This window comes from Malania oleifera, chromosome 8 (genome assembly GCF_029873635.1).
Source record: "Malania oleifera isolate guangnan ecotype guangnan chromosome 8, ASM2987363v1, whole genome shotgun sequence".
In the NCBI taxonomy this organism is placed as follows: domain Eukaryota; kingdom Viridiplantae; phylum Streptophyta; class Magnoliopsida; order Santalales; family Ximeniaceae; genus Malania; species Malania oleifera.
Window position 1 is genome coordinate 68,942,593 of NC_080424.1, and position 144,179 is coordinate 69,086,771.

Sequence of the window (144,179 nt, forward strand, 5' to 3'; positions counted from 1 at the left end):
AATTGATATGATTTTCCGTAAACCAAATAAGTGTGGTATGTATGAATGTATGTATTTGTTCCAGGTATTTATAAAACAGTTATGTGGAGGCTAATTACCGTACGCTGAAATGTATAGGGACGTGAGTTCCAAAATGATTCTAGGTTTTGGTGAAATCGGCTAGGGGCAGCTAATTACCGTACGCCGAGAGTGACAGGCTCTATATCCGAGGGTGTGAAATATCACCAGTCTAATTCCAGTTGGTCCCCGAAGTGGTGTGAGCTATATGCTACATCGTATGTTGCAATGGATTCATAGTGGGCCTAGGTCGTCGCAGCTTAGTTGTGTATATGGCAATGTAATCGTGGTGAGGCTAGGTGACATTTGTGTAGTTGCGTATGTAGCAATGGATTCACTATTGGGCCTGAGTCGTAGATCTTCGTAGTTGCATATGACAATGTAATCACTGTGAGACTAGGTGACCTTGTGTAGTTGCGTATGATGCAATGGATTCACCATTAAGCCTTGATCGTCGCAGCGTAGTTGCGTATGTAGCAATGTAATCGCTGTGAGATGAGGTGACCTGGTGTAGTTGCGAACTAGTGTGACGACACTGACCGTATGTATGTATGTATGTATGTATGTATGTATGTATGTATGTATGTTGGGTATTGTATGAACTAGAATGGTTTTTCTGAAAATACTGGAACTGTATGTATTTGTATGAAACTGTACGAATTGTTTCAAACTGTATCGTATGTATAGTGTTATGAAGTATGTAAAATGACACTGGTATGCCACACACTGATATAAACTATTTTCTTCCTCACTGAGAGGTGTCTCACCCTGAATGTACGTACAATATTTTTCAAGGCCTTCAAGTAGCGGTAAGTAGCATCCTAGTGTCTGGGAGCAGGGGTGTCGTAGCTACTGCTAGTACCTTTTAGGTACGAGTTTTGGTATCCAGGTTGTCGGGTTGATTTTTGTAGACACCTAGGGTATATTTGTATTATGGGAATTTATATCCTAGCATGTGTAGAATCTGGTATGATACTGTTATTGTATAAAAGACCGTATTCCGCTGCGTATTATGGATGAGTATGGATAGTTGTGTGTATGTATGTGGGCATCCGTTTACCCCACAGGGTCGAACCCCCTTTATGTATTGTATCATGTATGTTTAAATTGATACAGAGACGGGTTAGGTTACTTAAACTCACACCTGGGACCCACCTGCGGGTTTGGGGCGTGACAAAAACTAGGTAACAAGGGGATTCGTGTTATGAATTTCGGTGTTATCCCAAGAGGGGCGTGAATTGGGTATTTTAAAAAATTAAGTCGTTCAAGTTCTAATTTTGAAAACTTTCAATTAAAAACTTGCAAGCTACTTACAACTAGCTTAATGTTTTTCCATTAATCAATCTAATGAGTGATTTTGTTAATCAACCGATTTTACCCAATTACTTTGCAGACCTACTATATATTCAAAACATTCACAATATTCACATAAATAAATGTTACGTGGAAATTAAAAGGAGTTAAGGGTAAGAAAGATGCAAACATGATTTTACGAGGTTCAACCAACCCGGCCTACGTCCTCGCCTTGAGTAACCCACTCAAATATTCCACTAATCCCTGGTCCTTTAACTGGGACAGAGCTTCCCTTAATAGTCCGCTGCTTACAAGAGACGTAGCTTCCTCCTCAACCTCGGTTCACAACCCGAACCGTGAATACAATATAATGAATACAATTTTTATAAAACTCAAAATGCTTCTAACCAAACTAGTGAGTACAAGGTAAATCCTAGTACATAATCATATGATAAAACATGAAGCTCAATGAGATTATGCGATGTGGTCGATGAATCCTTTTTATAATCTTTGTATAAATATAAATATGACTATTCATCTTCAAAGATTTAATCCAACTTGATGATCTTTGTAAGAATATACGTAAATCAGTTTTGCTCCAAAGATCAAAAACTTTATTTAATAATTTTCAGAAAATATTCCTCAAGAATATGTATTTAGGAGCTCTTAGAATTTTAAATCAAATAGTTTTTGCAATAACAAATTAAGTCTTTGAATGAAAATAAAAACTTGAATATCGAGAAATATTCAACCTTTAGCAAAATCCTTTCTCAAATAGATTTTTCAAGTAATAAACCAAGGATTTTTCTTCTCAATAAAAATAGTTGATATATGAGTATGAGAGATGAAAAATCTTTGAGATATGTATATATTGAAACCACAAATGAATCACTTATTTATCAAACCTTAATCACCAAGGATTGCTAGCAAGATGTGTAGATAAAATCCCTTTGAAAAGCTGAGATGATTTGCCCAAAGAGTATAAATGCAGTAGAGTATTGGCAAAATCTTTGAATGGAGGCACACTTAGCACAAAATGTAAAAATTGGTCTCTAAAACTCTTGCTTCTTCTGTTTTTAGGGTTTTAAGAATGCTTAAATAATGTTCTCATCGTCAAATAAATTTTTGGTCATTGGATCATGGAGATTAAACGTTAATATGTCCACATTTTCGCTGAAACGCTGTTTTGCGTCAGAAGCTCGTTGATGAGAGAAATGCGTTCGTCGACGAGTGCTCAAAACTAGTTCATCGACGTGAACATAAGTTCGTCAACGAGAGTACTGTCTGAGATTTTTGAGCTCTGATATTTTTTCGTTGACGAGAACATATCGTTGATCGCCGAGTTGCCTTCATGCGTTCGTCGACAAGGCCTCTAAAATTTGCCTCTAAAAATTTGTTCAACCTAAAACTAGTGTAAATTAATCTTTCATGAAATGCATGAATCCTAAGGTCAGTTTAGTTTATATTTAAGTTTCGAATTATATTATATGAAATATGTAAATACATTCAATTCTAAATACTCATTCCAATTTAAGATCTTGAACTTGAAACTTACTTCTTCACCCTTATACTCTTCTAGTTCCATGGATTGCGCTAAGTGACATGCAGTTTAGATTCCCCGTGGCTTCCATATTATGCTTACCATTCATGCATTCTAAATCTTGATCCTGTTTACAAACTCAATTGCACAGGTCAAATACCAAGTGATTTGTCATTATCAAAATAGGATTGGACTTATAGAGTCAACAATTTGCCCCCTTTTTATGATGACAAATACACGAGCAAAAATGGGTTATGCCTAACAAGGCTCCCCCTAAGATAATGCATAAATTAGGATTTAGCAATACAATTTACACACAATGAAGTTCATATACATTGTGGAATATGCAATATTTTTGCTAGTACAACTTCTCCCCTTTTTAGTCAAAACTATTTTTTCTATACTTATATACTTCTCCCCCTTTTGACATCAACAAAAAGATATATATAGAAAAAAATTGTTCAAACATAAATATATCTCATCTTTAAAAAAGAATTTCTTTATGTGTCAAAATTGTATTGCGAGATATATCTCCCCCTATGTTACTCAACTTACTTCTCCTCCTTTCTAAGGTATATCTATGTTGTTGAATCAAATTTCAATGTGAACATACACAATATTTCAATTTACAAGAACATGGATAAGCAAATCAGTCCATTAAAGTCCAAAAATTTATGCAAGCATCAACATGTGTCATGTATCCATAAAAAAAAAAATTTAACATGCAATAACCATTCATTAATTTTAACATCAAATGTGAAAAAAAAAAACAATTAGCCAAATGTGAAAAGTTTAACCAAATGTTAATTTTAACTAAAGCTACTCCTCCTTAATTATGTAGTCTAATGTAACTCTAGGCAACTTCTCGACTATGCATCAAGCCTAATTCGCATCTAATTTGGATAAACCGATCCTTCGAAAGTGGTTTCGTGAATATGTTTGCCCATTGTTCATCTGTGCATACAAATTCAAGTGTCACATCTCTTTTTTGCACATGGTCACGAAGAAAATGATGTCTAATTTCTATGTGTTTAGCTCAAGAATGTAGTATAGGATTCTTTGAGATGTTTATTGCACTCGTATTGTCACATCTTATGGGAACTGTGTCATAGTGTAATCCAAAATCCTTAAGTTGTTGCTTCATGTATAGCGTTTGAGCACAACAACTTCCAGCCGCTATGTATTCGGCCTCGGCTGTGGAAAGAGCAACTGAATTTTACTTCTTTGAAAATCAAGAGACTAAAGAATGTCTTAAGAAATGACACATTTGAATGACTTCCATTCTAGCTACAGGTGCGAAGGTTTGCTCAAAATCTATGCCTTCCTCCTGGTTATATCCTTGAGCTACAAGTCTTGCCTTATTTTTAACAACTATTCCATGTTAATCTTTCTTGTTCTTATATATCCATTTTGTTCCAATACCTATCTTATCCTCAGGTCTAGGAACTAATGTCCAGACTTTATTTCTCTCATACTGGTTTAATTCTTCTTACATAGATATCACCCATGATTCATCCTCAATTGCTTCACTCACATTTTTAGGTTCTTTTTGAGATAAGAATGTAAAATGACTAATTATATTTCTAAGTGAGGATCATGTAGCTACTCCACGTAATGGTTCTCCTATAATTTGATCTATAGGATGATTCTTTATGTACTTCCATTCTCTAGGTAGTTCACTAACCTTTTTTTCTCCTTGATTATCTTCAAAAAGTGTTTCCTTAACTTTAGTGCTCTTATCTGAATTATTTTCAATAGACAAATTTTCAATTCTCTAGGTAGTTCACTAACCTCTTTTTCTCCTTGATTATCTTCAGAAAGTGTTTCCTTAACTTCAGTGTTCTTATCTGAATTATTTTCAATAGACAATTTTTCAAATTCTTTATTTATCTCAATTTCATATTCATTAGTCTTTTGAGCAAATGGATTGGACTCATCAAATACTACGTGAATGGATTCTACAACGGTTAATGTTTGTTTATTATATACCCTGTAGGCTTTACTATCTAAGTCATATCTTAGAAAAATACCTTCATCAGATTTCACATCAAACTTTCCTAAATGTTAATTGTCTCTAAGTGCAAAGCATTTGCGGCCAAAAACATGGAAATATGAAATGTTTGGTCTATGGTCATTCCATAATTCATAAGGAGTTTTATTTAGAGATGGTCTAATCAAAACTCTATTTAGAACATGACAGGCGGTGTTCACTGCCTCAGCCTAGAAGTACTTAGGTAGTTTATGTTCGTTAAGCATAGTTCTGGTCATTTCTTGTATAGACCTATTCTTTTTTCAATTACACCATTCTGTTGTGGTATTCTAGGAGCTGAAAAGCTATGAGATATTCCTAATGAATCACAATATTCTTCCATACCTTGATTTTTAAATTCTCTACCCCTATCACTTTAGATTTTTGTGATTGTATATCCCTTTTCATTTTGAATTTTCTTGCACAATTTAATAAATTGTTCACATGTTTCATCTTTGTGACATAAAAATGGTACCCATGTAAATCTAGAATAATCATCAATGATAGCAAATGCGTATGATTTTCTTCCTAAACTCTGAAATGGGTTTGGACCAAATAAATCTAAATGTAGCATTTGAAGTGGCATAGTAGTAGAGATTACTTTTTTCTTCTTAAAACTAGTTCTTGCTTGTTTTCCTAATTGACATGCATCACAAATTTTGTCTATCACGAATTTTGTCTTAGGCAATCCCTTAACTAAGCCTTCTTTAACTTTAGATATTAAGTCTATGTTTGCGTGTCCTAGTCTCCTATGCCAAATCAAACTAATCTCATTCATAGCAGAGAAACACGTCACACGTTGAGAAGTTAAGTTATCAAAGCTGGCGGTATATACATTTTCATGACGATCAGCAGTAAATAGAATTTTGTTATCAGTTTTGTACTCAATAATGCATTTGTCATGTTCAAAGGATACTCTATAGTCTTTATCACACAGTTGACTTATACTTAATAAATTATTTTTTAAACCATCAACCAGTAAAACATCATCTATAATAAGTGATGGATCGTTACCAACTTTACCTACTCCTATAATCTTCCCTTTTACATTGTCCCCAAAAGTGACAAATCATTCGTCCTTTAGTGTGATGGATGCGAATTTTGCTTTATCCCTAGTCATATGTCGTGAGCATCCACTATCCATATACCATCTATCTTTTGAGGAGGATGATCTCAAACATACCAGCAATAGACATTTAAGTAACTATTTTTGGTACCCATTTTTTCTTAGGTCCATGGGGGTTAGTGCTTGAATCTCCTTTAACTCTTCATACCTTATTAATTTTAACATTTTGTTCTTAAAAGGACAATCAAATTTTATGTGACCTATCCTTTTACATTTAAAGCATGTAGTATATTTATAGGAGTCTTTTGATGGAGCATGAGCTTTTGATTCTCTTACAAAATAACCCATGTAAAGATGTTTTAGTTTCAAATTTTCCTTTCCATTAAAATCAAGTCCTTCTTTATCTAGGGAATTTATTTGTGCCCCAAGAAGTCTTTCAAAATTACTTTGGCCTTTAGTGAACTTATGGATAATTTTAGAGTTGTCTTTTAACTTACTTTCCAATTCCACAAATTTCACATCCTTTTCTTTTATCATGGATGCATGAGACTCATTCTGCTTTTAAATAGGCCTACATTTCAAATCAGAAATTTTCTTAGTTTTCTTCTCAAGCATTTTAAAAGTGTACAAATATTCTTATTGCAATTCATTATAAGAAAGCATGATATTTTCATTTTCAGAATCACTGGAATAATAAGAAGATACTCAGAAAGATGATTGTACCTCAAGGTCATTATGTGCCATTAGACAAAGATTGGCTACATGATCAACCTCCAATTGATATCACAACGATATCGTAAAATGACACATCGTTCACGTGAAGATTATGCCATCCAACTTTCTCCAGCTCCATTTTCCCACATTGCTATCTAAGATCAAGGCAGTCAAGTGGGATGCTCTCTTTGTCCTAGGAGTGCTTGTATGCGAGGACCTTGTTCGATAATTCTACACCAACTTTGTTCCATCGCATCGCGGCATTGCTGCCTACTCCACGGTCCGCGGCACCATCATTCGTCTCTCTGAAGATACCTTCTTTGCGGTGCTCGGATGTAGCCTCTATTCGATCTGAGGCCTCCTTAAGGCCTCTTGGCCCACGCGTTTTGAGTTGTTCGACTCTCACACGGTGCTCAAGTTGATCACCGGTAACCCTCGTATCCCCTCCATCACTCGCCCTAAATCCAAGGACCTCACAGTTGAATTTCAGTTCCTCCCCCATATGATTACTTATAATCTTTTCCCTCAGATCAGTGGACGGGATTGGGTGACATCTTCTGTATGTATTGTCTCTTGGTTGGGCGCAGTATTTACTTGCCCTCTATGATAGTTCAAAACATGGAAGAAAGCCTAAAACGGCAACGGGGTTGCCTTCCCTATGGTCGTCTCCTCACGACCTTTTTTGATCATTTTGAGCTTATCCGCAAGGATGCACTGCATTTAACTTGCGCCTGAGGACACGTACACTGAAGCCACCCTGCGTCACATGCATTTTAAGAAGGACGACGACACCAACACGTGGTTCAAAGCCCATGAGCAGGGTCAAGCCCCGATTGATGAAGTCAAGGCCGCTATGGAGGAGGATGAAGAAGCTGAGGATCCCTTAGCTGACCATATCTTGGAGTGCCTCGACGCCATCCAGCATGCTATGACGCAGTCTGATATGTGTAACCGTGCTCGCTTTGACTCTATTGATGCGACACTTGCCCTTCAAGAAAATAACAATGGTGCTCGCTTTGATTCTCTTGATGCTTCCTTAGCCGCTCTTTTCGACAGACTTGGTTACCCGCGAGAGTAGTCCACCATAGCTCTTTTTCCCCCAATTTTGATAATGGCAAAGGGGGAGAAATAGATAGATATAGATAGGCCTACATATGTAATCTATTTGGATGTTTTTTGGATATAGCAGTATTGTCAGATATAGGCCTTCAAATGTTATAGTTTCGGATGTAGTAGTTTATCAATAAGATAGTAGTAGTCCTAGTGATAACTCTGCATGTACTTGCGATTAATGTACTGATTACTTTGCATGTATTTTGATTGATGAACATGAATGAACTGATGTTGAATGCAAAGTACTAATATGCTTGAATACTAAAATGTTGATATACTGAACTGTTAAGTATAAGTTTCATGCAGGATTAAAAAACATGGAAAATGCCTTATTTATAGACGGCATGCTGCCGAAAATTTAAATAAAATATCCATTCAAATAACGCATACATTAAGGGGGGGAAACTGTTAAAATTGCAAACATTTACATATAGTAAGGGGGAGCATATTTTCAAAAAGAATACTAATGGATTGTCATCATAAAAAATGGGGAGAATGTTAGAGCAAGTGGTTAAGGGTCTTTCATTCCAACTGTATTTTGATGACAACAACCCATTAGCAGATCTTTAAGGTTACTAACCTTTTTCTCTAGTCCAGCCCAGTTGCACAGAACGACTCCAAAGCAAGCAAGTTTCAAACCAGCCAAAAGCAACATGTGACATGACCAGAACTCGGCCACTCAAACCAAAGCACTCATGGACTCTACATAGCAAGCACATGTTCTAAGTTGAGCGTGAGAGTTAGAGAGAATGTTTCTGCAATCCTTTGTGTATAGTGTGACTCAAAGAACAAGCAAAAAATTGGCATATCACATACATATCATTAGAACACAGGCACAGTCCCACACACATACAACTAGTTAAAAAACTGCATAAGATGTCTAAAAATCCTCAAACATGTTTTGTTAAACCTAAGACATCTTAAAGTAGATCAGAGATCACTTTTTAAAATAAGGACCTTTTTACTTCAAACATAATCCTAGTTAAAGTATATTTCTAAAATAGTGAAAGGGGCCTCATCGACAAACACAGGGCTTCGTCGACGAGAAGAACACAGACCCTCGTCGACGTACATAGGGTACTCATTGACGAGAATATACCGAGAGTACCTAAAAGTTCAGAGCACCTTCGTCGACGAATACAGGGCATTTGGTGACGAGTCTGTGCACATTTCGTCGACGTACATAGGGCACTCTTCAATGAAAAGAAACCGGGACCTACCTAATTTCAGAACCAGTAACTCGTCGACGAAAACAGGGCTTTGTCGACAAATTCACTGAAGAGCTCGTCAACGAAGAAAATACCTCGTCGACGAATCTCAAGCTGCAGACCTCATTTAATGCGCTAGAACGGCTAGTTTTCACCTTGTCTCATATCAATAAATACCCAACGACTCTCCAGCGCCCAGCTTGCCCCTTTGGTGTTTAAAATAGGTCTTTTGCATTAACTTAAAGGCAGTGAAGCTCATTAGTTATTGAATTTGCATTAACTTAAAGGCAGTGAAGCTCATTAGTTATTGAAATCATTCATTGTGCATTTACTTTAGGGTTTCATCGTGCAACTACTTGCCCTCTTGCTCTTGCTTTTGTTTTCACTCCATTGAAAAAGAGGATATTGTGCGAGGATTACATTGTGAAATTAAGCTCAAGAGGAGCATTTAAGATTATATCTACCTTTCTTCAACTACTTGTATTGTAAGGCTCTTTGTGAGCCATTGCAAGGTGTCTCTAGGTGAGTACCATTGTAAAAGCTCTTTGTGAGCAGCTGTTTGTATAGGCTTCTCCGCCGAAAGGAGGATCGCATAGTGGATTTTGGGAATCCTTCAGTTGGTCTCAAGGCGTGGACATAAGCGGGGTGCCGAACCACGTTAACATCGCTGTGTTAAACTTCTCTTCTCTCTTCTCTCTTCTCTCTTGTGTTGCTTATCCATTGTCATTTGTTTTATTTTTATATTGTGATATAATACTCTAGTTCTTGGCAAGATTTTTTGTGTTTGTAGAAGATTCGCATATCTACGAAAAACGTCTATTCACCCCTCCTCTAGACGCCTATCCGGACCAACAAGATTCATAATGCAATCCATAGTCCATGAGTTGTTGTTCATGTAAAGTGTTTGAGCACAATAACTTCCAGCCGCTATGTACCATATTGATTCTCAAAAGTGGTAGGGTTTGGTCACTTTTTTTTTTTCCTATTTCCTTTTAATTTCATTCCCAATCTCACACAAATAAGACATGTGTTGACAAGTAGTTTTTCACTTTTTTTTTTTTTTAACTTCCCCCCATTTTCCTTTTAATTTTATCTCCCTTTCTCAAACAATTAAATAATAGCAAAGTATGGGCACATTGTTGCCGTATATTTTTTTCTTTTTTCTTTTGCTTCTCTTTTACTCCCTTCCCCCTTATAATTTTTATCTCTCTCTTTCTCTCCCAAAGAATTAAATAATGACAAAATAGTTTTTAAAAACTTTTCTCCATTTTTTCCTCTTATTTTTTTGCCTTACTTTTCTATAAAATAATTTAATAAAAGTATTAGGTTGTGAATATTTATGCTTTAATTTGACTAAGATTTGAATGGTATTTATAAAAAAATAAATTATAAATTGACTTTGTAAACTATTTTCTAAGCCTTTAAAACAAATTCAAATATCTTAAAATTGGGATTCAAAGTACTTAATAGGGATTAGTTTTAGAAGCACTTAATAAGTATTTGAAGCACTTAATAAGGATTCAAAGTACGTTGTGAATATTTTTTTTTTCAATTTTGATTTAAATTTGTTCTTAGTATTAATTTTTTTATATCCATTTGAAATATTAATTTGTTCTTAGTATTACAACATTGTTTCTTTAGTAATATATATTATGGAGACATTATATTTGTTTTAGCATTTCAATTAAATATGTAAAATTATTATTATTATTATTTAAAATATGTTTTAAGTTCTTCCGTAGTGTAGCACATACCCATTTACTAGTTAATATTTATATATTTTTTTTATTACATAGGAACTCCAGCCACCAACGAGCCCTTCGAACCTCCTGGTGTGACTCCAAACCTATGGATCAGCGTACTCCGCCCCTAGGTCTCGCTGATCAAGTAGTTAATATTTATATTTGATGTACTATTAATATTATTGTTATAGCAAACTATGATGATAAGAAGGAACGATGATGATACCAATATTAATAGAAGTTAATTGTTATATAATTATATAATATTATAGAATAATTATGGATATATAATATTATTTTGTATTAACTTATAGAAGTTATTTATAGTGTGTATTGGCATAATTAATAGTAAATTAAAGTATCAATCCATTCTAATTTTGCACAAATTAAACACTTTAATTATATTCCATATTTGCTTTTCATGTCAAACTAACCCAACAGGGGAATTTAACTTAAAATTTTTTAAGTGTTTGTGTTCTCATGCATTCACACCTACTGTATCATATGTTTTGCCCATTGAATTTACAAATTTATTCTATAAAGGGCATCTTACTTAGTTGGAGTCCAAAACATCTTTATAAGTCTAAAATTTCTCTAATGCACATTTAATGTGGGATTGTATACAAAGTTATGAGTTTAAATGTGAAATAAATACAAAATATAATATTTTTAGTAAAAATTTATAAGATGTTGTGTTTATAATTTTAGTTATAGGAAAAGACATTTTAGTTATATCAAAATTTTAGTAAAACAATGAGGTCTGTTCAAAACTCAAAATTTAAATGTTGATAAAACATACATAAAATTATATTTATTTTTATTAAAACCATATATAAAAAATGAGAGGTGCCCATGAATTTTACATCTTAACACACAAATAGTCAAGCATATGTTCATAAGTTTTGGAGATGGTTATTGGTATCCACATATCCCCCGGGTCCACGTGGCACGTAAAGTGGGAGGTTTTTTTTTTTTATTGTATTAACCTTTTTAATTTAAGAATAAATGATATAATAATAATGTAATATCTTACATTATTATTTAACTTTGGTAAATTTAATTAAGATAAAATGTTATAGTAATAATATAGTTATAGCAATATAAGATAATAACAAGAAATATAATATGATACCCCCACGGTGTGGTTCAGGTGGTAGTGTGGGCTACGGGAGTGCCTCTCATGAGGTCAGGTGTTCAAACCCTCCTAGACTCATTTCCGCCCCTGAACTCCTGAATTTATTTTCCCTTTGGAGTTGTGGGGTCAACTTAAAGGGGCGCAGGATTAGTCACATGGAACGTAAAACGGACACGTGGATACCCGGTGCGTAATTGAAAAAAAATAATATGATATAGTATGCAAAGTATGATATAGTGCATACAACAACAACAACAACAAAAACAAAACCAAACCTTAGTCCCACTAAGTGGGGTCGGTTATATGAATCTTTTTCCTCCAATTTATGTGATCATGAACCATTTATTTTGTTAGATTTAAAGATATTAAATTTTTACTCACTATATCCTCCCAAGTTATTTTAGGTCTACCCTTACCCCTTCTACTGCCCGTAACTAACTAAATCACTATTCCTCACAGGTGCACTATCTGGCCTACATTGCAAGTGTTCATACCATCTAAGTCATCCCTCCCATATATTATCTTTTATAAGAGCTACATCTAATTTACCACGAATATGTTCGTTCATTAATTTATCTTTCAATGTTGTACCACTCATCCATCTAAGCATTCTCATCTTGGAAACTTTTACTTTTTGGATATTATGTTTCTTCGTTGTCCAACATTTCAATCCATATAGCATACCTAGTTTTGTAACTGTCCTATAAAACTTTCCTTTCAATTTTAAGGGTATTCTACAATCACATAGCACACTTGAAGCACTTCTCTATTTTACCCAACTTGTTTTAACTTTATGCATTACATTATTTTCAATTTCTCTTTCAGCTTGCATAGTATATCCAAGGTATCAAAATCTACAAGTACTATTTATTTTTCATCATAAATTTTAACTTTGTCTCCAATATTCCTCCTATAATTACTAAAATTACATTTCATATATTCTGTTTTAGTTCTACTTATCCTAAAGCCTCTAGATTCCAAAGCTTCTCTCCATAATTCTAACTCAACCTCTACTCCATCCCTAGTTTCGTCAATTAATACAATATCATATACAAACAACATACACCATGAAACCTCCTTTTGAATACTCCTAGTCAATTGGTCCATCACTAAAGCAAAAAGATAAGGATTCAAAACAAATCCTTGATGTACACCTATGGTAATTGGAAATTTTCTAATTTCTCTATCTATAGTCCTTATACTAGTCATTGCTCTATCGTATATATCCTTAATGACATCGGTATACCTACAACATACACCCTTTTTTTTTCTAAAACCCACCATAGTGTTGGGCTTTTGTGGAGCCTAGTTATGTTTTGATTTGGATGATGACCCGACCTCTATTTAATTAGAGATTTCTATCATAAGGCTTAGTCCATGGAGCGAAGGCTTGGGCCGTGAGGCTTTGGAGCCCATTCGGAACGGAACCCTAGGCGCAACATATAAAAGGGTGCTTTCGGGTGATTAGGGGTTCTGTGGTTGTATCCGTGAGAGAGAACGAGAGCGAGAGAATTGTATCGCCACACTCTCTGTGCTTTCTTCCTGATAATATTGAAATCCCTACAACTCCGTGGACGTAGGCAAAATTGCCGAACCACGTAAATATTGTCTTGTGCGTGTGATTGAATTTTTCTTTGGCGTTATTCTTTCTCTATTTGTTTCTCACAGGTTTCGGGAATTTGTTCGTATATTCCTAACACATAGAACTTCCCTAAGTATCCTATCATATGCTTTCTCAAGGTCAATAAATATCATATGCAAGTCCCTCTTATTTTTCATAAACTTTTCCATTAATCTTCTTAAAAGATAAATAGCTTCGGTGGTAGATCTCCCAGACATAAAACCCACCATTAGTGCATGATGGTGATCTTAATATTGATAAAAAATAATTATCATGCAATTAAGTATATTTCATATTATAGAATAATTATTGATTTATGATATTATTTATATTAAATATACACAAATTTTATACTATGTAGTAGCATAATTTATAAATTAAAATATCAATTCATTTATTTTTGCACCCACCAAATACTTCAATTAAATTTTGATTTACTTTTATATCAAACCAATATAGGAGAGGAATTTGTCTTTTCATTTTTAATTTCAACGCCTTCTAATTTTGATTTTGATTTTCAAATCACCATCTAAACAAACATACCTTAAATTTTTTCGTAAATAGAATTGAGACAAAAGTCTCTCTCTCTCTCTCTCCCCGCACAAAACAATTGCATACACTTTTGAATATGCAATAAGGTGGCACAGGATGTTTAAAAAAAAAAAAGAAAATTAAAGAAAATAAAATGTTGTTTAGATTTCACAAGGGCCGAATTCAAAACAATATATCCCAATATTGGGTCAAACTTCTCCGAAAACCTATATTAACTACAACTCCCTAGTTAAAAAGAAACAAGCCTAAGTTCGCAACAACTAATGTGCCTAATTATATCAACCATAACAACTAGAGCAGCAATATGTAATTGAGAATGTTGGAATTGTTCTCAAATTTTCAGTAGCATATAAAAATAAATGAAGCATCATTAAAAATATGTACATGTAATTAGAAACTCGTAACAGGTTTGAGTTATACAATGGGAGGCATCCCATCTCCCATCTAATACTCCTTATTATCTTTATTAGAATACAAATCCAAGACCTCTAATATAAAAGTCCCCAATTTTAGACATTGCATTATTCCCTAAGGAACTACTTACATTTGCTTCTTTCAAGTATTAGTAGACATCCAATTATTTTCTAAACATAGTTGCATCACATTGGCCATGTGCAGACACATGCACACAAACATGAAATCGTGTATATTGCATAGGCGTTTGCTTACACAAAAAGCTAATAGTTGGAAAAAGAACAAACACTAAATAAATAACCGAAAATAAATTCTTTACTATCCATGCAATCATCATTGTTGTCAATTTCGAATTAATACGTGATTGAGAGCAAAAATGGAAAGCCTTGGAGTAACTTTTGGAGGATCTCTTCACCCGAGTTTATTTGTAAGTAAATTTTGATTATGCTAGTTATTTTCATAAAATTATCCCAAATTTTTATGCACGCATATTTAATTATATCAGTTTTATCTTTAATATACTTGCGTTTATTTTTAAGTCAAAAAATGTTCTAAATCCCTTGGATATTTTACATCATTAATTTCTATCAAAGAAAATATATTTTTATACAAAAATTGTGTAGTATGAGTTTATTTATATGTTGCACATTTCACGAAAATATGAGTAAAAATTATATGAGTTAATTTTTTACGTCACCATTGTTATCATAACAACATACCAGTATCATTTTCTTTCACCGATATCACAGTTGCGCACGACCAACAACACACTTAATAATATTTTTTTTTTTTGATAGATGAAAGCATTCTGTGCTTTGCGGGAAAAAAAAAAAAATAATAATAGAAGATGATTATATATTTAAATAAATTTTAGATTTCTCCACTTTAGCTATAAATCATTTGCCGTAAAAAAATTAAAACTATGAAAAAGCCACTAATTATTGGCTTTGTTCAATAAAACTTTTAATGAATATCACAAAGACAAGGAGGGGAAATACAAAATAAAATTAGAGCATATATTAATTCTTTGGAAAGCCGATAAGAAAAATAAAGCAAAAGGTCAAATTCTATCCCCACTTAAATTTTTGCCCCGCTGGCTCAATCGGATGCTTCAGGAAAAGGCCATTGAAAATTTATTCACACACAAAGTTCGTGGTCCACTCAAAAAAAAAAAAAAAAAAAAAAAGGTTAAAAGGGGGACTTTGAACCTAAAAGTCGCAAGGCATAAATTCTCAAAATTTCTTTGGGCCGAAGTAATTGAAAATTAAAAATAAAGGAAAGCCCGGTCCAAAGCAGCACACAAAATGTCAGCTGCCTTACCCCGCAAGAGATGTCGCCCACAGGTCAGCCTCCGGATTCCAGATTAGGTTGAACTTCAATCCGGCACGGCGACAGAATCCCTGCTGCAACGGCAGAAAATGAACTAAATGACCAAAATATCCCCACTAAAATTCAAATCAATACGGGCCACCGACTTCGTACTGGGGACAAAATGGTAAATTCATCACGATTCTACCTCCTCGTGGACCTGCCTGCACCTATAAATAAGAAAACAGTAAACAGAGCGTCCAGTGCTCCATTCGGTCGTTATTGTACCGTTCTTCCTTCTCTTCATTTATTCAAGTTTTAAATTGAAATGTCTTGATCCTTCTGGAAAAGAAGGAAGAGGCCCCGCAGAATTTGAATTAATGCGGAGATTGATTTAGATTAGCGCTAGGTTTTTGGTTTTTAGTTTTGTATATATTTATACACAAGACCGTATGGATAAAAGGAATGGAGCAAAGAAGATTTTAGAAAAAATTAGGGTTAAGGTTCCTCCGGGAGCATCGATGTCTTCTTCATCAAACCCTAGAAGACAATGCAATCGTGTGTCCAGTGGTTGTTCTACTCAATTAGTGATTCAAAACCACTTGAATTTCAAACGCAGCGCTGCTCCGTCGCGATGCATGTTCTACCAAGACGGGTCTTGGGTTGATTTACCGGGGGAAGTTGTTGAAAGGCTGAGATTTGGATTCCTGGAGGGCAAGCCGGCGGTTGATGTTCCGATCGAAGGGTCTATGCACCTCTTTGATTTTCTTCGGATGCTGCAGATTGATCTCGAAACAGGGAGTGAGCGATCTATTGCATGGATTGATGTGAATGGGAAGTGTTTTTTCCCCAAAGTGTTCGTTGGGGGAGAGCGCAATGCTGTTCCGGAAGATCTGAAACTTGAGATTACGATTAGTGTCGACGGGAATTTAGGCAAGAGGAAGAGAGAGTTATTGGAATCTGAAGAAGAAAAAGAAGAAGGAACCGGTGAAAGTTCTTCCAATAATCAAGAACATGTATCGAAGAAGCAACAAATTGTTGCTAGAGATTCAGGAACACATAAATGGGCGAATGTGACATTGTTGAGAGAAGGAGAGAAGGTCCATTCCACTGTTAAACAGTTGTTTCTGAGTGGAATCAGTAGAATCGAACCTGAAGCTACAATTACGGCAATTCACCAGTGGACGCGCATGGATCCTCTAGGAAGAGCTCGTACAGAAAATTTCCAGAAGCATATGAACATAATCAAGGCTGCTCGTGGCACGTGTAACACAACACTTGCTTGGCACGGGACATCGGCAGAAGCTGTGGCTAGCATTTTGACACATGGGTTTGGGTTACCTAGCAAGAGTTGTGGCTCTGGAATTTACGGTGTTGGTGTATACTTGTCTCCTGTAGGCCTACCCTATGTCAGGTATCTACTTATTTCATTTGTCTTTAACTTCATTTTGACTATTTCATTGGAGTAATCCTTAACTATTGTTGATTTGTTTTTCAGTGCTTTGCTATCAGATGCAGATGATAACGGTGAGAAGCATGTAGTTTTGTGCCGAGTTGTATTGGGCAATGTTGAAAAGGTTGACGTGGGGTCTAAACAAACTTACCCTTCTAATGTAAATTTTGATACTGGTGTGGATGATGTCAATAATCCTAAATGGTATGTGGTTTGGAGCGCCAATATGAACAGTTACATTCTACCTCTGTGTGTTGTCAGCTACAAATCTTTTAATCAAATGGCAGGTAAATATGATTCTTGTTGGCTCTATCTAGTTTGATACACACACTAGGAATGAATAAAAGCTATGCACGTGTAATATGTTCTCATTTATTTTATATAATGAATTTATTTTGCAGTTTACTTTAATTCTATTTTTTTGTATGTTGCACTGATTCATTGTCATAATATGAATTTTTGCAAATTATTGGACAAAGAATAGTCTAGTATTTTTCTAATTGAAGTTTCTAACTCAATGGATTATGTTAGAATATTGAAAAATATGCCGAAGAAAAATTTGTAATTTAGATTAATTATCTGTTACTTATAATATAATTCGTGGGTTGGTTCTACTTAGTCCATGAATGCTTAATATTTTTCTACAACATTATCTTTACTATTTGTGTAAGGGTATGAAAAATTGACACATGAAGTGGTGAAACCCTTTCATATATGTTGAAGTATTTGGTGAATTGAAAGACCTAATCAGTATGACAGGTCTCAACCTCTATTTACAATATCTGTTAAGTACATACCAATGACCATAATACCCTAACTAACTCACATTAACAAAGTACTAACATGCCCCCCTCAAGTTGGAGCATAGATATCATATGCCTCTAACTTGTTACAAATGAATTTAACATGAGCACCCCCCAAACCTTTAGTAAGCAAGTTAGCAAGCCGCACATTAGACTTCACATAAGTGATTGTAATGAGCTTTTTCACAAGTTTCTTTTGGGCAAAGTTGCAATCAATTTAAAAGCGTTTTGTTCGCTCTTGGAAGACTAGGTTGGAGGCAATATAAGAGCAACTTGATTATCACACATCAATTCCATATATCGAGAATGTGGAAAACTCAGTTCTTCCAACATGTTTTTCAACCAAACTAGTCTACATATAGTGCAATCCATGACCTTATACTTTGACTCAACACTTAGTTTGGCCGCTATAATTTGTTTCTTACTCATCCTAAACCAAATTACCACCAACAATTTGTTGGAAGGTGACCTAGCCCAATCTGCATCCATATATCCTTGAATATATGTGTGACTTTGATCTCGGTATGAGAGACCTATCTGAAGTGCATCTTTGAGATACATCAGGAAGCAAATTACTGCATCCCAATGACTTGTCTTCGAATAATCTAGAAATTAACTCTCAACACTTGCTGCAAAAGATATATTTGGTTAAGTGACTATGAGATAATTCAACTTTCCAATAAGTCTCAGTCTTGAGTTGGGCAACAAATCATCCATATTTGGCACTAGCTGCTAGGATTCATGGGTGCATCAATAGGTTTGGATCCCAACAACCTAGATTTATCCAAAATATCAAGAACATACTTCATTTGTGACAAAATGGTTCCCGTAGTTCGAGATCTGGATACTTTTGCACCTAAGAAGTACCTCAATGGTCCTAAATCTTTGGTCCAGAACTTAATCTACTGGTAGTGTTTTAGGCTTTGAATACCTTGATCATCAACATTGGTAATCACAATGTTATCGAATCCTATTGGATGGAGTATGACAATAAAACGCACGATAAGTCAACTTCCAACAAGTCTTTGGTTCTGTCTTGGGTTGGGCAACAAATCACCCATATTTGGCATCAGTAGTTAGGATTCATGGGTTTATCAACTGGTTTGGCTCACAACAACCCAGTTTCATCTAAAAGATCAAGAACATACTTCTTCTGTGACAAAACGGTTCCCATAGTACTGAGATTTAGATACTTCTATATCTTTGAATTACCTTAATGGTCCCAAATCTTTGGTCTGGAGCTTAGTCTATAGAATGTGTCTTCGGCCTTGAATACATTGATCACCATCATTGGTAATCACGATATCATCCACGTACACAATAAATAGAATCCTACTTGGATGGAGTATGACGATAAAACACAGGGTGATCTACTTAATTACTATAACACTGAATCGACCAACCATGCTTTGTGAGATTGTTCTAAGACATATAATGACTTCTTGAGTTTGACACATTAAGCCCGACTCTCCTTGAGCAACAAACCAGGTGGTTGAGGATGTAGACCACCTCCTCAAGATCACCATGCAAGAAGGCATTCTTCACATCTAATTGATGTAGAGGCTAGTGATAAGTGGCGGCCAAGAAGATGAACAAATGTACTAAAGTAAGTTTGGCGACCGGGCAGAATGCATTGGAATAATCCAAATCATACATCTGATTTTGCCCTTTGGCAACAAGTTGTGCCTTCAAACGAGCCAAAACCATTAGAGTTGACTTTCATAGTATATGCCCAATAACAATTGACTGTAGACTTATCAGGAGGATGAGATATCAATTCCTAAGTATCATTTCTTGTAATGCACTAATCTCTTCAACCATTGCATTACTGGCTAAGGAGTTAGAAACAAATTTAGGAAGAGAAAGAGGATAAAGTAGTAACTCAACAATAGTAGGAGGGTGACAAAAAAGTCAGAGCAAACAAAGTTGGAGATGGGATGCCGTTAAAGGAATAGTGATTGTAAGTCCCACTAGCATAAAAGGGCTTGTTGCCTGTTTATTGACTTAGGAAGCAAAAGGGACACGATGATGCTTTCCTAACTAACAAGACAAACATTCAACACTAGTTAGACACATGAATCAAAGAAGGAACTAGTGGTTTTAATTTTTCCAATGACGAATGAACAAGGTGACAATGGATTTGGAGTGGTGTGGTAGCAACAATGCGGTCAATGGAAGGGCATAGCGGCTCAAAGTGGTTAAATCCCCCAGTTTCACTCTCTTTTCCAATTGTCTTCCTTGTCTTCAAATTTTGAATGACCACAGAATTAGGGAAGATTGTCGCTGAACAATCTATGATTCTAGAAATCTTATTGACTGATATAAGATTAAAAGGGAACTTGGGAATATGCAAAACCGAATGAAGTGAAATAGAGGAAGTGGTATTTACAATTCCTATTCCCTTAATGGCAGTGGTGGACCTGTCAGCAAGAATAACACGGGTTAAGTTTTTAGGATGCTAAAGAGTAGAGAAGAAATTAGGTATACCTATGATATAATTAGTGGGCATTGAATTTATAACCCAAGGGCTAGGACGAATACTGGATGATCGGCAAGCTATAGGGCTACTTTTTTGAGCAAGAGATGCAATGGGAAGAGAAGCTTGCCGGGTGCTTGATATTATCGTAATTTTGGAGTACGCTTCCCTTGACATAGATGTAGTATGTTGCCCCCTACTTGGGGCCCGAAAGTGTGAAATCTGTGGTGGCTGCATTGGGGACATGAGGAGGTTTACCATGGAGATCCCAACACTACTCAATAGTATGACTTCCTCATCAACAAAGGGTGGTCCTAGGAGGAATCCGTTTACCTCGTCCATCTCTTCCACCACAACCACTTAACCACTTTGAGAACTTTTTTGATTGCTTGATTGGAAACTAGAATCACACTGTGTAGCGAAAGCAGTTTTGTTAGGACTAGGATTGGAAACACTAAATGCAAGGGTTGGGGAATGTGTGTTGGAAGAAGCATGAAGTACGCCAAAATAAACATCGACAAAGGATGATCACTTTGGACTACCAAGAATTTGGGACTGGACAACCTCAAACTCGGGTTTCAAACCTTTTAGAACTTAAAGAATTGTCATCTACTCCATCTGCTTTCGTATCTCATAAACATCGGCAATTATGGGTTGCATGATGTAAAGCTCCTCATAGATACGCTTCATCTCTAGAAAGTACTTTGTGACACTCTTATCTCCTTGTTGTAATTGAAAATACTCCAGGGAGGTAGGGATAGATCATACATATACGTAATATTACTAGAATATAGGAGCTTAACATAATCCAAATCTTGTTTCATACATCCAGATGCATGCACATCCGTGCAATCTAGGGTTCCATTAAGTTCCATAAAGGAGAGAATCAATGCATCTTCTTGAACCCACATTTCTTCTCCTTTGTCATTGATAGGATCAGATTGAAACAAGTGTTTTGATTTACTTAGGCCCGTCAAATAGATATTGATAGTGTTAGACCACCATACATAATTCTTTCCATCCAGCTTCTTGTTTCTTACATGTGTCAATGACGAAGGAAACATACTTTTGGTTTTCAAGGACTCCATCTCAACACCTACGAACTTAAACCCACAATAACAAGGTTAAGTTGGAACAACCGAAACTACCACGGACAAGGTCACCACCATGAATAAGTCATGAATCAACTAGCACAAGACTGCCACTAATCTAAGGAGCCAACACACATTCCCATAAAACCAACACACAACCCTAATGGTATCAAACAACAACCACTATCACATCGCTATGAGCTAACAATAAAAAAATCTTCAAGTTTTGACCAAAATACATGACCAATACCTTCATATTATGATGTATGGGAGTATTTAGGGCATTTTAGAAGAAATTGGAGAAAAAAAACTTGCTTAGGTTACTCTCATGGGCTGGCGTATGGAGTTGGAACTATTGGCTTCCAGCCAGCACATGGCAGCGTGTGGGGGTACCTTTGGAAGTGAAATTTGGTAGGCAGGTAGATCGGCAAGTTCTGGGAGAGTTTTAGCTGTCATTTTTGCAAAATATTGGAGCGTTTCTTTGAGTTTTAGAAAGGGCAGTAGTGTCCTGGTTTTTTTTTTTTGGCTGACGAGGCGACGACTATGTTTTATGGCAATGCCTTGACTGCCTTCTAGTCTTTGGTGGTGCGTATGATATTGTACAGCAGCAGGTTTGAGGTTTAAGGTTTGCTTTTAGTGATGGGTTTGAGGTTTAGGGTTTGGTTTTGGTAGTGGCTATGAGGCTTAAGGGTTTGGTTGGATCATGCTGTGATACCATGTTAAAGTATTTGGTGAATTCAAAGACTTAATCACAATGATAGGTCTTATAATATATGTTTACATACATACCAATGATCATAATACCCTTACAAACTTACACTAACATAATACTAACACAATAATAATATTACTAAAAGACCAAAATAACCATAACAGTATATTTACAAATATAGAAGATCTAGATAGGTGTGCGTGCGTGTGTATAAAATGAAAGATGGACACCAATGCTATGTCGTCAATATTGCATTTTGTTTTTGCTTTATTTCCTTTATGGAGATCAAGTTTTCTATTAGTTTTGTCAGGTCGATTTAGAGGATTAAGATCAATGGACTGGGTTCCTATTGCGTGGAATATGTTGACTATCAAATTTTTTTCCAAGTTGAAGAATTCACTTCCTCTTCAAGAAGTTACTGAATTGGAGACTTTGTGCAGAATATATGAGGTAAAGTAGTTCGTTTTTTTTATGTTAGAAAAAAGCTTGTTATGTGCTGGTTGTGTGTTTTCTTAAATTAGAAACTGCATTATGACATTTGTATTATTTTTGATTTTAAGAATGAGGTTATGCCTCTTCCATTATCCCAGAATTATAGGGGAATTTGAGAATTTTCTAGGGTAAAATTCACTGCAGATGTTTGCTTTGGGATATGGTGGTCTTGTAATGCCTGGACCCACTGCCATGATATTGTTTGCTTTGGGGTGAACCACTCACTGTTTTAAAATGCATTGTGACTGGTGGAGGTCTTAAACCCACATATATAGCCGAGGCCCTTCTCCTCCCCGAGTGAAGTGGGACTCCTCCCCACCCCAAGATGGCACTTTTGGCATTTGTCTCACCTGAATTAGCTGTCTGTCAACACGATATTGTTCACTTTGGGGTGAACCACTTATGGTTTTAAAACACGGTAGTACAGGTCCCAAAGCCACGTATATAGCAAGGCCTTCTTCTTGAGCGAAGTGGGACTCCTTCCCACCCCAAGATGACACTCTTGGGCAGCGTGTCTTCACTTGAATCAATGGTCTATTTTTTGTGTGCAATAGGACAACCCTAGAGTGTCATCTTGCACTGGGGAGGAGTCCCACTTTGCTTGGGGAGGAGAATGACCTCATGTGTGTTTGTGACCTCCACATGTCTTGATGTGTTTTAAAATCATGAGGGGTTCATGCCAAAGTAGGCAATATCTTGTGGTAATGACTTTGGACAAGTATGCCAGTATGGTATTCGAGTTGGATCCGACTGCTAGGGATGAGAAGTCCCAATATGTGGGTGGTACCTGCTATGTCAATAGACTACTGATTCGGGTGAAACAGACAACCTAAGAGTGTCATCTTAGGGTGGGGAGGAGTCCCACTTTGCTCAGGGAGGAGAAGGGCCTCAACTATATATGTGGGTTTGGGACCTCTTGTCACAACATGCTTTAAAACTGAGGGGTTCACGTCAAAGTGGACAATATTGTGGCAGTGGGTCTTGGCGTCATAGGTTGTTTATGCATCTCTATGTGTGTGACTTGTCTCGTTTGCCAGTTTGATTATTTTGTGATTCCTTTTTTCTTATGTATTTTGGTTTTTCTTTACTGCATGAACTTCTGGTACTCTGTTTTCTATACTCTTTTCTTTAATAAATGTCCAAGGTGGGACAACTTTCACAAGAGAAATTTCATTTCTTTAATAAAAATGTTATTCCCTTATAAAAAAGAGACGGATAATATGGCTGATCGCTATTGTTGATTATTTATTGCAGGGCGGTGAGTTGCCAAAAGACCATTTTGTAAAACAGTTACGTTCAATTGTTGGAGATGAAGTACTTTCTTCAACAATTCGTGAGATCCGTGCCTCAAAATGACGTTTTTTGGACTTTTTGTTTCTTTCAAAACATTTAGGAACACTCTTCTTGTGCTTTGTTGTTTTGGTACAACAACAATTGATGTTGCTCCACAATTAAGTTATATGAAGGGCTCACCCTATAAAACTTTTTTTTTTTTTTGGTGTGGGGGAGGGGGGAAGGGAAGGAATCCGTGATACATGTAGCAAATATGCTTCATGTTCACTTTAGAAATGTTCTTTTAGCTTTTGAGTAATGCTTTGTACCCCGAGGGATATCTTAGTTAAAGCTTGTGATTTTCATATTGGAGGCTCAGGTGGAGAGGGATGGGAAATGGTATGGGATGGGAGATAGGCTACCTCCCGTTGTGTAGCCTAGGCCCAACTTGGGCTTCTAGTGGACCAAAAAAAAAAACCTTTAAGTAGTGCTTTCAATCCTTATTTCCTTTGTGAATTTATTGGAATGGGTAAGATGAATATATGATTATTATGGAATTTAAGAGGAATAAGCTGCTAGGGATGAAAGAATGTACTTTTTGCATTTCTTCTATGTGTGTGTACAAGCGCATGAACTAGGTATTGTTAGTCCATCATTATGATTTTTATGATGGGGTTGCAATTTTTTTCTTTTAAAGTTTTAACCTGGTAAAAGGCAAAGAAAGTTGGAAGATCTCTTGATGGAATCCACATGGGAAATTGATTTTATTTATGGCATTTTAATTAGGATCATATCTTTAAAATTATTGAATATTTTTATTTGAGAAATTATCATTTTAGGAGCCATTTGGTGTCACAAAAGTTTCAGAAAAAAAAAAAATCAAAAATGAAAACCAAAAATCAGGAGCAGAAAATAAAAACCAGAAACCGACAACCTGTTTGGTTAATATTTATAAAATTAAAATAAATTAAAAAACTTAATTAAAAAAGTGCTCATTTTCATCTTTAAATCAAATAATATTTTACAAATATGATTAAAATAATAAAAATGCAAAATAATACACATTAAAAATGCTATAATAAAAATAAAAATTATTATAATTATTTTAATTAATTGTTATGCTTAGAAAATTTATTTTACAATAAAAAAGTAGTAGAAATATTTTTTAATTGGCTTTATTATTTTTGAAATTTTTATATATTTTTATTTCAATTATATTTAAGGTCATATGATCATTTTATTTTAATTTTAATTTAAAAGTTTATCAAATGAATGATTTAATCTAAAAGAACTATTTTTGGATATTAAAATTTCTGGCAATAGGTTCCCGTAACAACTAAAAACAATAAAATCTGGTTTTCAATTTTTTTCAGAAACAGCAGAAAACCAACAACAAAAATAGAAAAATGGCAACATAAACAAACACGCTTTTACAATCTCTTTCTTCATTGTGCAAAAACAGAAACAGAAAACAGAAAACAACGATGATACTGAAAAGGCCCTTAGTGTATTTAGGTTTTGTTTATGGCAGATGTATGCAAATAACTTTTTTTGAGATGATGTGGATGGGATGGGATTGTTATACCAACCCCCTCATCAAAGGTTCCCCGTGGAATTAGGACAGGAGGATGAGACTTGTAGAAATCATAGAAATTCATAGAAGGGGAAAGGAAATAGGGAGGTGGTAAAAAACATATTAGAAAGGAGAAGGAATAGAAGGGAATTGAGCAATGACAAAAGGAATTGAGAGAGAGGGAGAGAGAGAGTGAAAGCGCGCTTGGCCTGTTTATAATTGTATTCAAGAGCATAGCAACAACTTCCATAGCCATAAATAAATTCAACAAGAGAGAGTCTTCTATTAATTTGGTTTGAATTTCTTTTGAGTCATTTAGTGTTCATTGCTGGCATTTCAGTTGTTTTCTAGTAACTAGTGTCTTGGAACTTTGTATGGGCTAGCTGGAGTTGGTTCTAGTCTTGGGTCAAACCAGCTTTTATTATGTGAAGTCTAAGAGTCACATTCTGTATAAATACCAAAAAAAGTGAGTGAATCTAGGAGTATTTTGTTTTTTTTTCCAGAAATCCATTTTTGCAAGTATTCTTGCTTGGAGTGATTATTTCTCCCCTAATCAAGGGTGTGGCTTGGTGGCATTGAGTGCCATTCGCAATTAGTGACGTTGAGTAGCATCCATCACCCTCGGTTGAGTGACATCTTGGATTATCTTTTCCTTGGTCAAAACCCCACTGGTTCTAACGTTATCTTTCTTGCGTGTGTGTGTTTTTGGTTTGCATCAAATTAGTATCAGGGCAGGTTGCACTTTGCTGTGTTCAGTCTGGTTCAATATCTCCAATTGAAGTATACTTGATGCCTCCTAGGCGAAGAAAAAATGTTCAGGAAGTTAATTGGCAAGCTTAGATGGGTGAATTGCGGAGTTCTCATGAGGTTATGTAGCAAATGCTAGCAGAGAAGTCACTGGAGCCATTTTGTTAGTGTGAGCAAAGAAGAAGATGGTTAGACAAATTCTTCTAGTTTTGTTGCAAAGTCAGAACCAATAGTTGGTGATCTTTGGCTCATGGATCAATTGCTGAGGGCTCTCGAAGGAACGCACAGAAGTGTTCAAGTTAATATGCCAAACTTTGAAGGCAAGCTTGATCCTAATGGGCAATGTGACTGGATTGCCTCTTTAGAAGCATTTTTAGAGTGGAAAAATCTTACTAATGTGCAAAAGTTCAGTACATGGTGACTAAATTGAAGGGTCATGCTTTAATTTGGTGCAAGACCATCAAAAAGCAGGGATAGAAGAGGAGTTTTGAGGATCAATATGTCGGCTGAAATGGAGTTGAAGCTAGATGAGAAGTTTCTCCCCTTGGATAATCTTCATATTCTTTACAGCAAGTTTCATTAGTTACGCCATTGTAGTGATCAATTATAGTTGCTGATTATATTGAGCAATTTTATAAGTTAATAGAGTCGTGTAAGTTTGCATGGAAGTGATGACCAACTTGTGGCAAGATACTCAAATGAGCAACTTGTGGTAAGATACTCAAGTGGGTTGCATTTTAATTTAAAGTTTGAATTAGTGATGCATTCCATTCATTCTCTTGAAGAGGCGTATCAATTGGCAGTCAAGGCTGAAGAGAAGAGCAAATTGGATTTGTTAAGGAAAGGAGAAAGCTTTGAGGCTGGAAAGGAGAAGCTAGTGATCCAAGGGAAATAAAGGAACAACATTGTAGAGTTCAAACCCAATGTTGGGGGAGGAAACAAAGAGCAAGGCAAAGCTGCCCTGTCTTCATATGCTAAGTGTTTAGATGTAGTGGAGCTGGTCACCATTCCTATGAATGTCCTAAGAAGGCTGAAGTTAATCTTGCACAAGAGGAGCATGAAGAAGAGAAAGAGCCTACCTATAGGAACCTGAAGATGCAATTGAAGAAGAAAGGTGTGGGCCCGATGTTGATGCTGAAAGCTTGGTTATCCAACATTTTAAGGCTGTTTGAGAAGATGATCAATTGTTACGGAATAATATCTTCAGGATTCAAAGTGTATGGTGGACAAGTTGAAGCTTGCATATGTTCAGCATTCTAGACCTTACAAGGTGTCATGGTTCAAGAGAGGAGAAATTTCAATAACTCAAAGGTGCAAAGTCAAATTCCCTATTGGAATGTATGAAGTTGAAATTGACTTTGATGTTCTTACCTTGGATGCATGTCATCTACTTCTTGGCAGACCATGGCAATTTGATTGCCATGCTCGACGTATGGGAGGAAGAACACTTTGTTAGCAGAATTGTATGTGCTGGCCTAGTATATTAAGCGAACATATATTCTACATTATTGAGTCTAGCCATATATAGAAGAGTATATTGTATATAGGGATATAATTGATAGGCATTTATTCGCAGCATATATTTTACCTTATTTAGTCTAGCCATATATAGAAGAGTATATTGTATATAGGCATATAATTGATAGGTGTGTTTGTTCTTACCTTGTATAGTTCGATGTAATGGCTGATTTTCAGCTTTGTAATGAGCCCGACAATTTCTATATAAAGGGAGCAACTCTCACAAGGAGGCATATTTAGAACAAAACCCTTTACGTAACACACTTATACTCTTATCAAGAATGGAGTGAAATTTGTATTGCAGCCCTTGACAGATTCTGGAGGGGCAATTCGAGTGAATCAGGTTTATTCTTTTTGATTATATCTTTGTTGCAATTCTAGTTTGTTTTATTTTTAATCTGTCGCAAGTATGGTGTTGTTGGGTTATTGCAAGACTGGGTGTGTGACCATCCGCAATATTTTTTGGTGTTGTTGGGCTGTCGAAATTCTTGTTCCAGTAATTGTTGTGATTTCCCTGTTCTGTCCAAATTTTATGATAGTTAATGTGTCGGGAGAAAATTCTATTGTTTGTCTTAATGGCAAGAGAACTATGGCAGTTGGGAATTCCAGTTCTGAATGTTTGTGAAAGGGAAAGAGTTATAGAGTCATGTGGACGGGTCTTCTACGGCTCCAAATGATTCCAAACTTAGTTCATGGGAAGGCAGGGATGCCAAAATTGTTTCTTGGCTACTTAGCTCCATTGAACCTCATATGGTCAACAATCCTCGTGGGTTCACTACTTGGGATTACCTTCGGTGAATTTATTATCAAGATAATTTTGCCCGAAATTTTCAATTGGAGTTAGACATCGGAAACTATCGTCAGGGGAATCTCTCTATTGAGCAATTTTTTCGGATTTGAGTATTTTATGGAATGATTATTCTGGGTTGGTGCATTCGTAGGTTCCCAAAGAAGCTTTAGCAGCACTACAAGCGGTTCATGAGAGCCGATGGGATCAATTCTTGAAGAAGATGATGGAACTTTTGCGTTGAGGATGGATCGACCATGGTGATGATGCAAGCTTTGGTGGCGAGGGACTATGGTAGCGAGGGTGGCGATGACTTGCTGTGGGGGCGGTGTTAGGGCCAAGTTCTCAAACAATGAGGCTTGATTTGCAATCTAGGGCATGACTTCAGTATCCTTGACCTTGATGGTGAGGCAATGGACGGCGGTGACGGACAGCGAGGCCATGGATGGTGGTGAAGGACGACGAAGGCCTTGGATGGTGGTTGTAGCATCAGTGATGACGGGGCGGAGGTCATCGAAGGGAGGAGGAAGAGAAGAACTGAGATGGGGGGTATTATGGGAATGTCTTTGATTCCATGCAATGAGAAATGATTCTAGTCCATTTGGGTAGGTCACAATTCCCCCAAATGATGGAATTACTATTCGAGGTGGAATATGATTCCGCCATGATTCCACAAACCAAACACAGGGATGCTATTCCATTCCTGAATTTTGATTCCATTCCATCCTAATTCCGCAAACCAAATGTGGGCTGAAATACCTCTTATATGCTATTTTGTGTTTGATGTTGGTCTTGCATTAAGTGGTAGCTAACGATGTTTTTTTTTACTATGTTTGTGATTTCTACTCAAATTGCCAGATTTGTCAAGGTTGCCCACAATTTTCATCTCCAACTTGTAGTGCTCACAAATTCACTTAAATTGCCTTGCATGGTTGCACTTCCAACATTTGTGCCAAGAGGTAAAAAAAAAATAAAAAAAAATCAGTGAAGAAGGACATGAAGACAAACAAGTGGCCTTGTTAGACAATGACATTGGTCTTGAAACTAAAACTCACCATCAGCAACTGTTGCTGAAAATTACTTTTATTCTTGGTTCATCATCCATGTGATATTGAGGATCTTGCTAAGATTTCCATTTCTATATCTATGTTATGAACTCTTAATTGTTGTTCGTTTGTGGTATAAGCTTTCATTTATTGGCACTATGAATTCAATACCCATTGATGAAACTTCATTGGAGCTTCTTGGTCATTGTTATGCCTTATTGTTGACATATGTTGGTATTAGTAGTTGACACTAACAAGCATCAATTGCTCACATTAATTTGCTGCCATCGTCAAAGACTTAATTGCTGTCAAAAAATCTTGATAAGAGTTCGTGATGTTTGTTGAGCTTCATCGTTCGCGTATTCATGCATTGTTGATGAAATTTCTCCTATTGGTCAGTGTGTAGAGTTGTCATTGGTAGGGGAAGGGCATAGTAAATCCTAGCTGTCACTCAGCCACCTTCTTTTCTATTTGAAATATAAGAAGGCCACAAAACCCTATCCTTGATCAAGTTGGACCAAACATATTTAATCGAACCAAATTGAACCGACTTCAGACCAGCAAGAAAGTGGTGATAAAGGTCTAGTTTTATCAAATTGCTCCAAAAGCAACTTTAGATGTGTGAGTGGAAAGAACAAAAGCATATCCTTGAATTAACGTCTGATTAGCTTCTCTCTATTCTAAAGTAGCTTCATTTGTTTTTTTGGATAAAGAAAAAGGAAATGTCATACGATGAGAAAGAATGTTTCAAAATAAATCTGGAAAGCACACCCCTTAAAAGCAACAACTTAGAGTTAAAAAAAGGCAGCCCTGTGCACACAGCTTCCACTGTGGGGTTTGGGGAAGGGGCAGACCAAGATGGATGTATAGTATGCAACCTTACCTTACATTTTTGCAAGAGACTGTTTCCACACTTCAAACTCTTACTCCTTTTTCCCATGAAGATATGGTCACCCCATTCCTACAAAACACACCACAAAGTAGCAAAAACCCATACCTCATAAAGCCAAGGCATTTGTACCTCTCCTAAAACCTATAAAGAAAATTTCCAAAAAATCCTCCATCGATCCCAGACAAACCCAATTTCTCCAAACAAACCAAACAACTTATTGCAAAGCCTCTAAACGAAAGAACAATGCATAAGGAGGAGATGCCAATTGTGAAATCTCAAAACAAATAGTACATCATATGAAGACAAAGCCTTAGACTTCCTACTCTACAAAAATTGTTGGTATTCACTCTATTAAGAACCTCCAACCAAATAGAAGCCTTAATTTTATAGGGGATTTTGGCCTTCCAAATACTAAAGTGAATAGGAAAGACATGTTTTCATAAATCAAATGATCTAAGAAAGACTTAGAAGAGTAATCCCCTATTAAATTTGGAAGATCTTTCGTATTGGAAGCATGACAACCCTCTAGTAGATACAACAAAGAAGTAAAATACTCCACCTCTCTATCATTAAGACACATATGAAAATAGAATCCTAAGAATATTTATCCTCGTAAATCGTAATAAAATAGAAAGGAAGATATAACTCTAATATGCAGTGAGGAAAGATGATATAGATGAAGGAATGAAATAAAAAGTGAAGATTTTGCAAAATAATCCAGCCAAATGCCTTCCTATAAATGAATGCGAGAACCTTTACACAACAAATTTGGTATAAGGAATAAAGAGAGAATAAATTGCAATATGCACCCCTAAGGACTTCCAAAGGAATGCCTCGCACCCAAATTTGCATCCTTCTCATTTATGTGCATGTCAAGTTTACTTTGAATAACTTTATGCCAAAGGGAATTTTTCTATAAGGTAAAACACCAAAGCCATTTACCCATCAAAGCAGTGTAGACACCAACTCAACAAGAATGCCCCCCCACCCTCTTCCTAGACCTCAAACAATCTCCCAACTAACCAAATAATCCTTCATATGCCCAAGATTTGACCAATGAAAATCTATTTGATAAGATTATCTATCCTTGTAATAAAATAGAAAGGAAGATATAACTCTAATATGTAGTGAGGAAAGATGATATAGATGAAGGAATGAAATAAAAAGTGAAGATATTGCAAAATAATCCTGCCAAATGCCTTCCTATAAATGAATGCGAGAACCGTTACAAACAACAAATTTGGTATAAGGAATAAAGAGAATAAATTGCAATATGCACCGCTAAGGACTTCCAAAGGAATGTCTTAAACCCAAATTTGCATACTTCTCATTTATGTGCATGCCAAGTTTACTTTGAATAACTTTATGCCAAAGGGAATTTTTCTATAAGGTAAAACACCAAAGCCATTTACCCATCAATGCAGTGTAGACACCAACGACAAGAACGCCCCCCCACCCTCTTCCTAGACCTCAAACAATCTCCCAACTAACCAAATAATCCTTCATATGCCCAAGATCTGACCAAAGAAAATCTATTCGATAAGAAGTTTGATGCTCTTGTGCCCAAAATTTCCACTTTATTAAATGATATTGATCTGGAGAAAATAGAAGGACTTGTGGAACTTGATGTTCCTTTGATGTTCCTTTTAAGTGCTTAAATAATGCTTTTATCCATAATAATATACCTCCTTCGATCAAGCCTTTGGAAATCTAGATTATGAAATCAGTGTTACTTTGCCTCAATTTATAGGGACATTTTTCAATTGGTTCAATCAAATAAAAAATATATTTACCTATCAAGTTGTTCTGACTTGAAGAAAAGGTTGGTATGACGTTTATTTGGCATATGATGAAGGAAAATTTATCATGATCAATTATGAGAGAGACATTATATTGTAGGTTTTGGACATTGGCTCCACATAGATGTTTTTGTGTACACACTTGAGTGTTAGTTGCTCGATGTTCTTATGATGAATATGAACAATGACTTTTCATTTCGTACATTAAGGGGATTCATTATGGGTTATGCATCATTACAACTTTAACTTAGTTGATCAAGCCACAATGTTTTCTTGAAGCACTAAGAAAATAAACATATATTGGTAGGATGCTTGTAAGAAAATATCCATTTCATATAAGCCACCTCCTATCCCTATGAAGAAGTCCAATTTAAAGTGAGTTAAGCACTTCCTGATGTATTGCAGTCAGCAAAAGGGATACCCTCATCACAATTGCCCTCCAATGACTTTTGTTGCTATATGAGGGTAATGTTAGTGTGCATGTCTGCTTAAACTCAAGGTTGAGCTCTTTTTTCAACATGGGGTATTATATTGTTGCAGTTGGCACAAGGAATTAATTTTATTTTTGCTTTTTTATTTATGGTAATTTTTTATTGGGATTGCATCTTAAAAATTCTAGGATATTTTTGTTTGGAAAATTAGTATTTTAGATTTTTTAGGTTTCCGCAATAAATTTTCTTGTTTCCCAAGCATTATAAGATTATTTTTTATTTATGTTATTTTTATTGGAATAATATCTTTGAAAGGCCTCCTATGCACTAGTTTTATTCAGAGTTGAAATAAAATATTTTGTGTTGGACTTGGTCTTGCTTCATCTACTAGTTTTATTAATAGTTGAATTACAGTTATTTGTATTGGACATGGTCTTGCATCATATCTATTTTCAGTTTTTGTTCTAAAACTTTCGTATAGCATGGAACAAATGCATGCATGTCAGCATGTGTGCGCATATGCTTGTTTTAGTCATGATGATTGATTTCGCTGCTTATCAATTATTTCCATAATAATTCCTAAGAAATAATTTTTATGGTGAAAATTAATTTAACAAAATATTTCAAGGCATTCATTGTAAATTTCTATCTAATATATTAATACTTACTTTCATGTGCAAATGCACTTTCTTGATAAGAATAACAGCGTAATTAATGCTACCCCTTGTCCTTTTTTTATCCCATTTTTGATTGCTTAAAAGCCTCAAAATCAATGCTCACAATTAGTTAGATGAAATGGTTGGTGCACTTCTCCTGGTTAAAAGTTTTGTACTATGCAGCATACTTCTCGGCAAAATAGCTATGTAAATTTGTGCTTGACACTTGTGTCTGTTATTGTTTGCTTCTAAATTTGTATGATGGAATGAGTCTGTTGTGCCTTTGGTTGTGAAACTGGCCTGTTGTGTGACTTGTGTCTGTTCATTATTGCTCATATATGCATATCTATTGGAGTCCATGTGTTAGTTCTTTAGGCTTTTATCTGATAGACACTTTGATATTGTGTTAGAACATGACACTCATGCATGCATCCACATACCATATTTGGAAGAGAATCTGAAGACACTGAACAGCTGCGGACAGGGAAATGTTGGTTTTTGAGAGGCTGGAAAGTTGGACTGTTGGACAAAAATTCTTTTGTAAAATAATTTCTGGCAGTTGCTGGAGATGGTTGGTTTATCTGCAATTGAAAATGAGGTTTTTTTGGATTCCTTATTTGTTATATTTCTTTGGGAAGCATATCAATTTATTCCACTTTATGGTTTATTCATTTAGTACACTGACATGTATTGTTATCCCACAATTAGTCAGAAGGCTGCCAGGCGGCCCTAGCAGCAAAAAGAGAGAAGGGAGGAAAGGCTGAATCTCTGTGAAATAACATCAATGAAACAACATACCTGACTTTTTGTTGTTTCTATCTCTTTTTCCCACCTTCACCTGCCCCCAACCTGTGCTAGATGTACTTTTGTACCTGTAGGAACTATGCTTCTTGTTGTTTACGAAGTATTTGTTGCTTAGTGTCACAGACCTATCCTCTTACATTGTCAGCCTGTGACACTTAAAAAATGCTTTCAACCTTCATGACTGTTAGAAGAGAATATGTTATTTTAGTAATTAGGTTGGGTTAATGAGGGTATTTTTGTCTTTAATAATATATACGAGGGTAGATTGGGATCTTTAAATAGATTCCGGGAAGCTGCAGCCCAGTTACCCTCCCCCCTCCTTTTCTCCTCTTCTCTAACTTTACAACATGGTATCGGAGCATTGATCTCCTTCAAATTTGATTTATCTGAATTGATTTTGATACTCTGTTTTTCGTTTTTTTTGTTCTTATCTGCCCCTAATTAATCCTCAAATCTAATTTTTTGGTTGGTTTGAGAGTCGTTTAAGGACACCTTTCCTCTTGTTTAGGTTGTGCAGCATCCTTGGTAGGAAGCTGTGTGTTTTAATGACGATCTGTTGATGTGAAGTCAGTTATACTCTGTTTCTAGTATGCTGCTGCTGCTGCTTTTCCTCCGTACTGCAGGCTGCTATCCTTTTTACTTTCTTTGTGGTTTTCTGATGATGCTGTTTTGATGCTTTCTGTTTGTGATTAATTGCTTGCAATCTTGTACTGATTGCTAGTTGGTTTTGATTGGTGTTCAAATACTGATTTCCTGTTTTTTCTTTGCATTCGTTTCCAGTAATGCATGGAGCTGCTGACAGGTAAAATATTAAATGCCTGCGGTACTTTGCTGTGATCTTCCCTGCTCTTGGTGGTTAGGTAATTTCTCCTAGGATGTTGTAAGCTCAGTTTTTTATCATAGCTTCCTCTTGAAGTTCCGGATTTTGGAAGCTCTGAAGTGTTGTAAGTTTTGGTTTGTTAAGTCCTGAAATTGCTGTTTTGCGCTAGTGTGTACTGCCTGAATTCTTCTCAATCTCCTTTCTGAGATAATTCAACCATGGATACTGCCTCTAACCGTACGAGGGGAAGTTTTGGAGGACGAGGATGAGGTTTGGATTGCGGTTGGCCAGCGATTGTGTATTAGTACGAGGAGTTCATAGTGGAAATTCTTACATTTGCACACATTGTGGAAAGATTGTTGATCCCTATTGGTATCTTCTTGGGAAATCAACTTGGGCCAATAAGTCTCTTGTGAAGGGCAGTTCTACTATTGACACTTCAAATGCACCTAGCCACTCCTTTGTGGAGTTCACTATATCATTTGCTATGTTTCAAGAGGAGTTTAACAATCTTTTTGCATGGTTCAACAGCTCCAAACTCCATCTTTTACATGTAGTGCTACTATGGCCCATTCAGGTACAACAAAACTTCTTGCCTCTTCACCCTCCTCACCTTGGGTTATAGTCTTATAGATTTTGTTGCCTTCTCCCATAGATTTTGGTGACATTTTTTTGTCTCATCGTGTTATTGAGGATCTCCAGACGAAGAAGTGGATTGATGGAGCACTTGAGAAGGTTGGCATGTACTATTTAATGGTGGTCGTGGTGAGATCAATTTTGTTTTATGAATTCTTCAATTTCGACTCATGGTGTTTCTATTGATCAATGACACTCGTTTGGGTCATGCATCCATTCAAAAACTACAAGAATTTTTTCCTTTGTGCAAATTCGTTTCTCATTATAAGTGTTCTGTGTGTTAGTTGAGAAAGCATATTAGGACATCTTTTCCATCTAGAGTCGAGCCTCATAGTAAATCACTGCTTTCTCGTATTCATTCATATATTTTGGGGTCCCTATAGAGTCAAGAATTTGAATGCTCATTAATATTTTGTGTTCCTTGTGGATTATTTTTGCGTATGACCTAGATCTATTTCTTAAAAGATAGGTCTAAATCTTTTGAATGTATTTACTTAGTTCTACTAGGAAATAAAACTCATTTTGGCATTAGTATTCAAATTTCTGATTTGATAATGCACTTGAATTTGTTCAAAATGAGCTTTAGTCTTTTTTCTTGGGCAAAGGGATTATTCATTAAACATCATGCATGCATACCCCTCAATAGAATGGATTAGCTGAATTAAAAAAAAAAATAGACATTACTTGACATAGCATGATCCCTACTCCTTTATATGCATGTTCCTAAAACGTTTTGGACTGATGCTCATCTTATAGCCTTTTTTTGCTCAACAGGATGCCCTCAAGTGTTTTAAAGAGACATTCTCTCTATTATGTACATAGAAGCATCCATGTTCTTTGTTGTATCTTGTCTCTTTGGGTGCGCATGTGTTTTTCTTGTTCCACATATTAGTCATGAGAAGTTCTCTCCCTGTACTGTTAAATGTGTCTTTGTTGGGTATTCGAGAACTTAGAAAGGATATGGATGTTATGATCCCCACACTTGTGGGAAATATGTTAGTGTGAATGTCACCTTTTTTTAGGATATACCTTATTTCTCTAGTGTCAGGGTTCTCTTTGGATGGATTTATTTTGATTCCATCAATGATTTATGGTTCCCCCTTTGGTGTTTATCCTCCTTTGCCTACCCTTATCTCTCTTGAGAAATCTTTTGCACCTTTTCCAAATCCTTAGTTATTGGTCTAGAGAAACAATTTAAAGTTTATGAATGATGAAAACCAAACACAAACATCACTATTTCGACTTCTATTTTGGAGATCCATACCAATGTGAGTTGGATTTGCCTATTGCTTGTCAAAAGGTACTCAAACATGTGCTTAGTAGTCCTTTGTTGCTTATCCTTTTGCTCATTATGTTATTCTTCACCTTCCTAGTCCTATGCGTTTTTTGCCTTGTATATTTAGAATAGTCATAACGGTGTAACGCCATAATGGTGCAACACAATAAAGCTTCCTATCCATAATGGTGCAATGCCATAATGGTGCAACGCTATAGAGCTTTCCTATCCTTTCTTGTGCCAAAATTCAAGTTATGGTATAAAAGGCCTTCAAAGTATATGGACAAACCCTATTTTCACCAAATATGCCAAACAACCTATCCCAAAGAGCCAACATGAAAGGGCAATGAAGAAAGTGATATGCTCAAGTCTCTTCACCTATGCAAAGGACACAAATGTCGGAGGACATGGCCTTGTTAGGTCTTCTCTTCTGAAGCAAATCATTGGTATTAATTCTTTCAAGTATTGCACTTTTAATGAAAGCTTTTATTTTTTTAGGGAGTTAGCTTTCCAAATCAAAGGATACAAAGCAAAAGGATCCGCAGTAGAATCACAAGTCAAGTAGGTGAAAAAAGATTCACAGTAGAACTCCCTAGAAGGATCTAAACTCCAAACTGTTCCATCACTCGCTAAATGAACATGAAAAGAACCGAGCAACCCAGTCAAAAGAACCATCTCATTAATCTCTTTCTCATTTAGATTTCTCTTAAAATGGAAGTTCCAAGAATGCCCATTTTCTTGCAAAAGAAGAAAAGTAGAAATTGGGGTGTCACGAGGATTTGATAAACGAAAAAAACGAGGGAAAGTACTAGCTAAAGGCATCTCCCCCACCCAATGATCCTCCAAAAAGCGAATATGCTCCCGTTACCAATTGCATATAATTCACTTTAGGAAGGAAATAATCATAAATTTGAGATACAAACTGAATAAGTATTGTTAATTCCCACTTTAGCATCCCAGCCATTTTTGTAGCATTCCAAATTAACTGTGAATTAACTTATGTCAAAGAGAATTAGGTTCTAAAAGAAAGCACCATAACCATTTTCTCACCAAAGAGACATTTTTGGACACCACGTTACCCATGACCCAAGCCTCCCTCTCTTTTAGGCCTATAAGCAGTCTTCCAACCTACAAGATGGTCTCTACTACCCTCTCCCCCACTAGACCATAAGAAATCCCTCATTAATTGCTTGAGCCTCCTCGCTAATCTCATAGGGATTGAAAAAAGAAAAAGGTAATGCAAAGGTATAGAAGATAGACAAGCATGGATAAGGGTAATACAACCCCCTAAAGTGAAGAACACTCTTTTCCACCCATCCAATCTATTAGCCACTCTATCAAAAATAGGATCCCAGAAAGAGTCTGCATTAGGATTACCACCAAAGGGGACACCTAAATATGCAATAGGCCAAGTCAAAATGGCACAACCAGCTAGCCTAGCAAAAGAATCCACATTAATACCCAGACCCACCAGACCGCCAATAGCCAACAAATTAGAGAAGCAACTTATCTTATTTGATAGGAAGATAATAGTATCGTCTGCAAATTGAAGATGATAAATAATGCAATTCTATTAACCTACCTTAATCCCCTCCACCAACCCTTTATCTACCCCTTTCTCAATCATCCTACTCAAGACATCAACCATGATATTAAAGAGAAAGGGAGAAACAGTATCTCCCTGCCTTAGACCCCTGGATGCACGAAACCAAGATTTGGCCTCGCCGTTTACTAAGATAGAAAAGATCACAGAAGATAGACACCCTCTAATCCATTCCTCCACCTCAGCCTGAAACCTTTTCTAGCCATAATCTTGTCCAAGAAGCTCTAGCTCACCCTATCATAAGCTTCCTCAAAATCCAAATTCAACAAGACACCTCTTATTCCTACGAACAGCATCTTCAACTACCTTATTAGCTATCAAGACAGCATCTAGGATCTGTTTGTTACCTATAAAGCACTTTGGCTAAGAGAGATAGTGTCCTCCAAAATAATAGTCAACCTCTTAGATAACACCTCAGTCAAAATCTTATAGGCGCTAGTTACTAGGCTAATAGGTCTAAAGTGCTCGACTTTAACTGCACCATCTTTTTTGGGGACCAAGGTAATAAAAGTGCGATTCAAACTCCTGCCCACCACTCCATTTTAAAAGAATTCAAGAAAAGATTTGAGGAGGTCTCACTTCAAGGTGTCCCAACTATCTTGAAAGAAAGAGGATCCTTTTCTCTATCCATCTCAAAAATCGAGCTTTTAATCTCCTCTTCCTCAAATGGTCTCTTTAGTCAAGTAGCTTTATTAGGTGATATTGGACACCAATCCAGCCCCTTAATCATAACTTTACTCTCATCCTCCTCTAAAAAGAGATTCTTGTGAAGTTCAGTAATCAGGCCAGCAATGCGGTTAGGATCCCTAACAACCTCTCCCCTATCATTCTCAAGTTCTTTAGTAAAGTTCCTTCTTCTCGTACCAGTTACCACACCCTGTGGAAAAACCTAGAATTAAAATCCCCATTCCTGACCCAATTTGTTGTAGATTTTTATTTCCAACTCATCTCTTCTTTAAAAACAACTTTTTCAAGCTCATTAGATAATTGGACTTGTCTACCCACAATGTCCTCAGAAAGAGGTTCCTCCTCAGCTAGTCTATCAATCACACCTAGTTCCTGAAGATTATATATATCTTTTTCCAAGACCGAACATCACCAAAAGTTTCCTTATTCCAGTTTTTTAACTTCTCTTTCACATATCTCAATCTTTTCATAAAACAAAACCTTACCAACCTTCCATAGTGCACTCACTCCATCAATTCCCAGCCAAGCTCTGAAAATCTGGATGAGTCAACCACATGTTTTCAAATCTAAACAGAGCAAGGTTCCACTTGACAGGATTAGATTCAAGAACCAAAGGGCAATGATCAGATTCTAGGAAGTATTTATTAAGGGTGGGAAAAGCATCTTTTGGTTCAGTGGTAAACAGAAACCTATCGATTCTAGTAGCCACTATCCTATTGCCATCTGCAATCCTAATTGCTGTATTTTTCCACTGAAAATGTTTGGTGCCTATAAGACTAAAGCTGCCATAGATAACTGCAATGCTTTAGTTGTATTTGGTTCATACTTCCGCGAGTTCATGACCGTCATGAATGATGTGAAATAATAAGAATTTACTTTCTGTTATCAATATCGTGCAAAGATTAATTTGATAATTAGTTATAATTCACCCACTTCCTGCAAGAATGGAAGCTGTGAGAATAGACACTAGGTTAATGTTACTTTCTGTTATCAATAAGATGTAAAGATAACTTTGATAATTACTTCAAATTCATCCCACTTCCTGCAAAAGTAGAAGTAAGATGCTTCTCAAGACTTCGCTTTGGGACTACTGTTGCTTCTGAAGAATACACCTTTCTTTTTTACCACACATTTAAATTTACTGCTTTTGGTGATAGTGGCTATGCAGCTGTCAACAGCATCATCAGACAGAGCCTAAATGTGAGGTTCGTGATCAATTTGATTATGTATCAGAATTGTTTGATTTATTAGGTGATATCTCTTAATGTGCCTCAATTTCTTTTGGACAGTTTGGAGGATGATCTTATCTTTGTGGATGATGCAATATTGCAATGGGCCAGATGGAATAGATAAATGAGCTGATTGGGGCTGGTATTTTGTCCCACTTCTTCGTTCGTGGGGAGTCTAGTGGGAAGAATGTAGAAGCACAACAATAGTTTGACAAGATGGATTGTGGTACTCCGATCTGATGGGAAAAAGAAGTTTTTATGGACAGCGGTAAAAGTAAGGTGAAGGAAGGACACTAGAAATTGGCTAAGTTGAAGTGCTCTCTAATCTCTATTAATTAGATGGGGAAGGGTTTGAAAAGGGGATTTCTTTTTTTAGTTTTTAGTTTGCTTCTCATTAGTTATATTGTTCTTATTTGGATTTTTTTTTAGTTGTCCTCTTTTACTTTTCTTTACTGAGAAATTATTGTCCTCTTGGTTTTATTCATTTTCTTTCTTTAGTATGCTTTCTTTTCTTATCTAAGAAAAAAAGAGTGTGTTAAAATTTTGTTTGGTATGAACAAACTTCATTAGTTGATGAATGGGATTGTGAAGCAGGATTTGTGTTGAACTTGAAGGATTTCAAAAATATCTAGAATAAAAAATAAGATACCAACATGGGAAATCACTAGTAAATATTTGTGGATTAATTGCTTTTGACCACCAAGTAATTCTCTATGTTGGCCGCCAAATATATTGTTGTAACTACTTTCTAGAACAAGTTTCCTAAAGTACATATTTGGATCTATTATCTTTAAGAAGGGTCCAAACATTTTTATATGATTGCCTAAGCTAGATTTTTAATTTTTTTTAATTGCCTAAGCTAGATTTTTAATTTTTTTTAATAAAATATTTTAAAATTTCTTTTCCTATATGCACCAATATGATTTGTTCACTTAGATGCTTACACAGATTGTTAGTTAATTTGTGCACAACCAGAAATATGATATTGGAACTGACATGGGACTAAAATATAAAGTATTGTTGAGTTTGATGACAATGTGATGTTACATATACTATTAATTAAGAGAAGAGGATGCAGTTTTCAATTTGCATCTTTTTTCCCTAATGTTCCTAAAATGCCCTTTTCTTATAAATTTAGTTTTTTTTTTAAAAGATTAATTAGTAACTTTATATTCTTTGAAAAACTACTTACAAATTCCCAGTAACTCAACTCTCCCATTATCTTCCTTAAATTTAGGGTTGTGAAGCAAACAATAGGGTGTGCCCATGGCTAGTCATAAGGAGAAAAATGACAAAGAACTTGCATTTTGGTTCTCCTTTCTTTTTAAGTGGATAAAGGTGTGATTTGATACTATAATTTAGTTTGCAATTGCACATAAATTTACAGTTTATATATTGTGCTTATTTAACTTTGTATTTGATACCTGTCTTATAACTATCTGCCATAGTCCTAATTTCAGGAGGCTGAAGAATTATGGAATCATGGAGTGCCTCTAGATCTTCTTTTGAATGCTTTGGAATGTAATATTTTTAATTTTTAAAAGAACTCGAACCAAAATAGAGTGCATGAACTACATGATAAGAGATCAGTGCGAAGTTAAAATGATGAGCTAAAGATTATGGAATGCATGTTAATACTCAATTCTTATTTATTTATTTATTTATTCATTTATTGTTGTTAGAGGGGGTGGGGTTGGGGAGGGGGAGGGGGGGGGGGGTGTGTGTTTGATTTCAGAAGATAGATTTCATGGAATTTTAGCAGCCATGTGAGTTGAAGACATGCACCCTGTAAACAAAAAACTTACCGCACCTGCACCCTGCAAGCAAAAATTGTATGTCATGCATTTCGTTGTTAGGCCACTATTAAGCAACATATTCAGGGTTATGTTATGCAAGTAGGGGGCTGTTGAAATGGATTGGTGGACTATTATTTGGCATAAAATAGAAGCATATTCATGCATAAATCTACAGTTAGGTGATGAAATTTCACTTGCCCCATTGATGGGTTTTGGATGCATTTTAATGCACCCCTAATGAAAGTTATGCATGTAGGAGGCTCTTGAGATGGATTGGTGGACTATTATTTGGCATAAAATTAGAAGCATATTCATGCGTAAATCTACAATTAGGTGATGAAATTTCACTTGCCCCATTGATGGGTTTTGGATGCATTTTAATGCACCCCCAATGAAAGCTTTGAGATGGAGGCTAATTTAAGGTAGCTGAAATCAGGATCCAAGAACTCTGCAAAACTGTAGTAGTAGTAGTAGTAATAATAGTAGTAGTAATAATAATGATAATCATAATAAAAAATGGCTTTTAAGAATTTGTTGACACTGTTATATCTTCTTTATGTAGAAGCTTGGACACGTGCCCTTATCAACAATGACAATAACAACAACAAAGCCTTAAATCTCACTAGGTGAATCAGCTATGTGGATGTCAGCCTTTAAAGTTCAATATATCCTTATTGTTGCATCTCCATTACCTTGCTTTCCTTGTATATGTGTTTAATGCAGCTGCTAACTGTGTAATTCTTTTCATATTTGTGCTTGATAAATAATTATATTGACATTGGCTTTGGAACTAGACACTGGGAGAAGTTGCTTCCATATGCTCCGGAGTTTGCACTCCCATATTGGTTCTCTCAAATTGCAGTGACTCTCTCTGTTCTGTTGCAGTCTGGATTTTGTCTCTGCGTTGAACATGCTGACTGTGATTTCAATTTGGGGTCAGAATTGTTTATCACGAAGTATTCTGGTGATGTCTTGATTGAATGAAAATTTTAATTAGTGCACAATCCTATTTTTGAAAAGTTTCAGGAGTCACATAGTCTCACATCCTGAAGATCATGAGGTTTAACTTTTTCTGCTAGCCAATTGTTAGTTACTGAACACAATTATCCAATTTGTGTAATCCAATATTTTGTTAGTTGTGCAGGATATTGTTTATATTCATCAGATGTCTTGGTCATTGAAGCACTTGAAAAGATGGTGTTGAAATGAGCTTCCTATGCCAGATAGATGATGTTTGGTTAGTGACTTAGTGTATATATTATTGACCTAATAGCTAAATGAAATGTTGATATCATTGTTTTTCATTAATTTGATTTAGAATGATTGTATCATATGCATGTGGTATATTGTTGTTGATTTTTTAATGGAAATTGCTCGCTGTTTGCTTTGGAATCCATCTTCACTTTATAAATGTTTCTTCCTTTTAACTAGTGAGTGCTTATAAACTACGTGACTTGTCTATCAGCCCATTTGGAATGTGGATTTGGAATTGCAATAATTAATTTAATTATTAGCTAGTACTTAGTAGTGTGAATGCTAGCCTCTTCGTTTCTTTGCAAGATGAATGTCAATCATTTGATTATTAGCTTTAGATATGAGGATTCAAAGTCTCATTTGCTGTAGATTGCTGTGTGTTACCCACTTTAATGGTTTCTTTGTTATATGTGAATGTTAATCTTCTGATCATTGGGAGTTACAACCTCTCTTGGTTCCATGACAGCCACTTGCCTCCTGCTTCCATAAGAATCAACAAGAAAACTTATATTATGAGCTCAAATGGTCATTGGCAAATTATGCATATTAGAAGAAATAGGATACTTTTGTAATTATGTGGTGAAAAGTAGGGGTATTTTTCTCTTTCAAGCGTTTTTATTTTTAATATGTGAAGGGGCAAAAATGGAGCTGAACGTAACTTCAGGAAACTGCCGCCTCCTCCTTTCTCTTTCTTCTCCTTTTCTCTTATTTTCTTCTCACCTCCATCTCTAACTTTACAACATCGTATCAGAGAGCATTAATCTCCTCAAAAGTCTGATTTTTCTGCATTTTTTTCTTGACACTATTTTTCATTTTTTTTTTTTCCTTATCTTCCCCTAATCAGTTCTCAAATGTGATCTTCTGGTTAGTTTGAGAGTCATTTAAGGTCATTTTTTCATCTTGGTTTTGCTATGCAGCATCCCTGGCAGGATGCTGTGTGTTCATGGTGATCTGCTGACATGAGTTACGCTCTGTTTCTGGAATCTGCTGTTGCTGTGTGAAACTCTGTTTCTGGTATTTGCTGTTGCTGTGCTCCTGTTCGCTGGTTGGTTGTAACATGGTGATACTGTGTGTTTGTGAGTGATTGCTGCAACCATGTATCAGTTTCTGGGTGTTTTTTTATTGGTGGTCAAAGCTTTTATTTCCTGCTCTTGCCGGCACTCAGTTCTAGTTGCTGCCAGCCATCATACCTGTAGTTGTTGTGCTGCCAGGTTGTTTATCAAGTGCCTGCAGTGCTTGTTATGGGCTGCCCACTTCTGCATGGTAAAGTAATTCCTTGTAGGATGTTGTAACTTATGTTCCATAGTTAAAGCAGCCCTCTGAAGCTCTGAAGTTCTGCTCTGTGCTTGTGTTTGCTTCCTGATTTCGCATTGTTTCTGTGCTGTTCATTCTAGTGCACTGGTGTGCATTTATTGTAGCATATTGGGGGTGGTTTTGATGGCTTCTATAGAGGGCTTTGACTGATACTGTTAACCTATCACAACCAAGGACTTAAATTTGGATTTCAATGGAAATTTCAATGGTCTTAATTTAAGGAAATTTCGATGGAAATTTCGATTTCGATTTAAAGAAATTACGGAAATTTATAGTAAATGATGGAAATTTACAATAAAACTTTAGGAAATATTAGAATAGATGATTATGCTTAATATGGTATCAAAATACATTAAAAAAATGCATATATGACAAGTTTTTAGTGTGTAGGATATTAAACTGCATATCGCGAAACAAACTATGAACTGAAAAACATTCAAATGATTATAAAGTTTTGAAGCTATTCCTTTAAGATTTAAGGCAACAAATTATCATTTAAACAACTACATTTTTAATAAAAATTATACATTTAATGATCTAATACCACATGGACTTTCTTGGTGGCTCAAAGTCATCTCTCGTATCGCTATCATTAGGATTTCGAGATGACATTTATTGTTTACAATAATTACTCCATGTCATATAATTTCCAAAATATTGAGTATAGGTGTACATGTGTTGTTCATATTCCTCCATAGTCATCTAGTTCATGGCAGTTTCTACTCGGCCAAAAGATCTTCTTGTACTAGGATTTCTTCTTGCAGGTTCTACTTGTTATGTATGTCCATAGGATTGTTTTGCATTTGCATACTGGTCATACTCATACACATATTCTTGGCCTGTTTGTCCATACCCATAGGCATGTGGTTGCCAATTTCCATATTGTTGTGCCTGCTCATTTGCATATGAAAATGGTTGGCCATATGTAGATTGTGAGGAGCTGTTCTGTGTGGATTCATAACCACCATAACTATTAGAGTCATGCTCTGTTCCTATACTCATAGATTCCATACTAAGGGAAAAGGTATCCTCTTCTATTTGATGCATCTTCCCTTTTCCTTTTCTACGATTGTACTGCCTATCAACTGGACGTGTTTCTCTTTGTGGACCCTCATTTTCTAGTTGGGAAGGACGTGTATATTTCACTTCTGGTCTATAATCTTGCCATCCTTCATTTCCTCCATAGTCCCCATTATCACCACCTTGCTCGCTGCTACCGCCGGGGTTAGATCCATCACCACCAGCATCATCGTCATCATTATCATCATCACCACCAGAGGGCATAGTGGATGAAGTTCCATATCTAGACCCAAGATTCATTTGTGAATCATCACTACTAAATATTACTTCTTCTACCATTACCTGATTAACATCAATGCCAAAGTCATCTTGTGCATGCTTGGCCATTTGATGGGGACTTCCGTCTCGTTCATCAAGATGGGATGACCTAATCCATTGAAAAACTGGATACCCATCCTTATCACCCAATTCAACTGATATGTCAAGAAAGTCCAGGGGATCTTGATCAGCCACTTTGTCCATTTTGGCCTCCATATCTCTTATTCGAAGCTTCATGTTGTAATAACAAAAAACAACCTGCTGAAGTCTGGTGTAGGTTAGTCTATTTCTTTGCTTTATGTGAATGAGTGCAAATGTGTTCCAATTTCGTTCACAAGCTGATGAAGATGCAGTTTGTGACAAAATGCGCAATGCTAGCTTTCTTAGGATTGGAGCACTTGATCCATACATCATCCACCAATTAGTTGTGCAAGATGTTTTAAGAACACAAGTTAATACTTAGTAGATTGTACTTGAAGTTTGTAAGTTTGTATTGTACATTTATATATAAATACTTACCAGGTGCCATGGTTGCCCTTGCTGCTTTAGTAGCTGCTTCTCCAAAGCTTCTTTTGGCATCTCTAAATATAATAATCTAAAAAAAATATTGTTATTGAATAATTAAACATGGATTAAGACTCATTTTATTTAAATTTTATTTTAAAAATATACCTAATTTCCAATTGATCTAGGCCTGAGGAATGTGGCTCAAGGGTGTTAAAAACTTTGTGAACTACATCAAGAAAATAAGGATCTTCCCCAACACCTTCTTTGTATTGACATTTTGGATTTAAGAAATAAGTTGTCAATCAAATAAAGTAAAATATAAATATGTAATAAGTATTTTGATATATGAATTTCTTGAAATTTATAAATATTTTATACCTGCTGCATGAAGAGGTTGTTCAAGGGTTCTTTCCCACCGGTCATTGATTACTTTGAGAACCCATCTTGCACTTCTTGCACCTATTTCAATGGCCCCTTTCATCACCCTTATTGCTTCAAACACAACTCCTAATGTTGGCCGCACTTCACTATCAACTATATGCAATGCTCGATATATAGGCTCATAAATGTTACAAACTTTTGCCACTCTATCCCAAAATTGATGGTTAAGAACTGTACTCTCAATTTCTCTACCCATTTTTGTTCAACTAAGAGCATGCTCAGCCCATTCATCAGATGTGAATAGAGATTTTAAACCTACTCCTTTTTTTTTTTTGTGGGCTATCAAGTGCAATGTAGTTTGTAGCAAATCGTGTGGCCCCTGGACGCACAATATCCACTTGACAGTGTTCCCTCATTTTAGCAAGTAACCATCCATGATTATATGTAAAATTAGTGATCTGTCTCCCCTGCAAGATTACTATGCTTATTGCTTCTCTTTTTCTTGTCTCTTAAAAAATGAGATGAATACAATGGGCGGGGCAAGGAGTCCAATACAAGTTGAATTTTTTCCTTAATTTTAGACCCACTTTCTTGTAGGCACTACCATTATCAGTCACCACTTGGACAACATGTTGCTTTCCTACCTCTTGCACAACATTTTTAAATAGGGAATATATGTATTCATGGTCTTTTATTTTGTCCAAAGCATCTACCGACTTTAGAAAAATTGTGCTTCCTTTCGAGTAAACCATGAAATTTATGATGGATAATTTTGTAGGGTCTGTCCATCCTTCACACATTACAGTGCAGCCATACGTGGCACACTTTTTCTTCACTTCTTCTACGTGGCTTTCCATTTCTTTTACCTCTAAATCAAGGTATTTTGTTATGATTTCATAGGGTGTCGGTAGATCGACTCCCGTTCCAGTTGATTGGCAACCCCATACCATGTTTTTAAAATGAGGTGATTTTGCCTTCTTAGGTGGAACATTATCATATATATAAAGAACTTTGAAATCAACCTTTTCATTTCTGCTTTTATTTTACCTCCTTTGAATAAATTTTTCAAGTTTTTTTGTTTTGCTACGTCTGACTTGTAATATTGAGAAGACTTTGAAATATATGGCTCTATTTCTGGCTTTCTCACACTTTGAGATCGCCTCATTGGAGGTTGCCTTGCACTACTACCAGCCCCTGAACTACCTCCTTGTTGGCTACCTGCAAACCTACGAGATTGGTCTCTTTCCCATTCCGTCTGTTTTGAAGCATAGAATGCTTGACGATATGCAGACCTTTCATAGGAAGAAATGTCAGGTAGGTATGCAATATCGTCAACATCATCAACTTCATCAATTTGTTGTGGTTGCATCAAATTCCCACGCAATTCATTTTCTATTTGATCCGTTCTTTCTATTTTTTTGGCCTTAACTATTGTTTTTCTTTCTAAAACAATTCTCATTTCCTACTTAACTTATGGAAGTACTTTTGTCGCAGACTTTTATATTATGCTTTGGGTCGTAATTTGCCAGGTGCATTTTTGATCTTGTTGCACCACCACTCTTCATTTGTATTCCGCGGTATTTGCAAATGAATCCATTCTTTACATTGGGCATCGAGTATCCATGTTCGCATGCTGGTTCTTGTTTTCTTCCTTTAGACATTTTTGTAAATAATTTTACTTTCCTACAAGGTAACAATGAATCAAAAATTAGGTTTTAAATTAGGCAACAATTTTAAAAGAAAATTATTTGAGATGTTTTATTATCAATATAATATTAATGAATAAGACAAACATTAAAATATTAAATTAAATTTACAAAATTTAATGATAATGTACAAAATTACCAATAAATTATGGAAATTAAATTAGTCAAATAAATGAAATAATTTAAACTATATTAAGCTAATAAGTACTTTAATTTATTTAATTACTAGGCTATAATGATTTGGTGTTAAATTTCTCTAAATTTGTAAAAAAAAAAATTATTTGGATGTTACTATACAATTTTAAAATAAAAATATTTAGATGCTAAATAAAGATAAATTAATAACTAAGAGAAATATTAAATTATTAAATTAAAATTACAAAATTAATGATAATTTTTACAAAATTATTATTAAGTAATAAATTTTTAAAATGAATATATTTAATTAAATGAAATAATTTATTAATTTATACTATAATGAGACAATAATGGTAAATTATTCTAATTTTATTTAGTTACTAAATTTACTAGTTATTAACTTATTATTTACTATACTAGCAAAGTAGTAAGTAGTAACATTAACTGATTAAGGGGTAAATACCGTAAATGGGAGAGGAGGGCATTGCTGTAAATATATTGGGGGCAAGGGAGATTTTGAGTAAATAAAATAAATTAAAACATGTTATTTAAAACATAAACCACAAATTGCCTTTAGTTTTCAGCCCTTTTATTTCGTGGAGCTGGCTGTTGCTTGTGGAGGGAGGGGCAATAGTGGCTCTGGACTCTTGTCTCTCGTCTCTCTTCTCTCGGTTTCTTGCTCGCAGCTCTGCGAGAGCCTCAGCAAAAAGGAAGATTGCAGGCTGGAGTTCTTGTGGCTGGCTGTGATTGTGAGTGTGCGACAACAATGGAGGTGGAGGGTGAAGCCGAAGGCTTGAGGCAGAGGCTCGAAGGGTCAGAGGAGGAAGGGATCCAAAGGCTAGGGCTTTTTAGAGTTTGAACTTCAAAGGTGGAGGCAGGAGGCAGTAGAAAATTTGGAATCTAGGGTTTCTTTTTTTGAAGTTTGAAGATGGAAGAAGAAGAAGGCTTTGAGAGTTTGAGGTATGTATCCGAATGCTGCATGATGTTAATTTGTACAAATAAATTGTGTAGCGGTAGCGGTGGAATTATTGGGTTGAATGATGGATCTGCAGAGTATTTTTGCGAGATTTTTGTTTTTCACTGTATGCGCTCACGGGTTGCACAATGTGCACAGTCACGTGGGAAAAGCAAAATAAAATCTGAGAATACTCAGAAAAGCGCGTAAATTCCTCCCCCCAATTTTTTTTCCCACATGATTTCTAGAAAATTTCGGAAGAACAGTGAAATTTTTGAAATTTTGAACGAATATTGCTGAAATCTCGAAATTTCAGTCGAATTTTTTCAAAACCGAATCTGTCTCTCAAATTCCTTTTGGGACCCCTCTAAATTTCAACCAAAATTTAAGTCCTTGATCACAACCACGCAATTGGTTGGATCCTCCAACTACCTACTATGGTTTCAGGCAGTACGCTTGTATATTAACGTGGAAGGAAAGTCCAAATAGTTGTTGCATTCTCCCCCCTCTCCAGACTTCAAGGATTATGAAAATTGGATGAAAGAGAATGCATATTGCTTGTGTGGTTGTGGAATAGCATGGAGCCATGAATTTGCTGCGGACATGATGTTTCATAGAACAAGTAAGCAGTATGAGATAATCTTCATGAAAGTTTCTCACAAGATAAAACTTAGACTCGTACTTTTGATCTATGATGACCAAGAAGGTAAACTTGTGAGTGTTATAGCACTCTGAAGGATATGCTGGAGGATCAACATTTATCAACCAATTAGTTTTTGACATTGAGATGATTAAGAGGCAACAGGTAGAGTTCTTGGCTGCTAAGTTTTTAGTTGGGTTGAGTCCAGAGCTTCAACCCATCCATGATTAGATTCTTTCCAGTGAATCTATTCCATCTATGATTGAAGCATATGCTATAACCCATAGGATCACCAAAGATGGCTCTTAGTCTTCTTCTTAGGCTTCTTCACATGATAGTTTAGCCATGGTTAGCTGTACATTTAGCTGTGGAAGGGGAAGTGTTAAGAGGATGAGGACGAGGTTTGGATGGCATTCATGGCAAAAATAGTGTATTAGGACAAGGAGTTCATTGTGGCTGTTAGAGATTACCACTTTACCCAAAAGCTTAAGTTGTTGTTAGGTTGTGGGCCAACAATGTATATCAAGCTTTAACACGCCCTCACTCATGTAGCCCGACAATAGGTGAAGAGATGAACACATGATAAATAGAACCCATTATAGGGAATATAATAATTTCTTTTAAACACCATACAACAAACGCGGGCAACAAGACTAGACCCAGAACCTCCTAGTAACCTACTCTGATACCATGTTAGATTACCACTTTACCTAAAGGGCCAACAATGTATGTCAATCTTTAGCAGTGGCAATTCTCGCATTTTCACACGTTGTGGCAATGAAAATTGTAGTATTAATCGATGTTGAGAACTTGAGATCACCATAGGAAACTACTTCGGCCAGTAAGTCTCTTTCTGAGGGTGATTCGGCCGTTACGGCCGTGATTTTTCTTCCCACCGATTTCGCAGTGTGTAACGGTATCGGTAACCCAAAAAATCGTTACGTAAATGCGTTACGTAATGGTCGCGACAGTTATTTGAAACCATGGTTGAGATCACCATAGGAAACCCTACTTGGGCCAGTAAGTCTCTTTCCAAGGGTGATTCTATAGTTGACAATTCTAGTGCTCCTGATCATTCTACGAGGGAGTTGAGTACATCATCTACCATGTCCCGTGAAGAGTATAACAATCTTCTCCACATGATTCAACAACTTAAAATCCAGTTTTTTATGTCTAGTACTAATGTGGCCCGTTTAGGCACAGCTAGGCTTCTTGCCATTTCATCCTCCTCACCATGGGTTATTATCCATGGCCCCTCCTCCTATATGACATGTAGTCCTAATTTATTTCAATCCATAAAACCCACTACACTCCAATGTTTCTCTTGTTGATGGTTCGGTTACACCAATCTTTGGTTGCGGAAAAATTCTTTTGTTTCCTTCTATCCTTTATCTTTTGTGTTATATGTGCGTAAATTTTTCTTGAACCTATTATCAATTATTCAATTAACTAAATCACATAATTGTTCTGGGAGCTTCTCTCCTTCTTATTGTGCTATTCAGGATCTCCACGCAAAGAAAGAGGGTTGATGGAGGGCTTGAGAATGATGGCCTGTACTCTTTCAATGGAGTGGTGGTAGATCCAGTTCTTGTCATACATATTCTTCAATTTTTACCCCTGACATTTCTTTGGATCAATGACATCATTATTTGGGTCATCCATCACTTCAAAAATTGCAACAAGTTTTTCCTATGTTCAAGTCGAGATCCCGTTTTGAGTGTCAATTAGGAAAACATACTAGGACATATTTTCCATCTAGAGTTGAGTCTTGTAGTAAATCATTGTTTTCTCTTATTCATTCAGATATTTTGGGTCCATGTGGAGTCAAGAATTTGACTCATCATCAATATTTTTTCTCTGGATGATTTTTCACATATGATCTAGATCTATCTATTAAAAGACAGGTCTGAATTTTTTAATGTATTTACTAAGTTTGGTGAGGAAATAAAAACATTAGTTTGGCATTAGTATTTAGAATTTTCAATCTAATAATGCACTTGAATTTGTTCAAAATGAGCTTCAAACTTTCTGCTTTCTACTTGGCCAAAGGAATTATTCATCAAACATCATGTGTACATACGTCTATGCAAAATGGAGTTGCTTAAAAGAAAATAAACATTTACTTGACATAGCATGGTGTCTGCTCTTCCAATGTTCTAAGGGGACAAATTCCCTTCTCTACCGTGTATCCAAAAACATCCATTTTCTTTGTTGTGCCTAGTGTCTTTTGGTGCGCATGTTTTGTTCATGTTCCACATAAGGATCAGGACAAATTCTCTCATGCTATTAAACGTGTCTTTGTTAGCTACTTGAGAACTGAGAAAGGATATAGATGTTATCATCCTTGCACTCGCGAGAAATATGTTAGCGTAGACGTTACCTTTTTTTTTTTAACACTTATTTCTCTTATGTTAGGTCCTTATTGGATGAATACATTTTGAGTCCATTAATGATTTTTGGCTCCTCTTTGTGCATTGATCCTTCGATCCCTACCCTTTATTCCTTTAGAGAAAAACCTTGATCGTCCTCCAAATCCATCAGTTATTGGTCCACAGAAACATTTTAAGGTTTATGCAGTCACCTCTTTTGCCCTCCATTGTTTCGACTTCTAGTTTTGAGGATCCGTCCAAGTGTGATTTGGATTTGCCAATTGCACAACAAAAAGACACTCGAGCGTGTGCTCAGCACTCACCAATTGCTTATCTTATTGCATTCTTTCCTAGTTGTATGCATTCTTTTGCCTTGTCATTGTTGTCAATGACCTTTGTCTCTAGCCCTTCTTCACATGCTGAAGCACTTGCTAACCTTGGGTGGAAGCATAGATGTAGGAGTGGATGCCTTGACCACTCGGTTGACATTTGATTTGGGATCTTCCTCCTAGTAAGGAGTTGGTGAGTGTCGTTGGCCTCAATGATAGGTCTCTCCCTCTATTTATAATATATGTCAAATATAATACCAATGGCCATAATACCTTTACTAACTCACACTTATTATCATAACTCTAACATATAATAATAATAATAATGATAAATGACTAAATAATCACTGACACTCCCCCTCAAGCTGGAGCATATATATCATATGCTCCTAGCTTGTTACAAATGAATTTCGCACGAGCACCGCAAGGCTTTAGTAAATAAATCAGCAAGCTGAAACTCAAACTTCACATAAGTGGTTGTAATGAGCTTTTGTATAGGTTTCTCCCAAATAAAGTGGCAGTCAACTTTAATGTGCTTTGTCCTCTTATGGAAGACCAAGTTGGAGGCAATATGAATATCAACTCGATTATCACACATTAACTCTATAGGCTGAGAATGTGAAAAACCTAGTTCTTTCAACATGTTCTTCAACCAAACAAGTTCATAGTAGTGTGTGCCATAGCCTTATACTTTGACTCAACACTTGACCTGTCCACCACAATTTGTTTCTTACTTTTCTAGTACACCAAATTACTAGCGACAAAGATACAATAGCCAGTTGTGGATCTTTGGTCGGAAGGTGACTTGGTCTAACATACATTTGTATATCCGAGAATATAAGTTTAGCCCTGATCTTGATATAAGGGACCTCTCCCTGGTGCACCTTTGAGATATCTCAAAATGCGAATTACCACATCCTAGCGACTTGTTCTTGGGGAATTGAGGAACTAACTCACAACATTTGTTGCAAAGGATATATCTGGTTGAGTGACTGTAAGATAATTCAACTTTCTAACGTTTCTCCGGTACCGTCTTGGTTTAGGCTACAAATCATCCATATTTGGTAGTAACTTACTATTGGGATCCATGAGTGTATCAATAGGTTTGCATCCTAATAGCCCCGGCTCATCTAAAAGATCAATAACATACTTCCTTTGAGACAAAACTGTTCTTGTATAGATCTTGATACTTCTATACCCTAGAAGTACTTCAATGGCCCCAAATCCTTTGTCTAAAACTTAGTTTGCAAGTAATGCTTTAGCCTTTGAATACCTTGATCATCATCATCAGTAATCACAATGTCATCAACATACACACTATAAGCAGAATCTTTCCAAATGGGGTATGGCGATAAAATGCAAAATGATCTACTGCATACTGTTGAAGTCCAAACTCAAGTACTATAGTACTAAAGTGACCAAACCATGCCCTTGGTGGCTGTTTTAAACCATATAGTGACTTCTTGAGTTGACACACTAAGCTTGATTTCCTTGAGCAATGAACTAAAGTGGTTGCTCCATATAGACCTCCTCTTGAAGATCACCATGTAGGAAAATATTCTTCACGTCTAATTGGTGTAGAGGCTAGTGATAGGTGGTGGCTAAGGAGATGAACAACGTACTAAAGCGAGTTTGGCTATAGGGGAGAACATGTTTGAAGAGTCCAGGCCATACACGTGAGTATATGCCCTAGCAACAAGGCAGGCCTTCAATCGAGCCAAGGAACCATTTGAATTAACCTTCAACCCACCACAGACTTGTCAGGAGGAAGACGTACTAAGTACCAAGTATCAGTATCTTGTAGAGCATTCATCTCTTATATCATTGCATTCCTCCACCCATAATGGGATAGGGCTTTAGAAATAGATCTTGGTATAGCAACATAAGACAAAGTACTTACAAAAAAGTAATATGAGAGTGACAAGAAATCATAGTAAAAAAAATTAGAGATTGGATGTTGGGTACTACTACGTTTACCTTTTCAAATAGCAATGGGCGGATCAACATCCTTGGGAAATAGGATCATTTTAAGAGGGAACTAAAGGCGTAGCAGTGGAAGCTAGAGGAGGTTCTCCTCCTTTGAGTCGCCTTGTGTATACATGCAAATTGTGATGATTCCAGCAATGATGAAGATGTTGGAGGATTGGGCACAGACAAATGTAAAATTGGATGTCCTGTTGCTAAGTCAAGATGATAAGCAGCAGGGCCTATATGTTTTAGGATCCTATAAGGCCTATAAAACCTAGGAGACAACTTTTATGAAGAACAAATTGTCGCATTATATCTACTTATTGTCGAAGTATTGTGTGAATGGCCGAATGATTTGGCCTTGAGTTTTGTATATTATATATATACCTCACAAGAATGCTATACATGTAAAGCAAAAAAGTTCCAGCATGATTCTAGCCCTATACATGTAAACTATAATTTGTCAAGCCCTATACATGTAAATTGTAATCTGTCAAAAATATATGTTAACTATACAGAATAATGAATGGAGAAATAAGAAAATAATTGTGGGCTGAAATAAGGAAAGAAGTGTGGACAGCAAGGCTGAAAGAAGTGTGGACAGCAAGGGTTTTGTTGTTCCATTGATAGCCCCCCTCAAATTGATGCGGGTTGATCAACAAGCATCAATTTGCTACTTAGGAAGCAATGTCGATGACAAGTGAGAGCCTTGGTGAAGATATCGGCAATTTGTAATTCAGTGGAAATATGTGGAAGAGTGATAACACGAGCTTTCAAATGCTTCACAGATAGAGTGACAATCGACTTCAATTTGCTTCGTGTGCACATGATAGATAGGATTGGCCGTGATCTAGATAGCACTCGTATTATCGACATGTAGAGGTGTAGGATTGGTCTCAGAAAAATCTAACTCAACAAGCAATCCTCGAAGCCAAATAATTTCAGAACAAGCAAGAGACATCGCCCGATATTCAGATTCCGTTGATGGCTTAGAAACTTGCTTCTTACTCTTCCAAGAGATCAATGCATCACCTAAGAACACACAACAACTAGTGATGGAGTGATGTGTATCCGCACAACCGGCCTAATCAGCATTGCTGTAAGCAGCAAGGCAAGTAGAATTGCCTTCAGGGAAGAATAAAGCACGGGCAAAAGTGCCCTTAACATAGTGTATGATCCTATGGACAACAACCAAATGAAGATGACGAGGAGTTTGAAGAAGTTGGCTGACTTGCTGTACAACAAAAGACATGTCCGGTCTAGTAATGGTGAGATAAACAAGCCTACCCACCAACTTTCGGTATAAACTAGGATTAGCAAGTAAGTCACCCTCCTTTTTGCGAAGCTTGACATTTAATTCTATGATAGTATCAACAAAAGTACCCTCCTGAAGGCCAGCTGTAGCCACCAAGTCACAAGCATACTATGTTGATTGAGTGAAATATCAGAGAGACTACGATGCACCTCAAGACCAAGAAAATATATGAGAGACCCAAGATCTTTCATATGAAAGGACTTTGAGAGATGAGTCTTGAGCTGAGCAAGTAAGGCAGAATCAGAACCAGTGATCACAATATAATCAACATAAACCAAAAGAATAACAATACCCATGTCTGATTTATGAAGAAGCAATAAAGTTTCATACTTGGTCTGCTTGAATGAAAATTGTAATAAAGTGGTGTAGAATTTATCAAACCAGGCCCTCGAAGCTTGTTTGAAACCATAAAGAGAGCGACGAAGCTTACACACATGTGAAGTCGGAGAGGGAAACAAGCCCGGGGGTGGCTTCATATAAATACACTCTTTAAGATCCCCGCGAAGAAAAGCATTCTTGACATCCATCCGATGTAGTGGCCAATCACCGGAAGCAGTAAGCCAACAATAGCCAGAATCGTATGAACAACAGTCATCTTAGCCACAGGAGCAAAGGACTCTTCATAATTGACACCATATTTGTGATTATTCCCAAGGCGAGCTTTGTAACGATCCAAACTTCCATAAGATCGGACCTTGACTGAGCAAACCCATTTGCAACCCAGAGGAACAATGGTGGGAGGACAAGGCTCAATGTCCTAGGTGTGATTGGCCTCTAGAGCGGCAATTTCTTCCCACATAGCTTGTCGCCAACAATCATGCTTGGTAGTGTGTGAGTAGGATGTGGGAATATCTAAATTGGACAATGCAGTAGGAAGAGCTTAAACAGAATTGCCAAAACTAGAAAAGGGAAACCCATACCTATTCGGGGTACAAACACTTGAGGAGAGCGACGTACCAAAGCCTCTGGAGGTGCTGCAATTGGCTGAATTTGGAGCGTGGTAGGATCAAATATCGGATGAGCCTTCGGAAAAGACTGTGGACAGGAGCATCACGTATACACAATACCTGATTTAAAATGAGAACTGACTTGATGAGGATCTGAGAGCTGCTCCTCAAAGGAGGGGAGAATCACAGTAGAAGAGGAAGGCATAGAGGACACATGAAAGAAATGTTGATTTTCAAAGAAAATAACAATCCTCGAAATGCGTGTACAATGTAATGTTGGATCATAGAAAACAAATCCCTTTTGACGCACATTATATCCCAAGAATGCACATCAAACAGATTGAGCAGATAATTTATGTTGTTCATGAGGAGGTAAATGAACAAAACATACATAACCAAAGGTACGAAGGTTATCGTAACTAGGTTGCTTAGCAAATAAGCGAAAATAGGGAGACTTAATGAGTAGGACTTGAGAAGGTAAACGATTAATCAAGTAGCAGTTTTCAGAGCCTCAGCCCAGAACATGGATGGAATAGAGGATTCCAGCAAGAGAGTACGTACCACATCTAGGAGATGACAATTTTTGCGTTTGGCTACTCCATTCTGTTGGGGAGTAGCGGGACATGAACGTTGATGAATAATACCTTTTAAAGCCAAAAATGCCTAAAACTCAGTAGACAAATATTCACCACCGGAATCTGTGTGTAATTTCTTAATAGAAGCAGAAAATTGATCATCAACATACACTAAAAGCTCAGTGACAGTATGAAAAGCCTCAAATTTATAGTGAAGAAAGTAGACTCAAGTAAATCTGCTATGATCATCAATGAAAGTCATATAGTATTTAAATTTTTCATGTGAAATTAACCGGGGAAGGTCCCCAAACATCATTATGGATAAGATAAAAGCATTGAGAAGCTCTACTAGCATGCAAAGGGAAGGGAAGAGTTTTTCTTTTACCAAGTTTGCAAGAAGCATGCTCAAGAAATAAAGAAGAATGCTCTTTATTACCAAGTAAACTAGAGTTCAATACATGTGATAAGATATGTGTATTGGGATGGCCTAAACGACGATGCCATACCATACTAAGATCTGAAACATTATTACAAGCAAAAGAATTAATAGAAGAAATTGGAGAAAGTGTTGGAACATGCAAAAGTAGTGGAAACAAGTGCCCCACTTTAGATCCCTTCGCGATCAGCTGCCCCGTTACCTGGTCTTGCACAACACAACAATCACCAGAAAAATTAACAGCGCAATTGTTATCAACTAATTGACCAATAGAAATAAGATTCATGGAAAGCTGAGGAGCAAGAAACACATAAGTGAACTTAGAAGAGGCATCTCCGATAGCAGCTATTGGCAAAGAATTGCGATTGGCAAATTGAATAGAAGATTGACTAGCGTAGGGCTGAACATGAGACAGAGTAGTGGGATTATTCGTCATGTGATTAGAGGCACCTGAGTCCACGTACCAGAGTTTAGAAAATGTTTACCCGCTTTGAGCCCCATTGGATGATATAAGCCGAATTAGTATCTGTTGCACTATTTCGGTGTGCAGTAATTTGCTACAGTTGTGCCATGAATGAGGAGTCCACCTAAAGAAGAGCTAGGGGCTGCATAAGTATTGTGGGGGGTACAATAATCGAAGTCTGAAATGCCTGGGCCTGACGATTTTGAGGGCGGATTCGACAATCTTTGATATTGTGATCCTTCTTGTGCATAAGAGCAGTATTTTTTTGGAACAATTAGCTATGATATGCCAAATTCTTTGGCAACAAAAACACTGCAAGTTCTAGAATACGAGAGGCGTGTCCTCGTCGTTAAGCAGCATAAGCCCACAAGGGACGTGACCCTTGACTATCATGAGATTGTGCCAATTAACTTGATTACTTAGCCATTGTTCTTCATGAGTAAACTCAACCAAACAAAATCAAGAGAAGCATGAGAGCGATTCAGCCAGAGAAGAGCGAACAGATTCTTACTCGGGGCGTAGTTGTCATTAAGAAACTGATCACTATGACTATTCTTGTGAGACGTTGAATAATGGAAAGAGAGGCAAACTGTAAGCATCTACGTAACCAGATCAGAATATTCCGTTCCAGAGAGTGAGAAACGCCGAAATAATAGTCTTGGATGTGAACGCTTGTCATGTTGAAACATGGCAATCCCATGCTCTAACTGAAAACAACGGCCACTGTTATCTTGATGATATACTGTTTTTAAGTAAGTCCACATGGATTGAGTGGTGCTATAAGGCCGTAAGTTGGGTACAATATGTGGCTAAACCGAGCCAAGAAGCCAAGACATAATCCGAGTATCAAACACAGCCCATGAAGGACAGGCCGCTAAATCCTTGGATTTATCAGGATTGGGTGCATAATCAGTGCTGTCAATATGACCCCGAAGATCTTTTCCCTTTAGGAAAAGTTTAAATTGAAAAGCCCACGTAGAATAATTGTTGCCCATAAACTTGGCACGCACAAGTGCGGAGTCCATGCTAAATAAAGGAGAAAATCGAGAAGCCAAAAAAAAAAAAAAACAGACTGTGCCGAAAGAAAAATACTACCAGCAAATCGAGAAGCCCAAAAATAAATCAATGCAGGTACAAAGAAAACCAAGATCAACCTGCCTGCACTAAAAAATAAATCATGAACCAAGAAACTTGTTGTGCCGAGAATCACAAGGACAGAGGAGCACCAGGAACAGCAACAGAAAGCTGTTCCAATTGACCTGCCTGCACTAAAAATAAATCCAGAACCAAGAAACTTGTTGTGCCGAGAATCACAAGGATAGAGAAGCACCGGAACAACAATTGAAGGCTGTTCCGATAGCCACTCAGTCACAAAAATACTGAAAAATAGAGAACCAAAAAATTCCAGAAGAGAATGGACCCACGACAGCCACAGAAATGAGAGACACCTCCGAAACCGAGAAGACACAAATATTCAAGGGGAAAAAAAATTAGCAGTCGGCTGGCTCTAATACCATGTCAAAGTATTGAGTGAATGGCTGAGTGGTTTGGCCTTGAGTTCTGTATATTATATAGACTATAATATAATGATTCTAGCCCTATACATGTAAACTATAATCTGTCAAAAATATATGCTAATTGTACAGAATAATGAATGGAGAAATAAGGAAATAATTGTGGGCTGAAATAAGGAAAGAAGTGTGGACAGCAAGACTTTTACTGTTGTAGACACCCTATTTTTGCCCTAGCCAAATAGAACACGGGGTCCCCTCTTATTATTTTCATTATTAATATATTAACCTTTTATTAGTATTATATTAAATGATTTTCCATATTATTAGTACTTACTATTATTTTGCTAGAATTTTTTAGTATCATTATTATTATTCTTTTTCCATTTTGTTATTATTTACTAGTACTTGTAATATCTTTATTTTTTTTTTTTACTATAGTTATTTTTCATTATTTTATTGTTTTGATTGTTTATTTATTATTTTATTAGTATTATAGCATTAGTAATCTTATTTGGGCTATTATTAGTTTTTATTATTTTTGGTAATGTTATCATTATTATTTTATTTATTACTTTTAATATTGTATTATTATTTATTTTATAATATTATTATTGTATTATTTTTATCGATGGTATCTTCATTTTTTATTTTTTACTATAATTATTTATGATTACTATTATATTATATTATTATTACCTTATTATCCTTATATTATTACTATAATTATTATTATTATTATTATTACTATTTCCATTTTCATTATTACCATAAGAATAAAAGTAAAAAAAAAAAAAAAAAAGGAAAATAAAAAAAGGAAGTTTGTTTAAGGGTTTTGAAATTTTTTTTTATATAATGGCAAAGAGGCCAAGCAAAGGGGGCAGCGGGGGCACAGCCGGCGCACCCAGCGCATAACACAAAAAAAAACCCCTCAGCAAGGCCTGTTTTTTTGTTTCTCACAATCTTCGCATCCCTCTCCCGCTATCCATCTCTTCTCCCTCATCTCTCTCAATCCCCTCTCACCTCACCTCTCGCAGCACAACCACCTATTCCCGAAACCTCTCCTCACGCAGCAAGCCACCACCGCTCCCAGCCCCTGCTCCGGCCCAGACACTCCAGCCGTAGTTCTGTGATCTCCGGCAACCGCCCGATGACCCCACTGCAAGCATCTCTCTTCAGCAGGTCCTCCACCTGCCACAGAACTCCAGCAGAGCAGAACTCACGGCCCCCTGCTCGCGCACCGTCAACAGCTCGCGCCACCATCGTCCAGAAACCTCCGATCCCGCCCACAACCGCGTGAGCCCAGCCGAGACCCCATCATCTCCGCCATCATCATCTCTTCCCCAGACCTCCGGCCAACGCACAGCAACTCTGAATCACCAACCCAAGCTTCCACTGCTCCCAGTCCTTCATCACCAGCACCCAGGCTCTACTCAGCAGATCCTCCCAACCCCTGCAGTCATCGCTACAAACACCTGCACCCAACTCTGGTGGTACTTCCCATCTCTGTGAGCACCTCCCGCCGCCTCCGATGAGCTTCTCTGTCAGCCGGCCACATTCACCCTTACACTCCACACACACCACCGAAACACCACCGCATATATATTACAATGTCTTTTTTTTTGTTATTTCTCATTTATTTTTATTTATTTTTTATTTTTTATATTAGTATTATCACCAGGTTGTTTCAATAATTTTTTTTTAGTTGTAAAATTATTGATTTGTTTCCTTGTGAGTTTTCTTTGCGCGGTAAATATTCTATTGCCTTGTGATCTAATGTGGTATCTTTATTGTGTGTCTTTAAGTACAAACATAATATTCCCAGTTGTATATCTAGCATTCAGAACTTTGTTGTAATTATTAAAATGTTAATTCCGCATGGTAAGGGTTATATTGATGGGGCATATAATTTTAATGTTTAATCTGTATTTTTTGGTGTGTTCGTTATTCGTTTATTATATTTGGAAGGTAAGGTTATATTGTAAGATTTTATTCATGATTGGTATTTGCATTTTCATATTGTAACTTTATATTGTCCTTAATATGTATATGTATTCTTAGGTTTGGTTGCTATCTTGTTGTGGTTCTTAATGTGAAGATATTTTTTATCTTATTCATGCTTATATTGTTGTTAACTTTATATTATATCTTAGTAATTTTAGAAGGTGGGTCATATTATAATATCATGTTTAGATTTAGTATGATTAGTTTGTAGTACATGTGGTATTTAGAACTATAGTTGTATGTGTATTTAAGTATTCTAGAATAATATTCATATAAGGTATTTAAACAGACTTAAGATTTATAATTCACATCACACATCTAATTTAATATTTTAGGTAACTTTTAATATAGCATCTTGTGTAATACTATATATTTTATTATTATGAGTTTTATATGTGAATATATAATGTTATTATTATTATGTTAAGTTTTAATATTTTTAGGTAATATAATAATTTGTGTTTGGTATCATGCTATTTTGTAAATATATTTTATAGAATTTGTTACTAATATAGTTTTGTGGATAGGTATTATTATTATCGTGATCGTTTGTATTACGTATGTTTGAGATTTTCTTTATAACGTACATGTAGTATTTTAATATTATGGTATTGTCATCATCTTAGTCTATATTATATATTTTATATTCTACTATCATTAGTATGTTGGGTATTTTAGCTCGTGTTATATATTTAGTCTTATAGTATGGTGGTATGTTTAGAATCTTAGCAAATACCATATATTTATATCTAGTATTTTGTATTGTGCTAGTTTTAGTATTTTAGCTTGTATTATATATGTTGATTAGTATGTATTGTGGTGTCCTAATATTCTAGTTTATTACTATTTCTTATCTTTATTATTATGTTTAACTTATTATATCTATTATCCAAAACCTCTCAAACTAGTATTTTCATACTTAGGAAAACCCATAAAATTTCTAAAATTTGGGAGCGTATTTTATAAAGTATTTTTGATTTTTAATCCCTATGATTTTAATGCTAGGGTATTGGCCTTCGGGCTTCACGTACCTTTAAGCTCTAAGGGAGTATATATGTATATATTATATTTATTTAGTTATTTATTTATTTTCCATGTGTATTTACAAATTCATAAAAGGAGTAATTTAAAGATTTTTTAAATTAACTTAGGGATAATTCTAAATTAATTAGGTACCGTTCGTAAGAACGGGCGCGTAGGGGGTGCTCGTACCTTCTCCTCGCGTAACCGAACTCCCGACCCCAGCTCTGGTAACGTAGGCCTATTCTACCCCTAATGGGGTAGTAATCATGTGTTCTAACCACACTAAAGGTTAGTGGCGACTCCTATATTCTTATTTTTCCTGAAAATATTAAAATTGATTTTTATTTCGCCGCCCAAGGCACACACGCTCCCGGGATGTCGCGACAACTGTTTGCTATTCCGTTGACACTTATAGGGCTGTTGCTTGAGATGAATCCAATCTCCCACTAAGAATTCCATTTCACTACAATGCTTATTAACTTGATGTTTCATATGATCTTGAGTTGCAATTAGATTTTCCTTGAGCTGAAGCACTATGCCTTGATCATGTAACTCTTTGTCAACTTGATCATATCTGGAGGATTCAACTGAATATCTAGCAAGGACAGGACAAGCTCGACCATTAACAACCTCAAATGGAGTCAACTTGATGGAGGAATGGGACTTGTACTACCATTCAACCCATGGAAGCTATGGCACCCAATCCTTCAGTTTGTTGCTAGCAAAGCAACAAAGATAAGTCTTTAAGCACCTATTAACAACTTTGGTTTGCCCATCTGATTGTGGATGATGATATGCACTACTCTCATCCAATTGTTTTCTTTGCAAACAGAAGAGCTCCTTCCAAAAGTTTTTGGTAAAGATTGTGTCATGATCATTGACAATAGATTGAGGAATTCAATGCAACTTGACAATGTTCTCAACAAAAGTACAAGCAACACTTGTTGTAGTATAAAGGTGACTTATAGTACAAAAATGAGCATATTTTTTGGGATGGTCCACAACAAATAAAATAGTAGATTTACCATGAGAAAATGGTAGTCCCTCAATGAAATCGATGAACATATCAGTCCAAGCTTCTTCTGGAATAGGAAAGGTTGTAAAAGGCCTAGACTTGCCACTGTATCACCCTTTTGTCATAGACAAACATTTTGCCACAAACATTTTGATTTTGCCTTTCATTCCCTTTCAATAAAACTCCTGACAAATGCACTAATAGGTTCTAAGAAATCTAGAGTGACCTACGACCGATGGTGTATGTAATTCTTGTGGTATGGTTTTCTTGTGGGCTGAATTAGGTACACATTAACAAAATATTCCCCTTATATAGTAAGTTTAAAAAGTCCCAAAAGCAAGGAGGGACTGAAGTTAGCTCTTCTTGTAGCCTTTGGATGATATCTCTAGTCTTCGTATTTTGCTTCCATTCCTTTCTGATTTGGTTAAGAGTAATACATGCAGGTAAAGAAGTAGCTACGAGTTCAACTTGCTCAAGAAGTTGTGAGAGTGCATATGGCACCACATTCTCAGCCCCTTTCTTGTAAATGATCTCATAGTCATAGCCCAACAACTTAGTGACCCATTCTGTTGTTCCATGGAAGAGACCCATTGCTCCAAAAAAATAATTAAGGCTCTTGTGATCAGTTTAGATTTGGAAATGCTGGCCAATTAAATACAATCCCACTTTGTAACTGCATGCACAATGGCTAGCATCTCTTTATCATAAACAAAAATATGCCGATGTGGGATGGGGAAAGACACTTATTGGTAGAAGCAATGGGCCATCCATTTTGCATTAAAATTGCACCAATGCCAAGTCATGATGCATTAGACTCAATGATGTACGCCTTGTTGAAATATGGCAAGGCAAGAGTTGGTGTGGGGGAAATTGCATGCTTAAACTTGACAAAGGTTTGTTTTGCTTCCTCACTCCATTTGAATGCATCCTTTTTCAGTAAAGCGATCAATGATAATCCTTGACAAACTTGCGGTAGTAACCAAATAACCCCAAAAATCCTTGCCGCATCTTGATTGTTTTTAGAATAGACTAGTCTACCATTGCTTGTATTTTAGAAGGATCAATAAAAACACCACCTTTGGAAAACAATATGACCAAGGTAAGCCACATGTGGTCGAGCAAAACCGCGTTTATTTTTCTTGAGAAATAGATGATGCTCACGAAGATTGGTGAGTACAGTTTGCAAACGACATAAATGATCTTTGAGAGATGAGCTAAATGTCAGGATATCATCAAAAACCATGAGAACAAACATACGTAGGTAAGGTTGGAAAAAAATGTCATTCATGAGATGCTAGAAGGTGGAAGGTGCATTGCTTAACACAAAAGGCATAGCTAAGAACTTGTAATGGCCATCGTGAATTCTAAAACAATATTCTAAATGTCGTCCTTATGTAACCGAATCTAGTGATAGCCTAATCTCAAGTCGAGTTTAGCGAACTATTGGGAACCTCCCAACTGATCTAACAACTCATCCACAATAGGGATAGGATTCGCAGTTCTCTTGTTTAGTGCTTAATAATCAACACACATCTGCCAAGATCCATCCATCTTCTTCACCAATAAGACAGGAGAAGAATATGGACTGATGCATGATTGAATTATGCCAGCATCTAACATTTCCTTCACTATCTTTTCTATTTTTGCTTTCTGAAAATAATGATAGTAATAAGGACAAACATTAGTAGGGACACTACCTAGCAATAGAGGAATACAATGATCACGTGTTTGCTAAGGTGGTAATCCCTTGGGCTCCACAAACAAGTTAAAAAATTCTAGAATAAGAGAGTCTAGCGTTTTATCGTGGTTAGTTTGATGTTGTAACTCCTCTTGTAACGCCCCAACCTTTTATATGGCCCCAGAGTGCTACTATACACACATAATTTGTACAAATCCTGATAACATACATATCTACCCGCCCTAAACAGGGACATACAGGTATTTAATAATGATCTGTACTCTCATATATTGCGGAAAACATAAACATTCATATGGATTCTAATAGACATACCAGAGTATCTAAATGTTCCTTACATACATCCAACCACACGTAAAACATAAGTTGTATTACATTCCCAAAAAGAAACCCATCCTAGCTAAACAACCCAGAACTCATACAAAACTTACGTCAGCTAACCAGACGCTACGCTCCACAATCTTTCTAGAAGACTAGGACCGATTTCCTGTAACTCCTAAAAGAAAGGTTGTAAGATTGGGGTGAGACACTTCTCAGTAAGGAGGAAGATATTATATAAGTGTGTGACTGTACAGTTATATTCTTATTTGGAAACAGTTACCTAGATTGCACGTTCTCAATACTGAAATGCATATATAATACATATATAATTCGCTGATAATATAAAACCCAACATCGTTACAAGTGAGAGTTCCCGAGGTTAGGGTAGGGTACAGGCCCATACACTGTATGATCCCTCCGCCTGGTACTCAGACCTGTGACTCTGCCCAGTAAAGCGTTTAAATCATGTATATGCATATTTAGAACACTGTTCAGCTCGAAACTATCGTAACTATGCCAGTAACTCCCCGTGGCAAGGGTTGTGCGCTAAGAAAACACTGATCGAGCCCTGTACGTACAAGCATCATTAGGCATCCTATCATACTATAGTCCAACTTGGCCATCTCCACCTTGATCCCTTTTGACTAGTGGCCCTTCTTACCAAGCCTTCTACTAGGCACCCACACTGAACAATAACTACGTGTGGTTGCACTATACCTCTATTTTGGCAACGGTACTGAGCCTACATAATATAAGCATTTTAAGGCTTCATTTACTATTGAGACAAGCTGCGGTCCCAATGTCATATATACAATTTACATTAAAACATAATAACCTGTGCAATTCCAGTATTTTCACAATCTCATTCATGCATACTTTCTTTCATATTGTGGTAAAAACCGGCTTGTAATCTCTCGGTTTTACCCTTTTCTCATACTTGGCACGGTACCTAACCAGCACCTGTTTTCTGCACTTCTTGATATTCACTTGGAACCGTAGTCCCCATAGTTCATATACACGCATCTCAAATTAGTATAGATTCAATTCATATCATACGTCACACTTATTTGATCATATATATACATTTCATATAAACTGGTTTGAAAAATATCATTTCTACTGCTATTAAGAGTTTCAAGCATCTCCTACTTGAGTTTTAGTGCAAATAAAGTAGTTTAAGAAATTTCGAGATCATATGCCAAAAACCCCATTTTTGCTAAAACCGTAAAATTGTGAAAACTGTAAGAATCGGCATTTTTACTCTGTAAAACTTTGCAAATAAGCAGTCAATAAGTACATATGAATATAAGCTACATATCCTGTGGTTTTTTTTTTTTCTAAAAATAATTGATGTAAACAAATCCCCTTACCTTTTAACGTAAACTAGAACACGAGCTTATTGATCCAAACTACGATTTAGGATCCTCAAAACCTAAAAACCGAAGAACAATACTTCAGTATTATTCCATCTACTACAGATCTTCCGAAACGAAAACGAATTCATATCCTTACCTGGATTTTAGGGAAAATCCCGAAAATCTTCAAAACGATGATCTGATCCGCTATAACTGTAGAATTTCTCCTTCTGATCTACGCAGGAACTTCCGATCATCGAAAGGGACGGTGAATGATGAAGGATCGTAGAGAGAGAGAGAGCTCGCTGGTTCTAGAGAGAGAGAGAGAGAGAGAGAGAGAGAGAGTTTTTGGGTTTTCTTAACCCTTAAGCAACCAAAAATGATATTTATAGTCTTTGACCGAGTCAAATTCATCGACGAGGGTCGATGAGGCGGCGCCTTCGTCGACGAGTTAGCCACTCAGTTCGTGGACGAAGCTATACCTTCGTTGATGAAACCCATCCGGATATTTTCTTTGGTTCGCTCGGTATCTCTTCGTCAATGGCGCTCTGAATTTCGGCGACGAAGAACTGAAGGGACTTCGTCGACAAGGATACTGCCCTCGCCGACGAACCTTGTTGTTATTCCCTTTCTACCCCTTTCTTATTTATTTTCCTTATTTACGGTTTCGGGTCTCTACAATCTCCCCTCATAAAAATTTCGTTCTCGAAATTTGCTAATAGATACTACACATATTCTACACTTACGACTCAGTCCTATTGAAGGGTCGACAGCCACCCACATAGCGGTTCTGACCCAAGTTTATTACATACCCTCACTTAAGACGGAGGAATACCGTGATTACAACATAAAGCTTCGGGAGCTTACAATATACGTACAAAACTCTCTTGAAGATCATAGTTACTTACTAAACATACTAACATACATACATTGACTTACCTGACTACTTCATTCGTCTCTGAACAACTGAGGATACTTCTGACGTATCTCTGTTTCTAACTCTCATGAAGCTTCTTCCACGGCATGGTTCCGCCACACTACCTTCACTGGCGGTATTTCCTTAGTTCGTAATTGTTGAAATTTCCTATCTAATATTTGTACTGGTACCTCCTCATATGATAAAACATCATTGATCTCTAGAGGTTTGTAACTCAGCACGTGTGATGGGTTTGATATGTACTTCCTTAGCACTGATACGTGGAACACGTCATGGACCCTAGATAGTGATGGAGGTAAAACCACCTGATAAGCTACCGAACCTATCCTTTCTAGGATCTCAAAAGGCCCGATATACCAGGGACTAAGCTTCCCTTTCTTTCCGAACCTCATCACCCCATTCATCGGAGCGATCTTCAGAAACACCATACCTTCTACCTCAAATTCCAGCTCTCGTCAACGAGTATCAGCATAACTCTTCTGCCAACTCTAAGCTGCCTTGATTCTCTCCTTGATCAACTCGACCTTTGTAGAGGCCTGCTGAATCAATTCTGAACCCAGTGTCTGCCACTCACCTACTTGATCCCAGTACAGTGGAGATCGACATTGACGACCATATAATGCTTCGTAAGGTGCCATCTCTATGCTGGTTTGGTAACTGTTGTTATACGCAAACTCAACAAGTGGTAGATAATGTATCCAACTATCACCAAAGTCCAGTACACTAACGTCTGAATAGTCCTCTCAGATTGCCCATCCGTCTGCGGGTGAAAAGACATACTAAGCGTCAACTGCGATCCCAAGGCATCCTGTAGACTCTTCTAGAAACGAGACGTAAAACGTTGATCTCGATCTGAAACAATAGAAACAGGAACACCGTGGAGTCGTACGATCTCCTGCACATACAACTCAGCCAGCCTATTCAACGAGTAGCTGACTTTGATTGGAATGAAATGTGCAGTCTTCGTCAGCCGATCAACTACAACCCATATAGCATTTTGCCCATGCACCGCCGCAGGTAATCCTGTAACAAAATCCATCAAGATGTGCTCCCACTTCCACTTGGGGATGTCAAGTGGCTAAAGTGGCTCTGCTAGTCTTTGGTGCTCTGCCTTGACCTGCTGACATGTCAGACACTGCTCTACAAATCGGGCGATCTCTCTTTTCATGTTCGACCACTAGAAAGATTCCCTCAGATTCCGGCACATCTTTGTACTACCAGGATGTACGGTGTAGAGCGAACGGTGTGCCTCCAGAATGGCCTGTTTAATCCCGGAGTCATCTGGTACACATACTCTGCTGTGAAATCTCAATATCCCATCACCAGAGATGTTGAAATCTGGCTTTAACCCACTCTGTACTCCTTCTATAAACTCCACAAGCTCTGGATCGTCCTTCTGCGCTGCTTGGATCCTCTCCTGTAAGGTCGGATGTACCACCAAGCTAGCAAGAACAGTCTGATAATTTCCTTCCACTACCTCCAAGCCCAACCTTTCCAGGTCCATATAAATCTGATGGTAAACTCCCACTGTTGAAATTGACGAATCAACTGACTTCTGACTTAGAGCATCAGCTATCACATTTGCTTTTCCTAGGTGATAGCTAATAGTACAGTCGTAGTCCTTTATCAACTCAAGTCATCTACGCTGCCTCATGTTCAGCTTTTTTCTGAGTGAAAAAGTACTTAAAACTTTTATGATTAGTAGAAATCTCGCACCTTTCACCATACAGGTAGTGCCTCCAGATTTTCAATGCAAACACTACAGCTGCCAATTCCATATCATGTGTCAGGTAGTTCTTCTCGTACTCTTTGAGTTGACGAGAAGCGTAAGCAACCACCTTGCCCTACTGCATTAGAACACAGTCGAGACCCTTCTTAGAGGCGTCACTGTAGATAACAAATCTGCCATCCCCAGATGGAATGGTCAGAACTGGAGCAGTAACTAGTCGCCGTTTCAGCTCCTGGAAACTCAACTCGCACTCATCAGTCCAATCATACCTCATGTTCTTTCTCATGAGTCGCGTCAATGGACTTGCTAAACTGGAGAATCCTTCTTCAAAACGACGGTAGTAACCTGCAAGACCTAGAAAACTTCTGACCTCCTGAACATTCTTCGGTCTCGCCCAGTCCATAACTGCCTCTATCTTACTCGGATCCACTGATACTCCTTCTTTGGACACTACATGCCCTAGAAATGCAATCTGTTCCAGTCAGAACTTGCACTTCTTCAGTTTAGCAAATAACTTCTTCTCCCTAAGCATTTGCAGTACCAGTCTCAGATGAACTTCATGCTCTACAGCACTCCTAGAATATACTAGGATGTCATCTATAAACACCACGACGAACTGGTCTAAGTATTCATGAAAGACCCGGTTCATCAAATTCATAAATGTTGCAGGTGCATTTGTCAGACTGAATGGTATAACCATGAATTCGTAATGGCCGTACCAAGTTTGGAAAGCTGTTTTCGGAACATCCTCTATTTTCACCTTTAGCTGGTGATACCCAGACCGATCGATCTTAGAGAAGATCTGCGTGCCCCGTAACTGGTCAAATAGATCATCCATCTTGGGTAATGGGTATTTGTTCTTTATCGTTACCTTATTAAGTTCTCTGTAGTCGTTGCACATCCTCATCGATCCGTCCTTCTTCTTCTTCACAAAGAGCACTGGTGCTCCCCAAGGAGAAACACTCGGTCGAATGTACCCCTTGTCTAGCAGCTCCTGAAGTTGTTCTTTCAACTCTCTCAGTTCAGCTGGAGCCATATGATACGGAACTTTTGATATTGGCGTCTTACCTGGAGCTAACTCTATACCAAACTCCACCTCACGATTTGGAGGTAATCCCGGAAAATCTTCTGGAAACACATCTGGGAACTCGCATACAATAGGAATCTCCTCCAGTTCACGTTCCCTTGCCAGCGTGTCTTTCACAAATGCTAGATACCCTTGGCATCCCTCTTGAAGCAATCTACTAGCCTGTAAAGCTAAAAGGATCCGTGGTGCAGAGCGCACATACGACCCTAAGAATCTAAATTCCTGCTTTCCCCGAGGTCTAAACACCACTTCTCTCCTATGGCAATCGATACTGACATAACTGGCAGACAACTAGTCCATACGCAGAATAATATCGAAGCCATGCATATCAAACACAATAAGACTAACTGGTATTACTCTCTCCTGAATTTCTATTTGAAAGTCATGGATTACCCTACTACATATGACTATCGACCCTAAAGGCGTAGCCACTACCAGTTCATAACCTAGCTGTTGAGTCTCAATTCCACATAGTTTAACAAATCCTCGGGAGATAAAGGAATGTGTTGCCCCTGAGTCAAATAGTATAACAACTTTATTGAAAAACATGTAAATGGTACCTGTGACAACATCTCCTGCATTCTCTGCGTCACCAGGAGTCAGGGAGTACACCCTAGTCTGGGCTATCCCCCCTTGCTGACCACCCCGTTGTGCCTGAGAACCTCCTCCATATGATTGTTGTGGAGCTCCACTGTTCGTCGGCATGCGACAATCTTTCTTCTGATGTCCCATCCTACCACAACGAAAACAAGCTCCAGAACCCATCAAACACTTCCCCGAGTGGGGTCTCCCACACCTGGAACAAGTCGGAGTAACTGCGGTACTCTGAGAAGCACCACCACTGTTCTTCTTCTAGTGGCCCTACTTTGCCCCTCTATAAGAACTGGAAGGCGTAGGTCTCTTCTTCGGAACCTGAACCTTAAGGTCCTCCTACAAACTTTCCTTTACTATTGTGGCTTTGTCAACCAGAGTGACAAAGTCCTGCATCTGCCAGATCGCAGTCTGCTTCCTGATCTCCTTCTTCAGGCCTCTTTGAAACTTCCAAGCCTTCTTTGACTCGTCTGGAATCATGAATAGAGCAAATCGAGATAGCTCCTAAAACCTGGCAGCATACTGTTGAACTGATAGTTGCCCCTGTTCTAGCCTCATGAATTCCTCCATCTTTGCATTTTTGATTGTGCCCAGAAAATACCGTTCAAAGAATAAATCTTTAAACTGAGCCCTTGTCGGAACCATAGGAGTAGGTCGATGCTCTTCAAGCATGTTAACTGACTTCCACCACCTCTCTGCTTCGCCCGTAAACTTGAACGTTGCAAATGCTACCTTCTGCTTCTTAGTGCAGTTCAGGACGTCTAGAATCTTCTCAATCTCCCCGATCCAATTCTCAGCCCGAATCGGATTCGAACTCCCCATGAAGACAGGAGGTTTCAATCGTGTAAACTGGTCGATGGAGCATCCCAACTCAGCAAGGGGACAATCCCGACCCTTATTCGTCTAGAAAACCTCAGCCATAAGCTGCTGAGTGAAGTCCCGTAGTACACTAGTTGAGTCACTGCCAGCCTCATGGCCAACACCATCACTACTACTGCCTCCAACGTTGGCAATAATATCGCCGGATTCCATCCTAAAGAAGCAATTGAGAAACATCGATTAGAAGCTTAACCAACTAATACTGCAACATTGCAAACTCACTTCCCATAATAACATTCCTAGTACCGACATACTCTAATGACTCACGTTCTCATCCCTACTCGAGTTCCACCCTTCCACTTAGAAACAAAACCGCCAATAGATTGCCGCAATTTTCTGAACCTTTCGAATGATCCAGAAAAACCCAGAAGTCTGTCAATGGATTTCTATCCCCAGGTATACTAAGCTAAACCCGAAAATCATACTCACATCCTAAACTCTGGCATTGTCTGATCTATAGAACTTAGCAACCTAAGCTCTGAGCATGTCTATAACCAGGTAGTGCAATTCACATCACACTTCCGGCTGGCTATGGGCTCTGATACCAAACTGTAACGCCCCGGCTCTTTATATGGCCCCAGAGTGCTACTATACATACATAATCTGTACAAATCCTGATAACATACATATCTACCCGCCCTAAACAGGGATATACAGGTATTTAATAATGATCTGTACTCTCATATATTGTGGAAAACATAAACATTCATATGGATTCTAATAGACATACCAGAGTATCTAAATGTTCCTTACATACATCCAACCACACGTAAAACATAAGTTGTATTACATTCCCAAAAGGAAACCCATCCTAGCTAAACAACCCAAAACTCATACAAAACTTACGTCAGCTAACCAGACGCTACGCTCCACAATCTTTCTAGAAGACTAGGACCGATTTCCTGTAACTCCTAAAAGAAAGGTTGTAAGATTGGGGTGAGACACTTCTCAGTAAGGAGGAAGATATTACATAAGTGTGTGACTGTACAGTTATATTCTTATTTGGAAACAGTTACCTAGATTGCACGTTCTCAATACTGAAATGCATATATAGTACATATATAATTCCCTGATAATATAAAACCCAACATCATTACAAGTGAGAGTTCCCGAGGTTAGGGTAGGGTACAGGCCCATACACTGTATGATCCCTCCGCCTGGTACTCAGACCTGTGACTCTGCCCAGTAAAGTGTTTAAATCATGTATATGCATATTTAGAACACCGTTCAGCTCGAAACTATCGTAATTATGCCAGTAACTCCCCGTGGCAAGGGTTGTGCGCTAAGAAAACACTAATCGAGCCCTGTACGTACAAGCATCGTTAGGCATCCTATCATACTGCAGTCCAACTTGGCCATCACCACCTTGATCCCTTTTGACTAGTGGCCCTTCTTACCCAGCCTTCTACTAGGCACCCACACTGAACAATAACTACGTGTGGTTGCACTATACCTCTGTTTTGGCAACGGTACTGAGCCTACATAATATAAGCTTTTTAAGGCTTCATATACTATTGATACAAGCTGCGGTCCCAATATCATATATATAATTTACATTAAAACATAATAACCTGTGCAATTCCAGTATTTTCACAATCTCATTCATGCATACTTTCATTCACATTGTCTTAAAAACCGGCTTGTAATCTCCCGTTTTTACCCTTTCTCATACTTGGCACGGTATCTAACCGGCACCTGTTTTCTGCACTTCTTGATAATCACTTGGAACCGTAGCCCCCATAGTTCTTATACACACATCTCAAATCAGTATTGATTCAATTCATATCATATGTCACACTTATTTGATCATATATATACATTTCATATAAACTAGTTTGAAAAATATCATTTCTACTGCTATTAAGAATTTCAAGCATCTCCTACTTGAGTTTTAGTGCAAATAAAGTAGTTTAAGAAATTTGGAGATCATATGCCAAAAACCCCATTTTTGCGAAAACCGTAAAATCGTGAAAACAGTAAGAATTGGCATTTTTACCCTGTAAAACTTTGCAAATAAGCAGTCAATAAGTACATATGAATATAAGCTTCATATTCCGTGGTTTCTTTTTCTAAAAATAACTGATGTAAACAAATCCCCTTACCTTTTAACGTAAACTGGAACACGAGCTTATTGATCCAAACTACTACTTGGGATCCTCAAAACCTAAAAACCGAAGAACAATACTTCAGTATTATTCCATCTACTACAGATTTACCGAAATGAAAATGAATTCAGATCCTTGCTTGGATTTTAAGGGAAAATCCTGAAAATCTACAAAACGACGATCTGATCCACTATAACTGTAGAATTTCTCCTTTTGATCTACGTAGGAACTTTCAATTGTCGAAACGGACGACGAACGACGAAGAATCGTAGAGAGAGAGAGAAAGAGCTTGCTGGTTCTAGAGAGAGAGAGTGAGCTTTTGGGTTTTCTTAACCCTTAAGCAACCAAAAATGATATTTATAGAGCCTTTGACTGAGTCAAAGTCGTCGACGTGACGGCGCCTTCCTCGACGAGCCAGCCACTCAGTTTTTGGACGAAGCTATACCTTCGTCGACGAACCCCATCCGGATATTTTCTTTGGTTCGCTCGGTATCTCTTCGTCGACAACGCTCTGAATTTCGGCGATGAAGAACTGAAGGGACTTCGTCGACGAGCATACTGTCCTCATCGACGAACCCTGCTATTATTCCCTTTCTACCCCTTTCTTATTTATTTTCCTTATTTACGAGTTCGGGTCTCTACACCTCTGGTGCTTGAAGTTGTACCAGGGAACCATGTCACTTCCTTTTGAGGAGTTTCTCCATATTGATGGCTTGAGATTGTAGTGACATTACCACAATTTTCCTTTAAGAATCACTCTTTGGCCGTTCACGGTGAACTTCAAAACCAATTTAGTAGATTGCAAGAGTCTGTAACAATTCAATACCCAATGCCACTTTCATAGTCTTCTAGTGGTAGCAAAAAGAAATCAACATACAACGCATGATTCTACATAGTAAGTTTAATGTTCGGATGCTTGCTTTGACATGCCAATATCCTTTCATTTGCAATGTTCACATCAAACTTTTTGCATTGCTCCACAAGGTAGACTAGTCATTTAGAAATTTTGGCATCCATGAAATTATTAGTGCTACTCGTATCAATTGAGATATTGACAGGTTGGCGTTTTAGGGAGACATGATTTTCATGGTTTGAGGATTACCATACCTAGCTAAAGCATGAACTGAAGAAGTGATAGATTCATCATTATTATAAGAATCCATACTTTCTTGATTTGAATTAGCACAGTCATCCTCAACCTCTTCTGGCTCCTCCACTTATTCAATCATCAAGGGTTGTCCCTTTTTGCAACAATGTCCCCTATGCCACTTCTAATCACAATGCCAGCATAAAACCTTTGTTGTTCGCTCTTTAAATTCCTCCCTAGTCAATTGCTTGATAGGATGTTGCAAGGAGCAAGTGGTGTGGTATTGTTGTTGACATTTTGTTTGCTAATGGTCTTGTTGGAGTGACATCACTCTTCTCCCAACTTCTTTTCTTCTAATAGTGTGAAGGAAATTGCTGCAGTTATAGTCCATGACCGACGCACTTTGACCTCATGTCGAGTGTCAAGTAGGATATCTTCAATAAAGGTATAGATGAGTTGTCTTTCATTCTAGTCATTTGTTTTGTTTGATTATTGCTCAAATCGTGTCTGGTACTCCAAGACAATGCTAATTTGGCGTATTTTGGCAAGCTCTCCAGTACTATTCTCATGTCCAGTGGGCCCAAATTGGAAAAGTAATCTAGAAACAAATTCTCACCATGAAGGCATTCCATAACGAGCTTCAAGGGTTATGACAATCCCACTGAGGAAATTCTACTTTTATACAAGCAGGGACATGATCACATTTTCCTTGGTAACCTCCTTCGGGCACATGTGGCTGCTTCCTATGATTAGCTGATCTAGAGTTATCATCTTCTCTCTCTATATGTGAAGATGCACTGAGCAATTTAGAGAGGGATGCCTGGATCTCTTCATTTTGAAGCTTAAAAGTATTGCTAAGTTCAGCCTTTAGTTGAGCTTCCATCTAGGACTATTAAATTTTCGGAGGCCATTGTGTATAAGCGGAGATCAAGAATTTTAAGATCTTGCTATTGTCGAAAGGTTAACAACATCCACAAGAATCTTGGCTCCAATACCAAATGGTAAGACCCTAGGGTTTTATCATAGGGAAATTCATAAAATTAAAAGGATGAAAAATTGAAAGAGGAAATAGGGTTAATCACTTCGAGGGGATCTGCCTCCAAATTAGCTGAAGACTATGAATTATTTTATTGCTTGAATGAAAACCCCCCTTAGGGTTACATATACATATATATATATATATATATATATATATATATATATATAGGGTAGGGAACCCTACTCCTAATATATAACATCCCAATAAGTCCTTTATGGACTTAATCTTAATTGATTTGAGAATACTAAAATTAAAATCCCAATTGATTTGGGAGTCCTAGCACATTCATTAGAAATCCCAATTGGTTTGGGAATCATAACATTAAATAGAAATCCCAATTGATTTGGGAATCTTAGCGCATTAACTATAAGTCCCAATTGATTTGGGAATCCTAACACTTCTATTCTTCTCTCTTTATCTCTAATTCTCTTTCTGCCCCTCTCTCTCTCTATTATGCTTATTCTTCTTTTCTGTTTTGTCCTGGTGTCTCTTCTACTTGCAGCAGCTTCTGTCCTACAGCAATTCCTCCCTTCTCAATTCTTCTTCTTCTCTTCCTCTCAATTCTCACTCTGATTTCTGATTTCCTTCTCAGTTCTGTTCTGCTGGTCTCTTCCCTTCTCCCTTTTCTTCCTTCTTGTCTTCTTCTCTCTCTTTTCCTCTGCTTTCACTCTCTCTCTCTCTCCGATTCTGATTTTCTTATTCTTCGCTTTGAAATTTCAGTAAATAAAATAAAATAAAATAAAACCCCAACCGTACTGTCGCAACAGAGTATCAGAGCCACTTCAAATTCTCTTCCAATTTCCACCAACATTCTTCCAAAACCAGAGAATTCTAACAGTTTACTCATAGCGATCAAGGAAATTTGGACCAACACTGTTCATCACTGCAAAACTTCCAAAAAATTGCAGTCGCACCCCTTGATTTTGAGCGCCACTTTCCAAATGTCATCTTGCAACACCACTACCACCACCAGAAACAGAACTTTCGAAAGGCCCATTCCCAAGATTCATCTCTATCCAATTGGCAAGGTGGGCGCATGCACCACCTGAAAATTTCCCAGCCAACCCATTCCAAGATCCCCTACTTGTTGGCACTCTCCTCACACCACCACTACCTTGGACTTACCACCCTTTGATCTACCAGCATCCATAATTTAACTGGCGGAGGACACTCACCAGCGGCCACACACCCCATGTGTCAGCGACATACTTGAAGAAAACTGTGTCTCTCTCTTGTATTTTCCTTTTTCATGAGATATTTCTCCAGCTGTGAGATTTTGGGTTTTTTCATGGTCTTTTTATATGTGTCATGATATTTTGATTGCTGACACGATATTTTGTGAACAAGTGCAGTATTTTGATGTGAAAGGCTAGAAATTGAAGTATCAGTTGTATCATCAGGACTTTGGAGCATGGATTTGTCACTGCCAGCAATAAAAATCAATCTGCATTTGTGCCTTGTTTTCTTCTGGGAATTTGTTTAATTTTTGCATGGACTCAAGACTAGATGTGAATTGAAGATGGTTCTTGAGAAAGTGGGAGTCAGGCTTGTGGGCAGATTGTGTTAAGGGCTTTTTGGTATCAGATTATTGGAAAAAGGAATGCTATTTGTCAAATTACGGGCACAATTTCAATCTTTTTCACCCCTTTCTCCAGTGTGGAGAAATGTTTGCAAAATCATCATTGATGGAAGATGCCCGATGAATGTGGTTTCTATTAGTAGGGGTTACTCATGTAACTTTTCAAGAACCTCACCCAGAGTCTTATGAGATATCTTGGGTTGATAACTCTACATGTTTGTGGAAGATGTTCGGTTCCTGTCCAAATAGGTGACTATTTTGATAACATTTGGTGTGATATCATACCCATGAATACTGGCCATGTACTCCTTGGTTCTACTTGGTTGGATGATGTGGGTGTGACTTGGGACATAAGAATACACTTCTTTCACTATAATGATAAGAAAATCATTTTGAAGCCCACTCTACCAATCAACCAAGAGAAAGAATCTAACATTATTGTCCATGTCAAAGTTACTCAACTTGAAGACATTACAAGCAAGGAAAATGTATGCACTTGAAGACATCTGCAGTCTTTCAAACATTATATTGTTGAGTTTGTCATTCTCAATGTGTTTGTTGATGCCAATTCTTGATTCAAGGCTATCTGCTAACAAAATGTGGTTTCTTGCATCACTCAAGCATTGGCTTTCAAAGAATCCAAGTTTGCTTCTTACTTCTAAACATTCAAAATTTGAGGCTAAATTTTTTTTGATTGGGGAAAATTTGATGTAGGACAAGAAGCTGGAATGTGGGCAAACACTTGTTGTAGACTAATATTTAGAAGAATTGGATCAAGGGATTGTTGGTTTAGTTAATAGTTTATTGTATGTTTAGTTTAATGCTTTAATTAGAATAGGATTATGTGTATTTGGGGGCTTGTTTGTAAGATTTGTATATTTTAGCGGTGCGTTTGTAATTTCATGTAGTTTTAGGGGCATATGCATAATTTCATGTGTTAAAGAGGCTTTCTTATAAATAATGTGTGAAAGCCTTGTAGGATGTTGTTATTGATGAATTTGAATTGAACGTGCGTTCCCCCCCCCCCCCCTCTCGTATTTCCTTCTTTCCTATCCTCTTCTCTACCCCTCGGCTTTCTCTTATGGCTGCAAATCCATGATGCTGTGCTGCATCACTATTAGTTGCAGAAAGTTCAAAGTATGTAGCACAAGCTAGCAGCCTCATTCTTCCATAATAACTTTCCTTGGAATTAGAGGTACATCCAAGGACTTAAATTTTGGTCGAAATGTCGAAATTTCGAATTTCGAGGGGTCCCAAAAGGAAATTGAGAGACAGATTTGGTTTTGAAAACATTCGACCAAAATTTCGAGCTTTCGGAAAATTTCGTTCAAAATTTCGAAAATTTTGAAAATTTCTTTTGTTCTTTCGAAATTTTTTGGAAATCATATGGGAAAAAAAAAAAAAAATTTGGGGGGAGGAATTTTAGCGTTGTTATGAGTATTCTCAGATTTTATTTTGCTTTTCCCACGTGATTGTGCACATTGGGCAACCCGTGAGCGTATGCTCTACAGATCCATCATTCAACCCAATAATTACAGCTACCACTACACAATTTATATGTATAAATTAACATCATGCAGCATTCGTATACATACCTCAAACTCTCAAAGCCTTCTTCTTCTTCCATCTTCGAACTTCAAAAAAAAAAAAAAACCCTAGATTCCAAATTTTCTGCTGCCTCCTGCCTCCACCTTCGAAGTTCGAACTCCGAAAAGCACTAGCCTTCGGATCCCCTCCTGCTCTGACCCTTCGAGCCTCTGCCTCTAGCCTTTGGCTTCACCCTCCACCTCCATCGTTGTCGCACACTCATAGTCGCAGCCAGCCACAAGAACTCCAGCCTGCAATCTTCCTTTTTGCTGAGGCTCTCGCGGAGCTGTGAGCAAGAAACCGAGGGAAGAGAGACAAGAGACGAGAGTCCAAAGCCACTGTCGCCCCTCCCTCCACGAGCAGCAGCCAGCTCCACGAAATAAAAGGGCTGAAAACTAAAGGCAATTTGTGGTTTATGTTTTAAATAACATGTTTTAAGTTTTTTTATTTACTCAAAATCTCCCTTGCCCCCAATATATTTACAGCAATGCCCTCCTCTCCCATTTACGGTATTTACCCGTTAATCAGTTAATGTTACTACTTACTACTTTGCTAGTATAGTAAATAATTAGTTAGTATAGCAAATAATAAGTTAATAACTAGTAAATTTAGTAACTAAATAAAATTAGAATAATTTACTATTATTGTCTTATTATAGTATAAATTAATAAATTATTTCATTTATTTAAATATATTCATTTTAAAAATTTATTACTTAATAATAAATTTGTAAAAATTATCATTAATTTTGTAATTATAATTTAATAATTTAATATTTCTCTTAGTTATTAGTTTATCTTTATTTAGCATCTAAATATTTTTATTTTAAAATTGTAGAGTAGCATCCAAATAAATTTTTTTTTTTACAAATTTAGAGTAATTTAACATCTAATCATTATAGCCTAGCAATTAAATAAATTAAAGTACTTATTACCTTAATATAGTTTAAATTATTTCATTTATTTGACTAATTTATTGGTAATTTTGTACATTATCATTAAATTTTGTAAATTTAATTTAATATTTTAATGTTTGTCTTATTTATTAATAATATATTGATAATAAAACATCTCAAATAATTTTCTTTTAAAATTGTTGACTAATTTAACACCTAATTTTTGATTCATTGTTACATTGTAGGAAAGTAAAATTATCTACAAAAATGTCTGAATGAAGAAAACAAGATCCAACATGGGAAATTATCTACAAAAATGTCTAAATGAAGAAAACAAGATCCAACATGGGAACATGGATACTCGATGCCCAATGTAAAGAATGTATTTATTTGCAAATACTACGGAATACAAATGAAGAGTGGTAGTGCAACAAGATTAAAAATGCACCAAGCAAATTACGAACTGCAGCATAATATAAAATTCTGTGACAAAGTACCTCCAGAAGTTAAGCATAAATGAGAATTGTTTGAGAAAGAAAAACAACAGCTAAGGCAAAAAAAATAGAAAGAATGGATCAAATAAAAAATGAATTGTGTGGGAACTTGATGCAACCACAACAAATTGATGAAGGTGATGATGTTGACGATATTGCATACCCGCCTGACATTTCTTCCTATGAAAGGTCTGCATATCGTCAAGCATTTTATGCTTCAAAATAGATGGAATGAGAAAGAGACCAATCTCATAGGTTTGCAGGTAGCCAACAAGGAGGCAGTTTAGGGGCTGGTAGTAGTGCAAGGCAACCTCCGATGAGGCGATCTCAAAGTGTGAGAGGGCTAGAAATAGAGCCATATATTTCAAAGCCTTCTCAATATTATAAGTCAGATGCAGCAAAACAAAAAAAACTTGCAAAATTTATTCAAAAAGGTAAAATAAAAGAAGAAATGAATAAGTTGATTTCAAAGTTTTTTATATATGATAATGTTCCACCTGAGAAGGCAAAATCACCTCATTTTAAAAACATGGTATGGGGTTGCCAATTAGCTGGAACAACAGTCGATCCACCGACACCCTATGAAATCAGAACAAAATACCTTGATTTAGAGGTAAAAGAAATGGAAGGCCACATAGAAGAAGTGAAGAAAAAGTGTGCCACGTATGGCTGCACTGTAATGTGTGATGGATGGACAGGCCCTACAAAATTATCCATCATAAATTTCATGGTTTACTCGAAAGGAAGCACAATTTTACTAAAGTCGGTGGATGCTTTGGACAAAATAAAAGACCATGAATACATATATTCCCTATTAAAAAATGTTGTGCAAGAGGTAGGAAAGCAACATGTTGTCCAAGTGGTGACCGATAATGGTAGTGCCTACAAGAAAGGGGGTCTAAAATTAAGGAAAAAATTCAACTTGTATTGGACTCCTTGCCCCGCCTATTGTATTGATCTCATTTTTGAAGAGATCGGAAAAAGAGTGCATAGTGATCTTGCAGGGGAGACAGATCACTAATTTTATATATAATCATGGATGGTTGCTTGCTAAAATGAGGGAACACTGTCAAGGGGATATTGTGCGTCCAGGGGCCACACGATTTGCTACAAACTACATTGCACTTGATAGCCTACAAAAAAAAGGAGTAGGTTTAAAATCTCTATTCACATATGATGAATGGGCTGAGCATGCTCTTAGTCGAATAAAAATGGGTAGAGAAATTGAAAGTATAGTTCTTAACCATCAATTTTGGGATAGAGTGGCAAAAGTTTGTAACATTTATGAGCCTATATATCGAGTATTGCGTATAGTTGATAGTGAAGTGTGGCCAACATTAGGAGTTGTGTTTGAAGCAATAAGGGTGATGAAAGAGGCCATTGAAATATGTGCAAGACGTGCAAGATGAGTTCTCAAAGTAATCAATGACCGGTGGGAAAGAACCCTTGAACATCTTCTTCATGCAGCACGTATAAAATATTTATAAATTTCAAGAAATTCATATATCAAAATACTTATTACATATTTATATTTTACTTTATTTGATTGACAACTTATTTCTTAAATCCAAAATGTTAATACAAAGAAGGTGTTGGGGAAGATCCTTATTTTCTTGATGCAGTTCACAAAGTTTTTAACACCCTTGAGCCACATTCCTCGGGCCTAGATCAAATTGGAAATGAGGTATATTTTTAAAATAAAATTTAAATAAAATGAGTCTTAATCCATGTTTAATTATTCAATGACAATAGTTTTTTAGATTATTATATTTAGAGATGCCAAAAAGAGCTTTGGAGAAGTAGCTGCTAAAGCAGCTAGGGCAACCATGACACCTGGTAAGTATTTATATATAAATGTACAAGAGAAAGTTACAAACTTCAAGTACAATCTACTAAGTACTAACTTGTGTTCTTAAAACATCTTGCACAACTGATTGGTGGATGATGTATGGATCAAGTGCTCCAATCCTAAGAAAGCTAGCATTGCGCATTTTGTCACAAACTGCATCTTCATCAGCTTGTGAACGAAATTGGAGCACATGTGCACTCATTCACACAAAGCAAAGAAATAGACTAGCTTACACCAGACTTTAGCAACTTGTTTTTTGTTATTACAACATGAAGCTTCGAATAAGAGATATGGAGGCTGAAATGGACAAAGTGGCTGAACAAGATCCCCTGGACCTTCTTGACATATTAGTTGAATTGGGTGATGAGGATGAGTATCCACTTTTTCAATGGATTAGGCCATCCCATCTTGATGAACGAGACGAAAGCCCCCATACAAATGGCCAAGCATGCACAAGATGACTTTGACATTGATGTTAATCAGGTAATGGTAGAAGAAGTAATATCTAGTAGTGATGATTCACAAATGAATCTTGGGTCTAGATATGCAATTTCATCCACTATGCCCTCTGGTGTTGATGATGATAATGATGACAATGATGTTGGTAGTGACGGATCTAACCTCGGCGATAGCAGTGGGCAAGGTGGTGATGGTGGGTACTATGGAGGAAATGAAGGATGGCAAGATTATATACCAGAAGTGGAATATACTCGTCCTTCCCAACTAGAAGATGAGGGTCCACAAAGAGAAACACGTCCAGTTGATAGGCAGTACAGTCGTAGAAAAGGAAAAGGGAAGATGCTTCAAATAGAATAGGATACCTTTCCCCTTAGTATGGAATCTATGAGTATTGGAATAGAGCATGACTCTAATAGTTATGGTGGTTATGAATCTACACAGAACAGCTCCTCACAATTTACATATGGCCAACCGTTTTCATATGCATTTGAGCAGGCACAACAATATGGAAATTATCAATCACATGCCTATGGGTATGGACAAACAGGCCAAGAATATGGGTATTAGTATGACCAGTATGCAAATGCACAACAATCCTATGGACATACACAACAAGTAGAACCTACAAGAAGAAATCCTAGTACACGAAGATCTTCTGGCCAAGTAGAAACTGCCATGAACCAGATGACTACGGAGGAATATGAACAACACATGTACACCTATATTCAATATGTTGGAAATTATATGACATGGAGTGATTATTGTAAACAATATATGTCATCGCGAAATCCTAATGATAGCGATAGGAGAGATGACTTTGAGCCACCAAGAAAGTCCATGTGGTATTAGATCATTAAATGTATAATTTTTAAAATGTAGTTGTTTAAATGATAATTTGTTGCCTTAAATATTAAAGGAATAGCTTCAAAACTTTATAATCATTTGAATGTTCTTCAGTTCATAGTTTGTTTCGCGATATGTAGTTTAATATCCTACACACTAAAAACTTGTCATATATGCATTTTTTTTAATGTATTTTGATGCCATATTAAGCATAATCATCTATTCTAATATTTCCTAAAGTTTTATTGTAAATTTCCATCATTTATTATAAATTTCCGTAATTTCTTTAGATCAAAATCGAAATCGAAATTTCCATAGAAATTTCCGTAAATTGAGACCATCAAAATTTCCATCGAAATCGAATTTTAAGTCCTTGGGTACATCTTTTTCTTTCTTTTTTTGGGGTGGCGGGGAGGTATTGGATGTGAGGTGGGTGGGTGCAGGGAAGTACGTGTGGAAGTGGGTGGTACACACTACAATCATTACAAGTGTTTTCTCTTCTCACTAGCCTTTGGCAATTGGTAGTTATAACTGATGTGAATGCCTTAAATGCATATTTCTAAATGAGTTTTCGTTTTTTACTGCAAGCTTGTTGACAGCAATTTTTTTTATTTTTTTATTTTTGAATCAATGGATTGCTTCTTCTATCCTTAATTTTTTTCCTTCAGTTCCACATCCAGTCTATATAGGGTCAATACAACTGTTAATTATTTTGATGGGGGTTGGCGGCCTGAGGTTGATAAATGGGTAAAGAAATTTCTTTATGCGCTTTATATTATGAGAGGTCTTTAAATCTTGGACTTGGCGTTTACGAGTCCATCTTCATTATGAGTTCCTAGGCAATCAGTCATGGGACCTGTTACTATCTCATTGAGGTCCTGGTTTGATCTGTTTGTGGGTTGTCATAATTAATGGCAAACTTTGAAACGGACCTAATCCTCGAACCAAGGTTTCTTCTCTGAATTATTCTTTGGCAAGAAGGTCGTATCATAGCATTTGCATATTTACTAACAGAGAAAAGGTTCCTCATGCCCATACTTCCAAGTCAGGAACAATTGGTGTTTTCAAAAACATGCTGAAACAAATTATGTAGACACCTGGATACCCTTCACCAAGCTATGCCAGCTTTCAACCTCGTGACAATCCTCCCACTTGACTTCTGCATACTATTGAGCAAAACTATCGCTAGAAAGCTTATTGTTTTGGAATCCACGAAGCCTAGGGTTCAAGCTTATATAAGCGGATGTAACACATTATTTTATTCAAGTGGAATTTGGGCTTGGAGAATCCTTGCAAGGGTGTCCGCTCCTCTCTCCCCTCTCTCTCTCTCTCTCTCTCTCTCTCTCTCTCTCTCCCTCTCTGTGTTTGCGCCATCAATTGATACAGAAGCCAAAGCCAATCCAAGCTTTCTCCCTCTCCCCTCCCTCCTCTGCTTTCTTTCCTCACTCTGCTGTGCATTTTATAGCTGCTGCCACTGTACAGAAGTTCTCGTCAAACCAACACAACCAATCAGACCTTACCATTGAGTGTGTTCCTCAAAGTTCATTGCTAATAGATGTTGCATGCTTCACCACAAACGCCCTGAAGGCCCTCCTGCCACACAGCCTTCTCCAGCACCCGCCCTCCCTTCTGTTTTCCTGGAACACAAGCATCCCTAGTGATCCCAGAAAATTGCAGAAGCCTCATCCTGCAAAAGATCAATGCCCAAAATGCAGTCATGTGTGCACAACCTAGTCAAGTAGTGTGTAAGATTCAATATGAGTTGATTATGGATTCTCCTAAACCATGCTGCTTTCTAAATCTTCTGATTCCATAGTCCCTTCCATCTAGGATTTAACCAGCCCTTAATATGAGTTGACTATGGATGCTCCTAAACTGTGCTGCTGTTCTGAATCTTCTGATTCTTGATACTTATTTTCGTGGGTTGTAAAATGGTTTCCAATGCATAATTAATTTGAAAGTTTTGTGATTCCACTAAATAATACTTTCCCACAGCTGGGAAAAAAGAAAAAAACGTTAACTTTAGAAAACAAAGTGAGAGCATGATTATAATGTTGGAGAGAATATATGTTGCTGCTTCCAGTGTTCATGCGCCATTGGCCACTAAGTACTGACAGATCACTGGGCAGACTTCACCGGCTCTAGCACTCCTCTGTTTATAACGTGATTTTGACAGGGTACAGTCCTGACAGTTTCTTGAGGTGGGATAGGGATTGACTGACAAGCAATTTTTAAAATTTGAACTAGTCCTTGGTCTGCAGTGGATTAGGTTGGTCAGTGACCTGATGGTTGAACTAGTGGTCGGACCTGTGGATTAATATTAGATATTTTTTATGTGTTTTATACATTCTGTATGTGTTTTTTCATACACACACACACTATACTATTAGATTATTATGTGTATACTTTTTTTATTCTTATGAATGCTTTTTTTTTTTGCATTTTTAAATCCCAAAGTAAAATTTTCTGTTTTCAGTAAATGTTTTAATATTATACATTATTGATTTAATATAATAATTCAAATATTGTAATTTTTTAATTTAATACACACACACAGAGCTAGAAAAAATGTAAATATATTAGCCATCATAAGTTGCAGATAACAGTTGAAGCAAGCAATAGGCAAGATCATACTTGCTTCCATATGAGATGAATTTTTTGTTAGTCGCAACGGAGTATTATCTATCACATGATAACTTAATAATTTTAAGTGTACGCCTAATGCTCCATATTTTAGTGCATGTGCTGTACCATGATTTTCTTCCTGTTCCATGAAAACATTGTCAAGATTGCTGTAAAATACCCCAATGGCTGCATTTCAATATCCAGAACAAATTTCAGTGTATTTTTCTTCTAAAAGGTTGGTCAAGTTGACCAGCTCGTTTACCCAAGTCATGTCTTGTCTTTGGTGTAGCCCTGAGCTGGTTAGACACCGTAATCTGGACTGGCATGAGATTGAGCCGAAGTCCTGCTGGCTGGTCTAATCCAGGTTTTAAAACCATGCCAACAGGTGGAAGTTGTGCTTTGTGCAAGCAAAAGTTAAAGGGGACAAGCTTAAGTCTCATGGGTCAAGTGCCTGCAAACGCACAATACCACTATCAGATCATGGGAGGACATGAAATATGGTATTACCCAATAATTTTTGCTGAAAATTACAAGCACTGTAACAAATGATAAAATTTGTTCATTTGGTGCCATGGAGTATGTCTGCTGAACAATATACTTCTGGATTCTACAGCTTGGCAATGAGATTTGAATTTTCATGGAATTGGGACGTGATTAATAATATGTATCAGCAGGGATTGAACCCACATATTTGTTATTAGCTGTTCAAGTGGCTTATCAGATCAAGAAACTGCTAGTTCTTGTGGAGAATGTGACTTGGACTGGAGGATTTTTGTAGAGCCAAGCCGAAGCAAGCCCAAGCTAGTTATTGGTTTTCCAACAAGCTGCCTTGTTGTGTTAGTTATTCATCTCAGATAAGTTGCAACTCTAATTCTAGAATGAGCCGTTTTAATTGTCAATGAGAAGATATTGTTGATTCTCTTGCACATTTGGAATACCTAGAAGAATTTGTATTGTTTAGCCTCTTTTGATGACCACTAAGCCAGTGAAGGCCAATGGTGCACTAATTCACATAAGTAAAATATTTTAGACTATTAAAGTCAAATTTCGAGGAACAATTTGTTCACTTGTGATTGATTCTTTTTGGTCCGATAATCACATCCAAGAGAGGGGGTGGAGGGTGATTTGGGTGTTTTCGAAATATTTTCAAAATTATCAACAAAAAATTCTCAATCACACCACAAAAGATAAAGATGAACAATCCATGACCAAGAGAGAGACACACAACTTTTATAGTGGTTTGGTCAACTGTGATTTACATCTACTCCTCAAGTAAACAAATGATGACCAAGAGAGAGGCATACACAATTTTTATAGTGGTTTGGTCAACCGTGATCTACACCTACTTGAGCAAACTTGCTTGAGTGTTTTCACTATGTTCAAAAATCAATCAAATACACTAGGTATCATTTAGTTAGGAGATCCTGTCTGATACTGATTTCTTTCTATCTCTATCTTTGCTAACCTGCTAGATACAATGCAACCTGCACTCAAGGCCACCTACCCCCAAACAATTGGAAAACTACCCTGTCAAAAGTACAAAGAAATTTCTTTGATCCTTGGGTTCTTTTCTAGCTTGCTTAAAAATGTTCTTGACTAGAATCTGCAAAGCTAGAGAGATTTGTGAAGGTCTCAACTTATTGGGATGATTTTACAATAAGTTCAAGCAATCATAAATACAATAAGAAATAAAGTTCTTGCAGTATGTGATTCTAGAGTCTGATTAGCACAAAAGTATGTATTTTGGATATGTTTTTTTTTATTTTATGCATGCATGTCTTTATTATTTGTAGATGAAGCACATTCTCAATTGAACATCCAGCCGTTCTTAATTAAAGTTCAACAAATATAAAGAATTGGAAAAAGAACCGTTATCTTTGAGAATATTGAATTTCCAAAGAGATCTTAAGTTCCAAAAGCTAAATCAATAGTCAAACACTTTGGTTGATTTGCATTCAACTCCATTTCTTCAAATATAACAGATTGATTAGTGATACTTAAATCACGTGAGAAATTTCATTCCTGAAATAACTACATATGATCATCAATCAATAGTACTCTCTCAAATATAATGATAGAAGACTAGTGAGATTCATTTGGGTCATATCATCATTCAAGATCATTTCTTAGTTTCTCTTCTTGTGAAGCTTCTTATGTTGCTTCTCACAAGTATTCTTACAGTGCTTTTAATGTAACTTCTTACATTGCTTCTCATGAAGTTTCTCACATTGCTTGTCACGAGCTAAGCTTGTTTAGGGCATTATGCTTGCCTGTGACCACTTGTCTCGTATGCTTCGGATGAGTTTTCATAATGTAAATACTAGTGTAGGGTTGTTTTCTACTAGTAGTGTCTTTGTATGCCAAATAAAGTAGTATGAATCCTCGGTCACTTTGATGTTTCCTAGTGCCAGGATGATATTTACATAAAAACCTCTTTAGGGGAGGGTGAGTGTTCATCAGTCTTGTAAAACTCACTAGCTATTGTCAACGCTGTTGGAATTGGTGTATTCCCAAGAGGGGGGATGAATTGGGTATTTAAAAATTTATGCCTAGGTCAATTCAGATTCCACAAATAGTATTACACAAACCTAGGGTCTTTCTATATAATCATAAACCCAATCAAATATTCAAACAATTAAACACAAACATTCAAGTGCTGAAATTTAAATTGCAGAAATTAAAAGCAGGCACAAGAAATGTTATCGGGCTTCGGCCAATACTGCCTACGTCCCCCCTCAAGCTAACAAGTAAGATGATTCCACTATGGCTCGCTTAACGGGTGGAGCGGCACCTAATACAACACCTTAACATGATGGTGCACCTAGTTCTCCTAACCAAGTCTGAACCAATCCGATGCTCTCCTAATCGGGTCTGAGCAAGTCCGGGACTTTTCACAGGACAAGTCTCCCTCTTTCCGATCACACGTCGGGAATACAATAGATAATCAATTTTTTTGTGTACAAGGAAATGTGCTTCTAACACAAGTAGATGATGTACAACAATATGCTCAGAAATACATTCACGTATGATAAGGAGTTAATGTTCAAGTGAGATTTCGTTAACCAATGTGTTAACTCTCAACAATATGTGTGTCAATATGTATATGTGAGAGTGAGACCTTTGATTTCAAGATAATGTATTTGCAATATGAGTGTTCAAAGCATCTCTAAAACCCTAAGCAGATATCTCAAAAATATTTTTCAAATATCAAGCACAATGGATATTAGGATTTAAGTTTGCTAAAAATGATTTTGTCAAAACACAAAGCAAGCTTATGAAACTTGCAATAAGGATGCAAGTTCTTAAGCTAATGAAGAGTTTTTCTCAATTTAATATTTATAAGTAAAATACCATGGGAAAAACTTTAAGCTACTCTCCAAAATCTACAATCAACAAATGCAAGTATGGGAGAGTTGTTAGCTTGCAAAGAGAATAAATGAATACCCACAAAAATAATCTCTCTCAAAGATATGTAATTTAAATGAGCGTGAGAAGGAGATTTTGCAATATGCTTTGTAAAAAGTGAGAGTATGAAAGATTTAGCAGAATAAATTTTTAGAGAAAAATTTTGCTAATCTATATACTAATCACTTGCTAATTATAACAAATGAAGGGGTATATATAGAGTTGGGAAGAAATATAATCGTTGGGGACATCAAAGGTATTTTGAAAATTATTTAATTGAGTTTAATGAAAATTAACCCTGATTTACTACGGTAAAAATTTGCCAACTCGAGAGGTTCGGTCAACCATTTTCAAGATTCGGTTGACCGTAGTACTGTGTTAAGTCGACCAAGTCAATTTTGAACTGGAAATATGGTCGACCGACTCAAGGTGATTTTCGAACCCTTCGAAGTTAGGTCGACCGAGATAGGTTCGGTTGACCATCTTCACAAGCTCGGTCGACCGTAGCCAAATGAACTAACAAATTTGGTCGACCCATTGTACAAGGTGTCAGGCACATGGGGATTCGGTCAATCATAAGTGTCACATTCATTTTGTGATGGTCGACCGAGCAAAGTCAAAGTGTTGACTTTAGTTCGGTCGACCGAAGCCTTTATATAGCTTTGGGTTCGGTTGACCGAGACCACTAAAACTATGCATTTAAGTCCTGTTTTGGTCTTAGTGTTTTATCAACCAAGTGTAATTAAGCATAAGACATTTTAGGTTATATGGGTGATGATTCTTATGGTCATTTTAAGGCCTTTTGAGAGTTAACTCCAAAAATCCGACCCAAACTTAAGCATTTAATTCTTGTCATGCATGATATGCAAATATTACAGACCCAACCTATAAAACAAAATGCATTTTACAATAAGAACAAATGTTTTCAATTTTCTTGCTCGTGTGCCTTCATGAAATGCGCCATATATATGATCTTGGAGTTTTTCTGGCTTCCAAGACCCTTGATCTTATGTGTGCTGAAATTTAGACCTATTCACATACTTAAACACACTCAAGATACTGGTGTTTTGTCAGCATCAAAATAGAGATCGGACTCAAAAAGTCAACAAACGCGTTTAGCCTACTTGCCTCCCTTGCTAAACACACAATGTCAACTGAGGTGTTGTTAATGTGTTGCATCAATGTTTACTGCTTGCTTGCCACTACTTTCATGATTGTTTACTGTTTCCATTGCCATTTGATTGAATGCTAATAAAAGTGTTTCGTGGATGAATGTTGGTAAACGATAGGTTGGCCAGTTAAGCAAGAGTGCTTTAGCTAGTGCCGCACGGCCCTTTCACAAAGGTGTGAAAATAGTTGGCCTGTGAGACTTCTCATAAGACATTAAAGCACAAAGTACATGTTTTGTCACTCATCAAATCTGTTGAAATGTGGAAAAGAAAACTCAATATTCCACTAACATATGAAAAAATTACATTCCCTTTAAATAGATGATAATTCTCATATAATTATTAGGGATATTTACAACCTACTGAAAATAGAATATCCTATTTAAAATGGAAAGCAGTAAAATAGGAAAGATTGTCTACAGAATCGAGTAACATGCTACCCAAATCCCCTAGGATTGTGGAACCAAAAATAGCTAACAAATCAACTGATTTGTTAGCTGTAAATCTCCTAAAGATCAGCCTCTAATAAAGGCTAACAGATATCTAATAATTCTACACTCCCTCTCAAGTTGGGGTATAAATATTGATTAGGCCCTAAATTCAGCTTCTGCACGGCTTCTTGACACAACTAATTGCTTCTTACTATGCCATGTAACTAGGTTTCCCCACACATATGTGCAGTACCCAGTAGTTGGCCTTCGTTCATGTATTGATCCTGCCCAATCTGCATCACTGAATACCTCAATAACTCTTCTTTGATTCTTCTAAAAAAAGAATCCTTTACCTAGTGTTAGCTTCCGATATCGTAGGATTCTATAAACTGCCTCCATATGTTCTTCATTGGGATTGTTCATGAATTGACCCACCATACTGACAGAGAAGCTAATATCAGGTCGGGTGCGAGACAAATATATAAGTTTTTCAACTAGTCTTTGACTCAAGAGATAATCATCAAGAATGGATTTGAAATATTCTTTGGCATTATTAGTTTTCAAAATTTGTATTTTTGCTTGGAATTGTGTTTGGATCATGGTGTTAAAATTTTTGAAAATCTGATCTGCCTCTGACTTTTCTTTCATGAGGAATGTCTAGGTAAGTCTGTGATCATCTATAAAAGATATAAACCAGCAAGATCGAGTAATATTGTTGATCCTAGATGGCCCCCACACATCACTATGAATCATTGAAAAGGGTTGGGATGCTTTGTAGGGTCGGTTGGAATAAGAGTTGTGAACATGTTTTGAAAATTGACACATCTCACATGAAAATCATTTGGATTTTTATTATTGAATAATGAAGGAAAGAGTTTCTCGAGATACGAGAAATTTGGATGTCCTAACCTATAGTGCCATAACATAATTGCACTATCATTATTAGAACGAATGACAGAAAAATAACTGACTTCTAGACACTAAACAATTGGATTTGTGAGTTGTTCCTTGAGGAGGATCATTAACATCGAGAATATAGAGCCCCAAACACATCTTAGCACTGCCAATCGTCTTCCCCAAATCTAAGACATGAAATTCCCACATATTTGGGAAAAATTTTGTAACACGATTGAGATCCCGAGTGAGTTTACTAATAGATAGTAAATTGCAATCCAAATTTGTTACTAATAGAATTGAGTTGAGTGTTAGGTTCTTTGAAATTTAACATAACTTGCACCAGCCACCTTTGAGAGTGAACCATCTGCAATCCTGACTGTTAAATTTTCATAGTAGGGATTATAAGTAGAAATAATTTTTCTATCTCCGGTCATATGGTCCGATGCTCCTGAGTCTATAATCCATGGACCTAGCTTCTCCTTTTTAACATTAAGAGCACTTAAAGAATTTCCTTTGTGTGCCAAAGAACCGGTACCAACCACAGTAGCAGGGGCTGCTGAAGATTGGCTGAACGTTTTTTTTACAATAATTCTAGTTGCTCCTTGCTAAAGAGATTGGGCTTAGGTGGTGTTGGGTTTTCATGTACCGAGATGAATTTCCCCGTTCTTCTCTGTTGTTGGCAAAGCGGGAAGGTTTGTAATCTGCGGGTTTATTGTGGATTTTTCAGCAGGTGTCCTTGGTGTGACTAGGACGTCGACAATGGTCACACCACGGCCTCCCTTTCTTTGGTCTACTGTCACTCCTGTTAATGGATTTCCTCGAACCGCAAGGGCTGAACTCTCTAGGTTTGTTGCAGAATCTTGAGGGCCCATCATTATCTTCTTTCGACTGTCCTCTCGGCGAACTTCTGAAAATGCTTCTCGGATGTTTGGCAGTGGTTTGGATCCTAGGATTCTTCCTCGTACTTCATTAAGATTTTTATTTAATTCAATCAAAAATTTGTATATTATTTTTGTTTATACCTGATTCCATCTTCGGGACAACTCCAATAGTGCTCCTCGAATAAGTCCAGTTGTTGCCAGTTGCGGTTGAGGGTGTTGAAGCATTGGGTCACTGTCAAATCTTCTTGGCGTAAGTCATGGAGGATACTTTCCACCTTGAATAATTCAAATGTATTCTCATTGTTAGAATATGTTTCCTTGGTAGCTTCCCTAATCTCCTTCGTTGTTCCGTAGAGAAGAAAATTTTCTCCAATGTCATTTTTCATGGAATTAATGAAACATGACATGATGTCACGGTCCGCCTTTTTCACACCGTTGTGAAGGGCCGTGCGGCGCTAGCTAAAGCACTCTTGCTTAACTAGCCAGCCTATCGTTTACCAACATTCATCCACGAAGCACTTTCATTAACATTCAATCAGATAGCAGCGGAAATAATAATCAATTCATGAAAGCCGTGGCAACCAAGCAGTAAATATTGAAGCAAACGTAATTCATTAACAAATCCTCTGTTGACATGTTGTACTTAGCGAGGGAGGCAAGTAGGCTAAGCACGTTGACAATTGCTAGTGAGTTTTACAATGATTGATGAACACTCACCCTCCCCTAAAGAGGTTTTTATGTAATTATCATCCTGGCACTAGGAAACATCAAAGTGACCGAGGAGTCATATTGCCTTATTTGGCTTACAAAGACTCTACTAGCAGAAATTAACCCTACACTAGTATTTACATGATGGAAACCCATCCCAAGCACACGAGATAAGCGGTCATAGGCAAGCATAATGCCCTGAACAAGCTTAGCCTGTGACATGCTCCCCCACTTATGTGGTCGACGTCCTCATAGACTTTTGGCGATAGGTACACTTCAACTTTGTCCACGAATGGCTTCAAATCTTCCGCAGAAATCCAGCTGATTTCTTTATCATCAAGGCACTTCCACTTCACTAGGAACTTCTGCCGCTTCTTCCTTGAGGATAGGAACTTTCTGTCTGCAAGGATCTCTTCAACATCATGTCTGTCAAGTTGCACTGTCTTCAACTCTGCGCTGTTTGACTGACTTCTGCTCAGGTCGTTGGTGTTGGCGTTGAATGGCTTGAGGCAATTGACATGAAATTGCGGTCTTCCCTCCTGATCTGCCCACTTCTTCATCTGCTTAGAAGCTTTCTCCAGATAGGTTTGGGCAAACTCTGCATTCTTTCTCCCTTCGCTGGTGAAGATGTACGCCCTGGGACTCTTTCGTCTGTACGGCTCGCCCACTGTGTGAGGTAACAGCGGCAGCTGGTCTATAACAAGCTCAAAAGGGCTCTTGTTGGTTGTTGAGCGCCTTTGGGCGTTGCCACAGAACGGAGCCACATCAAGTAGTTGCACGCCATTCTTCTGGTTGTCATTGACACAATGGCGCAAGTACTCATCTAGTAGCTATCTGAATCTCTTCATCTGTTCGTCTGTCTGTCGATGATAACTCGAAGAGATGTCAAGGTGTGACCTGAATATCCTAAAAAACTCTGTTAAGAAGTTGTCAGTGAACATTAAATCTTGGTCACAAATAATAACTTGGGGAACACCCCAATATCTCACAATAGTCACAAGGGACAATTGTGTCGTCCCCTCTGCCGAATAGTACTTTGGTGCGGCCATGAAAGTACCATACTTCTTCCGCTCCCCCTTGTCTTGTTGGCAAGTGAGACAAGCTTTGGTATAATTAACCACATCATCCCGCGTGTGCGGCCAATAATACCTCCCCAGTAGTCCTGTCCTTGGAGTCATTCTCCACAAATACCCCTCAACGAACTTCCTGTAGTATCCAGTAAGGCCAAGAAAGGAATGCAACTCCTTCACTGTCGTGGGAATCTTCCGTTCTTGAATCATCCTTACCTTCTCCATACCCCTTCGGATACAACCTTGTTCAACGACTTGACCAAGGAATTTGTTGCTCCGCCGAGCGAAAGAGAAATTCTCCTTCTTCACATTCAGGCTATTTCCCTTCAGCCTGTCGAACACCTTCCGTAGATGCTCTTCATGTTTCCTCTAAAACGACACCGATGCTCCCAACGGTGTTTTGGAAGGGCGAACACATCCCGCTTCCACTTCATCAAGTTGCTTCCCCAACTCTACTATCTCTCTAGGCGCAATCCAACATGGCCTTTTAGCAGGTGGTTTCACTCCTGATAACAACTCGATCTCTTGCTCCACAGTCCGTCGTGAAGGCAAATTTTGAGGCAGCTTATCCGGCAACACCTCCTTATCCTCATCCAACACCGCTTGGATGGTCGTAGGCTCCAGCTCTTGGCCTACTTCCTTGTCTACCACCACCGTGGCTAGACGTGTCTGCTCACCCTGACCCAATCCTCCATTGAGTTGTATGGCTGAAAGGGACTTCCCATCGTCTCCTTTCATTGCAACGACTTGCACCATGCACGAGTGATCTCCCATCAGACACAGGGAACCAGTCGAAGGCATCAGCACTGCCCTCGTCCCCATTAGGAACTCCATTCCTAGAATGACTGGATAGTCATCCAATGCTACCGCTGTGAAATTCGCATGACCTTCCCACTGTCCAAGCTTTATAGCCACTTACTTGGCTACTCCTAGAGTAGGCTGGGCTACAGAGTTAACTGCTTTCACGCGTCCTGTATCCTTCTCTAAGGATAAGTTGAGTCTTCCTGCTTCCAACTGCGAAACAAAATTATGAGTAGCTCCCGTATCCACCATAGCGCGAGTACTCTTCCCATTTATCCTCAAGTCCACAAACATTAACCCTTTTGCTCGTGTAACTTTTGGTGTTTTTGCCTGCTTTTCCAATGTGTTCACCAACCGCACTGAACCCACCCTTGGGGCATCATCCTCTTCCTCATCATCTTCCACTGCCTGCTCTGCAATAGAAGCCTGTAAGGCATTAAGTGATGCTTTGTGAAGGCACTCAAAAACTCTATGAGGACCTCGACACAAGAAACACTCAATTTTACTCTTCCCCTTTCCATTGGGTGTGTTGAACCCCTGAGACGACGAAGCTTCCTGTGAGGTTGATGATTTAGAGTCGGCTCCCCCACTCTTGGGTTTGCCATTTTTGAAAGACTTTCCATTGTTTCCCTCTCCGCCAAACCGTTTGGATGAAGCGGTCTCATCACCAGCGTAGTCTGTAAAGCGCTCTGTAGCCGCTTGTGCAGTTGACAAGTCTTGAACCCTTTGCCTATGAAGTTCAGTTCTTGCCCATGGTTTCATCCCCTCAAGAAAATAGAACAACTTGTCCTTCTTCGACATATCCCGAATATCCAACATTAAAGCAGAAAATTGTTTCACATATTCACTGATTGACCCCGTATGCTTGAGATCTCTCAGTTTTCTCCTTGAATTATACTCAACGTTCTCAGGAAAGAATTGGGCCTTGAGCTCTCTCCTCAAGTCTGCCCAACTATCAATTACACAGTTTCCATTTTCAATTTCTTTGTACTTGGTACGCCACCACAGTTTGGCATCACCAACCAAGTACATGGTCGCAGTATCCACCTTTGCCTGTTCTGAGGCCATCCTCACAACGCGAAAGTACTGCTCCACCTCAAAAAAGAAGTTCTCTAACTCCTTGGCATCTCGGGCACCCCCATACGTCCTGGGTTCTGGCACCTTGGTTTTGCTAACTCCCGGAGTGTTGGAGTTCCCCATAGCAAGAACCATCACATTTACCTTTGCATCCAGATCTGCCATCCGGGCTTGCAAAGTTCCCACAGTGTGGCGAAAATCCTCTGACCTGTCGCCTATCAAACCTGCTTGATGTTTTTGTGATCCCATCACTTCATCAACAAATTCTCTCATCTGGGCCACCTCCCCCGCCATAGTGTTGGTTGTTTCCTCAACCTGTGCTTCCAGCACGCTGATCCTCTCAGCATTGTTTGGCGCCATGGTCACTTACCAAAGCTTTCCAAATCCAACAACGAAGGCAATCGAATTCACGTAGCAACTCAACCTTGGGCTCTCACCAAGTGTCACCGACTTGGCTCTGATACCAAATGTCACGGTCCGCCTTTTTCACACTGTTGTGAAGGGCCGTGCGGCACTAGCTAAAGCACTCTTGCTTAACTAGCCAGCCTATCGTTTACCAACATTCATCCACGAAGCACTTTCATTAACATTCAATCAGATAGCAGCGGAAATAATAATCAATTCATGAAAGCCGTGGCAACCAAGCAGTAAATATTGAAGCAAACGTAATTCATTAACAAATCCTCTGTTGACATGTTGTACTTAGCGAGGGAGGCAAGTAGGCTAAGCACGTTGACAATTGCTAGTGAGTTTTACAATGATTGATGAACACTCACCCTCCCCTAAAGAGGTTTTTATGTAATTATCATCCTGGCACTAGGAAACATCAAAGTGACCGAGGAGTCATACTGCCTTATTTGGCTTACAAAGACTCTACTAGAAGAAATTAACCCTACACTAGTATTTACATGATGGAAACCCATCCCAAGCACACGAGATAAGCGGTCATAGGCAAGCATAATGCCCTGAACAAGCTTAGCCCGTGACACATGACCGTGTTTTTTTTTTTGCTGATTTTCATGTTTTGAATTTCGCATCATCCTTGCTTGGTTGGGCTGCAACTCTTGATTGATAATCATCGTTTCCCTTTCTGCATATAAACATCATCACAGAATGGGACCACTAGAGATAGTTATTCCCATTAAGTTTGTGTCCTGTAATGGGCATGAGGCTGCTATCTGAACTGCTGTTGTTGCCTGAGAACATGGCTTCTTGATTGGTGGTGACGTCTGAGATTGAAGAGGTGGAGTTGCATCTCCCGGTGGCCATACTGTATTTGGTCATATGGTAAGATTAGGGTTCAGAGGATGCTCTGATACCATGTTGAAATCTTGAAAAGAAAACTGAATATCCCAGCAACATATGAAAGGGATTACATTCCCTTTAAATAGACGATACTTCTCATCTAATTACTAGGGATATTTACAACCTGCTGAAAATAGAATATCCTATTTAAAATGGAAAGCAGTAAAATAGGAAAGACTATCTACATAATTGGGTAACATGCCACCCAAATCCCCTAGGATTGTGGAACCAAAAATAGCTAACAAATCAACTGATTTGTTAGTTGCAAATCTCCTAAAGATCAGCCTCTAATAAAGACTGATAGATATCTAATAATTCTACAAAATCTATTTCCAACAATTCTAGGAGTTGTACTGATGTCATATTTGAGAATGTGATAGTGAAGTTTTGATTGAAGCTTGTGCCTCTTTCCCAACCATATCAAGTGTTCTGGGCTACAAATATGAAGTCAAAGGTCGATGAATGATATCTAGTCATGTTAACTACATAGAACCTTAGAGAGACAATTATGTATGATATATTGCCCCTTGAGCTTTGTCACGTGTATTTGGGAAGGCCATGAATTTGGAATCTTGATGAAAACCTTGTCATGCATTCCAACATACATTTCTTGATGGCAAGAAGTACACTCTCACTTGTGTTGTAGATGCTTGATACCTTTAATCTATAGCATAGTTCATTCTTCACTTAGAGAATTTTTTGATGGTGTTCTTGGGTTTGCTCGTAACTCATTGCTGTACATTCAAATGGGGGAGAATTGACGTAGAACAAATAGTGGGGCTAGATCGGTCTTCGTCCCACATCCAAGAAGGGGCAAGTTTTGTCTAATGGAAAATGCCTATGGTAAATAGATAATTAGGAATGATAGTTTGTTTTGTATTTTTATCCATTATTGTTTTGTTTATTTGTGAATTTTGTGTGATTTTGTTTCCTAAGTAACCTTTAGTTAAAGATTTTGGGTCCCACACTCAAGAAGGGTCTAGTTTTGTCTGAAGGGAAAATGTCTATGGTTAATTGATAATTTGGAATAATAGTTATTTTTTTTATTATTATTTGTTTGGGGATTTTGTGTGATTTTGTTTCCTAAGTTAACCCTAGGACAGAAGCCTATATTTAGATTAAAGTTTTGGAATTTCTAAGGCTTGATATCCATTGTTGGCCCACAACTTAACAACTTAAGCTTTTAGGTAATTGACATGGCATTAGAGCCATGGTTACCTCGAGGTCCAAGGTTCTAGTCTTATTGCCCATTTTTTTTTTTTTGTTAATTTTATTAAAAAATTATTTCGTTCTAAGTAATGGGTGTTGTTCATTTTTTGTTTATCACCCCACTTGCAATTGGGCTGCACATATGGGGGAGTGTTAGGGCGTGATATTCATTGTTAGCGTACAACTTAGCTTAAACTTTAGTTAAAGTGGTAATCTAACATGAAATTTTTTTTTTTTTTATAATTCTTGGAGTACTCTTGCAAGGGTACCCATTCCTATTTCTCTCTCTTCTATCTCTTTACTTCTATGTTGTCAAAGTTTCTCATGGCTATGCAAAATATTTAGGTCTTGTGGAGACTCCTCTTGGTTTGTATAGATTAAAAGGGGATTTTTGGTGTTCGTATGAAATTTCTTCAAACCAATAAGGTGGGTTTAGTGCATAAAACTCCAAAACTGATTATTGCTGATTGTGAACAACTTCTCACCCCCCCCCACAATCACCCTACCCCCAACAAAATATAAAATCCCCATGCTGAGAGGAATATCCAAGGTTTAACAATAAGGACATTCTCCATGGGTGCCTCAGCTTTTTTAATTTTTCCCATTGCTACAAGAACCTTTGTAGAACTGTTTGGCCCACCGGGTGTGATAAGCTGATCCCCCTAGGCTGGAACAGCCTGTTTGTGCTGCCTAAAGCCTCAGCCCCATCCTCATCAATTTGCTTACTAGGAGTATCTTTGACTTGGTAAAGACTCACCTTTCCTTCTCCGTTGGTCCAAATTGTTTGCTTCATCTGGTTTACATTCCTCAGTTAGTGGTTCGCTTCCATATTGTTCCATTGTTCAATGCATGCATCAATAAAGCAGTGCTTGATGCCCGTTCTTCACCTCACATAGTTTTCACCTTTCCCATATCTGCTGATAACAATTCAACCATTTGTAAGGAAAACCCTCTCAATCAGCATTGAATTGCTTTACGATACTTGGTCTATGTGATCTTCCGGTGTTAGTAGCTTGTAATGGTTTTACATTCCTAATTCAAGATGGCCTATTATGGAGGAATTTTGCTAGTTGTGGTCTTTTTAACATCTAATAGGTATTGAAATGATTAGCATTTTGTGATGCTCTAGTTCTGTATTAGGAGTTTAAATGTAAATACTCCAACAAGTATGGTTTATGCAAGTACTCCTACCACTAGTTATCCTTTCATCAATACAGAAAAAGATTGGTTTGCATTAGCGAGGAAAAATAAGCTACAATGGTATGTGGGAACAATTTAAATGCCACATATGCTGAGTCACGTATGGAAGTCAATATTAAGAATCTTTCATTTTTGGTGTCATGAGAAGCAATTTTACTCCAACTTCATTTAAGCAATTGATGGAAGGTTTTTAATTTAAATGATTGGGTGATTAACTGCAAGTGAAGTCACTCGAGTTTTGCCTTTGTTTTGTTCAATTTATATATATTGGCTGGGGTAATTATATGGTGGTATGTGACATTCACTAAACTACGGCTGGGGTAATTATATGATGGTACGTGACATTTTCTAAACTATATAGAAGCACATTCTCTCTGTCTCTCTCTGTAAATTTTGTTTTTAACATGGCTTTAAATCATGGTAGCGAGTAGCATAACGTAACGATGACAGGTGTAACGGAAAGTAAGAGTAGCAGATGTTACATAAGGGGAAGTGGGTGTAACGGCTGTGATTTTTTCCAAGCACGCACAACCTTGTGCATATTAGTGTACTTGCATGTTTAAGGCTTTTAAACCTTCTTAGAAAGAGTTTGTGTATTTTGGATCCTTTAGTTCAATTAACTAAGTTGTTTGGTAAGGCAAAAAGTTTACATTTGTTTTAAACCACCATTGACAGAAAAATTATGTGTGTGTATTTATACTTCTAATTGTTCTTATGATGTGATAAATTCTTATGTGTGCTAAATTAATTAATTAAACAAAATATATTATGCACTCCATTAATCCATTAGACACATTAGACATGAATAATACAAATATGCAATAACTAAAAAAGAAAGAAGGTTGAAGTTGAAAAATATAGAACATAAATAACAATTTATCAAAATATAATATTTTCCTAACAAGTTAATAATTTCAAATTGTTAATTAATACATCTCTTTTGAGTATTTTGAAAAAATAGTAAATTTTGTATCATTATCATCCTCATTATAAATTTTTACCCTCTCACCACAGCCGCTATGGCCGTGTTTTTTCTTCCCAACGATTTCGTGGTGTATAACGGGATTGGTAACCCAAAAAACTGTTACGTAACGATGTTATGTAACGGTCACGACTGTTATTTAAAACCATGATTGTTAATACTTGGGTTGCAAACTCTTGGTGTCTTTAGGCTGTGATTGGAGATCTGTACAATTTTGTATTGCATTTTTATCAAAATCCTTTTCTCTGTGTTTTGATGCCTTTCCATTTTCATTTCCTTTGCTCGCCTCAGTCTCATTGTTGCTCTCTCTCTCTCTCTCTCTCTCTCTCTCTCTTGTTATCCAAAGGTTCCCCGGCGAATCACAGTTGTTGGATCTGAGTCGAAGATCTTCATCGAGATTGTTGAGTCTTGTGGTGCTGCATTTTCTTGCTTCTTGGAGATTTCCTTCCCAGCTTCGGCTTAAATAAAAACATAAAAAATCCAAAATTTCAATTTCTAGGTGCTTCGGCATTCCATGGCACTTCACCATCCTTCTCTTTCAATGCTATCGTCGGTATACCATTGCCGTCGCCCCTGCAAGACCAATCCGGCCACTGTTGGAGCTGTTCTTCGCCTCTCTGCTCAGCCACAGTCTGCCTGCTACCACTGCTGGCTACCAAATCCAACAGCCACTGCTGCCTTTCTCTGCTGATAAGGTACCGTGAGTTTACCAAGATTCATGTTCTTTGGCTCTTGGCTGTTCTCAGGGAATTTGACTTAGTTGTGTTGTTTTGATGTTTTTGGTTCTTGGGCTTGTGTTGTGTTGATCTTTTGGTGGTTTCGGCTTTCCAAATGTTGTTGTTTTGGAGTTTTGAGGAAACCTGTTTAATATTATTTGGTAATGTGTTGATCACTGTTGTGTGATTTTTTCATCCAAAATATTTTGTTTCTTATGAATGCTTCTTCTTGGTGTGCGGACATAGCACGATAAGTGCTTGATAAAATGCCAAATAGAGATGCATTTCATGTAATGTCATGTTAAGTGGAGTATGCAATGAGGTTTCTTTAAGGTGGTTTGTTGCCTGTTGAATGGAATGCTTGAAAGAAATGTGGAGTTTTGAATTTAACAATCTAGTTAGCATGAAGAAGCAATAAAGATTTTATGGGTTGAGGAATGTTGTTTCAACAATATTCTTGAATTTGAATCTTGAATTAGATTGAAGAATTCTTGCAATGCCTCTTCACTTAAATATTTTTCAATTGATTTTCATTAGCAACATCAAATTTAGGTGCCAAAGGGTACTTATTGTAGTATTTTCAGTCGATTTTCATTGCCTTTTAATTTTAGCTGCGGCAAGATCTTTTTCTCTCTTGTTATTTCTTTTCTTATTATTATTATTATTATTATTATTATTATTTCTCCAATAGTTGGTTAGTAGTGGAGATTTTGTGTTTATGATTTGTAGGCTTAATATACGTTTTGTTTTTGTTTTTGTGTTTTCCATTTGCAAGTCTTGTAGTATACAAAATTCTTCAAAAAGTAATATTGCAAGTTTTTTTAATTTTATTGTAGTTTAACTTGGATTCACACCCAAAATTGTATGCGTTAGATTTTTTAAATACATTGTATTGTTCATGTGGTTATCACTAGTTGTAGGGTGTGATTTTGAATGTGAAATAAGTTTGCAAAAAAAGAAAAACAAATCCCATAAACATGTACTTTGCCCGTGTAATACAAATTGTCTTTGTACACACAATTGGTTCCAAGCCCAAATAAAGAAGCAGGGTTGTGTTAGGTAGCTGACAGTCTGCATAGAACTTTTTTAGATTTTATTATCAAGAATTCTTACCAAATTCACCGAGGTCACTAAATAGACCGGGTCAGTATAGAAGGGAGAGAGCTAATAAGTTAGCACAAGAAACTAAGATTAGATAAAAACTTGGAATATGGGGACTCTAAGGGCGAAAGTATGGAAATAGTGGAAATAATGTTTAGAAGGAAAATTAACTTAATTAGCCTTCAAGAGAAAAAAATGGGTAGGAGAGAAAGTTAGAGAAATTGAAAAATCATAATTTAAACTTTGGTACATTGGTAAGGAGAAACATAAAAATGAGGTGAAATTATTGTAGAAAAAGACCTAAAAGATAATGTAGAAGATGTTAAAAAATAGGGATAGGATCATTAAATCAGGATAGCTTTAGGCCTGGAGATAGTGAACGTCATTAGTGCGTATGTTTCTCGAATAGGGTTAACGGAAAATCTTAAAAGACAATATTGAGAAGATATGGATAGTATTTTACAAGGGATACCAACATTTGAAAAGATATTCATAGGAGCTTATTTGAATGGATATATTGGAAAGGATAATATAGACTATGAGAGGATATATGGAGGCCATGGATACAGAGATAAAAATGAGGCGGGATTGGTGATCTAGTCTTTAGATTTTGCCATGTCTTACAATTTGGCTATGTGAAATAAGTTTGGAAAAAAAAAAAAACTCAAACATGTACTTTGCCTATGTAACACAAATTATTTTTGTACACACAGTCGATCCCAAGACCAAATAAAGGAGTAGCATTGTGTTAGGTAGTTTACAGCCAGCGTAAAACTTTGTCAAATCTTATTATCATGAATTCTTACCAAATTTACCTAGATCAAGTTAATAGACAGGGTCAATATAGATGGAAGAGGGCTAATAAGTTAGCACAAGAAATTAAGATTAGATTAGCAACTTGGAATATAGGGACTCTTAACTAAAAAAATATGGAAATAGTGGAAAACTTGAAATAATGTTTAGAAGGATCCATGAACTTAATTTGGCTTTAAGAGACGAAATGAGTAGGAGAGAAAGCTATAGAAATTGAAAAAATCAGGATTTAAACTTTGGTACATCGGTAAAGAGAAACATTAAAAGGATGTGGGAATTAATGTAGACAAAGTCCTAAACGATAATGTAGTAGATGTTAAAAGAATAGGGGATAGGATCATTAAATTAGGATAGCATTAGGCTTGGAGACAGTGAAGGTCATTAGTGCGTATGCTCATCGAATAGGCTTTATAGAAAATCTTAGAAGACAATATTGGGAAGATATGGATAGTATTTTACAAAGATACCAACATCTGAAAATACACTCATTGGAGTTGATTTGAATGGACACATTGGAAAGGATAATATTGGCTGTAAGAGGATATATAGAGGTCATGGATATGGAGATAAAAATGAGGCCAGTGATACAATCCTAGATTTTCCCATGTTTTACGATTTGGCTATATTGAATACTTGCTTTATAAAAATAGAAGAACATTTAATAACTTTTAAGTGTGGGTATAATAAAAGTCAAATAGATTTTTACGTAATTAGGAACGGGGATCGTCTGTCTTGTAAGGATTGTAAAGTATTCTAGGTGAAATTTTGGCTACACAACATAGTCCTAGTATTAGATATGCATATTAAAAAATGGAAGAGAAAGAGTAACATAAATCAACACAAGAGGACTAGATGGTGGAGCCTAAAGGGAGATAATATAGTAAAATTCAAAGATAAAATTATCAAAGAGTATAATTGGATGGTAGGGGGTAAGGTAGATGCAAATATTGTTTGGAATAAATTAACTAATTCTATCGTAAGGATAGGAAAAGAGGTTTTAAGTGAGTCTAAATGAAGATACTTAGGTAGTAAAGAAAGATGGTGGTAGGATCAAGAAGTCCAAAAAGCTACTAAGATAAAATGGAATTGGTATAAAATATGGGAAAATTGTAGAAATATAGAAAATCTTGAAAATTATAAAGAGGCAAGAATAAATGCAAAAAAGACTATTATTGAAGCTAAACATAAAGCTTATGATACTTTATATACTAGACTAGATATAAAAGAAAGAGAAAAAGACATTTATAAACTTGCTAGAGTTAGAGAAAGAAAATGCAAAAAATTAGATTATGTAAAATGTATAAGTACAAGAATGATAATGTCTTAATTAGAGAAGAAAACATAAAAAAGAGGCGACAAAAATACTTTCATAAGTTGTTTAATAAAAACCAAAATGAAATATTGAACTTGGAAGTGACAAATGAGGAGAAGACTAAAAATATGAAATTTATTCGCAAAATTAGAGTCCTTGAAGTTAAGATGGTGTTAAAAAATATGAAGAGTGAGAATCTATAGGATCAGATAAAATACCAACTGAATTTTGGAAATGTTTAGGTGATAAAGGCAGTATTTAGTTAACTAATCTATTCAATACTTTTATAAAAACCAAGAAAATGTCAGAAGAATGAAGGAAAGTATGTTACTACCTTTATACAAAAACAAAGACGATATTCAAAACTGGAATAACTATTGTGGAATTAAGATTATGAGTCCTACGATAAAATTATGGGAAAGGGTAATTGAACATAGATAAGACTAGAAATGAAGATTTTAGAAAATTAATTTGGTTTTATGCCTAGGAGATCAACAACAGAAGTTATTTATCTTTTAAGAACATGAATGGAAATGTTTGGAGGAAAGAAGAGGGACTTGCATATGATTTTTATTGACCTAGAAAAAATATGTGATAGAGTACTTAGGGAAATTATTTGATGGGTCTTAGAAAAGAAGGGGGTATTTAAAAGATATATTGAGATCGCTAAGGATATGATTGATAGAGTAGTGACGAGCATTAGGATTGTAGGAGGGAATCTAGAGATTTTCCAATCACAATAGGTGTACATTAAGGTTCTACTTTGAGGCCTTTTTTATTTTTATTTTTATTTTTATTTATTTTTTTATTTTTTACTTTAGTGATTGATGAACTTACTAGGAATATCCAAAATGAGATCCCTTAGTTTATGTTGTTTGCAAATGATATTGTATTGATTGATAATAATAGGAGCACGGTGGAATCTAAGCTAGAATTTTGGAGAGCTATATTAGAGTCTAAAGGATTTAGGATAAGTAGGAATAAGACAAAATATATGAAATGTAATTTCAATAATGTAAGGAGTAACAGTGGAGAGAAGATTTAACTTGATAATCAAAAGATTAATAGCACTAATGGATTTAAATATCTTGGATCTATTATGCAAGCAGAAGGGAATTGAAGAAGATGAAGTACACAGAATTAAAATAGGTTGGGTAAAATGGAGGACTAGTTAAGTGTGTAGTGTGATTGTAGAATACCCTTTAAATTAAAAGAAAAGTTTTATAAGACGGCTATAAGAGTAAGACCGGCTATGCTTTATGCTTCAAAATGTTGAACAACTAAGAAACAACATGTACAAAAAGTAAAAGTTACTGAAATGTGAATGTTAGGGTGGATGAGTGGTATAACATTAAAAGATAAAGTAAGAAACGAGCATATACACAATAATTTAGGCATAGAATTGGTTGAAGGCAAGATAAGGGATGAATGACTTAGATGGTTTGGGCATTTGAAATGCAGGCTTAGCAGAGCACTTGTGATGAGGAGTTAGTTAATGTTTCCAGCATTAGACAAGGTAGGGGTAGGCCTAAAATAACTTGAAATGAGATGGTGAGAAAGAATTTAATAGTCCTTAATCTAATAGAGGAAAACACTCTCGATCGGGTGAACTAGTGGAAAAGGATTCAATCAGCCGACCCCATCTAGTGGGACTTAAGGCTTGTTGTTGTTGTTTGTTATATTTTATCAAAATCTTCAAAAATCCAAGCCCAAACTCCAAGATTCCAAACATGGGGTTACTGTTTTTCTCTTCTGCTTATCCCCAAAAAAAAAAAAAAAAAAATTATGAATATAGGAACAATCAATCAGTTTGAGCAAATTTGTTTTGAATGGTAACTACTGACAAACAAACATCAATGAAGCACACTATGTGCCAAGATCTGTGTATCCATTCTCTCTCCAAAACAAAAGCTAAACTAAACTAAACTAAACTGAAACTTCCTACAATGTCTCAGTTAATTTTATTTTTAATTTTTCCACAGGCACATTGAGTGCCCCACTGGAATAATGGATACTATTTTGAGCCATATCGAAAGATTTCAAATTTGCATCTAATATAGAAATTGTCAAATTGGTTTGCTTTTTTTCTGTTAGCATGGAACTTACTTTCAAGCATGTGTCTTCACAACGGATGTCCTTCATTTTTTGCACCCTATAAGTGATTCAATTGACCATTTAAGATGTGAGAACACCAAATAATTCTTGTACAATAGATGCCACTCATTTTTAACATTTATTACTGACACTTACAGGCTTACGCTAATGATTAATTTACTCTTTTCCATAATGGAATTTTTTGATTGCTATGCAACATATAGGACGTATGGTTCTTCTTTATGTTCTGGGAGATAATTTGGTGTTGGTTCATTAGACTGAAAAGAAGAAAAGAATAGCTAAAGATATACCGTATAATGTCTTGAGTTCGGAATTGCCATGGAAATATTGAAAACATGCAATAATTTTTTGTTGTCTTTTGTGATGATAGCTTTTCAATTGGACGTGGTATGATGATAAAGACACGAATGTTTTCTGGGAAAAAAGATCACTTTACTTCGTCATGATATCACAGAAGTTGTGGAAATATGGATATTATGATAAGAACGCGGACTGCGGTGACAATATTTGAAATGTGGTACTTTCAATGGCAAATGTTCTTGAAGTCTGGTCCTTATTTTTTTTATCTTACAATATTTTGGAACTATTTGGGCTGTGAGAGATGGTATGACAACTCATTTAGCACATCTTCCATATCTGCGTCCAGCGACTGAGGTGGCATAGTGATGGTCAGAAGCAACAACAATGGAAGCAGCAGAAGATCCTGCAATAATGCATTCTGCCGTTTGCAGTGGAACAGAGTCAAACATCTGGCCCAATAGATCCAGAGCTGTGCTTGTTTGGGATTCGTTTGCTTCTTGTTTCTCCGTTTCCTTTTCTTTGTTTTTTTTTTTTTTTTGGATTTTTTTTCCGTAGATATGGATGCCGGAGGTAAATTCAGTTCTGTTTTAAAGGACCTCTTTTTATATTATTAGGTATCTCAACCATGATCATTATTTCGAGACTGATGTATCTTCATATTCAAGTAGATAATTGTTTAGACAAGGTTGCCAAGGCTTGTGCTGGAGCCTACAACTTTCTTCTGCTATTATACCATGAAATGTTGGTATGTAGGGGTGCAATTGGTCAACTTATGACAGAGACTTGTTGCACTTTGTGTGTTGTGGAGGTAATCAGTCAATCTACAACCATATACCTGTCATAAACCCCCCCTCCTTGTTAAATGAATTAGCACTGGATCAAATTTTGGATTGGGTAAGAATTCCATGTTGGAACTCTACTTTGGACTTAAACTGCTTCCTCAATTCTTATCTGTGAATTTTGTTCTCTCTTAAAGCATGATATGAGCAGATGGAGTTCTAATGACGGTTAGTTCCATATGCAAGCTATTTGCAAGTGTCGCATAAACTTTCCATATCTTTTCTGTGAGAAATTCGATCAAGAACAAATCATGATCTGGGCAGATGGAGTTCTAATCTCAAACGATTTGTCCACCATATGTAAATCATATGTAAGTACTGCATAATCTTTCCGTCTCACTTCTATGATGAATTGTATCATTATTAAAATTCTGAGCATTCATTTTGTCTGATTCTATCTGACAATGCTTGTCAGTGAGTCCTCCATTCCTGTAGTATTCTGGACGTGTACTGTGGATTTGGTGGGTGACCTCTCTTAAACTACTAGAGGATGTTACCTTAATCTGAACCAAATCCCAACTGAAATTGAAAATTCAGGCCAATCAATTCGCATTTGGGAGGCCAGGTTGGGATAACTGGAAAAAATGCAACATACATGAGAAACAGCAAACTGGTCCTAATGTCATAGACTCATAATGTGGTTTCGTGCCAGAAAAGTGCTATGCAATTGCAGCTTGGGCGTGTAGCGCAAGGGATTTGGGTGTAGCAGTATGCTAACATGATCTTGGTAATTTTTTAGTTATGGTATGATCACATTTTATAGTGATTATATGATCTTAGCATCTTTGTTTGCTAGGTCTCAGTGTAGGCGTGTTATGGATCAAAATGCATGTTAAAGTTGGTTGGGTCAGAAATTGTTGCTCATAATGAGCTCATCTCACAGATTGACATGGTGAAGCATGGGCCTCATACTGACCCTGCATAGACCCTGTTTGGCTCGAACCTGTTTGGCTTGCTCGTCATAACCATCACGGGTGTGTGATGAGCTATGGAGCTCTGTTTAGGTCTCTTATGAATCATTGATTCGTTTATGAAGTATGGCCCATTTATGCATGGTGGATTGTTCCATTTTTAGGACCCTAACCTACCTAACTCTCCATAAACAAAGTATAATGGGTTTTCTCAGTCTCTATCCCATTCTTTTTAACTAACAAACATGAATTAAAATCTATTTTGTCAAGAAATTTGGCCAAAAGGAGAAGCTTTTAAAAGGTAATACAAATCGTTCAACAGGTAGTTCTTTAAGGCCTATTTGATAATTAAAATGTCAGTCTCGTTTTCCCCAACTTGCCAGAAACCCAAGGGACAAATGAACTGCAAAAAAAAATATTTAAAAGCGAATCTCACGGTAAGATGAATAAAACACAACACAGGCGCCAAAAAAAAAAAAAAAAAAAAACACAATACGGTTCACCAACATCAATGAATCAGATCAAAGCAGATTAGGTCATATTTTCTTTCTTCTATTTTCTCAAAATTCAAAGGGGCAGAAAAATAATTCAGAAAATAATTTACTAACATAAAACCAAGACTCTTTTAACACAAACTCATCATCTCGTTTTTAAAAAATGGAAACCCACGTGAGATTTACAAAATAAGATCACACAGCAGATTGCTTTGAAAATTTTAAAAGACAAATTCAAAAAATAAAGAGGTTTATCATTAGGCAAAGTATATTTAAAAGATAAAGTTGGACGATTGAAATGCTTTGGACACTTGTAATGTAACTTATGTCAATGAGAAAAAGTGAATTAATGTTAAATTCAATAGATATAAGCGTAGATTCAAAATAACTTGAAATGACACAAGAAGAATATTGCAAAAGGATTCACATAATCAATTCTATTAGGTGAGATGTTGTTGTCATGTCATTGTCGTGTTCCTGGTTCAACATGATAAGTGTTGTATGGAGTCGATGAAAATGTGGGATAAATTTATTGGGTTGTGGTTGGGATTGATAACAGAGAGAGAGAGAGAGAGAGAGAGAGAGAGAGAGAGAGAGAGAGAAGATGGTGTTGGAAGTTGTGGGCTATTCAAAGAGGTTTAATGTGGGATCATGCTTCAATGAGGATAACTAAAATGGCTCGTAAGTTAAATTTAATTTGTGTTAAGTTAAATAAAATTTGATGTAATTTTATACTAACTTTGGTACGATTCTTACCATCTGAAACTGAAAATTCAATAAGGGAAATTTAAGGAGGTATATATGAGTTTGAAAATGAGTGTGAGTTGGATGTAAAATACCCATTTTGACACGTTTAGATTAATGGATCAAAATGGGTGACCCATTTATTCATGGCCCATTTAAATTACTTAAAAAAAAAAAAAAAAAAAAAAAAAAAAAACTGCGGATGCTGCATACAACTTGGTTCCATCATCCATGGCCCTGCAATGAATGAAAATGCTTGGCTCTGGTGAATCTAGCCATGGCCATAGCTAGACGCGTGCTTGTGTTCTGAGTAAAAGGGTTCCTCCGCCATAGGAGTGACCAAGCTTTGTAGTTTCATTTTGGGAAAAGTGTTGACGAGAATTGTGGCCCTATGGCTATGGATGCTAACCTGATGTTGACAACATCAAACGCCTCATACTGACCCTGCATAGAGCTTGTTTGGCTCGACTCTGCGTAGAACCTGTTTGGCTTGCTCGCCATAACCATCACGAGTGTGTGATGAGCTATGGAGCTCTGTTGTTTAGGTGTCATGTGAATCATTGATTCGTTTATGAAGTATGGCCCATTTACGTTTGGTGGCTTGTTCCATTTGTTAGGGACCCCAACCAGCCCAACTCTCCATAAACAAAGTATAATGGCTTTTCTCAGTTTCTATCCCATTCTTTTTATCCAACTAACATGAATTAAAATCTATTTTGGCCAAAAGGAGAAGCTTTCGAAAAGTAATAAAAATCGTTCAACAGGTAGTTCTTTGAGGCCTAGTTGATAATTAAAATTCCAGCCTCGTTTTCCCCAACTTCCCAGAAACCAAAGGGACAGATAAAGTATATTTAAAGCATAAAAGGTGAATGGTTGAGATGGTTTGGACCTTTACAATGTAACTTATGTCAATACGAAAAAGTAAATTATTATTAATTTCCATAAAAGTAAGCATAAACTTAAAATGACTTGAAATGACATAATAAGAATATTGTAAAGGGATTCACATGACCAATCCTATTAGGTGAGACTTAAGTTTGATTATTATTGTTGGCGTATTGTGGTTGTCATTTTGTTGGGTGTTTCTGGTTCAATATGATAAGTGTTGTACAAAATCATTGAAAATGTGGGAGAAATTTATTGGGTTGTGGTTGGGATTGATGAGAGAGAGAGAGAGAGTAGCTTGCGTTGGAAGTTGTGGGTGTGGGATCATTGCTTCAATGAGGATAACTAAAATGGTTGGGATGTTAAATTTAATTTGTGTGAATTTAAATAAAATTTGATATAATTTTATACTTCGTTTTGTAAATTCATACAATCTAAAACTTAAAATTTAATGAGGCAAATTTAAGAAGGTATTGTTAGGTTAGGTATTCCATATCCCACCATCAGTTTAGAAACACACAAGATTTGACTGCTGCAGCCATTGTTGATCAGAATTAGGTGGCTGTATTATTTTAAGATTAGGTGGCTATATTTGTTGATGGGAGAAGAAAATTATCTCCTCCCCTTGACCTATAAATATGAGACTGCATTTATTGTGAAAAGTATTGGTTGGATCAACAAGGATCAATCGGAGAGATATCCACCGGGAGAGAAAAAATAGAAAGAAATTAATTTCATCTATTTTTTCCTTTTTGTGAGAGAAATTACTTCTTGTAATTGTTGTTTTGAATCGAACTGATTGTTGCATTACTACTGTGGACATAGACAATATTAGTCGAACCACATTAAAAAAATTTAGTATCTCTTGTGTGTGTGTGTGTGTTTATTTTGACTGGAGCTTTAAATCCCCTTATAGGTATCAGGTATATATGAGTTTGAAAATGGGCAGTGAGTTGAATGGAAAATACCCATTTGATACATTTAGATTAATGGATCAAAATGGGTGATCCATTCATTCATAACCCATTTAAATTAATGAAAATAATAAAAATTTGCGGATGTTGCAAACAACTTGGTTCCATCATCCATGGCCCTGCAATGAATGAAAAAGCTTGGCTGTGGTGAATCTAGGCATAGGCATAGCTAGAGGCGTGCTTGTGTTTTGAGTAAAAGAGTAATTTAAAAGGGTTCCTCCGCCATAGAAGTGACCAAGCTTTGTAGTTTTATTTTGGGAAAAAGAATTGACAAGAATTGTGGTCCTATGGCTATGGATGCTAACCTTAGTCCCTACCTTTAGTCAATTTAAAGTCAAGTTTATTTTTAGAATAAAATGAGAAAGTCAATGAAATTTAAAGAGATAATATGAAAAAATTAAGTGATAAATTTAATTCTATTATATGTTCCAATTTGATTCTTATTTACTAAATATATTACAACCTTATTTATATAGATGACTTTTGAAAAGTTTTTGGTGAAAAGACCATTTTTGAAATATGTATCCCATCAAGTAAAACCACAACTAATATTCTAATAATCATATTATATGATAGCTTAAAAATTAATCGTACCTCTATTAACAACAAATTCTATAAATCATCATTTTTATTTCAAAAAATTACATAAAAATCCCTCTAATTTCACAAGTACTCACGTAATAATTTTTTTAATTTTATGTATTTTGCCGTACTAAGATACATTATCCCCCTTTTTTTTTTTTCTACATGTCTATTCTATATTTCCCTAAAGTACATTTACAACTGCTCCTAAAATATAATATCTTGGGACTGTAGAGCATGCACTAGTATTAGTATACACAATGCCACTAGCCACATTTTATTTTTCCTTTTTTGAACATCTAGACTTTGAAGTGAGCAGGAAAGGATGGAAAAATTTAATCCCTCAAAAAAAAAAATAAAAATAAAATAAAAAATGACGTAGGTAAGAGCACTTGGATCACTAGGCATGTTGACAGGTATAAGCTGATGAGGCGTTTGATGTTGTCAACATCAGGTTAGCATCCATAGCCATAGGACCACAATTCTTGTCAATACTTTTTCCCAAAATAAAACTACTAAGCTTGGTCACTTCTATGGCGGAGGAACCCTTTTAACTCCCTCTTTTACTCAAAACACATGCACGCCTCTAGCTATGGCCATGCCTAGATTCACCAGAGCCAACCTTTTTCATTCATTGCAGGGCCATGGATAATGGAATGGAACCAAGTTGTTTGCAGCATCTGCAGATTTTTATTTTTTTCATTAATTTAAATGGGTCATGAATGAATGGATCACCCATTTTGATCCATTAATCTAAATGTATCAAATGGGACGAATAACCCCGAGCCAATTCCTCTTGATGCAAATCTTGGTCCCCACCTTCAGTCGTTTAAAACTACCCACGTGATATTGGAGGGTGCGGAAGCAATTCATACTGAAGCAGTTGTTTTTTTCCAAAATTTTCTTTTAGAATCTTCAGTGGTTGAACCATGCGATCTCTCCGAGTTAATTCAAAGACAAATTTGAGATGTTGATAATAATTTTCTCTACGCCGAACTGACAGAAGAAGAAGTTAAAAGAGCGGTGTTCTTTATTCCCAAAGAAAGCAGTTCGGGACCGGATGGATTTGACTCTGAATTTTATAAATCTTGCTAGGACATTGTAAAAAAAGATCTCTTGGATGCCGCAATGGATTTTTTTTTAGGGCACTACGCTTTCCAAGTTTTTGTCCTCTTCGTTTATTGTTTTAATTCCGAAGGTGGATAATCCTTCTAACTTTGATAAATTCCGGCCTATTAGTTTATGCTCTATGGCTTATAAAATTCTTTCCAAGATTATTATTTTTAGACTAGCCGAGATTGTTGACAAGTTGGTCTCGCATGCACAAGGCGCTTTTATTCCTGAGCATAATATTTTTGAAAATATTACACTTGCTCAAGAAATGGTTCAGTCTTTACACAAAAAAATAGCTGGCGGCAATTTGATGGTAAAACTCGATATGACTAAGGCTTACGACAGAGTGAATTGTAATTTTCTTCTGGAGGTTCTTAAGGCTTTTGGTTTCTCTGAGAGGTTTTGCAAGCTCATAAAAAATTGTGTGAAGTCCTCATGGTTTTCTGTTTTGATGAATGAAACATTTAAAGGGTTTTTTCAATCTACGAGAGGCTTGCGGCAAGGGGATTCACTCTCTCCTTATTTATTCATCATAATGGAGGAGGTTTTGATAATGTTGCTTAGGAAAAACTATGAGATTAGTCGGATTGGTCAATTTAATCATCCGATTGGGGTCCCATTGGTTTCGCATTTGTTATATGCGAATGATATTCTTATTTTTGTGAATGGTGGGAAGAGATCTATTAGAAATTTAGTTTACGCTCTGGAAATGTATGAGAAGTGATCGGGACAAAAAATCAGTAAGACAAAGTCAGAATTATTCTTCTCGAAATACATCACTCCAGTTCGGAAGCATGATTTATTGAGAATCATGGGTTTCATGAAAGGTAAATTCTCAGTTACATATTTGGGTGCACCTTTGTTGTCTAGAAAATTGTCTTCCAGGACAATAGAGCCTCTTGTGGAGAAGATTAGAAAGAAAATTGTAGGGTGGAAATCTAAGTTGTTCTCGCAAGGTGGAAAATTGATTTTATTAAGACATGTGTTGTCTAGCATGCCTATTCATTTGATGTCTGTTATTAAAGTTTCGCAGGTCACATATTCTCGCATTAACTCTATTCTTTTTAATTCTTTATGGGGAGAGGTGAAAGATAAAAGGAAGATTCATTGGCGCTCTTGGGGGAAAATTTGTAAACCTACCTCGGAAGGGAGTCTGGGTCTAAGAGATCTTAAGGAAGTTCAGATATATCTTCTCATGAAATTTGCCTTCAGATTGCTCACATCTAACTATCTGTGGGCAGGTTTTTTCAGGGCTAAATATTACAGAAATGATCATTTATTAATAAGGAAGGAGAAACCAAATGACTCTCGGTTTTGGAAATTAATTATTGCCACAATTCCAGAAGTTATGAATAATGTTAAAATTTTGGTGAGAGGTGGGAACTCTTTTTTTTGGTTCGACAGGTGGCTGTCATCAGACCCGTTATCTGTGAGCACTGAGGATATTTTGAACAAGAATCTATGTATTAAGGATTGCTGACTAAATAATAATTGGAACTCTAATTTAGTACTGGAATTGATTGGTGTCAATAAAACAAGGGAAATTTTACACCAGGTGCCGGTGGGTAAAAGTGGGCGGGATATTTTTGTTTGGAAGCCTGCCCCTGATGACAATTTTTCTACAAAAACGGCTTGAGAGGCAGTGAGAAGCAAAAGTGACATTTTTATGTGGAATGACTGGTTTTGACATTCTTTATTGCCCAGAAGAATCTCAATGTATTTATGGAGAGCCTAGTTTAGATGCTTGGCTGTATATGATAGAATTTAGGCCAAAGGAATATCAATGGTGTTAGAAGTCCCAACCCGGAGTATATAGTCTAGAGGGGGGGTGAATAGACTCTTTTCGTGGAATACGTTTTTTTCTACAAAATAAAAAAATATTGGTAAGATACAAGAAATTATATCATAATATAAATATAAATCATGCACAAGATATAAAATAAAGAGTGTAAGGGAGAGAAAGAACAACATCGGTATTTTTACATGGTTCGGCACCAAGCCTACATCCACGCCTTAGCACCAAGCCAAGGATTCCACAATCCACTAAAGATACTCCTTCACCGGCGGAGAAGCCTTACAACTCGAGAACAAATCCCTATACTCGGGAACAAACCCCTACTGCGCTCACCAAGAGCCTTCGCTTCGGTTCACAAAGAACCTTACAACAATGGTTCACAAAGAACCTTACAAGAGATTGGAAATACAATTTAATGTTCCTTAAATGAGCCAATATGAAACACAACCAAATCCTCACTCTATTCTCTCAAGGAATGAATCTTACAAGATAAGTGAGCAAGAGAGGATTGAGCACTTGTGAAGAATAACTAAAATGCAAAGTGCAAAGTGCTTAGGTTTTGGATAAAATGATATTTTTCACAAATATGATTAACAATGCTCAAAACCATGTTAATACAAGTCTAATAACTTGTATTTATAGCCCAAGAGCCAAAGGAGTCGTTAACTAGCCGTTAGGGGGGAAGAAAAACAATTTTATTTGGTAAACTAGCCGTTTTCCGCTCGTTGGAGCAGTTCTGCCCGTTGAATTCGTCGACTAAGCCCTGCACTCGTCGACTAACCATACACTGCACTCGTCGACGAATCCCCTATATTCGTCGACAAGGTCCCTGAATCAGAAAAAGTGATCAACATAAAAGTTGTGGAATTTGGTCTTAGCTTTCCAAGGACACTAAGATCGTCCCATTTGAACTTTTCTAGCAAAAGTTATGCTCAAAATACCGAAAGATATTCAGGACTCAAGGCCGCACTACGGTAGTGACAATTGCTTTATTTTTCCTTATCAAAAAGTGTTTTAATGACTTAAAACATTCTTGGACAGAAGTATATGAAATATATTGAGTCTAATGAAGATTAAAACTTATCCAAGTGAGTTTTCCCATAAATATAAGATATCTTGTTTTATGAAAACATATTTGAAAACTTGTTTTGATATCTTATATGCTTAGTATGTCCTTTATTGAAAATATGCTTGACTTTTAGGACTTTAGGACGTAGAGTTAGTTTTGTAAAATTAAGACCAAGTTTTGAAGATGTTTATAACTCATATATTACTTAACACTTGTCCCATTTTGAAAACTTAATTGAGTATAGGATTATTTTGACAAACTCTTTGTTTTTACTTTGAAAACTATGAATTGTGAGTTTGTTACTTTTGTGCAGATCCTATATGCTCATGTGTCCTAGTATGCTTATGTAATGACTCAACTCTTACTTAGAAATCATGCAAGACACACACAACAAGAGTCATAATACACACTCACTCACACAACCCTTATTACAATTAATTTATACACAATAAAAACTCCGGAATGTGCTTTGGTGTTTTTGAGTCAGTGTTCTTCCGATCTTTTCTATTTGATGTCTACTAGGTCCGATCTTTGCTTCTGATTTGGTACCTCTGTGTATCCGACACTTTGTACATATACTAGATAAGATCTACAAGGATGGAAAATACTAGAAACAACAAATAGGTTAATATCATCAAAACATATAAACCAAGATAGTGTAGCTGAGAGGGCTAACATTCTCCCCATTTTTGATGATATCTAACCTATTAAGAATCTACTTAATCTTTGCATTTGTGTTTGTTCTTACTAAGACTTATTGTGCAAAGATAATCTTACTTAGAACCACTAATGGGTTGTTATCATCAAAACAAGACAATTAAGCTTACGTAACCTCTAAGGCTAACATTCTCCCCCTTTTTTATGATGACAAACCATTGGTGTTCTATATGGGGTATGTTTTAAAGCTCCCCCTTAATTTATGCGCTCCCCCTTAATTTGTGCATATTGTTAAATGATATTTATAATTTTCTCCCCCTTACTATATGCATATGAGGCATAAAAATAATTCATGTTCATTTGAGCTTTTAACATGCATTCCATATTTTCTCCCACACATACATCATGTTTTCCCTTACATATATAACACCATAAATCTTATCCTCATGGATAACTTCAAATATCTTCTCCCCCTTTGATCATCATCAAAAAGAGAGGTGCTAATCATTTATCTTAAAAATACTCTAAGAGCATATTAAGACTAGTTTCCATGGTGGTGAGGTGAGTGTGTGCTAAACACATATACCAAAATTTTGGGTGCTAAACCATAATATTAGAAAAGCCTAGATTGGCTTCCTTCCAAACTCATAAATGATGATTCCGAAATTAAACCATTTGTTGTAGATCAATCATTCAATGATCATTCAAGAATGGACATTTTCAAAATAAGCACAAAATATTCATGCTTATAATTTAAGCATAGTAAATGTGTCCAAACAACTTGGTAAAGAGCATGTGTATAATTTAGAGTATTCTAGGAAAATTCAAAGGATTATTGAAAATTTTGCATGTTTTTCAATATAGCATACAATGTTTAGGATTAAACATGTACCACTACCTATTCAATTGTTCAGCATGCATTACAAAAAATTCATAAAGTTCAACCCACATGCAATGGATTTCAAGCCATGATCATTTAACATGCAAAGACTTATAATTACCAATGAATCTTCATGCAAATGATCTTTTTATCATGCATCATTTATATATATATTCATTAATGACAATGTGCATGAACCAGTCTAAGTGACCACTTAAGGTTAAAACACTAAGTTCAACTTGGTCACCATACTAATACTGCATAAGACTTTCAAAAGTATTTAGAATTTAAAAAATAAGTCTTATGAAGTCATAATTTTAGTTGACTAACTAGCATGTATTTCTAAAATAGATCAATGAATTCAACATGCCAGACCCTAGTCAACTACCAACATGCAATGCACAAATCTGCATCGACCAAGTAGATTATGTTCAAATCAGGCATGCAGTTCACTATATTCAATCAATATAAACTATTCATCAAATAATATAACATTTAGAAAGTAATGGATAGTAAGCGTTCAGTTCACATGAAGCATCCAATATATATAAAAAAAGATATTTCCAAAATAAGCACAATACACTGAAGTATTTATTGGATGAACTTTAAATTTGCTACTTCCCTTCAATTATATAACCCAAGCACAAAAATTTTATGATCTTTTGAATATATTAATCATTTAAGCTTCAAGATGAGTTTAGGGCTATATGTGCAAAGTCTATAATTAATTCGCAAAAACTCAATTTTGTATGATGGACAAAATATGCTATATTTTAAGATATTCATACAAAAACATATGTATATAGCATTTAAAAAATTATTTAACTAGTTAAGATCCTTTGTCCATTTAGGGGGTTTACTTAAGTATGCAATAACCAATACTATCATATAATAACCAATCATAATGATATATATATATATTAAGCGAAATAGATTGGATGTTTGACTAAAGTTCTCATATTGGCTTGATTTTCCTAAGGTTCTTAGTATAATAATAATGTATACTCAAAATTAAAATTTTAAGCACAAAACACTATTTAAGCATTTAAAACATTATTACCCCTTATAACCTAACAAGAATCTTATGAGAAAAAAAAAATTCTTTTAAGATATCTCATAAGATAACTTGCAAATATAACCCATGATTTGTTAATGAATTTAACACAAGATGTAAATCATGAATCATGACATGAGATAAAGTAGAAGGAGGAAAATAAACCTTTCCAATTAACTTGACTTTATTTGACAATGCTCTTAGAAAATAGGAGACATGTTCTCCTAATTTGCCACTAATGGGAAGGTATTCCTCAAACATATGATATCACAAATAAATGCTTCATTTTAGAATGTCACTTGTTGTTATGATTATTTTTACTAAAACTCAATTCATGAATGCTATGTTTAGATATTCTACTATGTATTCAAACAAGAGCATATATCATCAAAACGAATTATGTGACTAAGAAATACATCTCTTTTCTATAAGAGATAGATTTACCTATCATAACATGTCTTTGAACTTAAATTCAAAACCTTAGAAACTTATATGAGAAAAACAAGGTATTTTCATTTAATAAACTTAGAGCACATGCTATTTATCCCATAAATAATAGCCAACATTTTCAAAAAGGAACCAATTGATAATGACACATACAATTAAAACATCACATTGATTTTATAATTTGAACTCATCAATATTGGCATGTTTTTCAAAAGTTCTCAATAAAGTAATTTAAACAATTCAAAATTTGGGATTTTTTGCTCATTAAATACTTTTACCTAGGTGGGGTTTAAATCTACCTAAACCTAATTCCTAATCCTAGGTCCTAAGGAAACAATTCAAAGGGCTCATGTGTTTCCTTTTGGTACCCATTCCTCCTTGGGTCCCAATGGATTTTTCTTCACAATTCATTCCATTTTTCTTTCTTTATCTCTAACTCCTCTAAATGGGCAAAAATATCTAACATGACCATTTCTTTCACAATATAGACAAATCTTGTTTTCATGTGAGGGTCTTGACTTATTTGCATTATTTTTACTTGTTGAGGCATAACCTTGTGATTTATAAGAGGATTTTGAATTCTTTTTAGAAACATTATTTTTCTTAACTTCCAAAGATTTATTTATGTTTTCTTTTCCTCTTATAATTTTACCATGATTTTCAACCTTGTTTTTCAAGAGAGTATTTTCTTTCAAAATATTTTCAATTTTTTTTTTCAAAATTCCTACTTCCAATTGAAGAATTACATGGTCTTTTTTAGCTTTTTCCATAAGCTCCTCATTTTCCCTTTTTAAATAGAACAAAGACAAGGTTCCTTACATTTGGATTTTGACAATTTTCCTTCCAAATTTTCTATCTTTTCTTTCAAAATTTTATACTCTTTTTAAGAAACAAACTCTTCATTTTTTCTTTTAAGGGATTCATTTTCTTCTTTTAAAGAAAATTCTATTTGTTTTGACAAAGCAAACTCTTTCTCAACATTTTTGTTCTTCCTTTTTACTAAAAGTAATTCATCAAACAATTTAACACAACTATTCACAATTTAATCATATGAAGGTGCATAATCCTTCTCATCCGAACTTACTTCATCTTCTTGTTCGTTAGCCATGAAGTAAGGATGTGCTTCTTTCTCATTTTCATCATCGGTGGCTAATCCATCGATTTGATCCCAAGTAGCACCGTTTATGGCATTATGATCCCCATTTAGAAAATTTTCTTCATTTTGATTTAGGGGGCAATTTATCATCTCATGCCTAGAGTTAGTATAATCGCAACATTCAATGCATGACTCTTCTTTTTCTTTTTGTTGCATTCTTTTATTTAAAAGTTTCTCAACTTCTCTTGTGAAGAATGCAATATCATTATCTTCAATTATTTCTTGTTGATTAGTACAAGATGATTCTAAGACAAATCCATTTTCTATCTTAGGTTTTTCTAGATTTCTTACTTCTTCAACGGTCATAAATGACTCAGGTAAAGATTGGAGAATTTTTTGAATATAATCTTCTAATGAATAAATTCTACCAAATGCTTTCAAGTTGTTTATGAGGCGCGTGAACTGAGTGAGCATGGAAGAAATTTCTTCACCACCATTTAATTTAAATATTTCATATTCTCTAACTAGCATGCATATTTTTGATTGTTCATTTTGTGATGTGTTTCCATAGATGTTTTCAAGTACGTCCCACATTTCTTTTGCGGTTTGACATTTGCAAATAAGACTATGTACATCATCATTTAAACCACAAAAAATAATATGCTTTGCTTTAAAATTTAGCCCAACTAACCTTTTTTCAGTTGGTGATTGTTCGAATAAAGTCTTTGGAATATCCTCATTTTTCTTTTTGATTGAGAAGTCTCCTTTGGAGATGATCTCCCACAAATCCAAGTAATATGCTTGAATGAATACGAACATTTGATTTTTCCACGCGTGGTAGTTTGAACCGTTGAACATTGGTGGTTGATAAATGGATCGTCCATATGAAGAGGTGCTCACCGAATACTTCATTTGATCTTTTACACTCTAAATTTTACTCCGAAAATACAAGCGCCTTGGTTTGATAACACTTGTTATAAGTCTCAACCCGAAGTATATAGTCTAAAGGGGGGGTGAATAGACTCTTTTCGTGGAATACGTATTATTCTACAAAATAAAAACTCTTGGAAAGATACAAGAAATTATATCGTAATATAAATATAAATCATGCACAAGATATAAAAGAAAGAGTGTGAGGGAGAGAAAGAACAACACCGGTATTTTTACGTGGTTCGGAACCAAGCCTACATCCACGCCTTAGCACCAAGCCAAGGATTCCACAATCCACTAAAGATACTCCTTCACCGGCGGAGAATCCTTACAACTCGAGAACAAATCACTACATTCGGGAACAAACCCCTACCGCGCTCACCAAGAGCCTTCGCTTTGGTTCACAAAGAACCTTACAACAATGGTTCACAAAGAACCTTACAAGAGATTGGAAATACAATTTAATGCTCCTTAAATGAGCCAATATGAAACACAACCAAATCCTCACTCTATTCTCTCAAGGGATGAATCTTACAAGATAAGTGAGCAAGAGAGGATTGAACACTTGTGAAGAATAACTAAAATGCAAAGTGCAAAATGCTTAGGTTTTGGATAAAATGATATTTTTCACAAATATGATCAACAATGCTCAAAACCATGTTAATACAAGTCTAATAGCTTGTATTTATAGCCCAAGAGCCAAAGGAGCCGTTAACTAGCCGTTAGGAGGAAGAAAAACTATTTTATTTGGTAAACTAGCCGTTTTTCGCTCGTTGGAGCGGTTCTGCCTGTTGAATTCGTCGACTAAGCCCTGCACTCGTCGACTAACCATACACTGCACTCGTCGATGAATACCCTGTATTCGTCGACGAGGTCCCTGAATCAGAAAAAAGTGATCAACATAAAGTTATGGAATTTTGTCTTAGTTTTCTAGGGACACTAAGATCGTCCCATTTGGACTTTTCTAGAAAAAGTTATGCTCAGAAAACCGAAAGGTGTTCTGGACTCAAGGCCGCACTATGGTAGTGACAATTGCTTTTTTTTTTTTCCTTGTCAAAAAGTATTTTAATAACTTAAAACATTCTTGGACAGAAGTATATGAAATATATTGAGTCTAATGAAGATTAAAACTTGTCCAAGTGAGTTTCCCCATAAATATAAGATATCTTGTTTTATGGAAACATATTTGAAAACTTGTTTCAATATCTTATATGCTTAGTATGTCCTTTATTGAAAATATGCTTAACTTTTAGGACTTTAGGACGTAGAGCTAGTTTTGTAAAATCGAGACCAAGTTTTGAAAATGTTTATAACTCATATATTACTTAACACTTGTCCCATTTTGAAAACTTAATTGAGTATATGATTATTTTGACAAACTCTTTGTTTTTACTTTGAAAACTATGAATTATGAGTTTGTTACTTTTGTGCAGATCCTATATGCTTATGTGTCCTAGTATGCTTATGCAATGGCTCAACTCTTACTCAGAAATCATGCAAGACACACACCGCAAGAGTTATAATATACACTCACTCACACAACCCTTATTACAATTAATTTATACACAATAAAAACTCCGGGATGTGCTTTGGTGTTTTTGAGTCAGTGTCCTTCCGATCTTTTCTATTTGATGTCTACTAGGTCTGATCTTTGCTTCTGATTTGGTACCTCTGCGTATCCGACACTTTGTACCTATACTAGTTAAGATCTGTAAGGATGAAAAATACTAGAAACAACAAATAGGTTAATATCATCAAAACATATAAACCAAGATAGTGTAACTGACAGGGCTAACATTCTCCCAATTTTTGATGATGTCTAACCTATTAAAAATCTAGTTAATCTTTGCATTTGTGCTTGTTCTTACTAAGGCTTATTATGCAAAAATAATCTTACTTAGAACCACTAATGGGTTGTTATCATCAAAACAAAGACAATTAAGCTTACGTAACCTCTAAGGCTAACAAATGGCTTCGGCTTGTGATTGTTGCGTTCAGAGAAGTCAGGAAAATATGATCATATTCTTTCTTTAGGTGAGGTGGCTTTAGAGGTTTGGCGTCGGGCTAGTGTGGCGTTGGGGATTCCTTTCCAAAGATCCCTTCCCTGGAAAAATAAAATGGCAAATTGGTTCCACTATGCTAAAAAATCGTTTATTAAAGGTATTTTAATCGGGCTGATTCTGTGTTTGATTACGTGGTGTCTCTGGAATCAAAGAAGTAAAGTGAGAATGGAAGGAGTTTATCAAAGTGCAGATCAGATGTGGGGAAGTGTTTGATTTTGAGTTAGTTTTATTGCTGAGAGCACCAATTCTTTTCAAAAATTGAAGAATTCGAATATTAAGATTTTGAATGAGTTTCAAATTAAGCATAAGGGAGTTTGCGACAAGTTTGGAAAAATTATTTCATAGGTTAAACTTCTAGTAGAGTGGATAAAACTTAATTGTGATGGGAGTTGTAGGGGCAATCCGGGTTCTTTAGGAGGTGGAGGAATTATTCGGGATTACCATGACATGGTAAAAGCAGCTTTTTCAAGTTATTTTGGCAATGGTACAAATAATAGTGCGGAATTAAAAGCAATCAGGGAAGGAATTCGTTGGTACAAATGTTTGCATTATTTTAATGTGATTATTGAAAGTGACTCGCGAATTGTAGTTGATTGGTTTCAGAAAGGTTGATGTACTTTATGGTATCTTTGAGAATTTTGGGAGGAGCTCATGGTGGAGCTAGAAGGAGTGAACGTCACGGTGATGCATTAATATAGGGAAGACAATAGTGCGCCTGATTTTCTTGCTAAAGAAGGAGAAATGGGAAACAATGTAATCTACGAAGAATAACACCTTCTACTACGTTATCTGAAAGGTATTCTTCAGATGGATAGGTGGGGTATCGTTTCCGTTCGTCGTTAGTTCAACTTTAGAGTTTCGTTTGGTGTATTTTTGCTTTGAGTTTGGTTGTGTTTATGTTTTTATTTTCTTTGTTAGTTATGTTTAGTTTTGTTGGTTGCTGGTGTTGGCTTGGGAGGGTTTTTCTGTACTCTCTCTTTTGTTTTATCTTGTAACCACGGTATTCTTTCGCCAAAAGTAAGGATATATTAATAAATAAATGGAGTTGCCGCCCTCTTTTAGTAAAAAAAAAAAAAAAAAGATGTCATTTGTTTCTTGGGCTAAGAGCGACTAGGTTTCACCGAGTCACTCTTAGCTCAAATCTGGGCGCAGGAAAAGTATAGTATGATAAAGGTTAGGAGGGAACTTTTAAATCTATGCATATGGGTAGGGCTCATCGATTCTCTCTTACCAACCAACTCAGGCTAAGGTAAAGTAAATACATAAAAAGTAAAAAGAATAAAAAAATATTACATCGATAATTATCATAATCAATTTAGTCCAATGCTATTCGGTCTAATACCACCTATAAAAATCTAATCTTTCTAAGCAAATGCACCCTTAGAGCTCTCAAAATCACTCTTCTCATGTGGCACCCATGAGAGTGAGATAGGGAGGGGAATGCCTTAAGTTCAAATTTTAATTCGTAGGCAAATAAATGAGAGTGTGTGATAGGGAGAGGAATGTTCCAAGTTTAAATTTGTGCAAAAAAAAAAAAAAAAAAAGGGAAAAATTGCTAGGGGAAAAGAAAATATGTAGGCAAATGAATGCCTGTGGCAGCTGCCACATTTGTGCTTGAGCCTTCACCAGTTGGGCATTGGAGAGAAGATGATGATGGGGATGTGGGATATGGCCTGCCAGGGAGTAGTTATCAGTCCCCCGTGAACCTTTGTTGGCGTATCTGTTCCATACTTCCTTTAGGGCATTAGATATTATAAGAAGGGGCATAGCCTGGCTAGCTGGACACCAACTACCATGGATGTGTTTGTTCTTCAAATGAATCATAATAAGCTATGGAAATATGTGTAGCCTTCAAAGGAGATATGCGTGCATGTTGTTTTCATTGAAGGAGCATAGATTTTGGATCTTAGATTTTGACAAATTTTAATATAATTTTATGTTTTATCTTATTTAAATTCAAATCTAAGGTATTTCCAAACATAAAGATGTGTACGTTTTAGACTGCACTGATGAACTAAATAGTTTTAAATTGGACTGATCATGGTAGTTATCTTACTTGTCACGTATTTGAATTATTGTCTATCACCGAGTAGCTAATTATTTAAAACATTGGAGTATTCGTGTTTTATATTTGGAAATTCGAGACCTAAGACTTTGAGTTCAGACTTGTATAGATTTGAATAAATGTAATACAAAATTGAACAAAGCCTTTTATTTAATCAAATTCATACAAACTCAAATATGAAATTCAAAATTCATGATACTAGTACAACTCTAATGAAAAGAATAATATATCAATGACCATTTAAATGTATAGCGAATGTGTGCATGTGTTTTGCACTTTCGCTTGCTTTGTTTGCAGTTCCTTTTTTTTTTTTTTTTCCTTTCTAATGTATTCCTCTATGGCACCAATTTATGTGAGTACATATATATTTTAGATGAATGTCATTATTTTAATACTTTCATACTTATCTTGGTAATTTTAAACTAACGATAATTTTTTGCTATGGGCCATGGTTTTTTAGGTATAATTTAACATGAAGCAAACAAAAGGCTTGGCACATGTTTAGCAAGTTCCACTAGCCTAATTATTTTACATCTCATGCCCCACATGCTCCTCAATATCTATCCACATTATCCATACTTGTCACATTTTTTAAATAATCATGATATACATTTACTTTTCCACAATTTTTTTTTTTATTTATATATGTTTCCTTCGATTTGCAAGAAAAGAAATAAGTATTGGAGGGCTCGGAGTGTACTGTTGTTAGATATTAGTCCACTACTTAAGTTGGCAAAGAAAAAGAAATTATGAATCTTGGCAATAATAATTGTACTAAGCATTTCTTATCTTGTAAACTGAGATCCCTCCTAGTATAAATTCCTTTTGAGTTAAAAACCCACTGAATTTTTAGGGTTATAATTTTTATGTATAAGTTATACTGTATTTATCACTCTTCGTAATTCCTTTGAAGTTACTCATCCCATTTGCTCCTCATGAAAGGTCCTGGAGTCCCTAATTAACTAATACTGATCCTTTATATTCTTAATTGTGTTTTTATTCTCATCAATATCTTTGCTATGTTTAAAAATATGAAATTTGAATTAGGGTGGAATTAGTGTAGGACTTTTATCCCTAAAGCTCAAACTCGAATGCTTTGACTTGAAATAGAAATTTCAAACTATATCTGAGTTTGGTTCGTTTATTGATATGAAATGAGTTTTGGTCCTATCAAAATATTTACGAGCTAAACTTGAACAATGCATATCAAGCTTAATTAAGTCATTGAGTTGGGTTTGAGCTAGTTGAAATGCAATTCACCTTGACTTATTTGCTTGCTTATCAAAAAGAGAATACTCACAATAACTATTTTGGTCTAATCCCAAACTAGCACTCCCTCCTCTCTTATCGTACGTCAGCCTTCCATAAGAAAGATGAGAAGATAAATCACTCAATCTTTAGCAGAATTCGTATCCAATTATCCAAATCCACAAGTAAAATATCTTCAAAGTGACTATTGAAATATTGTCCCTTTGGTTATGCTAAAATGAATTGGAAAGCTTAAAATTCGGTCCATCACATATTTAAATTTTGTTCATAATTGATTATCAGTTTCCTTTTTTTTCCTTTTTCTTTTAAATTTTTTTGTGGAGAGAATGGTCCACAGTGATGAGGAACTTTGATAATGATATCTCTAGCCGTTGCCCTTACCCACGAGCCTGCTCATACAATGTCTCCTTCAATAAAACAAGAAAGTACTTAGTTGTAAGTCAGCTGATATTTTTATTTGATTGGTTAAAAATTATTATGAGAAATTTTTGTATGCAGCAATATGGTGTGTTAATGTAGTTGACTAATTATAAGATCTCCTACTATGTGAATTATAAGGTGGGCTTACTTTCATATATGAGCATAAAAAATTAAAAAAAAATTATGTGATACTTTCTATTCATGGCAACATAAATGATGTGGTGTGTTTATAATTTGTTTAGGTTAAATTTTTTTTTTTGAGAAAAAAGAAAGGAATTTTTTTAAATTAATTTTTTAATACATTTTTTAAATTTTAATTACATTTTTTTTTTTGTATATCAAATCTATTAAGAATGAAAATTTTAAAAATTAAGAAAAATTCAAGCTGTGTAAAATAAAATTATTACCCATTGCATAATGATTTTCAAAGTTTCAAACAATGTCTAGGTATATTCAAAATCCTCGCAATCAAAGTCAAAGTCCTTGCAGATTTTGAGTATCAGATTGAATCTATGTATATGTATATTTTTTTCTTTTTTTTTTCTTTTTTTTAATTTTTTTTTTACTAAAAAAGGGTGGCACCTCTATTTATTTATTATTAATATACTCTCATTTTTGGCAGAGAAATACCGTGGTTATAAGATAAAATAAAAGGGAGAGTACAGAATAATCCTCCCAAAAAATTCAACACCGGCAACCAACCAAATTAGGACAATAAAACTAAACATAACTTGGATAGAATCCCATCCTTTGTATTATTTATTTTGTTTGAATACACATAAATTTAAATTTAAAATTCTAACTTTATATTCACAAACACATGGTTGATCATCTTGACATATGAGAACAAATATTTTTAAGCATTAAAGCAAAAAAAGTGAAAACTGGCCAACTGCTCATGGAAAATTAATAAGAAGGAAAGAAGAAATGGAAAAAACAAAAAGGAAAGAAGAAGAAGAAGAAGAAGAAGAAAGTAATGAACTTTCTAATTTTCTAGTCCACCTTCACATCATAATTAGCAATCAAAACAAGAATTTACTAGTTTTGTTATAAGAGTCTTCCAAAAAAACAACATGATGGGCTTGTCCTATTGGTTTAGAGTAAGAGGAACTAGTAATTTACTATAAAGAGTTAAAAATTAATAGAGTTGCAAAATGCACAAATGTTTTCTATTTTTGTTAGGAACTTTAAAGAATTTAGTTTGTTAATAAAAGGAAACCAAAATTAATACATAATAAGTTGTGCAATCTTCTAGGTTAAAGAAATTTTGAATGAATTTGAAGTATTGTTTGTATTTTTTAAATATATTCACTTCGCAAGAGTAGAGATGTAATGAGCCGAGAAATAATGATATTTAAATAATAAAGAGAGAGGAAAATGGAAATAGTAAAGGGGGCGGCAGCATTCGTCGACGACGTGACATTTTGGGCTCGTCGACGAGGGTGTGTCTCGTCGAGGAGAAGATACTGAGAGGTTGTTTTTCCAAGTTCTGAATTTCGTCGACGAGGAGGAGACATTCATTGACAAACCTCTTTCTTGACCTCGTCGACAAAGTTCAGAGTATAAATAGTACAAATCTCGAATTTTACGCAGAATTAACAACAAAATATTTTCTCTCTCTCTCCTCTACGGTTTCTTCCCCTTCTCTCTTCGATTCCAGGCCCATTTCTCGCCGGATCGACGATCTGAGGCCATCACGACGCTTTTGGGAAAGTTCTCTCCAAGTCTGTCAGAGCAGATTGTTGGTGGGACTGAGTTGAATTTTATTTCAAATTCAACATGAGGTCTTTTATTCAAAATTAGGCTTTTCAGTAGTTGTAGGAAATGAAGTAGTCGAAGAAATAATGATATTTTATTATGAAATATATTATTTTTAGGGTGTTGAGTGGGGAACCATGCGGGTGTAGGACCAGTCACAGTAGGGGACTTTAGAAGGAATCAGGTAAGGGAAATATGCTATGCTAAGAAATCTTAGTATGATTTCAGTACAAATTATATGTTTTTACCAGATTATTATTGTAACGACCTGCTATACTTTATAAATATTTTAAAATTTTCCAATATTAAATACTATGAAATTTCATATCTTTGGTACCTTCTGATATACATATATATATATATATATATATAACTATCAACCTATGCAGCGGGAAATTGTACCCATATAATCATAAACACACATATACACAATACCAGAGTACTAAGATGTTCCCAAAATATGCATATACAACTATTCCTCAGAAAGAAACCCTTATGTGTGCTAGAGCTACACAAAAATTAATCTCCCCAAAAATACTCAATCTACTGACGGGGCAGCACTGAAGCCCCTCAACCTGCGAGCCTGATTTGCTCACCTACTTGGTCAACTGAAAAATGTTAAAGTAATGGGATGAGCCAACGCTCAGTAAGACGAAATATGCTATTACTAGTGTGTGATATATGAGTTACAATACTATAAAAATCTGTTTCTATACAAACATGTATAACTGCATCTGTAAATACAGTACAAGTAATATAAACCACCACCTTTTACCATGTTACTTAACATATCTGTATTTTAGGTTTCTATACAAAATACTTCTAATATAAGTATATTCCCTATTTCTGTGAAACTGTACATACATAATAATAACTGAAAACTTCACTAGATGGATAACTGTATGTCATGATTTAACCCCTCATGATAGGGTTGTGCAGCCCGTAGGTAGGATCTAACCTGGCTGGCTGATCAAGATAAACTACTATACTCCGTCAGTCTGATCAGCACTCCTCAACCCATGTCTGATCGGGAGCCTGTCCACACGTGGGCACGATCGACCTACCTACCACGTATTATCTAAATAGGTGTTTGCACTCTATTCTGTATATAGCAATGATATCATGCTCAGTAAAACTGTATTTGTAATGGTCCATCAGGGTTTGATACTATATAATACATTTCTATATACAATTATCTGTTTTACCATGATTTTGTAATAACTGTATTAACCATGACGCTGTAGTAAACTGTATCTATATCAACTGTGTTTCTGAAATTAACTGTATATCTGTATGTTATGGTACTGTAAACTGTATAATCATGGTATTCTGTAATTGCTATAAAACATATCCATTGTCTATATATTTTGTAACATAACTCTGAAAAATACTGTAAAATATATTTCTGTACTATATCTATATTCTCAAGTTACACAGTAATTTAAAACATATTATTCATCATTGATAAACTGTAACGACCCGGCCTTTTATACGGACGTAGGTGTCACTCACTCATACAAAATACCTGTACCTGTTCAAGATACATAAATAACCCGCCCTAATTAGGGATATACGGGTATAAATCATACATAATTTCGATGTAAATGTCATAGAAAAACATAAACATCAATTGAGATTTCTATTAGCCTTATACTAGAGCTTACCAATACATCCACAATTATATAAATCTAGACATATAATATATCCTGTTATTACAACCCTAAAAAAAGAACCTTCATCTAAGTTTAATACAGGATTCAAATGCTTACGTAAGCTAAGCCAAAAATACAATCTTCCAAGTCCCTTTAGCTACTAGGACCGACGTACTGATGGACCTGAAAACAAAGGTGGTATAATAGGGTGAGACACCTCTCAGTAAGGAAGAAAGTGTTACATCAGTATGTGACTGCATATATGCACATTTTCATACAAACTCATACGTTTGAAGCATTTGTTTATAATACTGTATCATACAACATTTATCTGCACATCAAGTATTTAAATCATGCATATGATTATTAGAACACCTCCAGTTTGGTATGACAATTTGCCTGTTTACCTTGTGGCACGGGTTGTGCACTGATTGCCTCTGACAGTGTCTTGTTCGTGCAGACAAAACCAAGCATCTTTTATAGTCCGATCGCCCCTTGGTTTATTTTTACCAGTAGCTTACTAACTCCTCATAGGTCGACCATCTAATATACCCATACTGATTTCTCATGTATGGTTGCACTGTATTGCCAACATCGGTACCTAGCCCTAGGAGTTTATTTCAACCCCCGAACTAGAGTTTCTTTCAACCTATTTTACTGATGTTTCTTTCAACTTCTTTTGGTCACAAGTTGTGGTTCCAGTATCATATATACAATTTATAGCGAAATATAGTAACCTGTGCAATTCCAGTATTTTAACAAATTCAGATAATAACATTGGGTTCAAACTGGTGTCTATCCACTCAGTTTACCTCTCTTTGTTTACTGATATAGCTCGGTGTATCACCGGCCTCTGTTTTTCACATTCTCAGTATAACAAATTGGAACTCTGTTCCCCTAATCTATATCAATAGTATAGAAAATTCATACATTTCCATTTCAACATATATCACACGAGTTTAGTCTAAAAATCCGCTAAATGATATAAATTTAGTACACATCATTTAAAAGGAAAAGTAAAGGATTCAAGCATCTCCTATCACAATATAAATGCAAATAAGTGATTTTCGTAAAATTTGGAGATCATATGCAAAAATCCTTATTTTTACCAAAAATCGTAAAATCGTAAAACCGGCATTTCTACTTGGTAGAATTTAGCAAATAAGCAATTAAATCATACATATAAGTATAAACTAACTTTTTAACTGTTTAGTTTTTCAAAATAACCGTTGTGATCAAATTCCCCTTATCTTATACTCAAAACGAAACTTTGTACGAAAATGATCCAAACTGACAACCCGGGACCCTCAAAACCTAAAAACCACCAAATATAATCGTACTATATTTTCTACTACTATCCAAATATCCAATCAAAACTGAAATCAGATCCTTACCTCGATTTTTGGGAAAACCTAAAAATCTCTGAAACTACGATCCGATCCACTAAAATTGTAAAACTTCTTCTTCTGATCCCCGCAGGAACTTCCGTTTTTAGAAACGGGGTCGAACAGCGAAGAATCTTAGAGAGAGAGAGAAATTTCATGGGTAGAGAGAGAGAGAGAGAGAGAGAGAGAGCTTTTGGAAGAAACTTAGCCCTTAAGCAACTCAAAATGGATATTTATAGGGCCTTTGACGAAGTCCAATTCGTCGATGAGGCGGCGTCTTCGTCGACGAATCCACCACACAGCTCGTTGACGAGGCCATACCTTCGTCGCTGAGTCCAGTCCGGATATTTATCTGACCCACTCGGTATTTGCTCGTCGAGGAGACTCTGAAATTTGTCGACGAGGCTTTGAAGGACTTCGTTGACGAACGTGACCCTTCGTCGACGAGCCCAACTTATTAAGGTTTAGGTCTCTACATAAGCTATATAAAGTTCTGCTGTGAATAATAACCTGATAAAAATATACATTTCATACTGAAAATCATTCTATAACTGCTTAGCATAGCATATTTCCCTTACCTAACTTTTGCTAAAAATCCCTTACTATGATGGGTCTTACACCTGCAGGGTTCTCCACTCAACACCCTGAAAACCATATATCCTAGAATAAAACATCACTATTTCTACATCTACAACATTTCCTACAACTGTTGGAAAGTCAAATTTCAACAAAAAGGTCTTACCCTAAATTTGGAATGAAATCCAACTTCGTCCCACTGACGATCCGCTCAGGCAGACTTAGGGAGAACTTCCCCAGGAGCGTTGTGGTGGCCTTAGATCATCGATCCAGCGAATAACGGGGTTGAAATCGAAGAGAGAGAAGGGAGAGACTGTAAAGAGAGAAAATAGAGGGATTCGGTGAGTTTCCTATGCAAAAAAATTGAGTTTAGCACTATTTATACTGCAGGCTTCATCGACAAGCCACGTCATGTCGTTGACGAGGTCACCCAGAAGGTTTGTCGACGAACACCATCTCCTTATCAACGAAATTCAGAACATAAATAAACCTCTCGGTATCTTCTCGTCAACGAAACTTGTCTTCGTCGACGAGGCCCTCTTGTACCATCGTTGACGAATCTCTAGTGTTCGTTGATGAGGACCTGATAAATTTTTTTGGGTCATTACATCCCAAAGTGCAACGTCATCGGCTGCCTCCTTCTGTTACTGTTTCCATTTCCTTCCCTCTTTATTATTTAATACCATTATTCTTCGGGTTGTTACGATTATTCAGACCATAAATACAGTTTTTAGAGCCTGATAACCTTAATATTTAATTGTGTGGCATGAGTTGGTAATAGAACAATACAATATTTATACAACTTACAAAAACCATGTTTACAACTTTTTAGTAGAAATATCATGATATTAATATGTTTGTAGAATGATGAATTTTCAGTATACAGTATACTCAAAAACATATATTTTCAGCAATTTCAGAACATCATGATTTCAAAACCATAACACCCAGATACTTAGATATTTAGACAGCTTTTCAGTTATACAGAAACTAAATATTCAGTCAATTATTCATATTTTCAGATAAGTTTTATGAGGTTATGGTTATTTCAAATCATGGTAAAATAGTAATTTAGAAATATCAGTTATTTATATAGTATCAGACCCTGATGGACCAGATTCAGTAAGCAGAACTCGGTACCGTAGCTATATTTAGTTCAGAGTGCAACCACATTACATAGATAGTATGTGGTATTCAAAAGTCGATCATGCCTATGTTGTTGACAGGCTCCCCTTTAGATAAGGGTTGAGGGGGGCCAATCTGACTGTTGGAGTTTAGTTGACTTACCTTGGTCGGCCGACTAGGATAGGTCCCCTATCATGAGGGGTTAAATCATGACATACAGTTATCCACTCAGGAAAGTTTTCTCAGTTATTATAAGTATATACAGATTTATAGAAACAGTAGAGGTAACTATGAATAATAGACGTGTTGAATTAGGTGTAATCCCAAGAGGGGGGGTGAATTGGGTATTTAAAAAATTCTTTGATACTTATTTACCGCTTAAACCCTTCTTATATATTTACCAATGAATTCTTGTTACTCAATTACTTATGTGTAAGGCTATCCAACCTATACATGCAATATACACAATTTAGATGCAGTGCTGAAAATAAAGAGTAAAGGGAAGAGAGAAGACAAACACGGTTTTTACGAGGTTCAGCCGACTTGGCCTACGTCCTCGCATTGAGCAACCACTCAAGGATTTCACTAAATCCCTGCTCCTTAATTTGGGACGAGCTTCCCTTACAATCTGTTGCTTACAAGAGGCACAACTCCCTCCTACTCCGCTGCTTACAAGAGATACAATTCTCTCCTCATACACTGGTTCACACACCGAACCGTGTAAACAATAGAATCTGAAAAATAACACTCAAAAATGCTTCTAACAAAAGCGTGTGAGCACAAATCAAATTCCTAACACATTAACATATGATTAAGCTTGAAGCTCATGAATGTATGAAAACAATACAATCGTTTTATGTATGATATGCTTCAACACACAAACCCTCTTTAATCAAAACTCCCACGTAATGATATATTTAAAATGCTTTGGAGTATACTAGGGTTCTAGTTCACTTTGTAAAGATGCACACATATATCTAATGTGAACTTGATAAAAGCCTTATCTTGAATATTTTATCAATCTATATCAAAAAGTTTTCTATCAAATATTTAATCACAACTCGATCTTTGTAATATGTAAATGTATATGATATGTAATTCAAAGAACAAAATCCTGAGTATAAGATTTTCCAAACAAGATATCCCTTAATAAAATAGATATTTTTGAATACTAAGGATATATTCTCAAGTGTGTTAATATATATAAAATATGAATCCTATAACTGAATGAACACTTGAATGAAACCATTAAATCAATAACACAACCTTAATCAAGTAACGATCTTGTTTAAAATAAATATGTATATGTATAAGCAATTTCAAAATCAACCTTTTAATACCTAATCAAAAATAGATTTTTCAATAATATGCTCTATGAAAACTATATATATACTCTTGAATAAAAAACAATCAATTAATAGCTAAACAACTTTCTCAGGTAATGATCTTTTCAAAAACAATTTTTGTATATGTATGAACACACATAAGATCAAACTTTTCTAAAGATAATCAAGAACAAGTAATGAGATGAGAAGTTCTTGAGGTTAATAACTTGAATGATCAAACCTTAATACTAGAATGAGAATTCAGATGAGTAAACAAGTTCCCTTTGAGATTCTAAGTTGATTTGCCCAAGCTTGATGGTTAGAGATTGAAGTGTAGGCAATCGTATAGCAATAGGAGCAAATTTTCAATATTCTTTCAACAAGATGTGTTCTTCTCTTTCTTAAGTGTCTTAGCTTAGTTTTAGGATTTAGATATTCATTATATATAGTGTCTTACCCTTAGGATTAATCTCAGCTATTGGATCAAAGAAATGGCTCGTGAGTTTGTTTAATAAAAATCACAATTTTAAGTTTCTTGCAGGTTCAGGTGCCTCAGCGTGAACGCCCAGGCGACCGAAGTTCTTTAACCCTTTGAAAATTTAACTTAGGATGCAAGTTCAGGCACCCAAGGATAGGATCAGGCTCCTGAAGTGGTTCAGGCGCCTGAGGTTCCAGGGTCAGGCAACCGAGGTGCCTCAGCCAACTTGCTGTATTTTCCCGTTAATTCTTCAGGCTACTGAGGGTGAGTTCAGGCTACTGAAGTCCCCTTTTTCTCAATTTTTATTTTTTTTTTAAATTTAAAAATATATTTTACTTTCTTTCTTGGCTCTTTTATAAAGGTACTTTCCAAGGTTTTAAGAATATTTCAAAATCCATGAAAGTCCCCTAATGATATACATGAAATGCATGAATCCTAAAATCATTCTTAGTTATGTTGAGACTCAAATTAAATCATATGAAAATGTAAGTACATGAGTTCTAAATACCCATTCCCAAGATGTTCTTGAACTTTGCCCCTTGCATCTTGATTCTCGTACTCTTTGTGTTCGATGGATCTTGCCAAGATATGTCAGCTTTACTTTATGGCTTCCATGAATCTTTATATTTCCGTGCATGCTTAATATGGTTCCTATTCACAAACTCAATGCACAGATCAAATATGAAGTGATTTGTCATCATCAAAACCGGATTGGACTCGTAAAGTCAACAAGAAGTATGATGAATAGTAAATTTATAAAGACAGATTTGTTAAGCAACGTAGGTATAAGTTATATTATGAGTTATTTTTACCAGCATTCTCAGATTCAGTTATCCATGATATTTTTAAATAAGATATTTACAGAAATGTAGCTCATTTTTCACACACTAGCAATAGCATATTTCGTAATACTGAGCATTGTCTCATCCCAGTGGTTTAATGTTTTTCAGGTGATCCAGCTCGGTGAGCAGATCAGGCTCGCAGGTAGAGGGGCTACGGTGCTGTATTGTTAGTAAAGTGAGTATTTTGGGAGGTTATTTCTGTATAACCCTAGTTTCAGTTGAGGATATTCTGGGGATAGTTGTATATGTATATTTTGAGAATATTCTGGCACTATGGTATTGTATATATATGGTTATGGTTATATGATTTCAGCTTCTCGCTGCTTAGGTTGATAGTTTTATACTAACTAGAAGGTAATGAAGTAGTGGAATTTTATAGTATTTATTATTATTTAAAAAATTAGCAGATCATTACACTTTGGTATCAGAGCCTAGGTTGCTAAGTTCTGTAGACTTTAGAGTGTAGCGAAAGCAATACCAGAGTATAGGAAATGATTTGACGTTTGTTTTGTAATCTGAGTACAGGATTTCCATCGTGGTTTCTGTGTTTTTCCAGGGGTGACGATTTCAGGAAAATCATAGTAAGCTATTATCGGGTCGTGTGTCTAGGCTGCAGAACTGAATTTTGAATTAAGATTAGGAAAGGTAGTTAATTATGAATATGAGATTCCAATTGAATGAAATAGTATAAGTTTGCACGGGAGATAAGGTTTTTAAAGGGTGTTCTTTGTTTTTCAGGATGGACCTAGGAAGCAGTGGCACGAACGCTGGAGAAGACAGGCTAGGACCTTCCAGTATGGGAGGTGGAGATACTGATGCGTTACTGCGCAAAGTCACCCAGCAGGTGATTGTTAAGATGGCTAGGAGCTCAGAGGAGCGTAACTGCACGATCGAGCAGTTTACACTGATGAAGCCCTCATCTTTTGCTGGAGGAGATGACCCAATTATAGCTAAAAATCGGGTTCAAGACATTGAGGAGACGTTGGTTGTGCTTCCATGTACGGATGAACTAAAGGTGGTATTTGCGGCGTTTAAATTGACAGGAGAGGCGAAATGCTGGTGGAGATCAGTGCAACTGATTGAGGAGTAGAGACTAGTTTTAGTGCCAGTGACGTGGGACCGATTCAAGGAGCTGTTCTTCGAGCGATATTTCCCTATTATCGTCTGAAACGCGAAGGTAGCAGAGTTTATGCACTTGGTACATGAGCAGATGGCAGTATCTTAATACGAAGCTTGATTTATTGAGTTGTCACGATTTGCCCCATATTTAGCACGAGATGAAGAGAAAAAGACAAGGGAGTTTGAAGAGGGTCTGAGGCAAAACTTATTTGAGCAGGTGATTGGTTTTAGGGCTCAGACATTTGCGGAGGTCATAGATAGGGTTGCGATTATTAAGAGTGGTATATAGAGAGGTATTGCAACTCAAAGTCAGAGGAAGAGGCCCACGCCTCAGGGTTTCAAGGAAGGCTCTAGTCAGGGCCCATGGAGAGGAGGTCGTGATAGGGGAGATTAGAGGAAGACAACAGGACCTCGTGAGAATCAGGGTACGTAGACCTACCCAGTATGTCAGATATGCGGGAGATGCCATTTGGGGGAGTGCCGGGCAGGGAGAGATGTTTGCTATTGTTGCGGGAGACTCGGCCACATGGCACGTGCATGCCCAAGACCGCTAGACCAAGTTCCAGCTCCCAGGCCCTATCAAGGAGGATATTGGGTGGCTCGGGGAGGATATTAGGCGGTTCAGGGAGGCCAGTAGAGGAATGTAGCCCTGACGAGGGTTTACGCTTTGATGCCGGGTGATGTTGAGACGGCTGCGGATGTGGTGACAGCTACTTTTACTATTCTATCATATCTACTTTTACTCATTCTTTTATCTCTACATCCTATTTCAAATTATCTGGAAGTGAGATCCAGTTATTAGATATAGAATTATCAGTAACTACATCGTCAGGGTCAGTGATGCGGTGTCAAAGGGTACTCACGGGCTATCTAATAGAAATTCAGGGGAGAGTGCTACCAGTAGACCTGATTGAATTTATTATGAGTGGGTTTGATGTAATAATGGGTATGGATTGGTTGGTAGTTAATCGCGCTAGTATTGATTGTCATCAGAAAGAAGTAATTTTCAGACCCCCTAGTGAGCAAGAATTCAGGTTTGTTGGCTTACGTGTACGTGCTCCGTCACGGCTAGTGTCAGCCATGCAGGAGAGCAGATTGCTCCTGGACGGAGGTCAGGGGTTTGTGGCTTTTGTAAAGGAAGTGTCAGAAAATGAATTGAAGCTTGACAGTACACCAGTAGTATGAGAATTATCAGATGTTTTTCTAGAGGAGCTACTTGGGTTGCCTCCCAAACACGAGGTGGATTTTGCTATAGATTTATCTCCAAGGACAGCGCTGATCTCTAAGATTCCTTACCTATGGCTCCAGCTGAATTGGGAGAATTAAAGGATCAGTTGCAAAACTTACTGGATAAGGGATTTATACGACCCAATGTATCGCCGTGGGGAGCTCCATTGTTGTTCGTAAAGAAGAAAGACGGGTCTATGAGAGGATGTGTATTAATTATAGGGAGATAAACAAGGTTACTATTAAGAACAAATATCCTCTACCCCGTATAGACGATCTATTTGATCAGCTCCACTGTACACGAGTGTATTCCATGATCGACCTCAAATCAAGTTATCATCAAGTAAGGGAAAAAGCAGAGGATGTTTTGAAGACAACCTTTAGGACCAGGTATGGGCACTATGAATTTCTCGTTATGCCATTTGGTCTGACGAATGCCCTAACTATATTTATGGACTTGATGAATAGAGTCTTTCACTAGTATCAAAATCAGTTTTAGTTGTTTTTATTGATGATATATTGGTTTACTCAAGTAGTTTTGAGGATTTTGAGATGCATTTGAGACAGGTACTGCAGACGCTCAGGGAGAAAAAGCTCTATTGCAAGTTTAGCAAGTGTGAGTTTTGGCTTGAGAATGTTGTATTTTTGGGTCATGCGATCTCAGGAGATAGTATTTCAGTGGATCCTAGCAAGATTGATGCGATGGTGAATTGGGTCAGGCCGAAGAATGTACAAGAAGTCAGAAGTTTCTTGATACTAGCAGGTTATTATCATCGATTTGTTAAGGGATGTTCAGCCTTATCAGGACCTCTCGCGCGTTTGACTAGGAAAAATGCCAAATTTGTGTGGGATGAAGAATGCGAGCAAAGTTTTCAAGAATTAAAGCAGTGGTTCATCACTGCACCAGTACTGACGATTCCATCAGGAGGTGATGGTTATATAATTTAAAGTGATGCGTCTTTGAAAGGGTTTGGTTGTGTACTGATGCAGCATGGTAAGGTGGTAGCGTATGCTTATAGGCAGTTGAAAGAATATGAAAAAAACTACCCTACTCACGATCTAGAATTGGCTGCAGTGATGCACACACTGAAGATTTGGAGGCATTACTTATGTGGCGAGAGATGTGAAATATTTTTTGATCATAAGGGTTTAAAGTATTTCTTTACACAAAAAGAGTTGAATATGCGACAAAGGAGATGGTTATAACTCATCAAGGATTACGATTGCACCATCAATTACCACCCAGGTAAAGCAAATGTGATGGCTGATGCACTGAGCCGTAAACAAGAGAATACAACGCAATTAGCAATAGAAATTCAGCACCTAATTCAGATGAACTTGGAAAGGCTTGGCGTGGAATTAGTGGAAGATGATCCTTAGGCATTTATTACTAGCCTAGTTGTACAGCCTACACTACATGAAAGGATTAAAGCCACTCAGGGGAAAGATTCAGAATTTACAGAAGTAATTGCCAGAATACAGGATGGTCAGGGAGAGGAATTCAGCATTTCTAACGACAGAGCTTTGAGATTTTGCATTAGATTGTGCGTGCCTGCGGATGATAGCATTAAGAGAACGATTCTAGAGGAAGCCCACAGATCTCTATACATAGTTCATCCCGGCAGTACGAAAATATATAGGGATCTGCAGGAGATTTTTGGTGGAGTGGCATGAAGAGGGAAATTGCAGAATTTGTACAGTAGTGCTTGACGTGCCAGCAAGTTAAGACTGAGTACCAGAGGCCGGTAGGACAGTTGCAGCCACTCTACATCACTAAGTGGAAGTGGGACCACATATCCATGGATTTTGTTATTGCGTTACAGTCGGTGCTGCATGGTCAGAATTTCTTTTGGGTGGTTGTTGACAGGCTGACGAAAATAGCTCATTTTCTACCCATTAAAGTTAGCTTCCTTATGAACAAATTAGCAGAGATTTACATTTAGGAAATTGTTCAACCCCATGGAGTGCCGGTATCCATAGTTTCAGACCGTGATCCTCACTTTACATCACGGTTCTAGAAGAGCTTGCATGAGGCTTTGGGGACCAAGTTAGCATTCAGCACTACTTTCCATCCTCAGATAGATGGTCAGACAGAGAGAACAATTCATGTATTTGAGGATATGCTGCGAGTGTGTGTGTTAGATATTGGGGGTAGTTGGACTCAGTTCATGCTTCTAGTAGAATTTGCATATAATAACAGTTATTAGGCCAACATTGGCATGACACCATTTGAGGCTCTATATGGTAGGAGATGTCGTTCTCCTTTATATTGGGACGAGCTGGGTGAGCGGCGAGTGGTGGGACTAGAGTTAGTGCAGCAAGCATATGACAAGGTTCGACTCATTAGGGATAGAATTAGTGCAACACAAAGTCAGCAGAAAAGCTACGCGGATACTCACCACTGGGAATTGAAATTTGAAGTGGGTGATCATATATTTCTGAAAATCGCACCACTAAAGGGAATCGTGAGGTTTGGGAAGAAGGGTAAGTTGAGTTCTAGGTTTATCGGCCCATTTGAGATACTCGAGAAGATTGGGTCAGTTGCCTACAGGTTAGCTTTACCACCTATGTTATCTAGGATGCACGACGTATTCCATGTTTCCATGTTGAGGAAATACGTCCCAGACCCTTCTCATATAATCAGTTATGGTGAATTAGAGCTCAGTGATTCACTAGTATATGAGGAGGTACTAGTGCAGATTCTGGATAGAAAAGAACATGAACTACGTAATAGGAAGATTCCTCTGGTAAAGGTTCTATGGAGGAATCATGCAGTAGAAAAAGCTTCTTGGGAGTTCGAGGAACAAATTAGACAGAAATACCCACAATTGTTCCAAGAAGTTCAGATGTAACTAGGAAAATGTAAGTAAATATGTAGTATTTATTTTGCAGGTACATGTAATAGTTTAGTTATGATTGGTCTTTTAGTTTTGAGAGAATTTTATTTTGATTTATATATATAATCTCTCAGAACTTGAAATGTAATCACGGTATTCCTCTACCATAAGTGAGGGTAAGTAATAAAATAAGTAGACCGTTTTTCTTAAGGGATGGTAAATCATATGGATAGTAAATTTCGAGGACGATATTTTATAAGGAGGGGAGAATGTAATGACCGAAGGAATAATGGTATTTAAATAATAAAGAGAGAGGAAAATGGAAATAGTAAAGGGGGCG

At 36.4% G+C, this 144,179-nt stretch overlaps 1 protein-coding gene and 1 long non-coding RNA gene across 5 annotated transcripts; both read left to right on the forward strand.

Moving 5' to 3' along the window:
• Nucleotides 1-16,035: 16,035 nt before the first annotated feature.
• Nucleotides 16,036-24,648, forward strand: LOC131161278 (probable inactive poly [ADP-ribose] polymerase SRO3). Of its 2 annotated transcripts, none has more exons than XM_058116924.1 (4): nucleotides 16,036-17,206; nucleotides 17,291-17,532; nucleotides 22,629-22,777; nucleotides 24,074-24,648. In XM_058116924.1, the coding sequence occupies exons 1-4, from the start codon at nucleotides 16,245-16,247 to the stop codon at nucleotides 24,173-24,175; spliced, it is 1,455 nt and encodes a 484-aa protein (XP_057972907.1). In that variant the 5' UTR covers nucleotides 16,036-16,244; the 3' UTR covers nucleotides 24,176-24,648. The 2 variants fall into 2 exon arrangements, with proteins under 2 accessions (XP_057972907.1, XP_057972908.1); XM_058116925.1 differs by having other exon boundaries at nucleotides 16,037-17,206; nucleotides 22,638-22,777.
• Nucleotides 24,649-35,124: 10,476 nt separating this feature from the next.
• On the forward strand, nucleotides 35,125-109,976 carry LOC131161279 (uncharacterized). 3 transcript variants are annotated; one of them, XR_009138380.1, is made up of 7 exons: nucleotides 35,125-35,741; nucleotides 35,867-40,571; nucleotides 40,656-40,874; nucleotides 41,833-43,628; nucleotides 103,218-103,284; nucleotides 103,371-103,566; nucleotides 109,299-109,976. It is a non-coding gene; the product is annotated as an uncharacterized LOC131161279 (long non-coding RNA). The 3 variants fall into 3 exon arrangements; XR_009138382.1 differs by having other exon boundaries at nucleotides 42,954-43,628; nucleotides 103,218-103,566; XR_009138381.1 differs by lacking the exons at nucleotides 35,125-35,741; nucleotides 35,867-40,571; nucleotides 40,656-40,874 and having other exon boundaries at nucleotides 42,309-43,451; nucleotides 43,536-43,628; nucleotides 103,218-103,566.
• The last annotated feature ends 34,203 nt before the right edge of the window (nucleotides 109,977-144,179 follow it).

Coding starts and splice junctions, on each gene's coding strand:
- LOC131161278 (XM_058116924.1), top strand. CDS start 16,245: ATGGATAAAAGGAATGGAGCAAAGAAGATTTTAGAAAAAATTAGGGTT. Junction 17,207..17,290: donor GTAGGCCTACCCTATGTCAG/GTATCTACTTAT, acceptor TTTGTTTTTCAG/TGCTTTGCTATCAGATGCAG. Junction 22,778..24,073: donor CTTTGTGCAGAATATATGAG/GTAAAGTAGTTC, acceptor TATTTATTGCAG/GGCGGTGAGTTGCCAAAAGA.